The sequence below is a fragment of the Chiloscyllium plagiosum genome, unplaced genomic scaffold, assembly GCF_037043375.1.
Source record: "Chiloscyllium plagiosum isolate Xiang-an unplaced genomic scaffold, Cpla_swu_hap1 HiC_scaffold_29, whole genome shotgun sequence".
Lineage (NCBI taxonomy): Eukaryota > Metazoa > Chordata > Chondrichthyes > Orectolobiformes > Hemiscylliidae > Chiloscyllium > Chiloscyllium plagiosum.
In genome coordinates this window covers 93,049,440-93,193,618 of record NW_028270167.1, presented here as the reverse complement: position 1 = coordinate 93,193,618, position 144,179 = coordinate 93,049,440, and the positions used below count along the sequence as shown (strand labels likewise).

General features: G+C 42.8%; 1 protein-coding gene and 1 pseudogene across 1 annotated transcript; both read right to left on the bottom strand.

The window, feature by feature from the left end:
• Window positions 1-29,484: 29,484 nt before the first annotated feature.
• On the bottom strand, window positions 29,485-30,847 carry LOC148142445 (putative G protein-coupled receptor 139). Its single transcript, XM_087976582.1, has 2 exons — window positions 30,778-30,847; window positions 29,485-30,413 (listed from the first exon to the last, which is right to left on the bottom strand). The coding sequence occupies exons 1-2, from the start codon at window positions 30,845-30,847 to the stop codon at window positions 29,485-29,487; spliced, it is 999 nt and encodes a 332-aa protein (XP_087832708.1).
• Window positions 30,848-64,910: 34,063 nt separating this feature from the next.
• LOC148142444 (uncharacterized) lies at window positions 64,911-116,944 on the bottom strand (annotated as a pseudogene).
• Window positions 116,945-144,179: the final 27,235 nt, after the last annotated feature.

The following is a 144,179-nucleotide window of genomic DNA, read 5'->3' as shown; positions in this document are numbered from 1 at the left end:
TTCCACAAACGAAGCTGCATTAGAACATTATTTCACGAGGCACCGCACACGGCAGCATAGGGGAACTACAAAGAGCCAAAGAAAGCCGTATTCAAAATAGCAGGCACCCAATCTCCCCACTCCACTCTCTCCTCCCTGACCTATCACCTTCATCCTCTCCCCCACTCACCCATTGTACTCTATACTACTTTCTCCCCACCCCCACCCTCCTCTAGCTTATCTCTCCACGTTTCAGGCTCACTGCCTTTATTCCTGATGAAGGGCTTTTGCCTGAAACGTAGTTTTCGAAGCTCCGTGGATGCTGCCTGAACTGCTGTGGTCTTCCAGCACCACTAATGAAGAAGCTGCCTTCCAGCATCTGCAGTCATTGTGTTTACCCAATCAACACAGCCCGTCGATTTCTAAGCAGCAATCCCGAACAAGCAGACAAACCCGTGCAGAATTCCTGGACACAACATCAAACCCATCTCAGAAATGACTGCTCTAACCACTTTGGCATGATTGTCACCCACAAACACACGAACAGACTAAAACAGCAGCTAATGCACTTTAAAAAAAACCTGCACAGACAACAAGCAAAATAAATATCATGTACAAAACACTATATTCGACAAATACGCAGAAAACTAGTCACCAGATACATGAATATCAAATAGCCACTAAATACATGACCCACTATCACTACTTTTCTTACATACAGATGAGGAAAACGAATGTTTTAAAAGAAATGGGAGTTTGCCTAATGTTCTCAGTGAAATCGATGGTAACAGGAGATGGAGGATAAGTGAAGTGAACGTTCAGAGGGTGTTAGGAAATTTCCAACAACTGAATAGCAAATTAACTGAGGCAGCGAGATTATTGCAAAATGTAAAACAAAAGGCGCTAGAGACAAACCAAACATGGCTGCGTAACATGCGCATAAGAGCGTCTGACCAAAGGAACAAGTTATCCAAAACTGTGTAATCTAATTATGGATGAGAGATCATACCACGTTGTCAAGGAGATGGTTTCAAAACACAACGGGAAGCAAAGACCATTTTCTGTTTACAAATACAGAGCAAAATGGTGGGGTTTTATGTCACGAGATATGCGCCCAACATCATGGTTGAAGCCATCTTCATGGGTACAGACCTTGGCTATCAGTTTCTGCCTGGCAGGTCTGCGTTGTTGTGTATCTCAATGGCTCCCTTGGAGAGGGCTAACTTCAAGGTGCAGACTGAATGTCCTTGATCACTGAAGTTTTTCCCAAGTTGGAGTGAACATTTCTTTCTGGCGATTGGTTGTGTGGAAACCATTTCTCCATTTTTGCAGTGACTGCATGGTCTTGCCAGTGTAGAATGCCTCAGATCATCCTTGTGTGCAGAGCATGAGGTAGGCAATCTTGGCCCAATCAAATCAGTACCTTCCTTTTACATGGTGGGTGCTGATCCCACATATGATAATAGCATCCATGTCGATGATTTGGCAGCGTTGTGCCATGTTGTGGTCGCTGTTGTCCTGAAGGCTGGACAGTTTGCTGTGAACGGTGGTCTGTTTAATGTTTGGAGGTTGTTTGAATTCAATATGACATCAGGTTGACCTTGGTGAGGTATTCGCCACGACCGATGTCATGTCAAAGGCTTCAAATAGCGTGGTATAGTTTCTCCTTTCTGGGGACCTCCTGGACGATGCAGCGTACTCTGTCCATCGTGTCCAGAATCTGTTTTCTGAGGAGATCATTGTGGCGTTTCACCGTGGCACATCGTAACTGGGTTTTGATAATTTGAACATCGTATCCCGTTCTTATGATAACATATTTCGGGACCATCAAGTGTCTGTCGCCCTCTTTCTCGTGCCCACCAATCCTCTGTATATGTAGACCTTGTCCTCGGGGATGGTGTCCTTACCTTGTTTAAAGTGGAAGCTACGGGTTTGTAGCATATTGGATGAGGAAAATCTGTAACAGAATGTACTACCTGGTCTGAGATCCATTTCGAAGGAAGTGGCGAATCTTAAACCATTGACCTGTGAAGGTGAGGTTTACTCGCATCTACCAGGAGGAGCAGGTAGAGAAATTACAGTATTATGAGACATGGAATCATGTCAATCTTTGTTGTTGAGATATGCAACTAAGAAGGGCTATTGCCAGACTAAAGTGCCAGTGCGTGGAATTAAAGGTGGGACGAGAGGTGCTCCTTTATGTAGAGTAAGGTAAGAGTAAGCAGTGGTGGAAGGAGTATTGGAGAAACTCCAAGCTCCAGGAATACAACTTGTCCTTGGTAATGATATTGCTTACAGTGGTCGAAACTCCAGTGCAGAATCAGGCAACTGAAGAATTGCACGAAGTTTATACTGGGATTTCTCCTGTCTGTGTGATCACAAGGTCACGAACCCACCAGTTGAAACAGAAGCAGAAATCACAGAATACAGATGAGGAAGTTGAAGTAGAATTCTCAGAGACCATGTTTGACCCAGTGACTCAGTCAGAAAAAGAATAAGTGGAGGACAAGGCGGATATTCGTCATGCAAAGCAATTAACTCAGTTACAACAGGAAGTAGAAAAACAGAAGCAACTAAATCAATTAGTGAACAGAGACAAAAATCTGAGTATATTCCCGAATGTTACGATCTTAAAAATGATATCTTGATCAGGATACAGAGACCATGATATATCAGGCGGATGAGCAATAGGCAGAGCTTCATCAAGCCGTGTTATCATGGGGTTATATAAAGGCGATGTTGCATGTAGTATATGAATTACCAATGCAAGGGCATTCACTTGTTAAGAAAAAAATCAAGGGAAAATACAAAACCATTTCTCTTGGCCTGGACCATATAAGGATGTTTTGACCTTTTTCCACACATACCACAGATGATACGACTACAGAAGTGGTACACAAGCTTTTCACTCGATGCAGACAACCGCCGAGAAACAATCAGATCAAGGGCCAAATTTTACGTCCGGCAACTTATAGAATAGTTACGAATACAACAATTCAATCTATTGCAGACCATCTGGAATCGCAAAGGAGCGGTCGAGAGCTGGCATCAGGCTTTTAAGACATGTTGCGATTTTATGGTCAAGACTATCCAGATGATCAGGATACAGAAATTCCGTGTGCACCTTATTTTCCATTCGAGATGCAACAAACGAATCCAGAAAATTCAGTCCATTTCAATTCCCTTTCAAGCATGATGTGAGAGGATCACAGAAAATAATTAAGGAGAAAATGGTGACTCAGAATTCAGGGACCACACACTTGGATGTTTGTCAAATTTTAGAAAATCTGTAATTAGCCACTGACCATGGCTTCAATTTGGAGAGACTAAATTGTATTCTTTTATTGCATGAGTGGGAGTTGTATTTATTGGAACAGCACACCATTTCAGTCTTGTGTTTTCCTCGTGAATAATAGTAATAGGGGAATGGATTGGTATGATAATAGTTTAGTTAATTTGTTTACTGTTCTAGTCAATTAAATAAGTTATGATTTGTGCATTGTAGAATCAGTGTCAGGGATTCATTTCACTTAACATCTGGAAGTTGCAGGAAAACAGGATGACACATCTTTTCCAAGTCCTTTTAAAAGATTATAGGGCATGGCACTCCCCTTTAGGTGATGCAGTTTTTGTTCTAAGAGTGGTGGTCATTACCCTCTGTATAACACAAAGACAGCAGGTGTGCTTCTTGGAACACATCTTCTGCAAGGACAATGTCGGGAGTCTGAACGAAAACTCGCCAATTCTCTGGAGAAGTGAAGGTCCAAAACAATCAAGAAGTTGGCCACTCTCGAGGACAAAGCAGCCCACGCATTTGGTGTTACATGCACAAGTAACCACTCCCTCCCCCACCAACTCACAGTCACAGCAGTACGTACTATCTACAACGAGCACTGCAGAAATTCACCAAAAATCCTCAGCCAACATCTTCAACTTCCCCTCCAAGCTACTCTCAATCCTGTCTTGGAAATATATCACAATTCCTTCACGTTCGCTGTGTGAAAAGTCTGGAATTCCCTCCTTATTAACGTTGTGATTACTCCACTGTAGATGAGATGCAAATGTTTAAAATAGCAGCAAACCACTACCTTCTCAAGAGCAACTAGAGCTGTTCAATAAACCCTCCCATCTTGGCACCTTCCCCTGCCACCTGCAAAACCTGCGCCCACGCATCCTCCCTCACCTCCATTCAAGGCCCTAAAGGAGCCTTCCACATCCATCAAATTTTACTTGCACATTCACCAATATCATTTATTGTATCCGTTGCTTCCGATGTGGTCTCTTCTCCATGGGGGAAACTGGACGCATCCTAGCAGAGTGCTTTAGGGAACATCTCCGAGACACCCGCACCAATCAACCACACCGCCCTGTGGCCCAACATTAAAACTCTCCCTCCCACTCTGCCGAGGACATTGAGATCCTGGATCTCCATCACCGCCACTCCCTCACCACCAGACGCATGGAGGAACAACGCCTCATCTTCTGCCTTGAACACTTCAACCCCACAGCATCAGTGTGGACTTGAACATTTTCGTCATTACCCCTTCCCCCACCTCCCCACAGTTCCCAACTTCCAGCTCAGCTTCCATGACCTGTCCTACCTGCCTATCTTGTTTTCCACCTATCCACTCCACCCTCCTCCCCCAGACCTATCACCTCCATCCACTCCCCCACTCAACTATTGTACTTCATGCCACTTTCTCCCCACCCCCACCCTCCTCTCACCTATCTCTCCACGCTTCAGGCTGTCTGCCTGTATTCCTGATGTAGGGATTTTGCCCGAAACGTCGATTTTACTGCTCTTCGGATGCTGCCTGAACTGCTGTTCTCTTCCAGCACCACTAATCCTGAATCTTGTTTCCAGCATCTGCAGTCACTATTTTTACCCAAACAATGCTGGCCAGACAGAAATGCCGATATCCCACCAATGAATAAAAATAAACATTAAGGAGCAGGGCCTTAATATTTTTGTGAAGAAACAAACTACAAACTGGAGGACACTGAACAAATAATTAATCATTTGAACGAAAGAATCGAAATGATCATCAATGATATTTCTCTATAGACCTGAAGTATGGATTTCTGTAGACTTCTTCAACAGCTGAACTCGGGAGAACAACACTGAACATGGGTCTATTAATTCCCCCCCAAACACAGAGAGTGTTGGTTAAAATCATAGCCTGAATCCACCATTAATTGGGTTATATCTGAGGTAGGTTCTGCGGCTTAACTTGCTCACTTCAGGATTCTCAGTTTAATTTAAATATGCAATAAAAAGGGGAAGTAATTGTCTCAGCATTTGTTCTCCTGTGAGGCTTCTTAACAAGTAGCCAGATTAAATGTAGATTGGGGCAATTTACTCGAATGGACTTTTTTGCCGAAGTAACCTGTTCAGGGACCATGACAAAAGGCCGTACAGGAATTGAAAGTATTTTGCTGTTTCTGGGATGGAACATATGTTCGCGGTTTTCTGTGAGACAGGAGATAATATTACTTGATTACCTGTTAGAAAATGAATGTTGGTTAAATAAGATAGTCTGGAAAAAAGAATGACCTGGGGAAAAGGGATTAACGGCAGCAAAGGCTGTGCATAAAAGAGGTAGTCAATGCTGAAGGTAAAATGTAACAGGGGAGCTACTCCTGATATGAAAGCAAGTTGCAAACTTGGTGGCTCCATCGCAGTGATGAATAAAGTGAATGAACGTGTCGAAAAGACCATCCACAGTTTCACACTATAAACTTGATGCTCAGAAACTTGAGTAAGAATTCAATTTCAGGATGCCTCAGTCTCAGACATTCGCAGAACAATACCATTTAACATTCAAACATTAGGCACATCCAAAGGCAGACAGTATGACTTGAAATCGGAGCTAAATCCCTCTACTAATTTGGTAAGAGGGAAATTCCATTCTCAGGCTGAACATGCGGACTTGGGAGGTAATAATTTGTTAGCTACGGACTATAAAATGTTTCAGTATTTGATTTTCTGTGAGATTTCTTAAAGTAACTATCGAATTGAAGGTAGCTTCGCTAATTTTCATATAACAACGGGATTCAAGACTGACTGGGAGAAGGTCTGCTAATAACGTCAAAAGCATATCAGCCATGAGTGATGGATGAGCCGAATCTCCTAATTCGGTTTCTGTGGCGTAGGGTCTCATGGTTGTCTGCTACACAGCTTTTCCCTGGATCTTCCCTCACTTCTGATGACTGACTTCCATTTGCCTGAAAATGATCAGCTAAAACTGTTTGGACCGAAGACTCCTCTTCCGTGCTGTGTGACTCTGTGAGTCTGTTACATGTTTATGCCAACTAATTAAATGAGAGCATACGTGTATTAAAAATTGTACCTGTGTGAAGAAAAGTGGGTGAGCAAACTTAAATAGCCTTCATCTGGTACCAATAAAGAAAACAGCACTGCACCATTTCAGTCAGACAATAACGAGTGGGCATTAAGTATTGGCTAAGACAGTGACTTAACCTTCCCTTCGTTGAATCTAATACAAATATTAGGATTTGATTAAGGAAATCTTATTTTATGAGTTAAGAAAAAAGCATGTTGTTCTGATTTCCCACAATGTGACTGCGAGCTGGAACCATGGGTCAGAGTCTCAGAACAGGGCGTAAAACGTTCAGTATTAAGTTGATCAAGAGTTTCCAAACGGACACTGTGGAGTACACCCGAAACGCTGATTTCTTGATGTCCTCATACTCACTGCGATGCTGTGCTCTTTCACCTTACTGTTGTTTATCTGTGGATCTCTCTGGTTCAGAACGTAATTGAGATCAAGACTGTCAATACGTTCAAGAAGGAGACTCGTGTCCTTCTGAGGGCAATCGGGATGAACTGATATCGGAAGAATGCGGAAAAAAGCATTGTGGTGAAAGATCGCTCGTACTTTCCACACTTCCACGAAACTACGGTGCTTATGTGCACTCATCAATGAATGCTTTAATCATATGCCTATGTGTACTGGGAGATAACTTACAGAAATTGTCGGCTACATCTATTCAAATATTATTTTTTATTCAGCATTATGCAATCACTAGGATACCAAGGAAGGACATTTTGTTTGTCTATTTAGCCGTATATAACGTTTACAAGTGTTATTTTGTCAGATGATTGAGTGCCTTTCCTGCAGTATGCACATGAATTGTGCAGTTCACAAGTTTGAGGCAGCAATATCTTTAAGTATTTTTTCCAGACAGAAATAAGCTTGACCGGGATTTTAAACTGAAGCGTTGGATCTGAGTGTCTGCAATGGACTAATTTACTTATTTGTCAAATGTCACCGCTCATGATTTTTTTAAAAAAATGATTTTTGAGATGAAAGGTAGTATATCCATGCAAATGCAAACTTTTCAACTAAACAAATGAAAAGCAGGATGTAAAATAGAGATCAAATGTTCACTCAGACATTGAAGGGATATCTGCATAAAGCATTTTTTTTGGCGCAGCCCGATGGACGACGATACTTCTTTGGCGAATATCGACATGAAATTCAGTTTCAGCTACAAAGAGATTCCCGTTAAATATATTTCTCTTGTCCACGGGTTTTTCAAATAATGTGATTTATTTTCTTCCACAGAGATTTCCCCACGTTGTTTAGCTCTTCTCTGAATTTGTTCTGGGTTGCTGCATAAATGCATGGGTTCAGGAAACAACTCAACAACTTCAACATATCTCCTGTTTCAGTCGCGATGTATTCAGGGATGTTAAAGTCACCGCGATAGTAATTACCGTGTGACAGTCTGGTCATGACCAAACTCACAGAATGTGTCGACCAAAGCAATATGAAACTGCCTGATACCGAGAATAACAAAATTATGGTATTCCTCCGTTTGTCCATTCTGGAATTGCTTTGCCTCTCAGTTCTGTGACCCTGGAGTCCAATGCGAGTCCTATTTGCCACTATGATACGGTGGATTGTTAAAGAATTAAACAAGAAAATTAGGAGAAATGGAAGCCAAGCAACCCAGGTGCTGTAGAACCAGACAAACGCCATTTCGGGAGATGAAGCAAAGAAAGTTACACTTGACTGGCAGCCCCATTCAATTTTATTAATGATTTGCACTGGTTCATATGCAAACAAAAGCGGGATGTTCTTTAACAAGATCAGAACGGAGACGATTATTAATATCGTAATTGCAGTTTTTTCAGTGCAATGTTTTGTCTTAAACTTCTGACAGCAGATCGCCACAAATCTGTCAAATGTGAAGGAAACGGTGAACCAAACAGTTAGATCCAGACCGATGGTTATCATGTATGCAATGATCTTGCACACACGTGTGTGGGACAAGAAGGAAAATGGAAAGTGATAACTCAAAATACGATACACTATAATACTATTGATAATAACCAATAGATCCGATGTTGCCATGGCCACAATGTAAGCCGATATGCATTTGGAAAGACCACAGTTTCCTCGAAAAAGAATTATAATGGTCATCATGTTCGCTGCCAGATAAACGCAAATGATCGTTAATATTGCAATGCATTGTTGAAACAGAGGTGAAGATACTTATTAAAAGCTTTTGAACACATTCTGAGTGATTTACAAAATCCAAAATTTACCCAAACATTTAATACACTGATCCAGTCATCAATCTATGTGGTATTGTCTGACTCTCTAAAGATCAGCAAATATATTTTCAGACGACTCTTATGTTGAATTGTTATTGTTAAACCAGTATTGTTAAACCAGAAAAAGGGAATAGGAAAAAAGTGTCCTGCCATGATTCTCGATATTGTTCTGGTAACACTGAGACAATCAGTAAGTACCATTAACAAGGAAAAATTAAAATCAATTAAATACAAACGGGTTGAATGGCTTACCTGGAAGACTAACAGCTCCGAGAAGTGGATAGTAAATCTCTTTCAACAGCAAAATCGGTGGTTTCGTCATTTATGAGAATGAATGCCTTCTGCAGAGGCTGAAGATCAGTGACTGGTGTGTGGCCAAGGTATGCAATGGATATGTGTATTTATATATATATCAGACCTCTAGAGAGTCAATTACCTCACATTATCACTGATATTACTCACAATCACCTGAGAAACGAAAAGAAATGTTTCTTTTGCATAATACCCTCAATAAAAGAAGATCTCCACCTGGCATCGTTGACTTCACTTCCGTTGTATTCTCTGTTCATTTGTTCTAATGTCATGTACTTTTCCTCATTTTTGAATTTAGACCCTTTTCCTTTGAATGACATGATCCTACCTCACGAATTGGTACCTAAGTTTCTGTCATTAATCCCTTTATCGACTGTACCCTTATCTGGCCAATTGCCAATTGTTCCATCATTAATGCATGCGGCGGCTCATCACAGCCTAACCATTCCCCAGTTTCTGAAATCGCATACTCAGTCGCGATTAATGGGCAAGTGAATTCTGAACAATTGATTACTCTCTTGGAGGTTCACTCATTTACACATCCTATTCATTAGAACCAGTAATTTTCCTCCTTACCTTTAAGAGTGCCACCAGCCGAGCCAGTAACCTATTCTATTCAAGCTGGAAATCAAATAGTTCATGTACGAGCCTTGGTACTGAATGAATCTGATTGTTTCTCTTACAAAACACAAAGCAGCTTGTACTATTTTCAAAGAAGATACTCATGTTTAAGAATAGAGAAGAGGAATTGAGCATCAACACATCACGAGAGAAATTGTGTCAGAGGAATTTATTGGGCTATATATCTCCTGGTCCTTATCAATTGCACACTGGGATCAGAAAAGATGTAGCTACAGATGCAGTAGATGCACTGGTTTTAATTTTCCAAAAAATTACAATGAATTTGGGAAGAGTAGCAAAGGATTCTAAAACGACCAACGTGTAATACGTTTTGTTTAAAAAAAGGGAACGTGGTCAATTTTTTTTAACCATGAACCAATCAGCTGAACATCTCTGGTTGAAATTTAAAAAGTAGCAGACTCAACTGTTCAGTAACGAATAGCAGTCCACTTGGAAAATCACAGATTAATCTAGCAGAATCGGCATGGCTCCAAAATAGGAAAACAGTTTCTGAGAAATTTCTTCGACCTTTTCGAGTAGATCTGAACTATAATCGAAAGAAAGAGAAGCAGTCAAAGCAGACTGATCAAACTACAAGAAGGGGTTTCACAAGGAACCGTGCAAAAGGATAAGACACGAGAGTCCATGGTATTAGAGGTTGCACGTCAGCATAGTTTCAGAATTTAGCATTTGGCAGGAAATAGCCAATACTGTTCAGGAGTTACTTTTACAAATGACGATCTGAATCGTTGGGGATTCAACAAGGGTCAGTCCTGGTACCACAAATGTTTTATAACCTTTATTAATGATTTGCAGTTAGGAAGGAAATGCACCTTTTTGCCAAATTTTCAGACAAAACAACCACAGATGACAAGGTAAATTCGAAAAGGTGTACAACCAATCGACGGAGAGGTACTGATCGATTAAGTAAGTGGGCAAAGAAAATGCCCAACGTAATAAAACGCGAAAGCAATGAGAAGTTGTTCATTTTAAAAGGGAGAGGGAGAAAACGCAACATTATTTAAATGAAAATAACGGAAAAAATGCTGCAGCACATAAATGCTTGTGAGTACTTCTGCATGAAACAGAGAAATGCATAGTGAGGTGCAAGGGGTAATCAGGAAAACTAATTGATTTTTTGCCCAAATTTCAAAGGGTTTGGATTAAAAGAATGCGTAATAGTAATTGCAAAGTGTTGGTGAGACCACATCCGGAGTACTCTGAACAGTTTCCATCTCCTTATGTAAGAAAATATATGACATCTTTCAAGCCAGTTCACGAAATTTCAAACACTCAAACCCAGAGTGTGAATTTTCCGCATGTGTAAAAGCTAAACTAGTTCGGAATCTACTCCTCGACATTTAGAATTATGAGAGGTGAAGTCACCGAAATATGTAGAATTCTGAACGGACTTGACCAACTAAATGCTGAGAACAGGTTTCCCTTCATCGGAGAGTCTAGAATCAAATGATACTGGATCAGAAGGAAGGCAATTCAATTTGAGACTCAGAGAAGATGCAAGTTCATCTTAGATTAGATTACTTACAGCGCGGGAACAGGCCCTTCAGCCCAACAAGTCTACACTGACCCGCCTAACATTACGGGCAATTTCGCATAACCAATTCACCTGACCTGCACATCTTTGGACTGTGGGAGGAAACAGGAGCACCCGGAGGAAAGCCACGCAGACACGGGGAGAATGTGGAAACTCCACACAGTCAATCGTCTGAGGCAGGAATTGAACACGGGCTTCTAGTGCTGTGAGGCAGCAGTGCTAACCACTTTGCCACCGTGCCACCCAAAGGATTATGGCTCGGGACCCCTTGCCACAGACAGCTGTGGCTCAGAACCCATTGCTCTATTTCAGGCTGAGATAGATATATTCTGATCACGAAGGGAATCATTCATTATGGGAAAACGCAGGAATGGAACAACATTGGGTCGATCATGTTCCTGTTGCATGTCTGAGTCAGCTTTAGAAACAGCATCGTCTATTCTAGTTTATATTTCTTGCAAACCTATGGACATAGTATGTACGAAGTATCAGCTCAAACCGTTGTAGAAAATATTTGGTTGCTGTGCCGGTTGCCAGACAGACAATTATTTTGTTGTTTTTGCAGCATGAACTGGTCAAAAATTGCCTTCATGATCATGTCCGCAATCACTATGAGATTACTGGATGTAACTTTGCTCGCTTTGTTGGTTTTTAAACTTTTCATCACCATACGAGGTAACATCATCAGTGAGCCTCTAGTGAAGCACTGGCATTATGGCCCGCATTCTACTCATGTGCTTGGGTTTCCGTGGGCAGGTGATGTCATTTCCTGTGGTGATGCCATTTCCTATGCTTTTTCTCAGAAAATGTTCTAATGCAGCTTCGCATTGATGTTGGGATGATTTCTCCTGCAGTTCTGTATTTGTTCCATGTGTGTTGTTTTCCGGTAGACCTTGGTTTGAAGCTCTCCATTGACTGTTCATTCTACTGTGACATCAAGGAATGGCACATTATTGTGGTTTTCCTCCACTATTTCTTCTTCTCCCACAAATGAAGCTGCATTGGAACATTATTTTAACGAACCGTCACACACTGCAGCACAGAAGATCTACGAAGATTAAAAGAAAACTACATATACAGCGCATATAAAAAGGTGGTTAGCCAATGAACACTGTCCGTAAAATTCTCAGTAAAAAAAAAGCAGCAGACAAAACCCTCCCAGATACCTTAGCCACTCTCCCTTTCATCATACACATCTCAGGAACGACTGCCAGACTACTCAAACCTCTTGGTATTATGTTAGCCCACAAACCCCCCACCGCCCCCCAACACACTAAAATGAACTTGAAACAACCGGTGCAGACAACAAGCAAGACGTACGTCATTTACAAAATACTACTTTGGACAAACAGGCAGAAAACTAGCCTACAGGATACATGAACATCAAATTGCCACGAAAAGACATGACCCACTATCACTAGTATCCTTACATACAGATGAGGAATGTCACCACATCAACTCTGAAAACATATCCATCCTTGGACAAGTCAAACTGAGACATTCAAGAGATTCCTAGAAACATGGTATTCCAACAGGAACTCTATCAACAAAAACATCGATGTCTATCCAAATATCATTCTCTGAGAAAAAGAACAGGAAATGATATCCTCAACACAAGAAATGGCATCACAAGCATGGAACAAATCAACTTCTCTTATTTTCCGTCGATAATCATTATATCGTCAGTCAGATCTTTGGACAAACTGAGTCTGTATGGTGGTTTTCTGCTCTACAGTTTGAGCAGTCTACACTTTAAGGGGTTCAATGTTCAGTTTCAAACATCGATGCATAGACAACGTTTAGAAGTCAGATAGCCTGAAACTGGAATAATCGACCAGTGATTTTTCATTCCTTTGTTTGAAAATTGGCAGATCTGGAATGCCCATATCTCTGTCTGCTCCAGTGAAAATGAACGTGCTGTTCTATGGATCGGTGACATTGTAGGTGAGCAGTTGACATGGTCCTGATCAACGAGTACACCAAAACTACACTGTGCAGACTGAAAATGCCAGATCCTGCAACACAATAACGATCCAACATTTCAGCAATTTAAGGTGGGACCTTGATCAAAAATAAGTTGAGCTTGAAAGGAGCAAACAACCAAAATTTGACCGGTGGCTAAGGACAAAATAAACTGGATCAAACACATGGACCTCTGAGAGAAACAATCATTTTGTAGGAGTCCAAAAATTCAGTTTCTGAGGTAGTAAGAGCTCATGTGAAAGAGCAGACGTTTGAAATCGCAAGAATCGCTGATGAAATGGCTGATCATTATGAATTTGCTCATAAAGCAAAGTTCGGCCTCCAACAGCAATTTCTTTTGTCTCTGTGATAACAAGGTCACAAACCCAGCAGGTGAAACGGGAGTCGAAATTACAGAACACAGATAAGTAAGTTGAAGTGGAATTATCAGAGGCCATGTTTGATCGAGTGATTCAATCAGAAAAAGGATCAGTGGCGGATAAAGCGGATATTTTTCGTGCAAATCAATTAACTTAGTCACAACAGAAAGTTGGAAAACTGAAGCAAATGTATCAGATAGCGTATACAGACAAATACAAAGCTGAGTATATTCCGGAATGTTGCAATCTTAAAAATGATATCTTGATAAGGAAGTAGAGGCCATCATATATCGGGCAGATGAGAACCAGTCAGAGGTTCATCAAGTTGTGTTAGCATAGGATTATGGAAAGGTGGTGTTGCAGGTAGCACATAAATTACTAATGCAAGGTTATTCAATTTTAAGAAAACTTCAAGCTAAAACTTATAAAGCATTTTTCATGGCCTGGACTGCATATGATGGGGTTGGCCTTTTTCTCGACATGCCATACATCTCAGTCAGTAATAAAACAAACAACTTTAATACTCATTCGTGCATTTGAGAAAACGTCGATTGTGTAGGATACCTACTGATGAAAAAAAAATAAGAATCAGCTTTTGTTGACAACAATGCACGTGTCCCCTAGATTTCCAACGGCCTTTCCATTCCGTCATATCACAGCTAAAAGGACTGCTGACGTCGTACACAAGCTTTTCACTGGATACAAACTACCCACAAAGAAATAATCAGATCAAGAGTGAAATATACATCCAACTTATTCCGGCAGATTATGGAAAATTGCAGACACAACAATTCAAATCTACTGCAGACCATCTGTAATCACAAAGTTGCAGTAGAAAGCTGGCATCAGGCTTTTAAGGCATGTTGAGGGTTTATAGTCAGGACTATCCAGACGATCAGGATACAGGAATTCCATATGTACCTTTTTTGCATTCGCTTTGCAACAAACGGACCCAGCAAATTCAGTCTATTTGAATTCACTTTGGAACATGATGGGAGAGGAGCACTGAAAATAATTAAGGAGAAAATGCTGACTCAGAATTCAGAGACCACAGACTTGGACTTTTGTCAAACTTTAGGAAATCAGTTAATAGACACGTACCCTGGCTGCAATTTGGAGAGAGTAAACTGTATACTTTTATTGCATTTGTGGGAATTGTATTTCTTAGAACAGCATACGATTTCAGTCTTGTGTTTTTCTCGTGATTAGTCGTTATGCAGGAATGGTTTGGGATGATAATAGTTTAGTTAATTTGTTCAGTTTTCGAGTCAGATATATAAATTATTATTTGTGTATTGTAAAATGAGTGTCAGGGATTTCTTTCACTTAACTACTAGAAGTTGATGAAAAACAGTATGACACTTCTTTTCATGGTCCTTTTAACAGATTATAGGGCCTGGCGCTGTCCATTTGGTTTATCAGTTTTTGTTCTAAGAAGCGTGATCCTCTCCTCTATATAACACAAAGGCAGCAGATGTGGATCTTGGAACACATTTCCTGCAAGGAAATAAAAACGGGAGTCCAATGAAAACCCTTCAATTGCCTGAATGTGTAAAGCTCCAAAGACAGTTTAGAAGTTGGCCACTCTCCAGGACAATGCAGCCCACGCATTTGCTACTTGATGCACAAGCATCCACTTCCTCCCCCACCAGCTCGCATTCACAGCAGTACATACTATCGACAAGACGAACTGCAGAAATTCACCAAACCTCCAAAGCCATCACGTTCCATGAACATTTTCATGTAGAAAGACAAGGGCAGCACATGTATGGGAGTACCACCACCTTCAGCGTCCTCTCCATGCTACTCAAAACGCTGACTTGGAAATATATCACCATTCCTTCACGTTCGCTGTGTGAAAATCCTGGAATTCCCTCCTTAATAGAATCGTGGTCAACCCAGTGTAGATGAGATGCAAATGTTCAAACGAGCAGCAAGCCACCACCTTCTCAAGGTCAACTACAGCTGTTCAATAAGTGCTGGTCAAACAAAAATGCTGACATCCCACAAATGAATAAAAACATGCATTAAGGAACAGGGCTCTTACTTCTTATGAGGAAACAAAAAGCAGACTTGAGGACGTTGAAAAAGTTATTAATCATTTGAATGAAACCATCGAAATTATTATCAGTGATATGTCCCTGTAGACCTAAAGTACGGATTTCTGGACAAAAGGGCCACAACAGAATTCTTTGATAGCTGAACTCTGGAGAACAACACTGCACATGGGTCTATCAATGGACACAAAAAGCCAGACAATCTAGGTTGGAATCATAGCCTGAATCCACCATTAATCGGGTAATAGCAAACGTAGCTTCTGAGGCTTCACTTGCTCTTATCAGGACTCTCAGCTTAGTGTAAATATCAAATGAAGTTGAAGTAATTGTGTCAGCCTTTATTCAACTGTGAGGCTTCTTAATAAACAGCCAAATGAAATGTAGATTTGGGTAATTTACTCGAAGGGATTTTTTTTCCAAAGTAACTTTTTAAGGGACGTTGACAAACTATCATAAAGGAATTGAAAGCAATTAGCTGTTTCTGGGATGCAACCTTTGTTTTCTGTTTTTCTGTGACACAGGAGATGACATTGCTTGATAACCCGCTGGTTCATGACGATCAGTTCAATAAGATCGTCTGGAGAAAGAATGTCGTGAGGAAAAGGGATTAACAGAAGCATAAGCTGCGCTTCAAAGAGATATTCAATGCCAAAGGTAAAATGTAACAGAGGAGCTACTTCTGATATGAAAGCAAGCTTTATACATGGTGGCTCCATCGCAGTGATCAATAAAGTAAATGAACGCGTCGAAAAGACCATCCATAGATTCACACCAAACACCTGAAGGACAGAAACGTGCATAAAAATTCAATGTCAGGATGCCTCAGTCTCAGACGTTCACAGAACAATACAGTTTAACAATCAAACAATAGGCACATTCAAAGGGAGGCAGTATTACTTAAGATTGGAGCTAAATTCCTCCACTAACTTTGTGAGAGTGAAATTTCATTCTCAGACTGAACTTGCAGACTTGAGAGGTGTCATTTTGTTTGCTATGTGCTATAAAGTTGAAATAGTTGTTTCAGTATTTGATTGTCTGTGAGATTTCTTAAAGAAACTAACAAATTGAAGGCAGCTTCGCTAATTTGCATAGAACAAATACCTGACTGGGGGAAGGTCTGCTAATGGCGTGCAGAAGCATATCAGCCATGAGCGAATGGTGGATGAGCCAAATTTCCTAATTCTGTTTCTATTTCTTGTAGTCTAACGGTTGTCTGGCAGACAACTCTTCCCTGGGTCTTCCATCGTTTCTGATGATTGACTTCCATTTGACTGATGATGATCGGCAAAAACTCATTGGACCGAACATTCTGCTTCCGTGCTGTGTGACTCTGTGAGTCTGTTACATGTTTATGTCATCTAATTAACTGAGAGCATAAGTGCACTGAAATTATACCTGTATGAGGAAAGGTAGGTAAACAAACCTAAATACCCTTCCTCTGGTAACATATATGAAGACAGCACTGGACAATTTCAGTCAGACAACAACAATTGGGCATTAAATACTGGCTTGGACAGTGACTCAACTATCCCCTCGTTGGATCTAATAGAAATATTAGGATTTGATTGAGAAAAAAAAATAAGTTGCTCAGATTTCCCACAATGTCACTGCGAGCTGGAACCATGGGTCACAGTCTACGAACACAGGGTAGAGCGTTCAGCACTGAGATGATGAGAGAGTTTTCAAACAGAGACTGTGTAGTACTCCGAAACGTTAAATTCTCCACCACCTGACACTGCCTGCCATGCTGCGTTCTTCCACCTTTACTGTTTGTTTCTCTGTGCAGTTCTCTGGCACAATACAGATTCGATGTCAAATCAATCAATGCGCTCAAGAAGTAGACATGCGTATTTGTAAGGGCTATAAGGACGAAGGGGTACAGGAATAATGCAGAAATAAAAAGCACTGAGGTAGAAGATCACTCATATTTTTGATATTACCACGAATCTACGGTTCCTAAGTGCACTCTTCACTGAATAATTTTAGTCATCATACCTGTGTGTACTGTGAGATCAATTTATTGAAATTGTTGGTTACGTGTGTTCAAGTTTTTTAAAATCAAAGTTCAGTATTTTACAATCACTCGGATACCAAGGAAGGACATTTTCTTTGTGTTTCTTTAGCAATACATAAGGTTTTAATGAGTTACTTTGTCAGATAGTCCGGGGCAGTTCACGAGTTTGTGGCAGCAATATCATTGAGTATTTTTTCCAGACATAACCGGGATTTTAAACTGGAGCATTGGATCCGGGAATCCGTTTTGGATGTATTCATTTAAACGTCAAATGTCACCTCTAATGCTATTTTTTAATAAACATTGACCTTTGAAAATACGGATAGCTTTTCCATGCAATGCAAAACGTTCATCCAAAATTAATATTAAAAATATGCAAAATCGAGGTCAAATGTCCAATCAAACATCGAAGGAATATCTGCTGAAAGCATGCTTTTGCACAGACCGAGGGACCAAAATAATTCTCTGTTGGTAACATTGTGAAATTCCGGGTCAGCTACAAAGAGAGTCGGCTAAAATACATTTGTCATGTCCACTGTTCTTTTCTTCAAATAATATGTTTTGTTTTCTTCCATAGAGATTTCCCCACGTTTTTTAGCTCTTCTCTGAATTTGTTCTGGGTTGCTGCATAAATGCATGGGTTCAGGAAACAACTCAACAACTTCAACAAACCTCCTGTTTCAGTCGCGATGTATTCAGGAATGTTAAAGTCACCGCGATAGTAATTACCGTGTGACAGTCTGGTCATGACCAAACTCACAGAATGTGTCGACCAAAGCAATATGAAACTGCCTGATACCGAGAATAACAAAATTATGGTATTCCTCCGTTTGTCCATTCTGGAATTGCTTTGCCTCTCAGTTCTGTGACCCTGGAGTCCAATGCGAGTTTATTTGCCACGACAACACGGTGGATGTTAAAGAATTAAACAAGAAAATTAGGAGAAATGGAAGCCAAGCAACCCCGGTGCTGTAGAACCAGACAAAAGTTGTCCCTGGAGATGAAGCAATGAAAGTTACAATTGACCGGCAGCCCCATTCAATTTTATTAACGATTTGCACTGGTTCATATGCAAACAAAACTGGGGTGTTCTTTAACAAGGTCAGAACGGAGACGATTATTAATATTGTGATTGCAGTTTTTTCAGTGCAATGTTGAGTCTTAAACTTCTGACAGCAGATCGCCACAAATTTGTCAAATGTGAAGGAAATGGTGAACCAAACAGTTAGATCCAGACCGATGGTAGTCAACTATGAAATGAGCTTGCACACAGATGTGTGGGAGAAGAAGGAAAATGGAAAGTGATAACTCAAAATACGATACACTATAATACTATTGACAATAACTATTAGATCCGACGTTGCCATGGCCACCAAGTAAACCGAGATGCATTTGGACAGATCACAGTTTCCTCGGCAGTGAATTAAAATAGTCATCACGTTCGTTGTCAGTGAAACAGAAATGATCGTTAATATAGCAATGCATGATTGAAGCAGAGGTGAAGGTACTTAATAAGAGCGTTTGAACACATTCTGAGTTAGTTATAAACTACAAAATTTACCCAGACATTTAACATGCTGTTCCTGTTTCATTCTACATGGGATTCTCGGACTGTCTGAAGATCAACAAACATATTTTCCGAGTACATTCATTTGAATGATTCTTATTAAACCACTAAAGCTTCCAGAAAAAAGGGAAAAGGCAAAAGTGCACTGACCCGATACTCGATGTTGATCTGGAAGCAAAGAGACATACAGTATGCGGCATTAACAAGAAAAAACTAAAATCAATTTAATACAAACGGGTTGAATGGCTTCCCTGGAAGACTAACAGCTGCGAGAAGTGGATAGTAACACTCCTTCAATAGCAAAACCGGTGGTTTTGCCATTTCTGAGAATGAATGTCTTCAGCAGAGGCTGAAGGTCGGTGACTGGTGTGTGGCCAAGGTATGGAAAGGTAATGTGCATTTATACATGCACCAGACCTCTAGAGATGTAATTATCTCATATCATCACTGATTCTACTCGCATTCACGTGTGAAACTAAAACAAAGTTTTATTTTTCATAATATCCTAAATTGAATATAATCTGCACCTGGCATCGTTGACTTCACTTCCATTGCCTTCTCTGTTCATTGGATTCTATTGTCATGTACTTTACCTCATTTCTGAATTTAGATGGCTTTCCTTTGTGTGAAATAAACTTGCCTTGGAAATTGGCATCTACGTTTTTTTGTCATTGATCCCTTTATGGACGGAGCTCTTCTCTGACCAATTGCTAATTGTTATGCCAGTAATGCATACGATAGCTCATCACAGTCTAACCATTGTCCAGTTTCTGAAATCGAATACCCAGTCGTGATAAATTGACAAGGGAATTCTAAACGATTGATTACCATCTTGGAGATTGACTGCTCTCCACATCCTATTTAACAAAACCAGTAATTTTCCATAACTCTAAGAATGCCATCGTCCCAACAAGTGATACATTCTATTCAAGCTGAAAATTGATGTAGTCCATCTGGTAGCCTGGGTATGAACATCGAGCACTTGAATGAATCTCAGTGTTTCTTTCAGAAAACACAATGAAGCTACCAATGTATAAGAATATACAGGAGGAATTGAAAGTTAACTCATCAGGAGAGAAGTATTGTCAGAGAAATTCATTTGGGCCATATAATCTCCTGGTCCTAATTAATTACAGGAGAAAATATGGACTGCAGATGCTGGAGATCAGAGCTGAAAATGTGTTGCTGGAAAAGCGCAGAACGTCAGGCAGCATCCAAGGAGCAGGAGAATCGAGGTTTCGGGCATGAGCCCTTCTTCCGAAGAAGGGCTCATGCACGAAATGTCGATTCTCCTGCTCCTTGGATGCTGCCTGACCTGCTGCGCTTTTCCGAATAAATTACACCCTGGAATTCGAAAAGATGTAACTACAGATGTAGTATGTGCATTGGTTTTAATTTTTCAAACACAAAATGAAAGATAAGCACATGGATGATTTTGGGATAGTGTGGGGGGACGAGTTGAGAATAGTTCACAGGTCGGCTCAACATCGAGGGCCGAAGGGCCTGTTCTACGCTGTATTCTTCTAAGCTCTGTGTTCTATGTTCTAGAAACTGAATTCGGAAAGAGTACCAGAGATTTCAAAAACTGCCACTGTGTCATACTTTTTGAAAAAAAAAGGGAACGTGACCAAACCATGTTAACCGTGAGCCAATCTGCTGACCATCTCTTGTTGAAAACAAATGCAGCAGATTCAACTGTTCATTAAAGAATAGCGGTCCACTTTGAAAATCACAGATTAATCAAGCAAAATTAATGTGTCTCCAGAAAAATAAATCAATTGCTGAAAACGTCCTTTAACCTTTTCGATGAAGTCTAAATCATAATCGAAAGAAAGAGAAACAGTCAAAGCAGAGCGTTCAAACTACCAGAATGTGTTTCACAAGGAACCATGCTAAAAAGGCACAGACACAGGTGTCCATGGTATCAGAGATAGGTATATCAGCATAGTTTGAGAAGTTGGTATTTGGCAGGAAATAGCAAATGGTGTTCAGGAGTTATTTTTAGAAATGGCGATCTTTATTGATACGGGTTCAACAGGGGTCAGCCCTGGTACTACACGTGTTTTGGAATCTTTATTAATGATTTGCAGGAAGGAAAGGGAATGCACTTTTGCCAAATTTTCGGGCAACACAACAACAGGTGACAAAGCAAATTCTAATTCACAACCCATCTGCAGAGAGTCAATGATGGATTAAGTAAGTGGTCAAAAAAATGTCCAATTGAATAAAAAATGATAAAAAAGAGAAGGTTTTCATGTTGAAAGGGAGAACAAGAAAACGCCGAATTATTTAAATGAAAATGACAGAAATGGGCTCATAAATGCTTGAGAATACATCTGCATGAAACATAGAAATGAACAGAGAGGTGCAAGAGATAATCAGGAAAACTAATTGAATTTTGGCCCAAATTTCGAAAGGGCCAAAATTAGAAGAATATGTAATATTTACTGCAAAGTGCTGGTGGGACCACATCTGGATTACTGTGAACAACTTCCGCCTCCTTATATTCAGAAAATATGTTAATTCTTTGGAGACAGTTCACAAAATTTCAGATAATCAACCCCGGTGTAAGAATTTGTTGAATGTGCAAAAGCTAATCTGGTTAGGAACCTACCCCTAGAAGTTTATAATTATGAGAGGTGATGTCATTGAAATGTGTAGAATTCTGAAGGGACTTGACGAGGTAAATGCTGAGAATGCGTTTTCTGTCATCGCAGAGTCTAGCATCAAATGATTTTGGATCAAAATAAAGGCAATTCATTTTAAGACTCAGATAAGATGGAAATTCTTTTCACAAACGCTTGTGTCTCGGCACCCCTTGCCACAGAAAGCCGCAGGTCCACGCTTCTAGTTAAGGCTGAAACAGATAGATTCATTTATTACGGGGAAGGCAAGGAATGGAAGGTGAACAGTATTGGGTCGTTCATGCTCCTGATGTATATCAGAGTCAACTCTCGAAGCAGTATGGTCCATTGTTGTTTATACTTCCTGAGACCTAATGGCCTTAATATGTATGAAGTATAGCCTCAAACCATTGTAGTAAATATTTGGTTGTTTTGCCCATTGCCAGGAAGTGAGTTACTTTCGTGTTTTTGCAGCGTGAACTGGTTAAGTATTCCCTTCATAAACAACTCTCCAATCCCCATGAGATTACTGGACGTAAATTTGGTCAGTGAACGGCAAAGTTCGCTTTCAGACGTTACGTCACCATACGAGGTAACATCATCAGTGAGCCTCCGGTGAAGCACTGGAGTTGTGGACCACATTCTATTTCTGTGCTTAAGTTTCCTTGGGCTGGTGATGTCATTTCTTATGGTGATGCCATTTCCTGTGCTTTTTCTCAGAAAATGTTCGAATGCAGCTTCGTGTTAATGTTGGGATGATTGCTCCTTCAGTTCTGTATTTGGTCCGTATATGTTCTTTCCTGTAGATGTTGGTTTGAAGTTCCCCCTTAGACTGTTCATTCTCCTGTGACATATAGGAATGGCACATTATTGTGGTTTTCACAAACGTTTTCCTCTTCTTCCACAAATGAAGCTGCATTAGTACGTTATTTCAACCAGCCACCACACACAGCAGCACAGAGGAACTACGACCAGCAGGAGAAAACCGCACTTCCACTGTATTCAAAAAGAATGTGTACCCAATGAGCACAGTCCGTCGATGTCTCAGCAACTAAACCAAAGAAGCAGACAAAACACTCCCAGAAATCTTGGGCACACTCCCCTTCATTAAACACATCTTAGAAATGACTGCCAGATTCTTCATTTGTCATCATGGCAGCCCAAAAACCCACCAACACACTAAAACAGCATCTAATGAACTTGAAAGGCTCATTACAGTCAACAAGCAAAATGAACGTCATTTGCGAAAAACTGTTTTGGACAAACAAACGCAAAGCTAGCCTCCAGGATACATGCACATCAACTTGCCACCAAAACATACCCAACTATCACTAGTGTCTATACATACAGATAAGGAAAGACACCACTTCGACTGGGACTATATATCCATTCTCGGACAAGTCAAACAGAGACACTCACGAGATTCCTAGATGCGTGGCATTTCAACAGGAACTCTATCAACCAAACCAACGATTGCTATCCCAGTTATTATCCTCTGAGAAACAGAACAGGAAATGAAATCACCAACACAGGAAATGGAATCACCACAGGATGTAGGAGTGTTACCCACGGTGGTCGAATAGCCAGCACAGAATCAGACAACTGAAGAATTCCAGGAAGTATACACTGGGTTTTCTCCTGTCTGTGTGATAACAAGGTCACAAACCCACCAGTTGAAACAGGAGAAAAAAAATATCACAGAATACAGATAAGGAAGTTGAAGTTGAATTATAAGAGGCCATGCCTGACCCAGTGACTCAATCAGAAAGAGAATAAGTGAAGGAAAAAGCAGATATTTTTCGTGCAAAGCAATTAACTCAGTCACAACAAGAAGTTGAAAAAACTGAAGCAATTATAACAAATAGCGTTGACATACAAACATCTAAGTGTATTCCCGAATGTTACGATCTTAAAAATGATATCCTGATCAGGAAATGCAAACTATCAAATATTATGCGGATCAGAAATAGGCAGAGGTTCATTAAGTTGTATTACTATGGGGTTATAGACAGGTGGTGTTGCATGTAGCACATGAATTAACAATACAAGGTCATTCAGTATTTAGGAAAACCTCAAGCTAAAGAAAAAAAGCCTTTCTCCTGGCCTGGACTACATAAGGGTGTGGTTGATCTTTTCCTGTACTTGGCATACATTTCAGGTATTTGGAAAAACTCAGGCAGTAATAAAACCAGCATACCATTTCAATCTTGCGTTTTATTTCTCGAGAATAGTAGATACAGGGGAATGGTGTGCTCAATATTCGTGTCAGGTAAAAAAATTGTTATTTGTGTATCGCAAAATGTGTGTCAGGGATTTATTTCATTTGCCTATTAGAAGTTGCCGAAAAACAGGATGACACCACTTTTCATAGTCCTTTCAAAACATGATAGGGTATGACAATCCCCTTAGGGTGATTCAGTTTTTATTCCAAGAAGGATGGTCATTCTCCTTCACAGACCACAACGGCCGCAGATGTGGAGCTTGGAACACCTTTTCTGCAATGAACAAAATCAGGAGTCAGAAAGAAAACGTTCCAATTGCCCGGATGTGTGTAGCTCCAAAGCCAGTCAAGAGTTTCACCACTCTACAGGAAAAAGCAGCCCACTTATTTGAAATGACATGCACATGCATCCACTCCCTCCTCCATCAACTCGCAATCGCAGCAGTACATACCACCTACAAGACAAACTGCAGACATTCACCACAAATCCTCGGTCATCACGTTCCATGACCATTTTCAAGTAAAAACACAAGGTCAGCACATGTATGGGAGTGTCAACATCTTCACCTTCCCCTCCAAGCCACTCACAACCCTCACAACCCATTCCTTCACGTTCGCTGTGTGAAAATCGTGGAATTCCCTCCTCAATAGCATTGTGATCAACCCACTGTAGATGAGATGCAAATGTTCAAAAGAGCAGCACACCACCACCTTCTCAATGGCAATCAGAGCTGTTGAAGACATGCTGGCTGAACTGAAATGCCGACATCCCACAAATGAAAAAAGACATGCATTAAGGACAGGGCCTTATTTCTGATCAGAAAGCAAGCTGCAGACTTGAGAACGCTGATAAAGTAATTAATCATTTGAATGAAAGAATCTGAATGATTATCAACACTATGTCTCTATAGACTGAAGTACGGATTTCTGTATAATAGGACAACAACAGAATTCATCGATAGCTGAACTCTGGAGAAGAGCATTGCACAGGGATCTATCAATGGACACCAAAGACAGACAGTGTTGGTTAGCATTATACCTTTAATCCAACGTAAGTAGCTAAGGTAGGTTCTGAGTGTTATCTTGCTCACTTCAGGATTCTCAGCTTTGTTGCTATATGCAATAAAGTTGAAGTAATTGTCTCAGCATTTGAATAACTGTGAGGTTTCTTAATAAGTAGCCAAAGTAAATGCAGATTGGGTTAATTTACATCAAGGGACTTTTTCCAAAATAAATTGTTAAGGGACAATGACAAACTGACATACAGGAATTGAAAGCAATTAGCTGTTTCTGGGATGCAACATATGGTTGCTGCTTTCTTCAAGACGCAATAACGTTGCTTGATAACCTGCTGGCTCATTAGTATTGGTTAAATAAGATGGTCTGGGGAAGAAATGCTCTGACGCAAAGGGATTAAGTGAAACGAAACCTGTGCTTTAAAGTGATATTCAATGCGGAAGGTACAATGTAACAGAGGAGCTACTTCTGATATGAAAGCAAGCTGCAAACTTGGTGGCTCCATCGGACTGATCGATAAAATGAATGAACGTGTTGAAATGACCATCCACAGTTTCACACGAGAGACGTGCTGGATAGAAAATTGCATAAGAATATAATTTCAGGATGCCTCAGTCTCAGACATTCAGAGAACAATATGGTTTAACCATCAAACAGTCGGTAAATTCAAAGGCAGGCTGTATTACTTGGAATGGGAGCTAAATTCCTCCACAATTTGGGAAGAAGGTCAGGGATAGCGGAGGGAACTGGTGTGTGTAGTCTGAGCAGATAGGGGAAGCCCTAAATGAGTTTTTTGCTTCACTTTTCACCTAGAAAAGCGAACTTGCTGTAAATGAAAACTTAGAGGAGCTGCGATTCAGTCTTGACCAGATCAAGATTGATGAGGTTGAGGTGCTGAAACTTTTGGAAATCATTAAGATTGATAAGTCCCCAGGTCCAAACCAGATTTATCCTAGGCTCCACCGGGAAGGGAGAAAGGAGTTTGCTAAGCCACTGGCGTGGATATTTGCATCCTCACTCTCCACGGGAGTCGTACCGGAGGATTGGAAGGAGGCGAATGCTGTTCCTCTTTTCAAGAGAGGGAATAGGGAAAACATTGGCAATTACAGACCAGTCAGTCTGACGTCTGTGGTCAGTAAGGTTTTGGAAAGAATTTTCAGGATTGGGATTTATGAGTATTTGGCAAAGCATAGTGTGATTAAAGGCAGTCAGCATGTTTTTGTGAGTGGCAGGCCATGCATCACAAATCTTATTGAGTTCTTCGAGAAGGTGACAAGACAGGTCGATGAAGATCGAACGGTGGATGTGGCATATATTGACTTGAGCAAGGCATATGATAAGTTTCACCATGGTAGGGTCATTCATAAAGTCCGCAAGTATGAGATACACGGAGATTTGTCTATCTGGATTCCGAACTGGCTGGCTGAAGCCAGGGAGTGGTTGTAGATGGAAAGCATTCTGCCTGGAGGTCAGTCTTGAGTGTGGTCCCGCAGGGCTCTGTTCTTGGGACTCTAAACTTTGTAGTTTTTACAAATGACTTGGATGAGGATATTGAGGGGTGGGTTAGTAAATGTGCAGTTGACATAAAGGTTGGAGGTGTCGCCGATAATATAGAGGGCTACTGCAGGCTGCAGCACGATATCAACAGGATGCAGAGCTGGGCTGAGAAATGGCAGATGGAGTTCAACCTGGATAAATGCGAAATGATGCATTTTGGAAGATTGAACTTGAATGCTGATTATAGGATTGAAGACAGGATTATTGGCAGTGTGGAGGAACAGAGGGATCTGGGAGTGCCAGAACATAGATCCCTCAACGTTGCCACCCAAGTGGATAGGGTTGTTGAGAACGCATATGGTCTTTTGGCTTGCATTAACAGGGGTATCGAATTTAAGAGCATCGAGGTTTTGCTATAGCTCTACAAGTCCCTGTTGAGACTGCACTTGGAATATTGTGTTCAGTTCTGATCACCCCACTATAGGAAAGAAAAACAGGCTTTGGACAGGGTGAAAAGAAGTTTTACCAGGATGCTGCCTTATAAAGAAAAGTTGAATAAGCTCGAACTTTTCTCTCTGGAGAGAAGGAGGAAGAGAGGTGACCTGATCGAGGTATACAAGATAATGGGTGGAATAGATAGAGTCAATAGCCAGAGACGTTTCCCCAGGGCAGGACTGACTGTTACGAGGAGTCATAGTTTGAAGATATTAGGAGGAAGGTATAAAGGAGATGTCAGAGGTAGGTTATTTATGCAGAGAATTGTGAATGCATGGAATGTGTTGCCAGCTGTGGTTGTTAGGGACATTTAAGCGACTGCTGGACATGCGCATGGATAGCAGTGAGTTGAGGGGTGCATAGGTTACGTTATTATATTTACTAAATTAGGATTAACCTCGGCACAACATCTTGGGCAAAGGCCCTATTCTGTGCTGTACTTTTCTATGTTCTAAGAGTGAAATTCCACTCTCAGGCTGAACTTGCGGACTTAGGAGGTTTTATTTTGTTTGCTACGAGCTATAAAGTTGAAATACTTGTTTCAGTATTTGGTTGTCTGTGAAATTTCTTAAAGAAACTGTCGAATCGAAGGTAGCTTCGATAATTTGCACATGACAAAGGGATTCATGACTGACTGGGAGAAGGTCTGCTAATGGCGTGCAGAAACATATCAGCCATGATTGCATGGTGGATGAGCCTAATTTCTTAATTCTGTCTTGTGGTATAACGGTTGTCTGGCAGACAACTCTTCCCTGCGTCTCCCATCACTTCTGATCATTGACTTCCATTTGCCCGATAATAATCAGCAAAGACTGGTTGGACAGAAGATTCTGCTTCCGCACTGTGTGACTCTGTTACTCTCTTAGACATTCAGGCCATCCAGTTAACTGAAACCATAAGTGTATTGAAAATTATACCTGCAAGAAGGAAACCGAAATGCCCTTCCCCTGGTCACATATAAAGTAGCCAGCACTGTACAATTTCAGTCAGACATCAAGGAGTGGGCATTAAGTGTTATATCAAGACACGCAATGCGTTCAAGAAGTAGCAATGGGTATTTCTGAGGGACATAGGGATGAAACGGCATCGGAAGAATGCGGGAAAAAAGCACTGAGGTGAAAGATCACTCGTATTTTCGATATTTCCATGAATCCACGGTTCCCCAGTGCACTCATCACTGAATGCTTTAATCGTATGCCATGTGTACTGTCAGATAACTTTTAGAAATTGTCGGCTACGTATATTTAATATTTTTAAAATCTCATTATTATGCAATCACTAGGCTACCAAGGAATGGCATTTTGTTTGTTGTTTTTTTTAGCCGTATACACCGTTTCAATGAGTTATTTTGTCAGATAGTCGAGTTCCTTTCATGTCGTATTCACATAAAATGTGCAGTACACAAGTTTGCAGCAGCAATGCCATTAATTATTTTCAAGACATAAATAAACTTGACCGGGATTTTAAACTGTAGCATTGCATCTGAGTATCTGCAATGGATTAATTTATTAACACATCAAATGTCGCCTCTAATGACTTTTTTTTAAAAAAAAACATTGTTCTTTGAGATTACAGACAGTATATGCATGCAAATGCAAAACTTTCAACTAAAAAAAATGAAAATTATACAATGAATGGAAGGTCCTTGGGAAAAGGTGATGAGCAGAGAAATCTGGGAGTGCAGGTCCATTGTGCCCTGAAGGTTGCTGCACAGGTGGTTAGAGTGGTCAAGAAGGCATATGCTTTGCTTGCCTTCATCGGACGGGGAATTGAGTATAAGAGCTGGCAAGTCATGTTAAAATTTTACAGAGTTTGGTTCGGCTGCATTTAGAATACAGTGTACAGTTCGGGGCGCCACATTGCCAAAAGGATGTGGACGCTTTGGAGAGGGTGCAGAGAAGGTTCACGAGGATGTTGCCTGGTATGGAAGGTGCTAGCTATGAAGAGAGGTTGAGTAGGTTAGGTTTATTTTCATTAGAAAAAGGGAGATTGAGGGGAGACCTGATTGAGGTAAACAAAATCATGAAGGGTATAGACAGGTTGGATAGAGACAAGCTTTGTCCCAGGGTGACGGATTCAATAACGAGAGGTCATGCTTTCAAGGTGAGAGGTGGAAAGTGTATGGGGGATACACGCGGCAAGACCTTCACACAGGGGGTGGTGGGCGTTTGGAACACGTTGCCAGCAGAGGTGGTATAGGCAGGCACGATGGAATCATTTAAGATGCGTCTGGACAGATCCATGAGTAGGTGGGGAGCAGAGGGATACAGATGCTTAGGAATTGACCAACAGGTTTAGATAGTACATTTGGATCGGCTCAGGCTTAGAGGGCCGAAGGGCCTGTTCCAGGGCTGTAAATTTTCTTTGTTCTTTGTTTTTTGAAAAGCAGTATGTAAAATCGACATTAAATGTCCAATCAAACATCGAAGGAATATCTGCGTAAAGCATTCTTTTTGCACAAAACAAGTTTTGAATCAAAGGCAGCTTCGATGATTTACACACAACAAAGCGGTTCAAGACTAACGCGAGAAGCTCTGCTCCATCCCGAGGGACGAAGAAAAATCACGTGATATTCAGTTTCAGCTACAAAGAGATTCGGCTAAAATATATTGTCTTGCCCACGGCTTTTCCACATGATATGATTTGTTTTCTTCCATAGAAATTTCCCCACGTTGTTTAGCTCTTCTCTGAATTTGTTCTGGGTTGCTGCATAAATGCATGAGTTCAGGAAACAACTCAACAACTTCAACATATTTCCTGTTTCAGTCGCGATGTATTCAGGGTTGCTAAAGTCACCTCGGGAATAGTTAGGGTGTGACAATCTGGTAATGACCAAACTCACCGAGTGCGTCAACCAAAGCAATATGAAACTGCCTGATACCGAGAACAATAAAATTATGGACTTCCTCCGGTTTTCCATCCCTGATTGTTTTGGCTTCTCAGTTCTATGGCCCTGGAGTCCTACGCGAGTCCTATTCGCCACGACAACACGGTGGATGGTTAAAGAATTAAACAAGAAAATTAGGAGAAATGGAAGCCAAGCAACCCAGGTGCTGTAGAACCAGACAAACGCCATTCCGGGAGATGAAGCAAAGAAAGTTACACTTGACTGGCAGCCCCATTCAATTTGATTAATGATTTGCTCTGGTTCATATGCAAACAAAAGTGGGATGTTCTTTAATAAGATCAGAACGGAGATGATTATTAATATTGTGATTGCAGTTTTCTTTGTGCAATATTTTGTCTTAAACTTCTGACAGCAGATCGCCACAAATCTGTCAAAAGTGAAGGAAACGGTGAACCAAACAGTTAGATCCAGACCGATGGTAATCATGTATACAATGAGCTTGCACACAGGTGTGTGGGACAAGAAGGAAAATGGGAAGTGATAACTCAAAATACGATACACTATAATACTATTGATAATAACTAATATATCCGATGTTGCCATGGCCACCATGTAAGCCGGGATGCAGTTGGAAAGACCACAGTTTCCTCGGAAAAGAATTAAAATATACATCATGTTCGCTGTCAGAGAAACAGAAATTATCGTTAATATTGCAATGCATTGTTGAAACAGAGGAAAAGATACTTTTGAACACATTCTGAGTGATTTACAAAATAGAAAATTTACCCAAGCATTTAATATGCCGTTCCAGTCATCATTCTATGTGGTATTGTCGGACTGTCTTAAGATCAACAGACATATTTTCAGAGGACTCTTATGTTGAATTATTATTGCTAAACTACGAATGTTTCGAGAAAAGGGGAATAGGAAAAATTGTCTCGACATGATTCTCGATATTGTCCTTGTAACACTAAGGCATACAGTATGTGGCATTAACATTGTAAAACGAAACTCAATGAAACACAAACTGATTGAATGGTTTACCTGGAAGACTAACAGCTGCGAGAAGTGGATAGTAAATCTCTTTCAACAGCAAAATCGGTGCTTTTGCCATTTCTGAGAATGAATGTCTTCAGCAGAGGCTGAAGGTCGTTGACTGGTGTGTGGCCAAGGTATGGAAAGGTAATGTGCATTTATACATGCATCAGACCTCTGGAGAAGCAATTATCTCAAATCATCACTGATTCTACTCACATTCACCTGTGCAAAGAAAATAAACTTTACTTTTGCATAATACCCGAAATAAAATATGATCTGCACCTGGCATCGTTGACTTCATTTCCATTGCCTTCCCTGTTCACTGGATTCTAATGTCATGTCGTTTACCTCATTTCTGAATTTTGACCGTTTTCCTTTGCGTGAAATAATCTTGCCTCGTGAGTTGGCATCTCGGTCTTTTTTGTCATTGATCAATTGTCGACTGTTCTCTTCTCTGGCCAATTGCCAATTGTTACATCAATAATGCACATGGGGGCTCATCACAATCTAACCATTGTACAGTTTCTGAAATTGAATCCTCAGTCATTTTCTTTCTTGCCTTTAACATTTCCATCCTCCCAGCCAATAACACATTCTAGTCAAGATGGGAATTACATAATTCATGTGATAGCCTGGAAATGAACACCGAGCACTGAATGAATCGAAGTGTTTCTTTCAGAAAACACAAAGCAGCTACTAATGTTTAAGAATATAGAGGAGGTATTGAATATCAACACATCAGGAATGAAGTAGTGTCAGAGAAATTAATTGGGCCATATAATCTCCTGGTCCTGATAAACTGCACTTTGGAATCGAAAAGATGTAACTCGAATTGTAGTAGAAAAATTGGTTTCAATTTTTCAAAACGAAATTGAATTCGGAAAGAGTACAAGAGTATTCTAAAACTGCCAACGTGTCGTACGTTTTGAAAAATAAGGGACATGACCAATCATTTTTCACCGTGAGACAAACTGCTGAACACCTCCTGCTGAAGACAGTGCAGCAATTCAACTGTTCAGTTAAAAATAGCAGTCCACGTGGAAAATCACAGATTCATCAAGCAAAAGCGACATGGTTCCAGAAAAGGAAAATAATTTCTGAGAAATTGGTTCGAACTTTTCGAGAAAGTCTCACATTAATGGCGAGGAAGAGAAACAGTCAGAGTGTTCAAACTGACAGAAGGCATTTCGCAATGAACCATGCATAAGGATAATACACAAATGTCCGTGGTATTGGGGATAGTATATCAGCATAGTTTGAAAATTTGATATTTGGCAGGAAATAACAAATGGTCTTCAGGAGTGATTTTCGGAAATGGTGATCTGTATCGGTAGGTTTTATCAAGGCTTCAACAAAGGTCACTCCTGGTACTACAAATGTTTTGTAATCGACGTTAATAATTTGCAGGAAGCACTTTTGCCAAATTTTCAGACAATACAACAACAGGTGACGTGGCAAATTCTAAGGGTGGTACAACGAATCTACGGAGTGGTACTGATGGGTTAAGTAAATGGGCATAATTATCCCCACCGGAATAAAAAGTGAAAATTAGAGACGTTGATCATGCTGAAAGGAAGAACAAGAAAACGCAGCATAATTTAAATGAAAATGACGGAAAAAAGATGCAGAACATAAATGCTTAAAACATAGGAACGCACTGGGATGTGCAAGAGGTATTTAGGAAAACTAATTGAATTTTGGCCCAAATTTCATAGGGGTTGGATTAGAAGAATATGTAATAGTTACTGCAATGTGCTGGTGAGGCCACATCCGGAGTACTGTGAACAATTTCCATCTCCTTATTTAAGAAAATGTATTATTTCTTTAGGGGCAGTTCACGAAATTTCAGATACACAATCCCCGGTGTGAAGGTTCTGGCAAATGTGCAAAAGCTTAATGGAAATCTGCTGTGGGAAGTTTAGAATTACGAGAGATGATGTCATTAAATGTGTAGAATTCTGAAGGGACTTGACGAAGTAAATGCTGAGAACACGTTCTTCTTTATCGGAGAGTCCAGAATTAAATGATATTGGATCAGAATAAAGGCAATTCAATTTAACACTCAGATAAGATGGAATTTCTTCTCTCAAAGGATTATGCCTCATGGCCCCTTGCCCCAGAGAGCTGTGGGTAAGCGTCCAAGCTTCTATTTAAGGCTGAGATCGATAGATTCTGATCACGAAAGGAATCAATAATTAGTGGAAAAGTCAAGAATGGGAGGTGAACAATATTGGGTCGACCGTGCTGCTGTTGCATGTCAGAGTCAGCTCGAGAAGCTATGTGGTCTATTCATGTTCATACTTCCTGCGACCTGATGGAATTCATATGTACGACTTATCACCTCAAACCGTATTTGGTTGCTATGTCCATTGCCAGGCAGAGAATTATTTTGTGTTTTTGCAGCGTGAACTGATCAACTATTGCCTCCTTAACATCTTAGCAATCAACGCGAGATTACTGGATATAATTTTGCTCTTTGAGATGGAATGTTCATTCTCGGACATTGCGTCACCATATGAGATAACATCATCATTGAGCCACAGGCGAAGCACTGGTGTTATTGCTCACTTTCTGCTCATGTTCTTCGGTTTCCTCGGGCTGGTGATGTCATTACCTGTGGTGATGCCATTTGCTGTTATTTTTTCTCAGAAAATGTTCTCATGCAGCTTCGTGTTTGCTGCGATAGGGTTAGGGTTAGGGTTAGGTTTAGGGTAAGGGTTAGGGTCAGGGTTAGGGTTAGGGTTAGGGTTAGGTTAGGGTTAGGGTTAGGGATAGGGTTAGGGTTATGTTTAGGGTGAGGGTGAGGGTTAGGGTGAGGGTTAGGGTTAGGGTTAGTGTTAGGGTTAGGGTTAGGGTTAGCGTTAGGGTTAGGGTTAGGGATAGGGCTATGGTTAGGGTTAGGGTTAGGGTTAGGGTTAGGGTTAGGGATGGGTTAGGGTTAGGGTTAGGCTTAGGGTTAGGTTTAGGGTTAGGGTTAGGGTTAGGGAGTAGGGTTAGTGTTAGGGTTAGTGTTAAGTTTAGGGGGTTAGGGTAAGGGGGGTTAAGGTTAGGGTTAGGGTTAGGGTTAGGTGGTTTGGTTAAGGGGTGTTAGGGTTAGGTTTAGGGTTAGGGTTACGGTTAGGGTTAGGGTTGGTGTTGGGTTTAGGTTTAGGGTTAGGGTTAGGGTTAGTGTTAGGGTTAAGGTTCGGTTTAGCGTTAGGGTTAGGGTTATGGATAGGGTTAGGGTTAGGTTTAGGGTTAGGGTTAGGGTTTGGGTAAGGGATAGGGTTAGGGTTAGGGTTAGGGTTAGGGTTAGGGTTTAGGGAGATAGGGTTAGGTTTAGGGTTAGGGTTAGCCACAGAATACCCCCTACACTACCTGCCTTCCCCTCCTACCTTACCGGTATTTAACCCATCTACCTAACAGTACCTGCGGTTTTTCACTCTGCCTATTACAGCCATCAATCACACACCCTAGCTCTTGTAAATTCCTTGTTGTTTCTAGCTCTCTGTCCAAGTGAACCATGCGATCTGTAGATGTTAAACGCCATTGACAACTTTGACCAGAAAACAATGTTTCCTCTTGAGGGCCGGTCTAGAATGTGAGGACATAGTTTCACGGTAAGGGTAGCAAATTTAAATCAGATAATAAAGTAAATTACTTCTTTTAAAGGTTGATGAATCAGTAGAACTCAATCATCCAATGTGATGGATACCAGGACACTGAGCAAATTTAAAGAGGAGATTCTTAATTAGCAATGGTTGAGGGGTGATAGGGAACAGGGACTCTAACCCCATTTTCCAGCACATGATATGGAGTTCATGTGACTTGCAATCGCAACTACGCAGTTGAGTAGTTCTTCAGTGTTAGGAGATATTGTGCCTCTGCAGCACATTCAAACAGTGAGTTCCAGAACGCTGCAATATCTGGGTGAAAGAAATATTTCTGCTTTTCATTCCGTCTTACATTAGAGATCAGCTTTGTTGAATTTGGGTACCACTGCCGTTTAGCAGAAGATGTTGGAGGTGATCATTTCCTGTTTTTCTCTCATTGGTAAATACATCTGTTCTTTGACATCAAAGTCGGGTCTTTAAGAATTTGGGGCATAAATGTTACAGAAACCAGCAGACAGGACACAGACTGAGTAGAAAATTTGAAAGAAAACATGTCGATTCTAGTTATTCAGACCTACTCAATTATGGGAGACCAGAGAGAGGGAGAGAACAGTCACCACAGGAGGAGAGTAAGGGATCTGATTGTGTAAAAAAGGGACATCACAGGTAAAGCTGTAAATTCGCTGCTTGATAAGTAACGTTTTATTTGAGCACTTAAATTGAAGAAATATTTCATAGATTAATAACTGATGGCCAGCATGAAATGGAAAAATGAAATATTAAAGCTAATAATTTATAAGTGCATTGCCAGGCAATATATTGTCCCTGCATAATCTGGGAGCTGGTGGACAACTTCGTGGTTTATACATACCCTACCTGTTGCCTGTCCTGGTTGCTTAACTAAATCTGACTCAGTTGGTTAACTGATTCTGAGCTCTGAACTGCAAAGTCTCAGAGATTGGGAGAAATACCTGGATTTTGTTTTTCAGGAGTGAATCATACATTTCAGAATAATTCCTTCAAATTTGGCCAGTGGCCGCGGACAGAGACAGGGAGGGGAGGCATGATGTGTTGTTTGCCTTGTTCCAATGCAAAAAAATCTTGAAGAGGCTTGACAAGATGTTGGAGTGGCATGGGTTGAATTCAGATGTAGTTATTCATGTGGGGACCAACACCATTGGTAAAAGTAGCCATGAGTATCTGTTCAGAAAATACCAAGAAACACGAACAAAATTACAGAAAATGACTTCAACGGGATCGACCACTGAACGACTACATGAGCTGCATGTAAATTGGTATAGAAATCAGAAAAGCAAAGAAGTAAACAAGAGGTGAAAGGAGTGATGTGGGAATGAGGCGTGCCATTTCATGCGCTATGTTTCTCCATATTTGCAAAACAAGTTGTTGTGAAATTGGAAAGTGCAATCTATCAGCACGGATTTTGCTGCTGATTAACAGTAGATGTTGCTCTTGTATTCACTCGAGAATTCACTCGTGTGTCCGCGTATGCACTGACTGAACGAATCCTTTACCACACTCTGACCAGACGAAATGCATCTCCCCAGTATGTATTTCCTTGTAGTTCTGCAGGTCAGATAAATCTCTGAATCATTTCCCAGAATTGGAGAATTTGAGTGGTCTCTCCCCAATGTGATTTTGCTCACATTTCTGCAGGTGTGATGACTGAGTGAATGCCTTTCCACAATCAGAGGAGCTGCATGGCCTGAACCAATTGTGAACTCACTGCTATGCACAGAGTCAGGATGACTAAGAAAATCCCTTCCACGCTCCGAATATGTGGATGGGCTCTCAACAGTATGAGCTCATTGGTGTCTCAACAGGGTGAAATATTCCTGAATTTATTCCCACATTCAGAACACGTGAACAGCTTCTCTCCGGTGCCAGCACGTTGACATTTTTGGTGTGGAGAAGAATCTGGGAAATCTTTCACACCATCAGAAAAGAACAATGACCTGCCCCTGGTGTATCTATATCCATGAAATTCCAGTGTTGACAGGGAATGGAAACCGATCCCACAGTCCTCACATTTCCAGGATCCCCATGATGTGGGAATCGTTGTGTCTCACTAGGTTCAACAAACAGTTAAAGCCGCATCTACATCGAACACGGAAATAGTGCAATGGGCGAGGCCAGACAACTCAAATCATTGTCAAGCAGGCAGCCCAGACCATAAATTTTACCGTTTGCTTCGGTAAGTGTACAGTAAATAATTACGCAGATGAAGTTAGCGAGATTGAATACCAGGTTTAAAACGTACCAAAAATCTATTGACAAAATTACTCAACGAAACACAAAGAGAACAATAAAGAACAGCGGCAGAACTCAGTCTATCCAAAATAGATTAAAATATGCTGTTCTGAATATACACAACCGGCCTAATATGCAAACACCTTTTAAAACGCAGTACAAAAAAAGTCAGATACTTACAGATTGCAGTTAGAAGGGCAGAGAAAGAGTTGCCACACAGCTCACTGTTTATAGAGTCAGAGAGTCATAGAGATGTACAGCACGGAAACAGAGCCTTCGGTCCAACCCGTCCATGCCGACCAGATATCCCAAGCCAATCTATTCCCACTTGCCAGCACCCGGCCCATATCACTCCAAACCCTTCCAATTCATATACCCATCTAAATGCCTCTTAACTGTTGCAATTGTACTCGCCTCCACCACATCCTCTGGCAGCTCATTCCATACACGTACCAAAGTCTGCATGAAAAAGTTGCCCCTCAGGTCTCTTTTATATCTTTCCTCTCTTACACTAAACCTATGCCCTCTTGTTCTGAACTCCCCGACCCCAGGGAAAAGACTTTTTCTATTTATCCCATCCATGCCCCTCATAATTTTGTAAGGTCACCCCTTAGCCTCCGATGGTCCAGGGAAAACAGTCCCAGCCTGCTCAGCTTCTCCCTGTAGCTCAGATCCTCCAACCCTGGCAACATCCTTCTAAATCTTTTCTGAAGCTTTTCAAGTTTCACAACATGTTTCCAAACAAGTTCTGGGCTGAGTTAAACTGCTCAGTTAGAGACCTGACCACTCCACTTTCATTCGATAGGTCATTTCTACAACATGACAACTTCGAACTGATATCTTAACTGTCTACATATAATCAAAAAGCCTCTCTAAATCACTCTCAGCTGGTTTATTGACAATCTGAAAAAACGGACAGAGTATCGATCAGATAATGAACAGCTTTTAGAAGAAAAATAAGGGCTAGCTTTGTGAAAAATAGTGTGTCATAGCGTTATTGTTTGTGCCACTGTCAGGTCACTGGAAGACTCTTATTTGGTGGTAGGAGATATGGTCTCAGTGTTTTTCCAATCTCATCGATGTTTGAAAACATTGATGCCGAAAGAGCAAATGGACATTTTTCAGTGCATTTCATTCATGTCTCATTTAATTTCGTCATTATACGCACATGATTTTGAGATTTCTCTGTGCAAATCTTCGCCTTCTAGTAACAAGTAAAAGTAATTATGAAAGGAATAAGAATTGATTATAAATACAGAGCAGAAATCTATTTACTCTGGAATATCTATTTCCACTCCCCCTCAAAACTGTATCCATGTATCCCACTCTTTTTCCAAACATTCTTACTCTGCTGCCTCTAACGTACATTCTCCCCATGCACCGAAAGGACCTATAAAACAGACCCATGCTCACGATTTCCGGCAATGGGCAGTCTCTGCAGACTTCCAGGGATCACTTCCATTCCCTTCTGTTACTGCAAGACAATAACTTAACAGAAGAACGAAAAGAAAGGAACGTTCAAGCAAGCAGTTCGCACATACTTCCAGGAGAGAAAAGAATCGTTTTGTTTGGTATAGGTTTGCTGTCTTTATTTCGCCATTCCTCTAATCGCTGGATTGCGATCATTTGGGGTTGGAGCTTTGAACCCACCCCCACACCCCATTGAGACCAATTAAAAAAGATGGTGTCTTCGATCTGCAGCCAATTGTATTTTGAAGTGTGTTCCAACCCAGCCATTGCAATGCGAGATCAGCATTTATTTCCCATCCCTAATTGCCTAGAGGGTAGTTAAGATTCAACCACATTGTTGTGGATCTGGAGTCAATTCTTGGATAGACCGAGAGCGGACAGCCATTTCCTCCCTTGAAGGACATTAGTGAACCGGATGGTTAGTTTCTGACAATCCGAAATGTGTTCATGGCCATGAGAACTATTCTATCTACATTGTTATTGGATTCAAAGTCCACCGTTTAACTGCGGTGGGATTCAACGCTGAGACCCTCTCGATCTCACGAGTAACACTACAGAGATAATGCCACTATGTAATCCTCCCATTGTTTGAGTTGGAATTCTTTTGACACGACTGGTGCCTTGTTTCTTGGAAGTGAAATGAAAAGTGTGATAGTGGGAACAGGATTAGCATAAAGGACATGTGAGCCTTGATTGCATTTTGCTGACATACTCTGTTAGGTAAGTAAAATTCTGGTAAAAGAATATAGATTCAGAAAATTGTGAAGATGTGATGATTAATTGTTCGCAGATTTAAATTACAGATAAGGTGAAATCTACTGGACAGAACTAAACTGCTGAGATAGAGAGCTGAACACTTAGATAGCGAGTCACTCTACTTTCATTCCATAGGTCACTTCTGAAACATGACGACTTTGGACTGATACTTCAACTGTTTACATATAAACAAAAAGCCGCTCAAAATCATTCTCATTTCTGTACCAAATCAGTTTGATCACAGCCCGGTCTGATTTATTAACACTCTGAAAAAAATCAAGGACAGAGTATCCTTGAGCCAAGGGGTTTTTTAAGAAAAAAAAACGACTAGTTTTGTGTCAAAGTGTGTCAAATCGTTATTGTTTTTACCACAGCCAGTTCTCTGGAAGACTCAGAATTGTGAGTGGGAGAGTTTGCATTAGTGTTTTTCCAGTCTAACCAATATTTAAAACCTTTGATGCAGACAGAACAAATGGACATTTTTCAATCTTTGTCATTCATGTCTCAGTTAACTTCACTATCCAAACATGATTTTGAGCTTTCTCTGTGAACATCTTCACCTCCTTGTATCCTGTAAAATGAATTATGAAAGGAATAAGTACTGATTATAAATACAGAGCACAATTCTAGTAACTCTGAAATATTTATTTCCTCTCCCCCTTAAAACTGTACCCATGCAAACCACCCTCTCTCCTATCATTGCTACTCAGCTGCCTCTAATATACAACCTCCCTATGGTCCAGCAAGTACTGGAACTTTTACGCCTCTCCATTTGACCAAAAAAGAGGGTGCCTTTGTCTCCAGCCAATCGCATTATGAAGTGTGTTCCAACCCATCCACGGCAATGCTATATTAGTATTTATTATCTAATTTCATAATTTCCCAAAAGGCAGTTAAGATTCAACAATATTGCTGGGTCTGGAGTCACTTCTTGGATATACCGAGTAATGACGGCAACGTCATTCCCTGAAGGACATTCGTGAACCAGATGGGTAGTTTCTAACAATCTGCAATGTTTTCATGGCCATGAGTACTTTTCATTCCAGTTTTTTTGTTTAATTCAAACTCCACCGTTTTTCCGGACTGGGATTCAACCCTGGGACCCAGAACATTACCTGGGTCTCTGGGCTAACACTCCAGAGATAATAACACGAAGCCATGCCTCTTAATGTGGGAGTTAGACTCCTCGTGACACCATTGGTGCCCTGTTTCTTGAAAGTAAGATGAAAATTGTGTGGTGGAGGGTGGTGGTAACAGCATCACTACAAAGGACATGTGGGCCTTAATTGGATTTCACAGCCTCTCATCGGCAGAGACCCGTGTTCAATTCCCGCCTAATGTCTGTACGGAGTTTGCATATTCTCCCTGTGACTGCGTGGGTTTCCTCCGGGTTCTCCGGTTTCCTCCCACAGTCCAAAAATGTGCAGTTTAGATGCATTGACCGTGCTAAATTGCCCGTAGTGTTACGTGAAGGGATATGTGTCTGGGTGGGTTGCTGTTCGAAGGGTCGTTGTGGACTTGTTGGACCAATTTTCACAATGTAAGTAATCTAATATACTCGTTTAGATAAGAAGATTTCTGGTGAAAGGAATATTGATTCAGTAAATTGTGAGAGGGCGATGAGTAATAGGTAGCAGATTTAAACCAGAGATGAATGGAAATCTACTGTCTCGAAGCAGAGTAATCTGTAGGATTCACAACCCAGTCTCTATGATTGTATATGCAATGTGGATGCCAGGACACTGAGTACTTTTTTTAAAGATTACTTACAGTGTGGAAACAGGCCCTTTGGTCCAACAAATCCACACCGACCCTTCGAAGAGCAACCCACCCCGACACATCTCCCTTCACATAACACTACGGGCGATTTAGCATGGCCAGTTCACCTAACCTGCACATTTTTTTGGACTGTGGGAGGAAGCCGGAGCACCCGGAGGAAACCCACGCAGACACGGGGAGAATATGCAAACACCATACAGACACTTGCCATTAGGCTGGATTTGAACCCGGGTCTCATGGCGCGGTGAGGCAGCAGTGCTAACCAATGTGCCACTGTGCCACCGTGTCGCCCAGTCGATGAAGGAAAGCAAATTTGTAATTCATATGGATTGTTAAGTGGTAGAGAGCTGGCAGAAAAATCCACTTGAGGCTGAGATGAGCTCACTCATCATCGCAGTAAATAGCAGAGCAGACTCGAAAGGCTGAATTTCCTCCTCATGTTCCCAGTGCTTATGTTCTTATGTTAAACAACTGTCAAGAAGAAAATCGCCACCATCACTGATGGAGATTTGGGGAAAAAGCAATGGATTCAGGTGAATTAGCATTACAAATTTGGATAACGAGGATGTGTGTGACAGATTGTGTTTTATACGTTTAGACTGGACAGTACATTCCAGACATCCACAATAATCTGTTCTGAATGTCTATCGTTTACTTACAAAGGTGCCTTTCGTCAAACCATATCCTTCAGTGAACGATCACTGGGGATTGAGAATGTATTTATTTCCCCGGAGTGTTGTGTTCCCGGGAGTTATTAAATAATTTATTATTGGATGCACAATCCCTGATGTTGGTGATGAAGGTAGCATCTGTTGATGATACTTGCTGGAATGCACATGTTTCCCTCTGTTAATATTTATTCTTCAACTGGTAATGTTTTCAGACGATGTTCCCTATCGGTCGAGAAATGTGGCGAGCCAATGATAAATTCTTGGAAGATACATTAGGAATCAGATTCAGGGAATCAGAAGTATAAAAATGGACAGGTTATCATGATAGGGTATGATGTCGATGGGAGAGACTTTGACGAAAGTTATGAGTTAGGTGTTCAAAGAATAATTCTAGAGGCAGTTTGACTCGGTGAACTCAGCAATGGGAGGGACACAGCACAGGTAACTGTTCAGAGGGTAGTGAGTGGTATTCCTGGAGAAAAGATGAGATCCATCACACTGATGTCCACACACGCACTCTGTTAACCTCACCCTGACACGCTTCCACTCACACTGTCACTGTCATCCTGACCCCCTCCTATATCAGTCCAGCGCCATCATCCTGTCCCACTCATAATTATTCTGTCACTGTCACCCTGACCCACTCACAATAATCTCTCACCATCGCACTGACACCCTCCCATTCACTCCTTCGCTTTCGCCCAGACATAATATATTCACTCCAGCACTGTCACTCTGACACCTTCACAGCCAATCTGTGACTGTCACCTAAACCCCCTCACACACCCTCCCTCACCGTCAACCTGAACCCCTCACACTGATTTCGTCACCATCACCCTGACCCTAGCAGAGTCAGTCCCTGACTCTCACCCTGGAACTCTCAAGTTCACACTGTCACCGTCACCCTGACACCCTCACACTCATCCCATCACTGTCACCTAGACCTGCCCACATTCACTCTGTCACCATCACCATGACTCTCTCACACGCACTCAGACATCGTCGTCCTGACACCCTCACACTCATACCATCACTGTCACCTTGACTTGCTCACATCCACTCCATCACTGAGTCCCCCACTATTATCCTGACACCCCGCACAGTCACTCCCAACTCTCAACACAATCCCCTTACTCACACTCTGTTAATGTAACTCTGACCCGCTCACACTAACTCTGTCATTGTCATCCGGACCCCCTCAAACTCACACTGTAACAGACACAATGTCCGCCTCACCTTCACTCTCTCACTGTTAAGCTGACTCCCTCACCCTCACTCAGTCACAGTCACCCTGAACACCTGATATTCCCTCTCCCATTGTCACCATAAACTCCCCACTCACTCTATTACCATCACCTTCACCCACTCCCCTAAGCTCCATCACCATATCATTGACCACCTCACGCTCACTCTTTCGTTGTCACGTTGACCCCTCAAGGTCACTCCATCACTGTCACCCTGACCTCATCATACTCACTCTATCATCGTCACCCTGACCCCCTCACGTTCACTTGATCTCCATCACCCAGACTTCTCACATTCACGACGTGACTATCGCCCTGACCGTCTCAAACACAATCCATCCACACCACACTCACACCGTCACACTCACATTGCCACTGTTACACTGAACCGCTCACACTCACTCTATCACCATCACCCGACACACACACTTACTCAATCACCATCTTCCGCACTCATTTGCACTCATCACATCACTGTCAAACTCACCTGCTTGCTGTGCTACTGGAACCCTGACTCCCTCACACAAACTTCATCACCATCACCCTGACACACTTACACACAGTGTATCCCTTACCCACTCAAATTCACTCTGACCCATTTCTCACCACTCGGTCACCATCAACCTGACAACTCACTTTTACCCCTTCACCGAAATCCTAACGCCCTCACACTCACTCTGTAACTGTCATCTTAACTCACTCACACATATCATCACTGCCATCCTAATCCCCTCAAAATCAATTATTCACTTTCACCCTCACGCACGCACTCACTCTACTACCATCATCCTCACACTGTCACACACACTCCGTCATTCTCATCCTGACTCCATCAAAGTCACTCCATCACTGTCACCCTGAACCCAGCACACTGAGTCAGTCACGAGATCCCAACCCCTCACATTCATTCCGTCACCCTCACCCTGTAACTATCACATTCACTCTATCACGACACCCTCACACTCATTTATAACCATCGTGGTGGCCCATTCACACTCGGTCTATCTCTCTTACATCTCTCATACACCATTACACTAGTTGGATCACATTCACTCAGTCACCATTACCCTGACTCTCCCACAGTCAGCGTAACCCCTCTGATATTCACTGCATCACCGTCACCTTGAATCCCTCACTCAATCCGTCACCATAACTCTGACTCTCTCACTCTCACTCACTCACCATCACCATGATCCCCCTCACTCACTCTGTCATCGTCACTTTCAACCCTCACAATCTTCCTGTCACTGTCACCATGACTTCCTCACACTCACGCACTCAGCATTACCCTGATCCACTTACACTGACTCTGTCACTGTCATCATGAGCCGCTGACACTCATTCCATTACCGTTATATGCACACACTCACAATCACTCAATCAACAACGTCCACGCTCCCTCACACTCACTCCATCAGTGTCAAAATTAACTCTTCACACTCACTCCCTCACTGTCACCTTGACTCCCTCACACTTACTCCATCACAATCACCCTGACAAACTCACACTCAGCCCGTCACTATCATCCTTACCCACTCATATTCACTCTGACCCATTTCTCACTAACCCATTACCATTACAATGACCCCTCGTACTCACTCCACCACTGTACCCCAGGCCCCCTCACCCTTGCTCTATCGCTGACACCCTGACGCCCTCAAGCTCACTCCATCACTGTCACACAGTCCCCCTCATACTCTCTCCATCACCGTCACCCTGACGCCCTCACATTCACTCTGTCCGTCACGCTAACCCTCTCACACACACTCCCCTGAATGTCATGCAAATCCCCTTGCACTCACTCAAACACCTCCATCCTGATGACCTCAAACTCAATCAGTCACCGTAACCTTGGCTCCATCACATCCTCTCTGGCACCATAACCCTGACATTCTCACACTCCCTCAATCAACAGCACTCGAACTCCCGCATACTCACTCCATCACTGTCAAGCTGAACCCTTCACATTCACTCCGTTACTGTCACCATTACTCTGTCACTCTCACTCCATCACTGTCACTCTGATCCTTTCATACTCTCCGTCATTGTCATTTCGGCCACCTCAAACTGACACTGTCACAGATGCACTGGCCCCTTCACACTCACTTGGCCACTGACACTCTGACCCCCCTCACTTTCACTCCATCACTGACACTCTGGCCCGCTCACACTCACTTCGTCACTGTGACCTTTTACACATCAGACTCAATCCCTTACTGTCTTCCTGACACGCTGAAACTATCAACCTGCATAATCACCCTGTCACCGTCACTTCGACCACTTACACTCAATCCCCCACTATCACCCGGACAACCCATACACCTCACTGACACACTCCCACTCTACTAAAGTCACCCTGACTCCCTCACACTCACTCCATCACCGTCAACTTAACCCCCTCAGACTCACTCGCCTACCATAACTCTGAATCCATCACATTGTGGGCGGCAAGGTCGCACAGTGGTTAGCAATGCTGCCACCCAGCGGCAGAGACCCGGGTTCAGTTCCCGCCTCAGGCGACTGACTGTGTGGAGTTTGCACATTCTCTCCGTGGCTGCGTGGGTTTGCTCCGGTTTCCTTCCACAGTACAAAATAATGTGCAGGTTAGGTGAATTGGCCATGCTAAATTGCCTGTAGCGTGAGGTGAAGGGGTAAATGTAGAGGAATGGGTGTGGTGTGGACTTGTTGGGCCGAAGGGCCTGTTTCCACACTGTCATTAATCGAATCTAACCACCCTCACTCTCACTCCATCACCGTCATGCTCACTTCCTCAGACTCACTCACCATCACACGCATTTCCCCCACACATTCCCAAACCTGAGCACATCTTCGAATCCGTCGCCAGTGCATATCCCATAAATGGTATTTGAATCCATCCTCTCTGTTCCCTGAGTAATAGACAGCGGTACCCCAAAATGTTTTCCATGCATAATAGCCTGTTCCCGCTCCCCCACTCTTCAGGTACAGCCACAGGCTATGGTGCCAACTCTCACATTGACCTCCCAGGAACGTTCAGTATTTTCACCCTGTGTCGGTAGCAACGGAATTTGGCGCCAGACACATGCTGTTCCACTAGCAACTGCGTGAAACACCACACCCCATGTTTTCCCGTAACGATGGCCTGATGTTCCAGACCTTCCTCTGTTAGCTGATCAACTGCCTGAAACTCCGCAACTCCCATTTTGTCCTCGTAATGGCTGGTCCTGCACGCTCCCGTCACCATAGCAATGGCCTGAAGTACCATATAAAGCCCTCCTTTCCCATGGTAAGGTTAAGATGAGGGAGGATTCCAAATGCAGAGGTTTGGAGAGAGGGAGATTGGGAGAGTAAGAGTGCAGATGTGGAGAGTTTGAAGAAGAATGTGGAAGGGATGGACAGTGAAAGAGAGCGTGTAAATGGGAGGAAGGGAGACAGAGGGTTGTGTGAGGGTGGGAGCTATTAGGGGCGAGGGACTATGGGAGAGAGATGAATTCTGCCGAGGCCTCATAGGGTAAGTGGCCCAGAGAGGAAAGCAAGGGCAGAGTGACTCTAACCCAATTCCTGAGCTCAGGTATTGGTCACCTCCCCTCCCCTGAGGACCAGAACGTTGGGCTGAGTTTTTCTCTCTCCAGCTCAGTTTCTTTAACACAAAGACAAACAAAAATATCGTTGACTGATGCTTGGTGCTTTTTGTAGAGCATTTTTATTGTTTCCAAATTGAAGTGATAGATACATTCAGTGGGATGGTAATTTTTCTCACAGACCCCTCAGTTGAAAGAAACGTTGAAATGTTTCCTTGTGATCCCCTCGGGGATAGGTTTGCTAAAAAAAACAGCAGTCCCTTCAAACTGAAACCAATGCACAAGTTTGCTTCATTTCTGAAAATTTGAACTTAAATGAGAAAACCCCGGGTGCATTGATTTGATTGTTTGTTTAATTTGAATAAAGGGATATTCCAGCACATTCTTCAGCTGTTCTCTGAACTTCGTCTGGGTGACGGCTTTAATTATGATGTTTGTGCAGCAACTGAGGCACTGCAGCATGAAGCCGAGCTTCAGCACAGCCATATCGAGATATACAGGGGTGTTCACCATCCCCACGATCCGGTTCGTTATAGAATACACCATGAACATTGACCAGAAAAGGATGAAATTAGCCAAGATCGCAAACAGTAAAATGATGGACTTTTTTCGATTTCTCATTTCTGTGTCAGACTGAGTCTCCCCATTGGAGTGAGCTCGGAGTCTTCTGCGGGCTGTGCTGGTTACTAAAATGTCTCTGACGGTGAAAACATTGAGCAGCAGAATCAAGAGAAATGCGACACCCGGGGTTAGAATGTGGTGGAGGGACTCGATTGGCACCCAGATACTGGAAAATTGAACATTATATCTTGAATCACAAAACCAGCGCTCGTTCGCAAACCAATAGTGAGATGTGAGCAAAAAATACCAGAAAATGTTCTTCCAGCAGCTCAGCGCAGTCACGATTCCCAAAACCACAGCCGCTGTTTTCTCACTGCAATATTTACTTTTCAGATTCTGGCAACAAATGGCCACATTTCGATCAAAAGTGAAAGTGACGTTAAACCAGACAGAAATGTCAGTGGCTGCATAAAGCAGGACGGCGTGGATGTTACACACGGGAAGAGATTCCAGGAATAAAAACTGTTCTGCATAAACAATCGGAATGTGTCTCAATATCAGGTCGAGGATAATGACCAGGAGATCCGCCGCTGCCATGGCCCCCAGGTAACGTCTGACACATGGAGACAATCCACAATCTTTGTGAAGCAGAACGTAAATCGTAATTATGTTAACTGTGAGGAAGGAAAACAAACAACTTATACTTCAACATGGAAGCAAAATGACCAGTTTGATTGAGGACCCAAAGAGATATCCAACTGTGTCACTGTATGGATAAAATTAGAGCTGAAATTGAGATGGTCATTTCTGAATTAACGATAAACAATATGATGTATACCATAAGAAACCCTCCCTCTCAAAACACACAGACATGCATCCTAAACAGTAGGTGGTTTCTGGAACATTCCCACACACTCGATCCTTTTAAAGCATTTCTTTTCAGTTCCTAATACGGACAGTGCAAACGTTGTTGTTCTGAAGGATTCTCTCCCAATTCTTTGACTACCAACAGAGGTTGGAAATTTCTATCTTTTAGTCTGAACTGCATTTGATCCTCTGTCGTGTCGAAATGTAAACGAAGGGAAAATATGTTGACCCCTTAAACTGCAGAATGGCACCTTGGAAAAATATTTCCTTCTTCCTGGGATGTGATCTCTTCCCTCAGGATATTATCTTTATTGAAATTCACTGATGTCTAGCCGTTCACAAATGATGCTGGACACAGAAGGTTCTGGGGAATGTCGGGTACAGAATACTCTGGGGAATGACGGGAAAAGAATGTTCCAGGGACTGTCGTTTGCAGTATTTTCTGGATAATATCGGTTACAGAACGTTCTGGAGAATATCGTGTAGAGAATGGTTCTGGGAAAGTCGGTTACAAAATGTTCTAGGTACTGTCGAGTACAGAATGTAGGCTATAGAATGCCCCTGTCTGTACAAATCACCAAAACATCTTCGAGCCATTAGCCTGTGTCAGGCAGATGCCCTATGAGGAGGAGCTAATACAGTCTGTTGCAATCACACGGAAATACCATTACAGTGCGTCTTTTGCCCATTTAGCACTTCACCCACACTCGACGAATCAGTATGAATATTGATTATCTCTGTCTCCACTTCTTTCTGGGCAAGAGAATTCCAAACACTCACAATCGCGTGAGAAAATAAAATAAATCTCTTCACTCCTATAATAAATGAAAAATGCCCTCTTCAAAACAATTCTGCACCCCCCAGGTGCAGTCTCATGGCTTAATAAACAACCATTTGTGATTGAATCTCTTCCGTGAGACCCTTTCTGAACCACAGATCGTTCATCAATCAAACAAAATGTTTCTGAGTAACGAAAGCCATTCCTTGAAGAAGAAAACAGCCTTGAAATGTCCGAAAAATGGTGGCAGAGTTTAAAAGTTCCAGCAGGAACACACAAAGCTACATTGTTCAGTTTCCGATTCAACATTATTTATCTCATTTCTTTAGGTTTTTAACCTAATATTAATTGGAGTGCAATAGACTCAGCGAGTCCCACACTTGGGGCTAGCACAGGAAGGGGAATTCCACAACGGGGTCTCAGGCCAGAATTTGAGCATTGTGGAGTCTGGATACTGGGTCCGTTGTGGTCCAGAAGCTGGTTTCAGGACATTCAGGAGACTGGGCCTGGTGCAGTCCGGAGTCTCAGCCTGGTGTGGTCTGATTTAGGGATGGTGCTTTCTGGAGACTGAGTCCGTTGCACACAGGACACTGGGCCTGATGCTGTCTGGAGACTGGGCTGGGTGTGGTCTGAATATTGGCCCCAGTGTGGTCTGGAGACTCGGACCAGTGCAGTTTGGTGCAGACAGGAGACTGCGCCCGGTGTGGTCCAGAAACTTGGACTAGTGTAATCTGCAGACTGGGTCCAGAATGGTTTGGAGACCGTGCTTGGCGCAGTCTGGAGAATAGGCCCAATTCCGTCTGGATACTGGGTCCAGTGCAGTCTGGAGACTCAGCCCGGTGCACTTTGGAGACTGCGCCCGGTGCTGTCAGGAGACTGCATCCAGTAGGTTCTGAAGACAGAGATGGGCGCAGTCTGTAGATTGGGCCCGGTGTAGTTTGATGACTGGAGAGATTGCCGTGGAGAGGCCCGGCCTGACGTGGTCTGGAGGCTGTGGCCAGTGATGACTGGAGATTGGGCCCGGCACATTCTGGAGAATCTGACCATTCCATTTTGGAGGCTGGGTCAGTAATATCTGGAGACTGGCCCAAATTGGTGTCTGAAGACTAGTGCCTTTTCGGTCTGGAGACTCGGCGTAGCGTGGCCTGGAGACTGAGCCTGATGTGGACTGGAGACTGGGCCCGTTGTGAACGGCATGAAGAGCTTGGCGTGGAGAGGGCAATCGTCCTTATGTTGTTTGGAAACTGGGCCCAGTGTGATGTGGTTACTAGTTTGGTTGCAGTCTGCAGGCTGGACTCGTTTCGGTATGGAAGCTGGTGCTGCCCGGAGACAGGGCGTGATGCGAGCTGGAGAATGGGCTATGTGCAGACTGGTACCAGAGTGGTCTGGAAACTGGGCCCAGAGTAGTCTGGAGACAGGGCCCAGCAGGGTCGGGAGACAGGGCCTGGTGCCGTTCTGAGACTCGTTCTGGTTCAGTCTGGGAATTGGCCTGGTGTACTCAGGACACTAGGAGCAGTGTGTTTTCACACGGGGCCTTGTATGGTCTCGAAACTGGGGCTGGTGTTGTCAGGGAACTGAGCTTGGTATGGCATAGCCATTAGACTGGTGCAATCTGTGGTCTGGGCCCGGTGCAGTCTGGAGATGGGGCCTGGTGTGGTCTGGAGAATTACCAAAATCCGGCTTGGAGACTGGTCTGGAGCAGTCTGGAGACTGGGTCTAGTCCAGTCTGGAGAATGTGCCTGATGTGGTCTGAAACCTGTGCCCAGGGTTGTCTGGAGACTTGGCATGGGGCAGTCTTGAGTCTCAGACTGGCACGGTCCGGAAATTGAGCCTGGTGCAGATTGGAGAGTGGCCAGAGTGTGATCTTCAGAATGGGCCCAGTGAGGTTTGGAGACTGGGGATGGTCTGGAGACTGGGCTCGATGCGATCTGGCGACTGGGCTTGGTGCGGTCTGGAGAATTCCCACGATGTGGTTTGGAGACTGGTGCAGTCTGGAGACTGGGCCTGGTGGGGTCCGGAGACTGGGCTTCGAATGCTTTGCAGACAAGGCAGTGTGCACGCTGAGACGAGCCCCAGTGTCGTCCAGAGACTGGGAATGGTGCGGTCTTATGGCTCAGCCTGGTGTGGTCTGGAGATGGGGACAGTGCATTCGGGGGACACAGCCAAGTGAGTACTGGAGACTCGGCCCAATGCAGTCTGGAAATGAATCTGGTGCTGTTTTGAGAATCTGCCCAGTGTGACTTAGAGTCTTGACTGAGTGCAGTCCGGAGACTGGAAGAAGTACCGTCCAGAGACTAGGCTGGCGCAGTCTGGAAACTGGGCCTCCTGCAGTCGAGTGAATGGCACAGTGCAGTTTGTCGACTAGATCCAGTGAAATCTGGCTTCTCGGCCTGTTGCTTCTGGAAACTTGACCTTGACCTATGAAAAATCTGTCTAGAGTAATCTGGAGTCCTTGCCGAGAGCGGTCTGGTGACTGAGCCCAGTGCATGCGGTAGACTCAGCCCAGCGTGGCCTACTGACTGGGTCCAGAGTGATCTGGAGTCTCAGCTCAGTATGGTCTGGAAATTGCACCCGCGGCGATCATAAGATTAGATCTGGTGTGGTTTGAAGACTGGACCCTGTCGGGTCTGGAAACTGGAGAGTGGACGCGGTGCAGTCTGAAGACTGGCACAGTGTGGACTGGAGACGGGGTCTGCTGCGGTCGGGAGACTGGGTCTCACGTGGTACAGAGTCTGGGCTCAGTGCAGTCCGAGGAATTTGAGCAGTGCTGTTTGAGACTGGACCTGTTGCAATCTGGAGACTGTGACCTGTATCATCCAGAGAATCTGACCCGTGCAGACTGGAGACGTGGCTAAGCACGGTTTGGAGGTCTGGCTTCATGCTGTCTGGAAAATGGGCCTGGTGCAATCTGGAGAATCTGACCATTCCCATTTGGAGACTGGCCCCGGTGGTGTCTGGAGACTTGTGCTTTTGCAGTCTGGAGATTCGGGCTGGTGTGACCTGGAAACTGAGACTGATCTGGACTGGAGACGGGCCTGTTGTGGACTGCATAATGTGCCCGGTGTGGAGAGGAGACTGGGTCTGTTGCTGGTTGAATAATGGGCTCGGTTTGGACTGAAGAATTAGACAAGTGTGGTTTGGAGACTGTGTGCTGTCTGGAGGCTGGACTCGGTTCGGTATGGAAGCTGGGCGTGGGGCTGTCTGAAGACAGGGCCTGGTGTGGTCTGAACAGTGGGCTCAGTGCGCCTTGGAGACTGGACCCAGTGTGGTCTGGAGACTGGAACCCGAGTGCAGTCTGGCGACAGGGCCCTTTATGGTTTGGAGACAGGGCCTGAATGCAGTTCTGCAGTCTTGGAAATGGCCTGGTGCACTCAGGACACTTGGCGCAGTCTGGTCTTCAGGCGCGGCCCAGTATGGTCTAGAGACTGGGTTTGGTCTCGGGACTGGGTCTGGTGCTGTCTGGCAACTGAACTTGGTGTGGTCTAGACAATAGCCTGGTGCAATCTGTAGTTTTGGCCTGGGGCAGAGTTGTGCCTCAGGCTGGCGCTGTCTTGGAATTGGGCCTGGTGCAGTCAGGAATCTGGGCACAATGTGATCTTCAGACTTTGCCCAATGGGGCCATTTGACTGGGCTTGCTGCAGTCTGGAGGTTTGCCACAATGCAGTTTGTAGACTGGCTCCAGAGTGGGCTGGAGACTGGGCCCAGTCCCATCTGGACCCTGGGCCCCGTGGAATCCGGAGACAGGTCCTTGAAATGTTTGGTGACTAATCCTCGTGCAGTCTGGAGACTAGTCCCAGTGTCGTCCAGAGACTGGACATGTTGCGCTCTTGCGGCTCAGCCCGGTGAGGTCTTTAGAGACGGTATGGTACAGTCTGCGAATTGACCTGGTGCACTCAGGACACTGGGCGCAGTGTGTTCTTCAGACTGGGCCCTGTATGGTCTAGAGACTGGGGTTGGTCACAACACTAGGCCTGGCGCATCTGGGGACGGAGCTTGGTGTGGCCTCGACAGTGGACTGGTGCAATCTGTAGTCTGGGCCCAGTGCAGTCTGGAGACTGGGCCTGACTTGGTCTGCAGATGGGGACTGGTGTGGTCGGGAGAATAACCAAGCTTCGGCTTGGAGACTGGTCCAGAGATGTCTGGAGTCTGGGCCCGCTGTTGTTTCGAAACTGAGCCCAGTGTGGTCTGGAGGCTTGGCCTGGGGCAATTTTGAGACTCAGTCTGGAGTGGTCTGGAAATTGGGCCTGGTGAGGTGAGGAGACTGGGCACAGTGTGATCTTCATGTTAGGCCAAGTGACGTCTGGAGACTGGGGTTGGTCTCAAAACTTGTCCTGCCGTGGACTGGTGAACTGGCTTGGTGCAGTCTAGAGGATTAGAACGAGGTGGTTTGGAGACTGGTCCGAGAGTATGCTGGAGACTGGGCCAAGTCCAGTCTGGAGTCTGGGCCTGGTGGCGTCTGGAGACTGGGACCTGAATGCTTTGGAGTTTGGTGCAGTCTGGAGACTAGCCTCTTGTCATCTGGAGACTGGGCATGTTACGGTGTTGTGGCTCAACCTGGTATGGTGTGGAGACTGGGACAGTGCCGTCTGGAGACTCGATCTAGTGAGGTGTGGAGACTCAGCCAAAAACTATCTGGAAACTGGACTGGTGCAGTTTGGAGAATCAACCCAGTGCAATCTGGAGACCTGGCTGAGTGCAGTCTGGTGACTTGATCCCGTGAAGTCTGGCTTCTTGGCCTGCTGCTTCTGGTAACTTGACCTGGTGCAGTATGAAAAGTCTGTCCAGGGTGATCTGGAGACTCTGACGACTACAGTCTGGAGATTGACCCCAGTGCAGGCTGGAGACTCAGCCCAGCTTTCCCTGCTGATTGGGCCCAGTATGATCTGGAGTCTCTGCTCTGTGCAGTCTGAAGACTGTGCCCAGTGCAGAGTGGAGACTGGCGCTGCTGCGGTGTGGGGACTGTGCCTCGCGCCGTATGGAGGCTGGGCTCAGTGCAGTCTGAGGAATCTGAGCAGTGTGATCTTGAGACTGGACCTGGTGTAATCTGGAATCTGGGCCCAGTACCATCCAGAGAATCTGACCCGTGCAGACTGGAGACGGGGCTGAACACGGTTTGGGTGCTTGGCTTCGTGCAGTCTGGGAACTGGGCCCGGTGCCATCTGGAGACTAGGCGCATTGCAGCCTGGAGACTGGACCCTGTGACCTCTGGAGACAGGGCCCGGTGCAGTCTGGAGACTTTTGCTGGCACAGACTGATGCGTGATGACTCTATATATTGTCCATCATTTTTCTTCTTTTAATTTTCTGCAGGATATTCATTTGAACTTCTACTAATTTTGCACCATAAACCGAAGAATCTGTATCTAGCTACGTTGTACCTCATGTGTCACCATAAACAACTGCATTGCAAACGGTTATGTGCATTCATTAGATTGCACGTGACAGTAAAGCCAATTGAATTCAAATGTGAGAGAGTCACTTTTTAATGCCTTTTCCGTGAAAGCTGCTGCTTGTACAGTGGAATGGCATGGCCAGCAGTGCATATAATGAGATCACTTTTCACACAAGAGGGAAAGACAGATGTAAAGACAGTGAGAGAGTGAGGAGTGTCATCATTTCCCCCACTTCCATCCGTCCACTAGCAAAACAAGAGAACCTTAAATGTTCAGAGATGCAGAAGTAGAGGTACTCACATAGATACACTGAAACACATGCAAACGCAAAAACAAACACATGAAGCATACAGGCAAAAGTGAGGACTGCAGGTGCTGGAGATCAGAGCTGAAAATGTGTTGCTGGAAAAGCGCAGCAGGTCAGGCAGCATCCAAGGAGCTGGAGAATCGACGTTTCTGGCATGATTCCTGAAGAACGGCTCATGCACATAAAGCATACAGTCATAAACACATTAGTTATGTGCAGACATCCGACCACTCACGGCTGATCAGATCTGGGCCTCAACAGTGTTTCCTCTTCTGAATTGGAAACATAATTAAATTAGTTTGGAAACATAATTAAATTCGACTGAAAATAGTTCTGGAAAAGCAAAGGCTTTTTCCACAAGTTAAAGTTATGAATTGTTGCAAGGCCAATTTTGACGCAATTTCCCCTCCCACGTGTTTGGAGATGCCCAGCCGTGCCTCTCATCCACGTCCCGTACTTCTGACCTGGAAGCCCACTCCTCCAACGGCAACAAAAACCCTTTCACCTCACCAACATCCACACAGATCGCATCGTTTTCTTTTACCGTTCCGCCACCTAAATCGGACCCCACCACCAGTAATTTATTTCCATTCCGACCCTCATCCGTTTTCCGTAAACATTGCTCCGTCCACCACTCCCTGGGTCAGATGCATGGACTCCTAACAACCTGCACTCCATTTTTGGCACCTTACCCTGCCACGTCAGGAATTGCAAAACCTGCACCCACAATTCCCGCTCATATCCATCCAAGATCCCAAGGGAGCCTTCTACGGCCAACAATGTTTCACCTGCACTGACACACATGACATTCATGTATCTGAAACGCCCAATGCGTTCTCCTCTGCATTGGGGAGACTGGACGCCAATTCGCAGAGTGCTTCAGACAACATCTCCAGGACACCTGCACCAATCAAACCCACCACCTTGGGGCTAAATAATTCAACTGTCCCTCCCACTCTGCCAAATACATGCAGGTCCTGAGCCCCTGTAATCACCACTCCTTAACCATCGGACGCCTGGAGGAAGAACGCCAAATCTTCCTCGTCGGGACACTTCAACACCTAAGATCCCTGTGGATTTCAGTTTCCTCATTTCTCCTCCCCCACCTTACCCCAGTTCCAACCATCTAGCTCAGCACCATCGTCATGGCTTCTCCAATCTGTCAATCTTCCTTCCCCCATATCCGCTCCACCATCCTCTCTGACCTATCACCTTCATTCCCACTTCCATCCAACTATTGCGCTCTCAGGTACATTTGCCCTAGTCCCACCCGCTTCCATTTATCCCTCCACACAGAAGCTCCCAGATACATTCGTGCTGAAGTGCCTTTGCCGGAAATGTCCATTTTTCTGCTCCTCAGATGCTGCCTGACCTGCTGTGCTTGTTTCCAACAGCACTAATCTGAACCCTGATCTCCAGCGACTGCAGTACTCACTTTCGCCAAATGTTGATGCTGTTACGCAGGAATTTTCAAAAGATGATTGGCCAAAACTGTTCAAAGATAAATGAATTTCGAGCAAGTGGGAGTCATTCAAAAGCAAGATAATGAGAGTTCAGAGAGTATGTTCCTTTTAGTGTGAAGGCAAACGCTAGAATGAGTAGGGAACAGTACATGGCAGACGGTATTGAGGCTCAAGTTAAGAAGCAAATGTTTGTAACTCAGATATAGGAAGTCAGGGTAAAATAATTTCCTTTGGTAGCACAAGAGGTGTAGGAGTGTACGTCCGAGGGAAATCAAAATGGAAGGACAAAGAGGGTCTAAGATAGCTTTGACAAATTAGTTGAGGGGAATCAACAGTGATTCTACAAGTATATTAAGGGAAAAAGAGAAACTATGGAGAGAATACGGCCCCTTAAAATCAACAAGCCATCTATATGTGGAACCACAGGAGAAGAAGTAGGTTTGATTTTATATGCATTAGCATTAAGACAGTACGATGTCTCAGTGGTTGGTACTGCTGCTGCACAATGCCAGCGATCCGTGTTCGATTCCAGCCTCGGGCGTCTGTCTGTTTGGCGTATGCACATTCACCCCGTGTCAAGGTCGGTGTGCTCCGGTTTCTCCCATTGTCCAAAGATGTGCAGGTCCGGTGAATTGGTCATATAAAATTGCCCATATAGTTAGGTGTTTTAGTCAGAGGTGAATTTAGGGTAGCGGAATGAGGGTCTGGGTGGGTAACTCTTCGATTGGCCTTGGGCCCAATGACCTGTTTCCATACTGGAGGGGACCTAATCTAATCTCAACTAAAAACAAATTACAGGGCATAACATGTGATGTAATCTTCAGTACAAAGATACCACCTACGATATATAAATCCTTGGTGCAAAGCAGAAGAAAAAAGAAAACAAAGTGTAAATGTAAGACATTACAGTCCTTCCTGTAAAGGTGGAAAAACACAGAAACACAGTTAACAATTCAACAACACAGTCGATAAGCCTCTGGCCATGCGGGGTTCACTCTCCTGACAAGGCCTCGACATCCCATACTCCGTGGCCTAATGGCCTGTTCTTTCTCGATGGTTGAGATCCTTCATGAATATATCGCGTCAATATTTACTTTGGAGAAAGAGATGGAAGCTCTGGAAATTGGGGAAATAAATATATCCAGTGATGTTTCAAAACGAGGCCACATTACAGAAGAAAATGTGTTTCAACTCTTAAATTGTATAAGCCGAGATAAGTACCCAGGACCAGTTCAAATATGTCCTTTGTGATTGAAGGAAGCAGGGGAAGAAATTGTGGGTCTCCGAGCTGAGGGTTTCATAATATTCCTCAGAGTCCAAATCTGTTATGGACCGGGCCAGACCATTCAAAGCAAATTCTTAAGCAAGCTGTCCCGAATCTAAACTGATTCGGCAAGTGTACAGTGTTAGTTACCCGGAATAGGTTAGCGAAGTTAACTAACGGCTTAAGAACAGAAACATATGTATTCACAAAATTACACAATAAAACACAAAGAAAAGAATAAAGAACTCAGACATAATTCAGTCAAGCAAAACTAGAATTAATAATGCGTTTCCGAATGCACCCAGCTTTCCCAATAAGCAAACCCCCTTGGAAAATGGAAATGAATGGATCAGTAGCTGATAGGTTGAAATTTGAATGGCAGAAAAGAGAGAGAGGTTGCTAACACGCAGCTCACTGTTAACCTCACAATTAATTCTAGAGTGAATGAAATGGTTCACCTAGAGAGGTGACCAGATTACAGTGGTGCTGGTAAAGCACATCGCATTTCGGGAAGGAGATCTTCATCAGCCCTTCATTCCTGAAGAAGTGGTCCTGTGCAAATCGTCGATTTTCCTGCTTCCTCGAATGCTGTCTGACTTGCTGTGCTCTTTCACTACCACCCTAACCTTGACTCTAGTCTTCAGCATCTGCAGTCCTTACTTTCGCCTGGAGAGCTGACCACTCCCCTTTCATTATACAGGTCACTTCGAAACATGACTGTTTTGACCTTAATTCTCATCTGTTTACATATAAACAAAAATACTTCTCAATACCCTTTAATATTTGCAGCAAACCAAATTAATTGGAACTGAAAGCTGTTCTTCAACCTCTGGAAAAAAAACAATGACACAATATCCTTGAGAAATGGAACAGATTTTCGCGAAAAAAACATTTTGCGGGTTGTTTGGCTGTACCCACACCGCAGCAAGAAGGTAGCGGTGGGCACGGCTTCTCTTGGATTTTGGTACCTTTGGTAGCAGCAGCAGGCTTGTTCTTCTGTCGTATGCGGCAGATGGTGGCGACAGCAAAGCAATATCTGCAGTCGCAGCTGGACATGAGGGCTTGCGTGGCAGGGGAGTGAATCGCACCTGGTTGTGGTGCGAGTGTAGGTTCAGTGGCGTCAGGGAAGTATTCCGAGCGGCGAAGGGATGGCACCTGCTGTGGGCTAACTCATATGTTTTTAGTTCTCGTGCACGTCACAATGAAGTTTTGCATGTTATCCTTTGAGACAAGTAACTGATATGGACTCTATCAGAATGGCATGTATTTGGAGCTTTTTACATTTTTACTTTTCTATTTTATTACCATGGAATATACTTTTGAAATATTTGTTTCTTTATTTCTGTTACGTTTCGCGTTTCCTAACAATTTGATCTAAAATGACTGTAATGAGTCACCTCTATAGTTAAGGTGGTGCTGTATTGTGATGACTACAATATTATCACTGGACACATTTGAGTATGTGAGACGCTAAAGTTAAATCAATTCAGTTCTGTAACATTTGAACTTGCAGCTTGTTTCAAGAAAACACACCATTGTAAAATAGCGTACATGACTTTTCGATTTACAAACACGGAATGTCGCATTTTTCTGCTTATATCATAATGGCAAAGATATTGGGGATCCACTGGATTCCAAAGACTCAGTGACTTGTCACGAAAATGTATGTTTGGTACCTTGAATGTTCATGTGACATGACATTTTAAATCTGGTTTCCGACCAAAGACGATGTTGAATTTGTTGAGTTCCTCTAACAGTTTCTGTTTATAAATAAATACAAATGATATAGCCTAGATTGCCTCTCTCTGTCCTTCTTTTTTCCAGCTATAATATTCATCATCAGTGTAACTTGCAATATGTTGAACGTCTTTGAGAATCTCTTGTTTTCTTTATGCGCAATTATCAGAACGCTACAGACTAAAAAACATTGCACACCTCTCGGTTCTGCAGCACCTGTTGAAAAACTGACATGTCAATCCTCAAACAATATGGATTGTTCCGTCAATCATTGGATTATCCGTAGGAGATCTCGAGATCCCGAGAGAAATATTACATCAAAGATTTGTTTCCAACAGTGATTAGATATTTTGTTTACTGCGATTAAAAAAGCACCGTCTCCAAGTAATTGATCTCGCGCCCTCTATCTCTCCCAACACTTTCCCTGGAGTTCTTCAAAGGGGTGTACCCTAAACCCCCTCCCATAGACAATCTCTCCAATATTGTCCTGTACAAGGCAAATGTGGAACCTCTCAAAAAGATACAGTAAAATGTATTGTATGTGGCTCTGTGCGTTTGTTTCTGTGTGTGTGTATGTGCGCTATGTGGAGACTTACCTCGTAAAGGCAGAAACAGCAGTTGTCATGTTGTTTGTGTCCACTACGGCTGTCCCGGAGCGGGGGGCGCGGGTTGGACTGGGGTGCGCAGGAGGGATGCAGAGACGGACGAGGTTCTGAGGTTGGGCATGGTGATGGACGGGGTTGGGGCGGGGGGCGTGGGAGGGGGCGGTGATGGGCGGTGGCGGCGTGAGCGTCAATGCACAGGGTTAGGGGCGGGTGGCGGACGGTGATGGATGGGGTTGGGAGTGGGGGACATGAGGATGGTGATGGACGGGGTTGGGGCAGAGGCGGGAGGGGTAGCGGTGATGGACAGGGTTGGAGGCGGGAGGGGCGGTGATGGACGTGTTTGGGGAGGGAGTTGGGAGTGGCGTGTGATGGGTGGGGTTGGGGCTGGGGCAGGCGGTGATGGACAGGATTCAGGACGGGGACGCGAGGGGGCCGGTGATGGATGGGGATGAGGTGGGGGCAGTGTTGGACGGGGTTGGGAGCGGAGCGCGGTGTTGGGGCGGGCGCTCGCACGCTGTGTACTGCTGAACAGGGAGCAGACTTATCGAACTCATTACCCCAGATGGAAAGCATTTAATCGATTAACTGTATAATAGATTCTCCGAACAAAATAGTGCCCGCCAATAATCGAGATTCTCCTGTATATATTTTCAGGCTATGCAAAGTTCAGTTAATTTATGGATAATTTACAAATTGGTCAAAGGATCCAGTGGGATAAAGATCATTTGCAGATATTGGCGGGTAAATGCCACACGAAGAGTAATCCAAGTTACAGTGAGGTGCTTTTTTTTATTGCAAACGAAACATTAGGTAAAAGTTTACAATTAATAGAGGAACACCGAAAAGTATTGCTGTAAGGAGGGATCTTCGGGTTCAACTCAATAATTCCCTGAAAATGTCCACGGTGGTAACGCAGGTGTACGGCTTGCTTGATTTTATTGTTTGGGGACATTAATATAGGAGCCAGGTTTGCCACGTTGAAGCATAATAAGAATTATATCGGTCACACATAGAGCATTTTGTTCAATGCTGGCCGCTACATTTCTGGAAAGATGTGAGTGCTTTGGAGTGGGTGCAAAAGAGATTTATCAGGTTGCATATTGGATTGGCGATTGGGGCATTATCGAGAGTCTAGAAAAATTCGGGCATTTCCTCTGAAGCGGCGGAGGCTCAGGCAAGATTTCTTAGAAGTCCATAACATTATGGGATGTTTAGCTGGGGTTGACCGCCTGACTCTCTTTCCCAGAATTGAAATATCTAGTACTGGGGACAACCAATTGAAGTGAGCGCAAAATTTCAAACGAGATGTAATGGACCTTTTTAAAAGGTTGACACGAATGCGCTGCCAGAAGTAATGATGCAGGAAGACACTGTTGTGGCATCTAAGGGGCTTAAGGATAAGCAAATCACTATGCAAGGGATCCAGTGATACGCAGCACGGTCAAGCAATAGGGATTAGTTTAATTTGGCGTCAGATTCAGAAAATTATCGTGGGCTGAAAGTCCTCTGCTTTCTGTATAGTTCTATGTTCCAGATGGGGTAAAGATGGGGGTTTTGTCAGCTGAGGAACACAAGAAGGAGAGAAAATTGTGGTATGATAATACCCTGGAAGGTAAGATTGGATAAAATCCGAAAATGTTCTGCAAGAATATGAATCGAACAGAATGATGAGGGAAATATTAAAGCCTATGTGGGGCCAAGGGCGACTCTGCATGAGAAACTCAAAAATATTGGCTGACTAAGAAATCAGTGCTTCTCACATGTCTTCCCTCGAGACAAAAATGTCTACAAAATTTGGCAAATTGCCTGTGAAGTTTTTGAGCAGATTCATATTAGAAAGAAGGAGAGTTAGGCATTATTGATTGTAAATTGAACAAATACCCAGGTCTACGTGAGTTTTATCCCAGGCTATTGCGGGAGATAACGAGGAAACTACTGGAGTTCTGACAAAAGTTTGAATCCATGTCCGACAACAGAGAAGGTTCCAGAGTTCTGGAGAACAGACAGTCATTTTCCAATTTGCTAAAAAGATGGTGGACGTAAACCAGGGAACTACAGGCTAGCGAATCGAACATGAGGGATTCTGATTCTACTGGAGAAAATAGTAAAGGATAAAATTAAATTCCGTTCAAAATCAGAGCATCATCAAATGTGTACAGTGCAGAAGCAGGCCATTCAGCCTATCGAGTCCCACTGAAGCTTTGAGATCTTGCCAACATGGACACAAATCCCATCCTAACCGTGTGAACCGGCATTTCCCGTGCCTAATCAACCTATCCTACACAATTTATCATATCTCATCCACCTAAACTGCTCAAAGTTGGATTTAGAGGGATAATTTTGATCAGTGATATTCAGAATGGATATGACAAACGGAGATCATAACCAACAAATCTGGAAGAATTTTTGAAGGAGATGACCACGAGTTCTGATGACAGTGATATGAATTTCAGGAAGGTCTGTCATAAGGTAAAAGAAGTTAAAAGCTAATGTTGTTAGGGCAAGTTTTGAAGTTGGATACAAAATTGGCTTCGAAGAAAGAGACTGATGGAAGCTGCCTGGAGATGTTATGAGGTGATCTACTGTCAAGATCAATGCTGGGCCTTTGACGATGTATTCAAAACATAATTTAAATGAGAATGCGGGAAAGAAGGTAAGTATGTTTTTTTGGATGATCCAACATTACGGGCGGAACTGTGGTTAGCACTGCTGCCTCGCAGCGCCAAGAGACCCGGTTTCAATTCCAACCTCAGGCGAACCTCTGTGTGGCGTTTGCACATTGGCTGCGTGGGTTTCGTTCGGGTGCTCCGGTTTCCTCCCACAATTCAAAAATGTGCAGGTTAGGTGAATTGGCCATGCTAATTTGCCCGAAGTGTGAGGTGAAGGGGTAAAGGTAGGAGAATGGGTTTGTTTGGGTTACGCTTCGGCGGGTCGGTTTGGACTTGTTGGGCTGAAGGGCCTGTTTCCACACTGTAAGTAATCTAATCTAAAAAAAATTGGCTGGGTGGTTGAAAGTGACGAGAGGGGTGTGAGGTTATATGAAGATATAAATGGATTGGTCTGACATACAAGCAGCAAATGAATTTTGTCACTGATACATCTGAGATGACATACTTTGGAAAAAGGAATTGGAAGGGGAGTAGTATGGTTTGCCTCCAACGAAGGAAAAGGCCATTTGGCCCCACGAGTCATCAGAGAAACGCAGAAGGTAATCCACGCTGAACCATTCATCCCACCAAGCCCTATCGCAATCAGTCGGCATTTATCATGGCTAATCGACATAAATACACGTCTCTGGACAATATAGAGTAATTTATCTTCGCCAATTCACTTAACGTGTAAACATTTGGGCGTGAAGAGGAAACCATATCACCCAGCCGAAACCATGCAAACACGATAAGGGAGTGCATACTGCTGTAATTAAATTCATATTCCTCGTTATTGTGTGGCAGCCATAGTATTTACTGAGCTTCCTTGAAATACAAGATATTAAGAATATTTAATGAATAGGACAATGTTGGTGTACTTATGCGAATATCTCTGATGCTGGCAGTAAAGGTGAAAAATAATTAGCAAGGAATATTGAACACTTCTGTTTATTGGACGAAAGTGAGTGCTGCAGATGCTGGAGATGAGAGTCAAGATTAGAGTGATGCTGGAAAAAAACAGCAGGTCAGGCAGCATCCGAGGAGGAGGAAAATCAACTTTTTGGGAAGGGCCTTTTGCCCGAAAAGTCGATTTTCCGGTTTCTCGAATGCTGCCTCACCTGCTGTGCGTTTCAAGTACTACTCTAATCTTGATGCTTCTCCTCATTGGGCGTGGCATTGACTGTAAGAACAGGGACTTCATTCTGGAACTCTGCATGTCATTGATAAGTCTGCAATTGAATTACTGTGTGTAGTTATCGTCTCTAAAATCATGGGGAAGAATGTGGTTGCAGCATCTGGATGGACGAGAGGTTCACTGAGATATTGTGAGGTTTGACAGCTTTACCAATTTCAAGTGCATTCAACAATTTCTTGATATTACCTTGAGTGAATTGAAGAGACGGATCTCAGGGACTTTTTGGAATTGAAGATTGAGTAAAGACTGTATAGTGGTGTACACACTGTTGAGAGAAATGCACAGTGTGAGCGGAAACCAATATTCCGATTAAATAAATGCTCAGTATCAAGGGAGCATAATTTGAGGGGTTTGTGGCAAAAAAAGAACGTTTGTCCTCGGATCATAGTCTGAAATGTAGTGCCAGAAATGGTATTTGAGGCGATAATATTTGAGCATTATAATAGACTTGGATGCGCATGTAAAGTCTCCTAACATCATTTTTTTTTAGAAATGACATTGGTAAAAACAATGATGCATTTTTGTCACGACACATTGGATGCAGGAAAGTGCCTCGTTTGCACAGTATACATCCATTATTCTGAATCAAAAACGTCCTCATGTGGATTCAGTGATGATAATGTCATTGAATGCCAATGGATCATTTTCTTTCATTGGACATGACCATTGACTGACATACATGTTGCACAAATCGTCGTTCCCACTTTCCAGCACGAATCTTCATGTTGCCCAAATGGGAAATATCATTGATGAAGCTGTTGAAGGTTTTTAGGCAAATGATACTACTCTGGTGAACTACTGTGGAGATGTTCTGCAAGCATTCAAATTGATATCAAACCCCGAACTTATTTTTGCCAGTTTTTGTCAGAACCAGCAGAGAGACTTAAGTATAAATGTCTTTGATTCCAGTGTTTCTAGAGTGTCTTAATGTAATAAATGCCGCAAAAAGTCACATATGGAATTAATGTGGATGGGTGTCATGCTGGTGTCATCTTTGGGAGTATCCTACATTCTCAAGCTTGGAATGATATTAGTGAATGAAGTGTCAGAAACGTAGACGAGTTGGCATTGAGGGAGTTGTTGCTGAGCAAGTGCTCATTGATTGCTCTGTTGACGACATCTTTACTCAGACTATTCATAACCAAGATAAGAGTGATGTGGTGTTGGATTTGTCATTCTTCAGGATATGTCTGGACCATGTTTTTCATTGTTGGGTTGATGCCAGCATTGTAGCTATAACTGAAAAAAAAAACAGTCGTGCTGCTGGTTTTACATCATAAGTATTTATTATTCTGGCCTGAAATTTTGTCAGGTCTGACAGCTTTACCAATTTCACGTGCATTCAACAATTTCTTGATATTACCTTGAGTGAATTGAAGTGTATGCAAATTGTCATCCTGTCATGTAACTGTCGAGAAGATTGTCCATAAAGAATAATTATTACAAGTGTTACCTCAGGATTTCAGTTGACCTCCCTGTTGTAAACCTCTCCAACGTTTAGCAATAGCATCAGACGTTTGTAATGTTACAATATCATTGATGCTGTTTGTTATTTCTGAGATGGAAATTGTTTAGTCCAGTTTCTCTTTGAGACTGATTACTTATTCTGAGAATTTTATTAAGCTTTTTGAACCACCCTCATCACAGTTAGTGTTCAGTCAGTGTTATTGGCCGGATAAGAAAAAGTGTGACTATTGTTTCTTCCGAGTACATGAAGAAACCAGATAGACGTTTACAACAATCCAGATCATCTCATGGCCACCAATGGAGCAGCTTTTGTCTCGAGGGTGCACTCACAGTTCTCTTCCTCATTGTTCTGAATTGTTCTGTCACAATTTAGTGAGAACAATTATTCACTAATATAGGAGAAGCCCGCATTTGTTTTCATATAGATTTTGGCCAAAGAATACTTACACAGTCGCATCAGTTAACAAAATCCTCACCAAATAACAAATTAACAAGAGGATACGTTTGGATATCTTCAATAATTCAATCCTTCCTTTCTCTCAATTAATTTAATAATTACAGTAAAGGGGAATTTCAATATATTCACAAAATTCGTTCTGAATTTAGTTTGTGTTACTGCATAAATGCCAGTGTTCGTACAACAACTCAGAAGCTGAAGCATCAGTCCCATCTCAAGCACGAACGCCTGCAATGATATGGCATAATACCCCAAGGAAAACATGCGATGCCAAATTGAATACAACATTAACGTTGACCATAAGGTAATGAAATTAGCTGAGACAAGGAAGAGTAAAATTATGGATTTTCTACGACTCTCCATCTCTGGATCGTTGCCACTACGAGAAGCGTGAAGTCTCCTACGAGCTCTGCTTGTCAATAAAATCTTTCTCACAGTTATTATATTGAACAACAGAATCAAGATGAAAGGGAAACATGGTGTTAGAATATGATGTAGAAACTCAATTGCCACCCAGAGCATAGAATTTAAAACATTTTCTCTCATGTAACAGAACCAGGGTAAGTTGACCTGCAAATAATTACCTGATAACATGAAATACCAAAAAATATTCTTCATGCAGCTCAAAGCTGTTACAGTTCCCACAACCATCGTAGCTGTTCTTTCCTTGCAGTATTTACTTTTCAGCTTCGGGCAGCAAATGGCAACAAGTCGATCAAAGGTGAAAGTGACGGTGTACCACACGGAACAGTCAGTGATTGCATAAAGTAGGACAGCATGGATATTACACACAGGGATATAAATCAAGAAATGAAAATCTTCTCGGTAAACAATTGGAATGTGTCTGAATATGAGATCGAAGATAATAACCAGTAAGTCTGCAATTGCCATAGACACCAGATAGAGCGTGACACATTTGGATAGATCACACTTCCCGCGGGACAGAATCACAATTGTCACTGCGTTCACTGTGAGACAAAGTACAAGGACATGCATGAATGTTATCTAGGAATCTGGGGAAAAAAAAACTTCAAGAGTAAATAACAAAGAACACCACAGTTCCGCATCAGGTTCTTCAGCCTTCCAAACCTACACTGCCATATTTTGCCCTTTCTTCTAAAATTGCTTCAGTTTGAGGACCCATAACTCTCTTTTCCCTTCCCATTCATATCTTCGTCCGTATGCCTTTTGAGTGCTGCGATTGTGTCTGCTTCAAGCACTTCGTCTAGCAACGTTTTCTCAGCAGTCATCACTCTGTGTGTGAAAGTATTGCCTTCTGCATCGCGTCTGAACTTCCCATCTTGCATCTTGAAACTGCGTAATTCACCCTTTACACAGGGGAAATGCTTCATATTTTCCACTCTACCAATGCCATTCACGAACTTATGAACTTCTATGCTGCAGCACCCAATCTGCTGCATTCCAGTGAAAACAATTCCAGTCTACCCAATCTTCCGTAATAACGTAAAATGCCCCATACCCGGCAACACCCTCGTTATTAATTTCTACACACTCTTCAAAGCATCCTTGGCATGTGCCAGAACTTTACACAATAGATTAGGCATGTCAAAACATAGATAAAATAACCTTTGCCTTTACTGAGTGCCATAGACAATTGGATGTGGTAGGAGTGAAGTATATGCATAATGTGAAGAGTGTGAGAAACTGATGTAATTGCATGTATTTTTCTACGGATATATGGTGCATGTACAGAGGAGAATCAGCAAAAGTGGATGGGTCAACTTCCAGCAGAGCAGATTGAGAAATAAATTAATTTAGTTTGATTAAGGGTTTCATGAAAACAAAGCTGTTTCAATCGATGCGGTGTCATTAACCATGTGACAGCTCTACAACACAATTGATAAAAGAGGACGGACTGGCTGTACGAATATCTATTTTAACAACAAGTCATATCCAATGGAATGCGTACTTACATTATGAGGAAAGATTGTCCTAATAAAGGTTTTCAGATACTGCAGGGAAGAATTCCAATCTTGGAAGAGTCAGTAATTAGATAAGAAAATAGAGTTGATGAAGAAACAGCATAATAACAGGAATTCGGATGATCTAGATTGGGAAATAGAACGGAAAATGTCTCCACAGGTATGCAGAAATGAAGTGGATTTTTATGTGTTATTCGCGCCAAGACGAAACTCACCATGTACATGCTGAAACGTAGGAAGGGAGAGGTTGTTTACTCTGGACTATCTGGTTGTGTGCTTAATTGAAAATGGATGCATCTGGGTATTTTAGATAACAAAAATCTATATTTCTAAGGCCTAAGCAACATTTCTAAAAGAACAAATACGATTTGTGTGTGACGATTCGAATCACATCTGGAATGCAGTGCTTTCAGCTTGTCTTGACATAAAATACAAGCTAATGTCTTGGTTATTTGAATGGCATGTTTTGAAAGGGGCTAGTTTCATCCTTGACTGGGGTTTACCTAAAATCCACCATTTCAAAGAAGACTCTTAATTGGCATTGTTCATAATCGAATACTTGTCAATCTATCCAGAATGTAACTAGCCGCATTCCGTTATTGCTGTTTCAAGATCTCTGTTGGCAATTCTGGTATCATTAGGTTAAATATAATATGAAAAAGTGGAACGCAACTTCTATAACAGTTGCTCCAGAAAGCACTACAAGTTGCAGAGCACAAGAAAGCTTCATCAGACTCTCCGTTGCGGGTAATGCTTTCTTTTATTCTGTTTAACAGTGCTTAAGTGGTGTGACGTTGAGTTTAGTTCCTGCAACCACTCTCTGTTAACATGAGTCACGATGAAGAGCCAACACTACTGGGAGAACCAAAGGATATCCCATGCAGTTTCTCCATGCTTTCAAAATCCCCAGAATTAAGTGCCATATGCAACGTGAGAAAGACTTGCACGATGTAATGTTTTTAAAATGTGCCCCAGGCGATTTTTCTAAATATAAGGGAGCATGCAGGTGGTGCTGCAAGGGAATGGAATGTGCTGCTTTAAGTTTAACAAACAATGGTAGGCAAATCTTAGATATGGAAAGAGAGACAAAGAACAAATAAAATTTACAACCCACGTACAGGCCTTTTTGCCCACCAAGTCTGAGCCATTTCCAAATTTACTATCTGTACCCTAAATACTAAGCATATGTATCCCTTTGCTCCCCACCTACTCATGCATCTGTCCAGATGGATCTAAAATGAATCTACCGAGCCTGCCTCTACCACCTCTGCTGGCAACGCGTTCCACATGACCATGACCCCCTTTGTGAAGTACTTGCTGTTTGTATCCCCCTTAAACTTTCCACCTCTGACCTTGAAACCGTGACCTCTCCTTATTGAATCCTTCATCATGGGAAAAAGTTTGTCCCTATTCACCTGTCGATATCCTTCATGACTTTTTAAAACTCAGTAAGGTACCCCCTCAATCTCCTATTTTCCTAAGGAAAACAAACCTAACCTACTCAACATCTCTTCATAGCTAGTACATTCCGTACCAGACAACATCTTCGTCAACATTCTCTGTGCTTTCTCAAAAGCGTCCACGCCCTTTGGGAATGTGTCGACCAGAACTGTGCACAGTATTCTGAAAGCGGCCAAACCAATGACTTGTACAATTTTAACATGATTTGCCAGCTGTTATACGCAATACTCCATCCAGTGAAGGGAAGCATACCGTATGCTTTCGTGACCTCTCTATTCACCTGTCCAGCAACTTACAGGGTAGATTGGACCTGCACTCTCACATCTCTCTGCCCATCCACGTTTCCCAAGGTTCTTCAATTCATTGTATAATTCGTCTCGAATTAATTTTGCCTAAATGTATCACCTCACATTTGTCTGCATTGAAATCCATCTGCCACTTTTCTGCCCAACTCTCCAGTCTATCTATATCCTCCTGTATTCATTGACAGTCCCTGATGCTTTCTGCTACTCCAGAAAACTTTTCTGACATCTACAAACTTGCTGATCATACCAATGGTGCACTCTTCCAGATCATTTACGTACATCACAAGCAACAATGGCTCCAACACTAACCCCTGTGGAACACCACTGCTCACCTTTCTCCATTTCGAAAAACACCCTTCAACTACTACTCTCTGTCTCCTGTTGCTCAACCAGTTCTTTATCCGCCCAGGTAGAACACCCTGCACACCATGTGACTTCACTTTCTCCATTAGTCTACCATTGGGAACCTTATCAAACGCCTTATTAAAGTTCATGTATATGAGATCAACAGTCCTTCCTTCATCTATCAACTTGGTCACTTCCTCAAAGAACTCTATTAACTTAGTAAGGCACGTTCTCCCCCGCACAAAAAACATGTTGCCGATCACTGATAAGCACAATCTTTTCTAAATATATGTACATTCTGTCCAGCAGTACCCTCTTCAGCAACTGTCCCACCACCGAAGTCAGGCTTACTGCTCTGTAGTTTCTCGGGATATCCCTACTATCCCTCTTGTATGTTGGGGCAAAATGATCAACCTCCAGTCCTATTGCACTTCTCCTGTGATTAAGGATGCTACAAGATATCTGTCAGTGACCCAGCTATTTTCTCTCTCGCCTCCCTCAGCAACGTGGGATAGATCACATCTGGTCCTGGTGTTTTGTGCACCTGAATAAGCTCTATCCTGCCCAACACATCTTCCCTACTTGTGACATCGTAATCCAGAATAATCAAACATCTTTCTCTAATCTCAACATTCATCATGTTCCTCTCCTCAGTGAACTTTAATGCAAAGTAATCAATCAGGATCTCACCCATTCTCTCAGTTTCGACACACAGCCTTCCTTCATTATCCTTTACTGGGCCAATCTTTTCTCTTTTTACCCGCTTGCTTCGTATGTAAGAATGAAATGTTTTGGGATTCTCCTTAATTCTGCTCTCTAAAAGTACTCGTTTTAGCCCGCTTTATTCCTCCTTTAAGACTTGTCCTACTCTTCCGAAATTTCTCCAAGGCCAATTCTGTTCATTACTGCCTAGATCTTATATACGCTTCTCTTTTCCTCTTGGCTGGTCGTACAATTTCTCCAATTATTCACGTTTCACGAATCTTGCCCTTCCTATACTTTGCCTTCGACGGACCTTGACTCTCCTCCACTATCTTTAACCTATCTTTGGAAGCTTCCTACATATCAAAGGTGGACTTCCCTTCAAATAGCTGTGAACAATCCACATTTTCGAGGTCCTGCCTAATTTTGCTATAATTGTCCATGGCCCAGTTTAGTACTATTCCCTTAGTTACTCTGTCTTCTTTATTAACGAGTATTTAAAAACTTAAAGAATTGTGGTCACTTTTCCAAAAGAAATCCCCCACCGCAACTTGTACTACATGTTCTGGCTTGTTCCCAAGTAGCACATCCAATGTGGACGCTTCCAACGTCGGACCATTGACATGCTGCTCTAGAAAAATCTCCTGGGCGCATCTTACAAATTCGACCCCAAATAGTCCTCTGACTCTACGTGTATCCCAGTCAATGTTGGGAAAATTTAAATTTCCCACGGAGAATGAGTTTGTTGTGACTATCATGCATTTATATTTGAGGCATTAATGGGTAAACACAACCCTGGATTGGCAAATGAAACACTCTGGTTAGGGGAAGATTGATTTTGCACCATTGCTTCTGCATGAACTCTTCCAAATCCGAAATATCGGAGCTTCTCGTTGAAGCATTCCTGATAATTTTACAACATTTTCAGCCGTGCTTAGAGGATCAAAGACTCAAGACAAATTAAAGCTAACATGACTGTGATGTTTTTGCCTCATAGAGAATTGACGATCACAAAATACAGAAGAGCAATACTTCAAAACATTGTTTTGAATGATAATTGAAATTACAGTGTCCCGCATTTTATGACCACCCATAGAGACATTTGCTTCCCATTTTCTTCAAGAAGATAATTTACATTAGAATGGTACACATTTGTCCTCACACAACTTCGTCGATATAGATTGGTGTGCGAATTGTTAGAATAGAAGTAAAGTTGCAGAATGAGGAGGAAATGTGCTAATAATACTGTACTATCCTTGGGTCCTTTTTATCTAGGATTCTCATCCAATTAGAAGTGTTACAGGTATGCCACTTCATTTTACAGCTTCTTCCGAAATGAGCAGCATTTTTTGAAAGTTTAACAGTATTAGCAAATAAACAGACTACAAAAGTCTAACTTCATTGAAAATGTATGGGAATGGAAACATTGAATTGGGTGAGGCCACATCTGGGTTTGCACAAAATAATGAAAGCATAAAGTAGTTTTTTTGGCCAAACGAGAACCTAATGTAGATGCGTTTGTACAGGATGTCAGTTGAACAGAATTGGAGTGAAATGGTACGAGCAGTCGGGATTTGGAAGATGTTTTCTATTTTCCCAATATGTATTTATTGTAAACGAGTCCTTCTGAGAATTGTGGAGTCTCAACTTCAGAAAGGCACACGTGGTCTCACAGTTTGACTCTGGTCGCACAAAGAAGCATTGATTCAGGTGGTGAGATGGTGCACCTAGTGTCTGAATCGAGAAATATTCTAAAGGTGGAAGATAGTCTTGTTCAAATTCACCCAGAGCAGCGGAACCGAGCTTCTGTTCAATGTTGAAGAGAATGATTTGGTCTTACCAGCACTGAAGTAAGAATATCCACAAAGAGGAATTTTGAGGATTAAAAATATATGACTTGAATTCTGGCACTGACTACCAATACTACCAGACGCAAATAAAAAGAAGATAGTTAGATAATGAGAGCACGAATACAACTAGCAGTGAATTCAAATGTTTCATCTGTAAAAAGAATCTCTTTAGGAGCACTAATCGTATCTATAGTGCTGCACTGAAATGCAAGAATAATAATCCAGATAAGTTCGTTTGATTTATAAATATATAAAAAAGAACAATTATCATTACTTACGAGGAACACCAACAATTGCAAGCATAGGATAGTAGAAGCATTGAAGAATATAAAGTATGTATTGGATCCGCCAAGCTACTGACATCCGATTGTAAAATACAGAAAGAAAGTAAACAGTCCAGGATAAATCTCTCTTAATTGGGATCGCATTCCAATTTTTTGATCCAAGTGTCTCAGCACTTGATGGAAAGTTCCACGCTGGTATTCGCAAAGCCTGGTGCATTGTTGTACCATACCAATCTGTTACTGTCATATTCTGATCCATTTGTTGTTAAATTTCAATGGCGGGTTTTGGATTCAAGAGGATTTGCAGAAGATGTCGATGTATTGACTCTCAGCTCCTCTTCTGTCGGTCTCAGTCTGTGTCTGTATTCACTTATCTCTGCTGGTGTCCAAGATCTTGGTTCCTCTGATACTGTTGGAAAAATTTATGGCAAGGATTCACTTACGTAGATAACAATCACGCAATCCCCGCTCAATTGATACAAATACAATCCATGGGGACAGGCATTAATTAGTCACTGAACAAATAGTCATGTTATTCTGCTCAATGCAGTGCAGTCGGAAAGGGATTCATGGGAGGAGCCAATGATTCAATTACAAAAATAGCGAAGGGATGAACCTGAATATTTAAATCTACCATGTATGTGAGATGATATTAAATGCCAAAGAATTATTGCAGCTATTAAACCAAATGTAGTATTTGCATAAATTGATGCAGTGTCTTGAAGTTACGTAGAGGAGTCACAAAAGTGATGTGGCAAAGTGTATTTCGAAGGATTAATTACAGCAGCTGAAATCAACTGAATAAAGAGATTAGAAATGAATTTGAGATTCACTAAGAAATGAAAACATTAGCTGTGCTCAAAATACTGATGGTTTGTGCAGGTTTGTGAGCCTGGGGATGAATGTAGAAATAGCGAAGGGTTAAGTGCTGGGGACAGGGATAGAGATAGGAAGTTTTATGGGGCTTGTGTGATCACGATAAGATGGAAGAATTGAAGCTTAAAACAATATATCGTTCGTCGTTAAAATTTTAGGAGTGCAAAATCTCAAATTCTAAAATTAGTTTGGACATTTGAGACTTTAACCAGTAAGGCAAACGAACAGTCTTTTGCAAGAACTCAGGAACCTTTAATATATTATAACACTATTGAGGCAGCGACCTGACAGGTGTACCACAGCTGTTGCTTTCTGGTTCAGCTTAGGACGCAGGCATAAACTAAGTTGGTTCGTCTCCATTTGTAAAGCCTCGAGGATATTCCACTCCAGTTTGCAAGCAGTGTAACTTCAAACTTTCAGCTAGGTATCTTAGTCAGTGAAAGCAGTTCTTTATTAATTCGTTCGAAGCCACAAACTTACAGCCTGGTGACTTGATGCATTATGTGATGACTGACCTTTACTATGTGAGATTTAGTTCTAGTTGTGCTACAGACTCATCTTCAATCCATATTTGAGTCGAAAGTGAAGGCATACGCTGATAGAACCTGAATATTGACGTTCTTGAGAACTTTTCTCAGTCCTCAGTCAATTGGCAATGCTGCATTGAATCGAGCATTTACTCATATTTGACCATTTTCTTCTGCTGGGCTGGATGCTTGTAACAGTTCGTTCGCCTGTATGCCTCAAATGCTAAACAAAATCAGGAAATAATGATCCATATAAATTGTATTAAGGTCCGATACAGTAAATAACGACAGATATAAAAACTTTATTTGTAAGTTGCCCCGACTATACAAATTTAATTTAGTCAATTTTTCTTTATTTCATATACATTTACAAGTCCCAGCTGCTATTACATTTTCTTCATGAGGGCTACCAATCTGGGAGTAAACCATCTGTGTCTTATTCAACCTTGAAAATGTAGGCCGTGAACTGAACTCTCCCCACCTTACAAATATATCGTTAAACACAGGGTTCTCTTCTAAGCCTGCTCGAAATCCCATGGCATATTCCGTTTTCAAAGGAAGTGGTGTCACATATTGCTAGAGTGCGAAGATTTTCCATCAACAACTATATCGCTTAACACAAATTTTTCTTCTAAGCTTGCTTGAAATTCATGGAACATTCCTTTCTTCAAAGAAGTGGAGTCACGTATTTTTCAAAGTTCACTGACCTCTATGATCAGTTAATATGAAATGATTACTTAATGATAACTGAATCCAATTGATACAAGAATGTTAGCTTCCGGCATATTGAAAAGTTGTAAAGTACCACTGCTAATAAGAAAAAAGGAAACTCTGTGAGGTGGGGAAGTTTACATGGAGGATTGTGGAGTCCAAGGCAGGCGAGAGATTTATGTAAGATTGAATTGAGTCATATACTTTGAAAGAGGTTTGATTTTATTCATATGATGTCATGGCGAATGCAGTGCAATGTATTCATATTTATGGCAATCTTCTTTTACCATCTTAAAACGCAGAAAAATAAGTTTTGACGTGCGATATTAAGGCAGATGAATAAAAATAAAATTGTTCAATTTTACTGTCCATTTCGTGAAGTTCTCCGCTATGGGCCATGGCCCTGGTGGAGAAATAGCAGTCCCTTCAGCATACCACTGCACTTGGGATAGAAATTGCCACAGTCCGAATCTGTCTTGCCCCACCAACGCCCTCGCTGGTATGAGACTTCGCTGGACTCGCCATTGCCAAAGTTGCTCTGGGTAGTGTTCAGGCCAAAATTCGAGTCTGATACTGCCTGAGTCCGGAATAAAGTGCGAAAAGTATGCCACATGTGACAAGGTTCACGAAAGGCTGTTGCAACTAGAAAATATTGTAAAAACCGCGAAGCATTTTAAGGCTGGAGGACGTTATCGAGTTCGGGAGTGCTGTATCCATCAGAGTTCACCGTGTAGGTGGAAAAATTATCGCGGTTGACTGGGGCTCCAATCATATGGACGGTTCAAATCACGGAGATATTTCTAACTTTGTGTGAACTATTTGACATCAAGGTTTTTTTTGAAACAATGCAATACTGTCAGCTTTGATACTAGGTGTGAATTGTATCAAGGACTCCTGAGATGAAGCTTCTTGAAGTTATCATATGCAAGAGCAGATGGAGGTGCATTAAAAACTTTAGTCGAGATGTTAAAACAAACGAAATGGGGTTTGAATTGAAGACGCTGGGTGGCAACATGAGGTCTGCAAGCTAGGACATGAGTCGCAGCTCTTCACATGCTAAGTCATGAACATGTGTTTGGGAATTGGCTGGATAACACTGAAATAGTTGTAGGAAAAGTGACGAAGTCTGTAATCAAATGTCAAGGAAAGAAACCTTTGCCAGTCTTGAATGCAGACAATATACTTTGCACTTATTCCAGTTTTTTTTCCCTTTGAGCACGTGGTCCTGGATTTTTGGAAATGCTTCCCTCAGATCTCAACGGCTGATTCCAGTAATGAGAGCTCTTTTCATTCAACCACGGGGTGACTTCCAGCAGTCCAGTTTGGTGAGTTCCCATCTTTGCAGTTTTGACCCTGCTGGGTGGCCCTCTATGGAAGCCTTCTTCAGTGACGACGAACAGTTATTATAATCTCGGACAGTCCCATCTTTTATTGGCTGTCACAGCCTGACATGACGGTTTCCCACAGCCGGGATTTCCAGCCCAGCATTGTCATATCATTCTGGCATGGGAGAAAGGGAGCACTGCAGTTTCTGGAAATTAGAATCGAAGACTGTGGTGCTGGAGTAGCACAGCCAGTCAGACAGCATCCACGGAGCAGGAAAATCGACCTGTTGGTCACAAGCCCTTGATGAAGAATGAGGAGGTGGAAAAGGGAACCTGAGAGAAAATTGGGAGGGGATGGGACGAATGAGAAGGTAGCTGAAAATGCAATAGGTAAATGAGGTTGGGGTGAAGATGATAGCTCAGAGAGAAGGGTGGAGCAGATGAGGAGGACTAAGGTGGAAAAGTAGGACAAGTGAACAGGGCGATGTCGCGTTGGAAGGTGGGAATTGGAATTAGTTGGGGAGGGGAAATAAGGAAACTTGCGAAATCCACACTGATTCTGCTTGGTTGGATGGTCCCAGGCAGTAGATATTCAGAAACTCCTAAGTTTCAAGTTGAGGAGCAAAGGAGTACCAACCTTGTTGATGTTGGAGGGGTGATCTTCAAGGGCGGAGGTGCGAAAGTTGGATGTGATACGCAGGAGACCATCATCGACCACTTGGGGCAGGAAATTCTGATCTTTGAAGAAGGAGGTCATGGTGTATTCTGTAGTGGAATTGGTCCAGTTGGAAGCTGGTGCGGCGGAGGCAGATAAATTGGGAATAAGGATATCGTTTTTTACAGGAGACAAAGTGAGAGGGGATGTCGTCCAGGTAGCTGTGGGAATCGTAGGGTTTGTAGTAAATGTCTGTGTTGAGTCAGTCATCGTTAATAGAAATGGAGAGGTCCAGGAAAGGGAGGGACAGTCCGAGATGGTCAGGTGTAGTTGAGGTCGTGTTGGAATGTGTTTATGATGTTGATGAAGTGTTTAAACTCCTCGTGGGATAGAGTCAACAATGCAGTGGAGGAAACAATGGCAGGGGTGGTATCGGTATTGCTGCAGAAGATGGACTGTTCCACGTTTCCAACGAAAGGGCAGGCAGAGCTGGGGACCACGCGTGTGTCCATGGCGACGCTGGGGGAAAGGCAATTACGATGCTGTGAGGCAAGATTTAGGAAGCATAGAATGGGGAAGGAAACTGCAGAGGATGGGCACATTAGAAATGTGGAGCTTATTCAAGGAAAAGCTCCTCTGTGTCCGAGATAAGTATGTACCTGTCAGGCAAGAAGGAAGTGGTACAGCGCGGGAGACTTGGTTTGCTAAGGAAGTGGAATCTCTGGTCAAGAGGAAGAATAAGGCTTACGTTATGATGAGATGTGAAGGCTCAGTTATGGCGCTTGAGGGTGACCAGGTAGCCAGGAAAGAGCTATAGAGAGAGCTCAGAAGAGCCAGGAGGTGACATGAGAATTTGTTGGTGGATAGATTCAGCGTAAACCCTAAGGCTTTCTGTAGGTATTTAAGGAATTAAAGAATGACGAGAGTAAGATTAGGGCCAATCAAGGATAGTAGTTGGAAGTAGTGTGGGGAGTCAGAGGAGATAGGGGAAGAAATAAATGAATATTTTTCGACAGTATTCACCCTAGAAAACGACAATATTGTCGAGGAGAATACAGAGATACAGGCTACTAGACTAGGTGGGATTGAGGTTCACAAGGAAGAGGTATTCGAAATCGTGCAGAGTGTGAAAATAGATATATCCTCTGGGCTGGATGTGATTTATCCTAAGATCCTCTGGGCAAGGAGGAGGTTGCTGAGCCTTTGGCATTGATCTTTAAATCGTCATTGTCAACAGGAATAGTGCCAGAAGACTGGAAGATATCAAATGTGGTCCTCTGTTCAAGAAGTGGGGTAGAGACAACCCTGATAATTATAGATCAGTAAGCCTTACTTCAGTTGTAGGTAAGGTGTTGTAAAAGGTTATAAGAGATAGCATTTATAATCATGTAGGAAATAATAATTTGATTCTGGAGAGTCAGCACGGTTTTATGAAGGGCAGGTTGTGCCTCACAAAACTTACTGAGTTCTTTGAGAAGGTGACCAAACAGGTAGATGAGTGTAAACCTGTTGATGTGCTGTGTATGGATTTCAGCAAGCCGTTCGATAAGGTTCTCCACAGTAGGCAACTGTACAAAATGCAGAAGAATGGGATTGTGGGAGATTTTACAGTTTGGATCAGTAATTGGCTTGCTGAAAGAAAACAGAGGGTGGTGGTTGATGGGAACTGTTGATCCTGGAGACCAGTTACTAGTGGTGTACTGTAAGGGTCGGTGTTGGGTCCAATGCTGTTCGTCATTTTTAGAAATGACCTGGATGAGGGCGTGGAAGGGTGTGTTAGTAAATATACAGAAAACGCTCATATCGGTGGAGCTGTGGATAATGTCGAAGGTTACAGTGAGATATAAATAAGGTGTAAAGCAGGGCTGGGAGTGGCAAATGGAGTTTAATGCGGACAAGTACGAGGTGATTCACTTTGGTCGGAGTAACCGGATTGCAAAGTACTGGGCGAATGGTAAGATTCATGGTAGTGTAGATGAGCAGAGAGATCACGGTGTCCATGTACACAGATCCTTGAAAGTTGCCACGCAGGTTGAAAGGGTTGTTAAGAAGGCAGACAGTGCTTCAGCATTTTTTAATAGAGGGATCGAGTTCTGGAACTATGAGGTTATGCTACAGCTGTACAAAACTCTGGTGCAGCCGCACTTGGAGTGTTGTGCACAGTTCTGGTCACCGCATTATAAGAAGGATGTGGAAGCTTTGGAAAGGGCACAGAGGAGATTTACTAGGATGTTGCCTCGTATGGAGGGGAGGTCTTACCAGGAAAGGCTGAGTGACTTGAGGCTGTTTTCGTTGGAGAGAAGAAGGTTGAGAGGTGACTGAATAGTGACACATAAGATAATCAGGGATCACATAGGGTGGACAGGGAGAACCTTTTTTTCCAAATATGGTGACGGCGAGCACAAAGGGGGCATAGTTTTAAATTGAAGGATGATATATATATGTATATATATATAGGACAGATTTCAAAGGTAGTTTCTTTGCTCAGAGAGTAGTAAGGGTATGGAATGCTTTGGCTGCAACGGCAGTAGATTCACCAACGGAAAGTGCATTTAAGTCGTCATTGGACAAACATATGGACGTACATGGAATAGTGTAGGTTAGATAGGCTTCAGATTGGTAAGACTTGTTGGCGCAACATCGAGGGCCGAAGGGCCTATACAGCGCTGAAGTGTTCTATGTTCTATTGAGATTGAGGACCAGTTCTGCCAAGCAAATGGAAGCGTACTGGTGGGGACGACTGGAGAGGAAGAGATGGAAGTCTTGGAAGCCTTCGTCGGGAAGGATAGATGTGTACAGAGACAGGATGTCCATGGTGAAGATGAGTTGTTGGGAACCGGCGAAATGAATGTCAAGGAGGAGGTGGAGGTCGTTGAGGTGTCTTGACTTTCGGTGAGGAGATCTTGGACTGTGCGGATAGGAAATTATCAAGGTATGTGGAGATGATTTCAGTGGGCCAGGATCATTCTGAGACAATCGGTCGAACTGGGCAGGGAAGTTTGTCAATTTTGAGGAGGCAGTGTGTAGGAGTTCCCATTGGCTGATGAGGTGGGTTTATGCTCTGAGAGTTTGGTGATGGGATGGGACGCCATGGTCAATGAGGCAAAGGAAGAGCTGCCTGTGAGTTGGCACCTGGCTTCAGCAGTGCAAATTTCGTTGCGCCAAACTACCATTGCAAACCCCACTCCCCCCCTCCGCCCACCCACCCCCCCCCCCCCCCCCCCCCGCCCCCCGCCACTCAACCCTTTGCCTGCTGGTCTGACTGTGAGTTTGGGTTTCAAGCGGAGCATGTGGTAGGCGCTGAGCTTTGCAAGGGTGACAGATTGGATTGTGTGAGGGGTGTGGACAGATGAGGTGGTCGATTTCCCGTCGTCCATTGGAAATAAAGAGATCAAGGACTGGTAACAGGCCAGCACGAGGTTCCAAGTGGTTGGGGTATGTTGGAGGCGAGAGCAGGGATCCTCGCAGGGTGGACCAGAGTCCTGTTGGAATAAAAAGAGCAGAAGCAAAGGCATCAGAAGTATTCAATGACATGGAAAGTGTTGAATTCATTTATCTGTGTCCATAGGGTTTGAAGGTGAGACATTTGCTGAGGAGTTAATGAGGATGGTAAAAACACAGCAGGGCTGGGAGCTAGGAATTGCTGTAAAGCTGGAGCTGGGGGACGCGGTTGAGACTTTAACTGGAGTTGGTGTGGAAGTGAGATGTAGTTGGTTTCACCTACACAATTAACGCTCACCCCAGCGTCGGGGGTCGGAAGTGGTTCCTGTAGGATCCGCGGTGGCAGAAGAGGCGTAACACAGGATATTGGCAAAGTTTTCGAAGGTGTTGCCGTGAGTGATGTCATTAGGGGCAGTCACGGCGGTGCCTGTAAGCACATTCACACATTCGCAAATGCACATTCACGCAGCCCTTTATACACACTCTCTCTCTCTCTCTTCCACACACACACACACACCACATGCAGGCACACGCACACAAACTCTGACAGGGATGTAGTCCATTACACCCACAGACACACTTTGCCAAGCTTTTACAGATGAAAACACACACTGTTTTGCAGTCACACTCACACACCCACATGCACTCTCTCTCTCACTGACACACAGACACGAGTCAAAATCCATGGGGTGAGTTTGTATTTGCAGAATTAAATTTGTAGACACATTCTAATTTGCTTTAAAAATGGACAATCTGCAGAAAGTCAATGCAGATGTAAACACATGTCACATGTAAATTACAATTTGTAAGTAGAATCAGTCTGATTCAAGATTGGGATACAGACAGACTCTGACCTCACACCCATCATACAGTGTCTGAGCTAAAACGTCACATTTTGTTACAAAACGTTAAGTTATCTCGAGAAGGTGACTTCAAAGATCTTTAGGATTCGCATATAAATGAACCAAAGATTACATTCGAAAAGATGAAAGACGCAACAATCCAGGTTTGTTCAATATATCCCTGTATAAAACTGCAATTCTTTGGTATAAATTATTTGTCTTATAATCATATACTACGCAATCACGCATGAAGTAGCAACGCTCCGAAAGCTAATGCTTCCAAATACAACTGTTGGACTAGAACTTGGTGTATTGTGATGTTTAACTTAATCAAGATTTGAAGTCACTGACAAGAGAACATAGAACATAGAACATAGAAGAATACAGCGCAGTACAGGCCCTTGGGCCCTCGATGTTGCGCCGATCCAAGCCCACCTAAACTACACTAACCCACTATCCTCCATATACCTATCCAATGCCCTCTTAAATGCCCATAAAGAGGGAGAGTCCACCACTGTTACTGGCAGGGCATTCCATGAACTAACGACTCGCTGAGTGAAGAACCTACCCCTAACATCAGTCCTATATCTACCCCCCCTTAATTTAAAGCTATGCCCCCTTGTAATACCCGACTCAATACGCGGGAAAAGGTTCATACTGTCGACCCTATCTAACCCCCAAATCATCTTGTACACCTCAATCAAGTCACCCCTAAACCTTCTTTTCTCTAGTGAAAACAGCCCCAAGTGCCTCAGTCTTTCTTCATACGATTTTCCTTCCATACCAGGCAACATCCTGGTAAACCTCCTCTGCACCCGTTCCAATGCCTCCACATCCTTCCTATAGTATGGCGACCAAAACTGCACACAATATTCCAGATGCGGCCGTACCAGATTCTTATACAACTGCATCATGACCTCAGGACTCCGGAACTCAATTCCTCTACCAATAAAAGCCAGTACGCCATATGCCTTCCTCACCGCACTATTTACCTGGGTGGCAACTTTCAGAGATCTGTGTACATGGACACCAAGATCCCTCTGCTCATCCACACTACCAAGTATCCGACCATTAGCCCAGTACCCCATCTTTTTGTTATTCTTCCCAAAGTGAATCACCTCGCACTTAGCTACATTGAATTCCATCTGCCACCTTTCTGCCCAGCTCTGCAGCTTCTCTATATCCTGCTGTAACCTGCCACATGCTTCCTCACTGTCAACAACTCCTCCGACTTTCGTATCATCCGCAAACTTGCTCACCCAACCTTCTAACCCCTCTTCCAGGTCATTTATAAAAATGACAAACAGCAATGGTCCCAAAACAGATCCTTGCGGAACACCGCTAGTGACGGCACTCCATGAAGAAACTTTGCCATCAACTACTACCCTCTGTCTTCTTCCATCCAGCCAATTCCTAATCCAAACCTCCAACTCACCCTCAATGCCATATCTCCGTATTTTCTCCAGTAGCCTACCATGGGGAACCTTATCAAACGCCTTACTAAAATCCATATATACCACATCTACCGCTTTCCCCTCATCAACCTCCTTCGTCACCTTTTCAAAGAATTCAATAAGGTTTGTGAGGCACGACTTGCCCTTCACAAAACCATGCTGACTATCCTTGATCACATTATTCCTATCTAGATGTGCATAAATCCTATCCCTTACAATTCTCTCTAAGACTTTGCCCACAACAGAAGTGAGACTCACCGGCCTATAGTTACTCGGGCTATCCCTACTCCCCTTTTTGAACAAGGGAACCACATTTGCTATCCTCCAGTCTTCTGGGACTACTCCTGTAGACAAAGAGGACATAAAAATCAAGGCCAATGGCTCTGCAATCTCCTCCCTTGCTTCCCAGAGAATCCTAGGATAAATGCCATCAGGCCCAGGGGACTTATCTATTTTCACCTTTTCCAGGATTTCCAACACCTCTTCTCTACATACCTCAAAGCCATCCATTCTACTTATTTGTGCCTCAGTATTCTCATCGACAACAATGCCCTGTTCCTGAGTGAATACTGAAGAAAAGTATTCATTCAGTGTCTCCCCAATCTCTTCCGCCTCCACACGCAACTTCCCCCTACTATCCTTGACTGGACCTATTCCTACCCTAGTCATTCTTTTATTCCTAACATACCTATAGAAAGCCTTAGGGTTTTCCCTAATCCTATCTACTAAGGACCTTTCATGTCCCCTCCTTGCTGCTTTTAGCTCTCTCTTCAGGTCCTTCCTGGCTACCCTATAACTCTCAATCGCCCCAATTGAACCTTCACGTCTCATCTTGAGATAGGCCGCCCTCTTCCATTTAACAAGGGATTCCAATTCCTTATTAAACCACGGCTCCCTCGCACGACCCTTTCCTTCCTGCCTGACAGGTACATAATTATCAAGGACACTCAATAGTTGCCCCTTGAACAAGTTCCACATATCATTTACACTCTTGCCTTGGAGTCTACTTTTCCAAGCCACACATCCTAAGTCATGCCTCACCGCATCATAATTTCCCTTACCCCAGCTATAATTCTTGCCCTGTAGTACACACTTATCCCTCTCCATCACGAGTATAAAAATCACCGAATTATGGTCACTATCCCCAAAGTGCTCACCTACCTCTAATTCTAACACCTGGCCTGGTTCGTTACCCAGAACCAAATCCAGTATGGCCTCACCTCTTGTTGGCCTGTCTACATATTGTGTCAGGAAACTCTCCTGCACACATTGAACAAACACTGTTTGGGAAGGATGAAAGAATTTCCAGAAGGGTAGGTACAAATCAAAACAGGGAGCACGTCCGACAATTGATTTGCTTTTCTCAGATTTAAAATCAGCAATTGAGGTGTGGAAGACAGTTCTACACCTCTCCATAGTTTTCGTTTCAAATTGTTTCATAACATCTCTCCTGAACGGACTGAACATCATTTTCACATTCAGTGCAAAAGCCCCACCCAATGGCATCAGTTTACTTTTATCACCCGCTTTTATCTTGTTAATATTTTGTCGGGCTTCATTCAGATTATTTTTTAACTTTGGAAATTCTCGTGAAAACAGGCCTCATTATAACCGATAGAGAAGTACCTCAGCAGGTCTGCTGGCATCCGTGGGATAGAAAACAGAGTTAATATTTCTCGATGAGTGACCCTTCTTCTGAAGTAACACACCTGATCTCTCCTTATACATTCAAACTTAATGAAACCGGAACAGATGATGGAACTCTGAGATCAGAAAGTACTGCACCAGCAGTAAAGTTGGGAGTTTCTGTCAGTGGATAATTGCACGGAGAATGCTGCTCAGTGATTTTCTATCACTGTTCCGGTGTCTGGATGAGGCTGACCAGTCAGTGAGCTGGAGACATTTCTGTTCAAATGCGAAAACGAGAGAGCATAGTAGCAGCAGATTAAAACAGATTCAATTGTCATAATGCCATATCCGAAACGCAATTAAAGCGAATGATTGTGTCGGACATCTTTTTCACATGTATTTTTCGGTGAGAGGTGCCTTGTCCCTGCAGCCAGCCCAAAGCTCCTTGATTGAAAATCTGAGCTGTTACATTCACAGAGACGTTGCCTTATACCATGTGGAAGATCTTTGGGGAGAACGAGTTTGCAGCTCAGCTTTATTGACGTTTGCTGTCAAATTTCTGCCATGAACAAATCAATTCTAAGAACAAGATTAATCTCAACTCTGAAGGAGCATTTCTGCCCATACATCATAACGAACTAACGAAAGCAGAATCTGGAATCTTAAAGAAACAACGCTGTTCACTCAAACCCCATGAGCCCCAACCTGAGATCATATACTATTTCACTCGATGTTGGATCGAGACAGTTTATTCCAAGTGTCAAAAAAAATCTCAGAACTGTCGTTCTTTCCGCAAGTGTGGTGTATGCCCTGTTTAAACAAGAACATTTCACTCACTGATTGAAATTTAAACCTTCCCACACATTGAACGTGTTCATTCTGCCAAGGCCGTTATTTATTCCCCTTCCACAATTGCACAGGATCTGGAGCCACATGAAGGACCAAGTGAGAAGAACATACTTCCTTTTCTGATAGAAATGCCGTCAGTGAACAAGATAGGCTTCCAAAAATGGAGACGTCTTTGACCTCTATTATTATCACTATTCATCCTGACCCATGACTGTGTATGACTTTACATAAATGTTTGAGATGTTTGACCCTTCTCCTGTTGCTTTAAAATGTGTTTACAAATTTAACACAAATCTTCAATAAAAGTTAACCGTGATGAATGAATAATGATGTATAATCATTGCAAAAGCAGGTCCGACTCTGTTGAAATCGCCTGGCAAAAGAGAAAAAAAACAAGCACAAGGTTCTTACAGTAAAGACAGAAATGGCGGAGAGATTCACAATGGAACACCTTCTCTGATGTACCGGTTTATTTGACAGCAGCCTCAAAACTGACTGACAAGTTCCTCTGAACAGCTAGCCTGCTAAAACCCAACCCAAACCAATCCTAACCAGAAACATGCTGCATTTGGAAACCGGTCCACTCTCTTTTATTGCACAAAGGCTTGATTTTAACTTCAAAGCTTCTTCAAGTAGGCCAAGGCAGACATGCCTTGAACCTACATTTTTTTCTCAAAACAGTTGAAAAGATCCAATGAGCTGCAGCATTAGAAGACTGCGCGGAATACATGTCATATATCATAAAGAGAGGCAAAACTGCCAGCTCTGTCCAGACTGCTGCTACACATGATCCAACCCCTCAAAATATTAGAATAATGCAGCACAGAACCGAAATATGTTACTTGTTTTAAACAGTTGTAAACTCGATCTTCCAGGAGTGATATGCAGCTCCCCCAACAAGTCAGTTTTATACTAAGCCCAATTTATTTACCCACGATCACGAAACCCAATTAAGAATAACATAATTATTTGAAAACCCAACACACACGAAATCACAATTTGTCAAAAAACTGATGCAAATACTTGCAACATTCCCATAACCATCCCCCTGATAATAAAATCCCCCTGACAATTCAATCACATGTTCTTGAAGGAGAGATGTCAGAAGAAGAGATGATCAGCATGGAACTGCTGCTTTCACATCCTGGCAGAGTCTCTGGGATCCAGGTAAAACGTGACCAGCAGCTGCAAACAAAACCAGCTTGCTGAAACCAAACTAAACTGAACCCTGAACTGGGAGAAGAGGGCACTCCCCTTTCATGGTACAAGTATTTAAAAATTTAAAATGATTCTCAAGTACATATTTCCCGACATATCGGAACCTCTGTTTTTATGAAGGATCTGACATAAAAACAAGGACGGGGTAAACTCCTGCTTAGTTTAAACCAGCAACACAGAAATGTTTACCTCTTGCAGTCATCCGTGAAACTTTTAGAGGCCAAGAATTTGTCACAGTAAAAATTATCAACTCTATTTCTGAAAGTATAACAGAGAATAATTAACTGATAACTATTTACACCTCCTTTCTCCAACCTATGTTTACTTTCTCGACGATAACACTCGTCTAATAAATATCTCAAATTAGATTTACAGGAAAATTCAACTTTTAAAGCTAACCAACGTTCGAATCTTCTCTTTCTCTTTTCCGTTAGATTCGCTCTCTATGCCAGTGTTGAGATTTTTCTCTGTGCAATCTCCTTCTCTGGACAAGTACCTCTCAGAGAGTTCTAGCTAGCAGTCTATAATCTGCTGGTCTGATGGCAGTTCTCAGCCCAACTGTTCAATTTTCCCCAGTGGTATACACCAAAGTCATTGGTTTTAAAGATTGCCAATATCCTCAATTTAAACTTGACTAGAACTTTGTAATTCTTCGGAAAATGATTTCAACTGACGAACCGATTTAGAATCTGTTTTGTCGTTTTCAGGTAACTAGCTACCCCAGTAGCTATATCACATGTTACATAGTGCTGTAATTTCTAGCTTTTACTCTCTTAAAGGTATAGTACATCACATCTTCATAACAACAAACTGACCTTGTTAATACAGCAGCATTGTCACACTCTCCCCTTTAAGAAATGAGTCATAAATTTCCAAAGATGGCTCAATTTAAAAATCCCATTAAGCTTACAGTGCTTGCATACTGTAGCACAACATACATTACTTTGACTGCATCAATACATTCTGTTTCAATAAATTTGATCGTCTCACCAAATGCATCCATTTCTCATCCAAGTCTTGAAATTGCATTTTAATCATGTTTTCTAGTCCTGGCACGTGCATAATATTCATTGCAACATTCTGGCATTTTTGTCCCTATATTTGTTCACAAACGTCGATGTGTTAGGGTCAATATATATGATTGTTCCAGATACGTTGCTAGTAAGATAAACATTGAAATATTATAACACAAATACCAAGCTCAAAGTCTTCTTCTCCACTGTGGAATATCTCGGCAAATGAATGTTCAACTTCCTGGAAAAATATATCCGCTAGGTCTTTCTCCCTTCCAGTCATCCTGCTGCAAAAGCACAGCAACGACACCGACATCACTTGCATCGATTGCCACCTTAAATGGATTTGCATATGCAGGTGTGGCTCACACTCGGGTTGTCGTTAACACAGCGTTCCGGCGAATAGATGCCTTCTGACAGTCGGCTATTCACTGAAACCTCTTGGCTTGCTTTAGTAAACCAGAGAGCGGAGCAGCCAAACTGTTTAATTTGGGACGAATTTCCAATAGAACCCATTCAATCCCTGAAGCTGTCGTACTGTTCTTTTTTTGTTGATGATCTGGGAGACTCCAGAGTTTATTCTGTTTTTTTTTATTCAATGGGCCATTTGTCCATGTCCGAGAAAATGTCCGAGGAAGTTGAGTTGCACTTTGACAAATCCATTCTTCGCCAGGTTTTTTACCAAGACTGCCCCCCAAAGTTAATCGAACAATTTCGATAAATTTTGATTATTTTCCTTCCATGTGTGGCTAAATATCACCGGGTCATGAACTTAAAATACACAATTTTGTCATGCGAATTTGCCTTATTGGTTAGTTTTTGAAATGTGGCTGACACATTATTCATACAAAACAGCATTGTTGGAAATGGAAGAGAGTTCAGAGTGTGGTGCTGGAAAAGTACAGGAGGTCAGGTACCATCCGAGGACCAGGAGAATCAACGTTTCTGGCATAAGCCCTTCAGCAGAAGCCCATCATTCTCCATCTGTTTTCGTTCTGGGTCCTTGCCAGTGCATTTGAGAATAACCGCTGGATGCCCTGCATTCAAAAATGCAAACAGGAATCAGGAAATATAGCCCAGTTAGGGTTGAGATGTCGCAGGGAAATTGTCGTAAATTGTTATTCATATAGATACATTGATCTGTTCAAATTAATCTGGCAGTTGCTTTGTGATTCTATTGACATTTCTTATATGACATAAAATGTACCATTCAAAAAAAAAGAAGCTGCACCAGTACTGTGCTGATTTTCTTTAAATAAAGTAATACGCTCAATATCATGCCAGAAATTAAAGAGTTGAGCTATAAATGGGAATATCTGAATGGGAGAACGCTATTTATTTACATGCTAAACACCTGAAAGGAACACTTGCATTTACAATTTTTCTGAGGCTTTATCTGGTTTTCACGATTTCTCGGCTGTTTTTCCGTTTGGCTCAATCTGCCCCGTCTTCACCATGGATGTGCAATCCTTCTGCGCATCCATCACTCATCAAGGCTTGTGTAACCATTGACTGCTTCCTCCTGAAACAGAGACCTAAAATGTCCCATCCAGCATCATATATTTTCACAGTTTTGAGCTTACACGTAAACGTAGTGTTTTTTTTTCACTTGTTTCTGTCATCTCCTTCAGTACCTGCATCCCTCCCTTTCTCTGAAACCTGGTCCACTTCCAACATTGCACCGTATTGGGCCAAACTGCTACAGATCCCGCACATATCTCTCTCTCTACAACGTCCTCTTGCACCTCCATATCTCTATACACCTCCAGATTTGAAATCTCTCCTTATCTCTATCATTTCCTCCCAACAGACCTCCTTAACTCTTATCTTCCCCAGTCCCTACATCCCTCCGTCTGGAAATCATTGTGAACATGATATGCATCTTATCTCTGTAACCCACTCCAGAAGCTATACCCATCTCTCTATGGAACTAACTCTAACATCTGCATCACTCTTTATGCCTGGAATATCATCCATTCACTCCACCTCCCCATATCTCCATCACCAGCTCAAGCCAAATTCGCCTTCATTATCGCTGTAATCTCCTCCAGCTCTGACACACCGTTCTATCTCTGTAATCTCTCACACAGAGACAATTTCGGAACACGTACAGAAAGAATTCTACTTTTAATGTTTGTATCACAAAGCTCATTTCACTTTTTGTAGTCTCAATGTGAAGATTTAAGTGGGAAGGTAATTAAAAGTGAGTAATACACTCCAAGTTGTAGTCATTGACCCATGGAGTACAAAAGTGGCCAATTCAGCCATCGACAGGCTAAAAATATATTATTACAAATGATAGTCTACTTTCCCTCTTTCGGTCAAAGACTCAAATGATGTAACACTTCAAAGCACATCCAAGAACCGTGTAATTGTCTTGGACTTTGATGCGTCAACTCGCCTCCCAGAAAATGTATTCCAAATTCTCACCAGCCTCAGAGTGAAAACAGTATTCTTCAATTCCCACTAAGCCGTCTACCTTTCTTTTTAAAATGATGTCTCATCTAGACCAACCCCTCCACTAAAACGAATTGTTGCTTTATATTCACCCTATGTTCACTACCTTATGCACATCAACCAATCCCTCCTCAACTTTTACTTTGACTGAGTAAATAATCCGAGTTCTTCCTGTGTCGTTTCACAGCGGAACTGTTCCATCCCAAGCAACATTCTTGAAAATGGTGTGCATTCATCCAGTTCAATCACATTCTTCCTATAATACGGTGACAAGAGTGGGCAAAGAACTCCAGCTACGGCCTAACCAATAATCCACGCATTTCCAAAATGACCAGCTGCAATTCACTTCCTAACTACCCAAGTGCAGTCCTCTATCCAGAAGCTACAAGAAATGTTTGTATTGGAACAAAACCCACTCACCTGGATGAAGAAAACACTAACAACACTCAAGAAATCGAGTCCATCCACGGACAGCCGCCCATTTGATGGGCATCATTACATCAATATTCACTCTTTCAACGTCTGATACATGGTAGCAGCAGTACGCAACATCAGTAAGATGCACTGCAGAAATTCAGAAGAGCTCCTTAGGCAACACATTGCAAACACACATCAGCTACCATTTGTAGCAAAGGTAGCACCATCTGCAAGTTGTCCTCTAACCCTCAGATCAATATGACTAGCAAAAGCTTTGGTGATCTTTCACATCCACTGACTCAAAGTCCAGGGCATCTAATGGGACATCTAATGCTGTAATCTTTAAGGATAACCACTTCACATCACTATAAATGCTAAACCAACAGCATCACACTACTTCGAAACGTGACCAACCTTCCAAAACCTCAGAATAACAATCCCTAGGATTCCCCTAACTCTGCGAGTAACCCTAACCCTAACCATAATCCTGATGCTCACTGGAAATTCAACTCAGTCCGAGCCTTGAATACATCAAACCCCAATATTCCTCTAATGTTGACATGAAAAATGGATCTGAAATTAATCCTAAAACTAATATGAGCGCCAGCTCAAATCTTATCGTCTGCATAATGCTAACATTGATTCTCATTCATAAGCACACATAGAAGCATACAAAAGTATAAAGTAAGTGCAGTCGTAGGCTATTCGGTCATTCAAGCCTGCATTTCCCTCTAATTTGATTATGTTCGATCATGCAAACTCAGCATCTTATTTAAGTTCGCACTCCTTACCCCTTTATGCCTTTACCCGCAAGGGCTGCATCCAGCTCCATCTTGAACATATTCAAATACCCGGAGGGCAAAAAGGGGACTCTCTACTCTCTGAGTGAAGACATTCTTCATCATATCTCCCTGTAATGGCTTATCCCTCATTCGTAATCTGAGACAAACGTCCTACAACTCCCCGACATTGGGAACATTCTTCCTGCATCCAGTCTGCCCAGTCCCAACGGGAGTCGATACGTTTTGATGAGATCCCTCCTCATTCTATTAGATTCCAGTGAGTACAAGTCCAGTTGATCTAATTTTTTGTCGTTTGTCCCCTGTCAACTTGGGAATTAGTCTGTTGAACTTTCGCTTGTCTCCCTCAAGCGCAAGAATTATCTTCCTCAGATAAGAAAATCAAATGCACAAAGTGTGACCTCACAAAGGTCCTCTTTAACTACAATGAGACGTCTTTACCATGACACTCAAATTATCTCGCTTTACCTTTGGTTTTCCTCACTGCCTGCTGCACCTGCATGCATAGTTAACCTGACTCTGTGAATACCTCAAATGTATCAGAGAAATTAAGCAAAACAGTTAGGAAAGAAAGGAGGGCGTGTTGGGTATTCTAAAAGAAATTACGATGTCCAAGTCCCCATGTCCGGATGGGATCTATCCCTGATTTCTGAGGCAAGCAAGAGGGGAAGTAGCTGCGGCCTTAGCAGATATCTTTGCAGCATACTTGAACAAAGGTAAGGTCCCTGACGAATGAAGAGTTGATAATGTTGTCTCCGTATTTCGGAAGGGTGGAAAGAATGAACCAGACAAATATAGACGGTGAGACTGACATCAGTGTTGGGCATGCAGCTGGCGAAGACCTGGACCATCTCTGACACCTCCCTCCCCTTCTTGGACCTCTCCATCTCCGTCAGTGACGATCGACTTGACACTGACATTTTTTACAAACCCACCGACTCCCACAGCTACCTGCATTACACCTCTTTCCACCCTATCTCTTGCAAAAATGCCATCCCGTATTCCCAATTCCTCCGCCTCAGCCGTATCTGCTCCCAGGAGGACCAGTTCCACCACAGAACACAGCAGATGACCTCCTTCTTTAGAGAGGCAATTTCCCTTACCACGTGGTTAAAGATGCCCTCCAACGCATCTCGTCCACATCCCGCACCTCCGCCCTCAGACCCCACCACTCCAACCGTAACAAGGAGAGAACGCCCCTGGTGCTCACCTTCCACCCTACAAACCTTCGCATAAACCCAATCCTCGGCCGACATTTCCGCCACCTCCAAAAAGACCCCACCACCAGGGATATATTTCCCTCTCCACCCCTTTCCGCCTTCCGCAAAGACCGTTCCCTCCGTGACTACCTGGTCAGGTCCATGTCCCCCTACGACCTACCCTCCCATCCTGGCACTTTCCACTGCCACCGCAGGAACTGAAAAACCTATGCCCACACCTCCTCCCTCACCTCTATCCCAGGCCCTAAAGGAGCCTTCCACATCCATCGAAGTTTTACCTGCACATCCACTAATATCATTTATTGTATCCGTTGCTCCCGATGCGGTCTCCTCTACATTGGGAAGACTGGGCGCCTCCGAGCAGAGCGCTTTCGGGAACATCTCCGAGACACCCGCACCAATCGACCAAACCTCCCCGTGGCCCAACATTTCAACTCCCCCTCCCACTCTGCCGAGGATATGGAGGTCCTGAGCCTCCTCTTACGCCGCTCCCTCACCACCAGACTGATGGAGGAAGAACGCCTCATCTTCCGCCTCAGAACACTTCAACTCCAGGGCATCAATGTGTACTTCAACAGCTTCCTCATTTCCCCTTCCCCACCTCATCCTAGTTTCAAAACTCCAGCTCAGCACTGTCCCCTTGTCTTGTCCGGACTTGTCCGACCTGCCTAGCTCTTTTTCCACCTATCCACTCCACCCTCTCCTTCCTGACCTATCACCTTCATCTCCTCCCCCACTGACCTATTATACTCTATGCTACTGTCTCCCCACCCGCACACTCCTCTAGCTTATCTCTCCACGCTTCAGGCTCTCTGCCTTTATTCCTGATGAAGGGCTTTTGCCCGAAACGTCGATTTTGAAGCTCCTCGGATGCTGCCTGAACTGCTGTGCTCTTCCAGCAAAACTAATCCAGAAGCTGGCGAAGACACTGAGGGTTACGAACTATTCCCAGTTGGAAGAAAATGAGCTTATCGGTAATAGGCAACATGGTTTTGTACAGGGAAGGCCATATCTTATGAAACTAGTGGAATTCTTTGTGAAGTGAAAAAGTTGATTGATGAGGGCAGGGATGTCGCTGTCAAATGCATGGACTTCTGTAAGGCACTTAATAAGTTTCCCCATGTTAGGCTGATGGAGATAGTGAAGTCACATGGGTACAGGTTGCATTAGCAAGTTGGATTGAGAACTGGTTGGGCAACAGAGGACGGAGAGAATTCGTAGAAGAAATGAGTTTCACAAAATGGAAAACTGTGTCCAATTTTGTTCCACAGGGTTGCGCTCTGGAACACTCCTGTTAGTGATCGACATATCACTGATCTGGAAAAAGGTGCGCGTGGTCTAATTAGCAGGTTTGCAGATTACAGTAAGATTGGTGGAGGAGTAGACAGTGAAGGGAGCTGTCAGAGAATACAGAAGAATATAGATCAATTGGAGAGTTAGACGGGGAAACGGCCAATGGAGGTCAATCTAAGCAAATTTGAGGTGAGGCGTTTTGAAAGAATGAATTCAAGAGCGAAATCTGTGGTAAATGGAAAATCCATGGTGAAATTGATGTACAGAGAGATTGTTAATATCCATTGCACGCGGAAGTTGGCAACAGAGGTCAATGCAGTGGTCAAGAAGGCAAAAGGCATGCTTTCCTTCATCGAATGTCGTACTGATTACTGGAGTTGGCAGGCCATGTTCCAATTGCATAAGACTTTGGTTCAGCGAACTGTACTGGTTGCAACTTTATTAAAAGAATGCGGATGCTTTGGAGGGCGTGACGAGGATATTCACTAGTATGTTGACTCATTAGGAAGGTGCTCGTCAGGAAGAGGGGTTAAGTTTTCCTGTCCTTCCAAATGCACCATTTTTTTGAAAATTGAACACGTGTAAACAAACATGCTCCACCTAAACAGTCTGACACTTCTGTCCTTACGTTTCTCCATAAACTTCAGTGGGTTATGATCAGTGCATACGTATGCCTCATATGCATTACCAGTAACATTAACACTGAAATATTATAGTGTCAATACCGAGCTCAAAGTCACCTTCTTAAAGGTGGACTATGTCTGCTGCTGAATATTCAACTTTCAGTGAAATACCCGATAGGTCTTTCTATCTTCTCGTCGTCTACTTGCGAGAGCACAGCATTGACATCGACATCATTTGCATTAACAGCCACCTTGAACAGCTTTATGTAGTTAGGTGCGGCTGAAACTGGGACAAGAATAGAATTTTCAGGTTGTCAAATGCCATCTAGCAGTCTGCTGAGCTCTGAAACGTCTTTCCCTTCTTGTGCACTTCAGTAACTGGACTATGCACACTACTAAGATTTGGGACCATTTCCGATAAAATCCACTCAATCACAGGAACCGTAGTACAGCTCCACTTGATAATGTTATGGGAAACTATCCAATTGCTTTAGTTTTTGGACCCCATGGGGACGTTTGTCTATGTCCAGTCATATGGCCCAGGAACGTGACTTGGACTTCGGCAAATTCACGATTGGCCAGGTTTATCGCCAAACCTGTGTTTCGAAGTCGGTCGAACAAGTCTGATAAATGTTGTAAATGCTCCTTCCATGTGTGACTGAAAATATTTGGTGATCTATATAAGCAACACAGTGGGGTAATCCTTCAGTTATCTTATTGGTTTGTCTGTGAACTATGGTTGGCATATGTTTGATGCCAAATGGCATCATATTAAACTGATATAGTTCATTCAGCTTCACAAAACCCGATATTGCCTTTGCTCTTTCTGACAAAGTTATTTGCCAGTATCTCCTGAACAAACCAAACTTAGAAGTATAAGTTTTTTATCTGACCTTTTCCACACGTCTTCCTTACGCGGATTCGGATATGCATCAATGTCTGTAACTAAGATGGCTTAGCAGTAGTTCGCACATTACCGTTGGTTAACATCTGCTTTTTGCATCATAAACATGGATGATCTCCAGTCACTGTAACTCATATCGAATATGTTTTCTTGGAAAATGCGTTCAATCTCGTTTATAAGCTGTGCCAACTTCAGAGGTTTATGGCCAGAAGGATGTTGATTAATCGTAACAAGATCTCCTGTGTCTCCATCCTGCACAATTATATTAGTACTTCACAGCCTAAACACTCATCTCTCCACGAAATAGTAAGAACTTTTTCAGGTCATTTCGATTTTCCTCTGGAAGATAACTCAAAGTGCATTGCAAAGTTTGGCAAATTCCTCATTGTCCAACTTAATTTGAGAAATGTCCAATTTAGAATCCTCTGAACTTGGGTCTTCCCTCTGTTGCAACAAATAATAGATGCTCCTCTTGCTTTCCTTCCCTGTCAAAACACCTTTGGAGCATATTCACATGACACTCTGTGAGATTCATTTCTGTCTGGAGTCCCTGTCAGTCATTTCACTTCACTCATTTTTCTTTCAACTGATACTGTGTACGGAATCATGCTTTTAAGGGTTCACTTATCACTGAAAGTAACACTTCCTTATCCCTGAGAGCAAAATTGAGATGTTTTATTTCTTGTATGCTTCCTGTTTCATTGTATATTGTAATACTGTTAAATGCTGTCCAGCCAACTCCCCAGCTGTATTTAACTGAACCCTAATATTTGACACATAGTTCAATTATGTGGTCTTTGAATTCTTACTTACCAATTTCTCCTTCGTCCATTTTGACAGTCCTCTTATTTCATGCCAGAAAACTACTTCATGGAATGAATTTGGTCGATTCATTTGATGCATATCTGATAGCAAAAAGCATAAACCGAATTTTCTTACCCCAGTCATCTGTATTTTCTTGGCTTTCAGCCCTCAACATGGTCTTTTATGTCTGATCCCACCTTTCCCGCGATTCTGAATAGGCCGCACTAGAATCAAATTGTTTTATTTGTTATCTGCCCATAACTTCATTGACTAATGTTGATGTGACGTTTGATGATTGATCGGATTGCATCACTGTCAATAGTCCGTATCCAGTGAAAAAATTGAGTAATCCCTCGACCATCCTTTTAGCTGTGATGTTGCGTAATGTAACTAGTTGATACATCAATTCTTGTAAAGAAATACATGATTTCCACATGTTTGAGGATGGGGATCTGTGAAATCAGTTAAGACGCTTGTAGAGGTTTCCTCAAATGAAGGAAAGAGGTTAAAGGTGGAGCTATTATTACCTGTGGTTTTACTATTAGCTGACTTGTATTACACGTCTGGCAGAATGCAATTGCGTCCTTGTGCAATTCACGCCAATAAAATGGTTTTCTATTTGAGCTGTGTGGTCCTCACTCCTAAACGATCCCCAAGTCATCCACCCCAATGTACGATTATTCAGCATTTAAAACAAACAATAATTGGTGTATTCCATTACTTTTACTTGGAATGATTTGGGAATTTTCATTGTGTCGAGTCATGAAAACAGCCGTGGAGAAGTTGTGAAAAATTGGAGCAAATCCAACGAAATATGTTCAAGTTGTAATTCAACTACATCCTCGCGCAGTTCAAGTCAGTACAAGTGTATTGTCTTTTAGATTGTCTTTTTCTCAATCCTAAACGACACTCAAGTGATAGCTCGGGCAATGCTTGCGACATATCCGTCCTAAACCCTACTGACAATACGATTTGAAAGACTTCTGATCATTTCCCAAATGCCTGAACATGTGATTTTCTCCATTTCCTGAGAAATACATCATTTGTCAGGTAATAACATTCCAGGATGTATTCGAATTCCCTTCTGTGCATGCCTTTGATACAAGTTCTTTAAAGTTTCAACTTTCTCCTGTAACTCAGTCATTTTGTCGTAGCTAAAGATGTCTGTATTGTCATTTACAGGCTCCTGTATTGGCTCAACCATTTGAACAAACAGATTCTTTACAAATTGCACTTCAGCATTCTTATTTCTCCTCTTTGATAGCTCATGTTTCAAATCTGCATTTTGTTACGTCATTAGCACGATCAGCACAAAATCCAGGATGTAGCAGATCAGTTGCCCTAGGTTTCACGTGATTTTCAAACACAGTAGGCAGGAAAACTAACGGTTAATCAGCGATATCATTAGCAGGGACACATTATATACTCATCTCTGGACACTCTGACCCCACATTGCATATCTGAGAGCTTTTCGTCCCGCCGTGAATTCCTGATACATTTACCATTTCTCGAGATATTCCTTCAGAAGTACATATTTCCTCATTTTTGACAATCTCAGACTGAGAGGAACCCCGATCTCGGAACATTGTCACCTCTTTACCTGTTGCTCATGGCCGATGCGAATAAACTTTACCTTTGCAGGTACATGGTTCGAGATCTGGCACTTCTTCCTTACATAGAGAACATATATCATCGAACTTCGCACAATACAGCGCAGAACGGGCCATTCGGCCCCCAATGTTGCGCTGACCTGTGAACTATTCTCAGCTCGTCACCCTACAGTATCCCAATATGCTCGATGTGCTAATCTAAGGATTGTTTAAATCTTTCTAATGTGGCTAAGTCGACTACCTTAGCAGGTAAGGTATTCCACACCCTTACTACTCTCTGCGTAAAGAACTTGCCTCTGATATCTGTCTTAAATCTATCGCCCCTCAATTTATAGTTATGCCCTGTCGTTTAAGCTGACGTCAACATCCTAGGAACTGGTCTTTCACTGTCTACCCTATCTAATCCTCTGATCATCTTGTATGTCTGTATCAAATCCCCGCTTACCTTTCTTCTTTCCAATGAGAACAGACCCAAGTCTCTCAGCCTTTCGTCATAAGACCTTCCCTCCAGATCAGGCAACATCCTGGCAAATCTCCTCTGCACCTTTTCCAATGCTTCCACATCCTTTCTGCAATGGGGCGACCAGAACTGTACACAATATTCGACGTGTGGCCGCACCAGCGTTTTGAATAGTTGCAGCACGATTGTGCGGTTCCGGAACACAATCCCTCTAGCAATGAAACATAACACACCATATACCTTCTGAACAGCACTATCCATCTGGTTGGCAACTTTCAGGGATCTATGCTCATGGGCTCCAAGATCCCTCTGCAAATCCACACTACCAATAATCTTTCCATTGACCCAAAACTCTGCCTTCCTGCTATTCCTCCCAAAGTGCTGCACGTCACATTTAGCTGCATTGAACTCCATTTGACACCTCTCAGCACATTTGTGCAGTTTATCCAAGTCACCCTGCAACCAATTACATTCTTCCAAGCAGTTTACTACTCCACCAATTTTAGTGTCATCTGCAAATTTACTAATTCATCCACCGATGCCTGCGTTTAAGTCATTTATAAAAATGACAAGCAGCAGTGGTCCCAAAACAGATCCTTGCGACACATAACTCGTACCTAGACTCCTGACTGAATATTTCCATCAGCCACCCCTCGTTGTCTTCTTCCAGAAAGCCAGTTTCTAACCCAATTTGTAAATCACTCTCAATGCCATGCCTCTGCATTGTTTCCAGCAGCCGACTATGTGGAACCTTATCAAAGGCTTTACTGAATTCCATGTATACCACGACAACTGCCCTACCCTCATTTACATGCTTCGTCATCTTCTCAAAAAACTTAATGAGGTTTGTGAGATACGATCTGCCCTTGAGGAAGTCATGTTGACTATCTGAAATTAAATTGATGCTTGCTCGATTATTGTAAATCTTATCTCTCATAATACTTTCCAAAACCTTTCCTACAACAGACGTAAGGCTGTTGCAAGGTTTGTGAAGGTTTGTAGCTCAGGTTGAGGTTTAGGGGGTAGGTTTGCTCGCTGAGCTGTAGGTTTGATATCCAGATGTTTCATTACCTGGCGAGATAACATCATCAGTGGTGAACTCCAAGTGAAGCGAAGGTGTTGTCTCCTGCTTTCTATTTTTATCTTTCTCCTGGATGTGGTTCTTTGGCTTTGTGTTGATGTCATTTCCTGTTCGTTTTCTGAGGGGTTGATAGGTGGTATCTAGATCTATGTGTTTGTTTCTGGTGTTGTGGTTGGAGTGCCAGGCCTCTAGCAATTCTCTGGCATGTCTTTGCTTAGCATGTCCCAGGATAGATGTGTTGTCCCAGTCGAAATGGAAGTAAGGCTCACTAGTCTATAACTGCAAGACGTGTCAGATTGTGGATATAGATACCACTATTACGCTTTTGAACACCTCCCACCTTGCACATGGCAGGTACTCATGTGACACAGCCAATGTTGTCCATCTTATACGTTGCAGGCAAGGATGCCCGGAGGCATGGTACTTGAGGAAACCGAGCAAATGCTACGACAACGGATGAATGGGCACCGCACAACAATCAATAGACATGAGGGTTCCCTCCCAGTTGGGGAACACTTCAGTGGTCCAGAACATTCAGCCTCGGACCTTCGGGTGACCATCCTCCAAGGTGGACTTCGGGACAAGCAGCAGAGGAAAGTGGCCGAGCAGAGGCTGATAGCTAAGTTCTATACCTATAGGGAGGACCTCAACCTGGACTTTGGGTTAATGTTACATTACAGGTGATCACCATTGCACGACACATACACACACAGATATTCCTACACACACACACACTCTCACATACACGCGGACACAGGTACACACAGACGCGCACACAGGCACCCACACACACCCTTATAGACACACACACTCCCACACACACCCTTATAGACACACACACTCCCACACATGCACCCCCTCACAAACATAAGACACTCTGCACTCACTACACACACACACACACATTCTCACACTCACAACCCCCACCCCAGACAGACACACACAGACAGACAAAGACCCACATGCACACATATATTTTATGTGGTGAATTTGTACTTGCAGAGTTACATTGCACTTTGCTCAAAAACTGCATACATTAAAGTAGAACTCTGAGCTCAAAAACTTCATAAATCTATGTAAAACTCTGTTACCTCACTTTTTAGAATAGAATCAATCTAAATATCAGGTCATAGACAGAGAACACAGGGGGCTAACACCTTCAGCACATTGCCTCGCTATCACCATTGTTAACAGCTAACCTGAAAATGCAACTTTTAAAAAAAGGATTTAGTGATTTACACATGAAAGAAGTGAAACTATCACTGAATTCAAACAGATGAAAGGCTTAACAGGCAATCAATTTTTCAATGTATAATTTCAGTTACATCACACTGCAAATTTTTGAAATAAATTCTGTGTTACGATCGAGCCCTCCACAATCACCTGATGAAGGAGCGTCGCTCCGAAAGCTAGTGTACTTCCAATTAAACCTGTTGGACTATAACCTGGTGTTGTGTGATTTTGAACTTAGTCTATAACTGACTGTGTCATCTCTGTTTCCCTTCTTGAACAAGGGCACCACTTTTGTAATCCTCCAGTCCTCAGGTACTAAATCTGTAAACAATGACGAGTCAAGTATCAAAGCCAAAGTTTCTGCTATCTCCTCCTTAGCTTCCCAGAGAATTCTCCGATAAATCCCATTCGGCCCAGGGGACTTGTCTACTTTCACTCCTTCTAGAATTCATAACACCTGTGCGTAACTAACCTCAATCCTATCTAGTCGAATATCTCGTACCTCATCCTTCTCCTCGACACTATTCTCCTTTTCCTGAGTGAACACCGATGAGAAATGTTCATTTATCACCATTCTGATCTCTGCAGGGTACACGCTCAAATACCCAACTCTGTCTTTGACTGGCTCAAATACCCTATTACCACCCTAATTATCCTTCCATTCTTCACATACCTATGGAAAGTTTTGGGTTCTCCTTTATTCTGTATGCTGTATTCTATAAAGACTGCTCGTGTCATCTCTTTGCTATTCTTAACTCTCTCTTTCAATTCTTACTAGCTGATCTGTAACTCTACATCGCCTTTTCTGCACCATCTTGCCTCATCAACACTTAAGCCTCTTCCATATTCTTGACAAGAGACGCAATTTCTGTAGTAAAGCACCGTTCCCTTAACCTATCACTTCCTCCCTGCCTGACAGGGACATACCTATCAAGGGCACGCAGTATCTGTTCATCCACATTTCGTTTGTCTGCATCCCCTACGTTTTGCTACCCCATTCTATGATCCTAATTCTTGCCTAATCGCATTATAATTGCCCTTGCTCCAACGATAACTCTTGAACTGTGGCATATAGCTATCCCTTTCTATCGCTAAACTAAACGTAACTGAATTATGGTCACTCTCTCCAAAGTGTTTACCTACAACTGAATCAAACACCTGGCCTGGTTCATTACCAAGCACCAGATTCATTATGGCCTCCCACCGTGTCAGCCCTTCAACGTACTGGGTCAGGAAACCCTCCTGTACACATTGTAAAAAAAAAAACTGATCCATCTGACGGACAAGAGCTGTAACATTTCTTCAAAGACTGCAATTCTCCCCCAGACGTGGTCGACGATGCTCTCCACCGCATCTCCTCCACTTCCCGCTCCTCCGCACTGGAGCCACGCCCCTCCAATCGCCACCAGGACAGAACCCCACTGGTCCTCACCTACCACCCCACCAACCTCCTTATACATCGTATCATCCGTCGTCAATTCCGCCATCTCCAAACGGACCCCATCACCAGGGATATATTTCCCTCTCCTCCCCTTTCAGCATTCCGAAAAGACCACTCCCTCCGTGACTCCCTTGGCAGGTCCACACTCCCCACCAAACCAACCTACACTCCCGGCACCTTCCCCTGCAACCGCATGAAATTCAAAACTTGAGCCCACACCTCCCCACTTACTTCCCCCAAGACCCAAAGGGATCCTTCGATAAATGTCACAAATTCAACTGCACCTCCACACACATCATTTGCTGCATCCGCTGCACCCGATGTGGCCTCATCTGTATTGGGGAGACAGGCTACCTACGTGCAGAACGTTTCAGAGAACACCTCTGGGGCACCCGGACCAAACAACCCAACCACCCCGTGGCTCAACACTCCAAGTCCTTCTCCCACTCCACCAAGGACATGCAGGTCCTTGGGCTCCTCCATCACCAGACCGTAGCAATACGACGGCTTGAGGAAGAGCGTCTCACCTTCCGCCTCGGAACCCTCGAACCACAAGGGATGAACTCAGATTTCTCCAGTTTCCTCATTTCCCCTCCCACACCTTGTCTCAGTACCAACCCGCGAACTCAGCACCACCTTCCTAACCTTAAATCTTCTGTCTGACCACTCCGCCCCCACCCCCACTCCGGCCTATCACCCTCACCGTATCACCCTGACCTTAACCTCCTTCCGCCTATCGCATTTACAACGACCCTCCCCCAAGTCCCTCCTCACTACCTTTTATCTTAGCTTGCTTGAGACACTTTCCTCATTCCTGAAGAAGGGTTTATGCCCGAAACGTCTATTCTCCTGCTCCTTCGATACTGCCTGACCTGCTGCGCTTTTCAAGCAACAAATTTTCAGCTCTGATCTCCAGCATCTTCAGTCCTCAATTTTGCATGTAACATTTCCAATCAATGTTGGGGATGTAAAGTCCCCCATAATGACCACTCTGTTCCTTTCACACCTACCCAGAATAATTTTGCCAATCCTCTCTTCCACCTTCCTGGAACTCTGCGAAGGCCTATAAACAAACTCCAAGCAGTGTGACGTCTCCTCTCCTCTTTCTAACCTCAGCCCACACGACCTTAGTAGATGAGTCTTCATCAAAAGGTCTCTCAGCCGCCGTTATACTATCTTTGAGTAACAAGGCCACGCCTCCCCCTCTTTCACCACCTTGCCTGTTTTAATGAAAGATCTAAATCCTGGAACCTGCAGCATCCATTCGACACACTACTCTATCCATGTCTCCGAATTGGCTACGACATCGAAGTTCTGAAACAACCTTCGATTGGCTTGTACATTCTGGTGCAGCATCCACGGCGCCTTCTATTACCACTCCGACAAAATTCACAGGCTTATCCGGTTTTCATAGTCTCAATTTTCCAGTACGTTTCCAAACTGGCCAACATGGTGATTTCATGGGACTACTTTATTGCAGTGAAAACACCGGAACTTCTTACCTGCTTTGTCCCCTTCCAGTGTTTCTTTTTGACACTGTTGTAACTCATCCTTATGATCTTCACCGAGTTTGATCTTTCATTTTTCACGTGAAAATTTGTCATTTCCTCAATTTCTAAACCTTTCTTTTCTGTTCCAACTCATCATCATCAGCTATCACAGCAGCTAATCTTGCCCTTTTACCTCTCTGCTCTTCCATATGAGCTCTCAGTAATTCAGGAAGTGAATTTTTGAACTCCTCCAAAATAGTTGTCTCTCTCACAGAGTCGTAGCTTTCCTCCATTTTTACCACCCTTATTTACCTTTCAAAATTGTTTTATTTAATCCTTTCAAACTCAACGGAGTTTTTACCAACGTCCCGCCATAGTTTCATGAAACGTTGTCTGAAGTCGTCCGACACAAACTCATATGCACTTAAGATGGCTTTCGTCGCCTCCTCATAAGCTCCAGCTACATTCGTGGGATCATCATGGCATTGCCTCACTATTTCTCAGCTTGAAAGGGACAAAACAGGTGAGTTTTGTTTGGATCGGCAACCATATGAGCATTGGTCACCTAATCTGTTTAATATCACTTTAAATGAGATGAAGAAGGCTTCAATATCCTACTCATCGAATTTAGGCACAGCTTGAGTATATTGAAACAGATCCCCACCAGGTACTTGGCTACTAAGTGTTTGCTTATTCTCACTCTCTCTCACAGAACTTAGCTTCAGCTTTTTTCTCCATCCTTTTCAGCTGCGTTTTCTGTCTCAGTGTCACATTATTAAGTTCAAAAGCTCTCTCTATTTCTCTCTGTCTTCTGATAAATCCATTCATTTTTTTTCTGTGTTCTGCTTTGAATCGTAATTCATTGTCCATTCCTTGCCTTTTGCCTGTATCGCAGGCTGCTTCATTTTACTTTGAAGATTGGCCATCTTCAAATATTCTGATGGTGTACAGAGTAAATTTAAATGCTGAGCTATTGCTCTTCGTCCTTCATTTTATGTAGGCAGCTGCATCTCCAGTTTCTCTGCTAATTCCAGCAACATGGTCTTAACCACTTTTTGTATAATCCCCAAGGTCACTTTTTCCACCCAACAAAACACCTTGGTGACTGAAAGAGCCATCGCTATCCCAAACACTGTTTTAACTGAGCAAATTTAACACCGAGAATAAAACACCTACAACTCACTGCCTTTGAGTTCGACATACCTAATCCCAATTTGGAACAACAGAGCAAACTCCGAATAGAGCCGCAAATCTGTCATGGATCAGGCCAGATCCAACAAAACATTTCAAGAAGGTAACCTGAAACCTATCTTTGCTAATGATTTTCAGCAGGTGGGAAGTAGGTGCTCCAGGGGAGAATCAGGTTGTCAATTCAGATTAAACAAAACAGAAATTATTTACGAAATTACTGAATGAAACACCAAGTACAAAAAAGTAATACCGAATAACGTCTTCTATCCATGAACCAACAGATCCGCCCACTTAATGATCTAGTTCTAAAATACTTGCAATAATCCCCATAAGCAGCACTTAGCACAAAAGGTAAAATTAAATCAAGTTCTTCCATAGTTGAAGTCAGAGAGAGTGAGAGAGAACCAATCTAGACCTGTTTCCAGGAGCCTTTCTTCACTACTGTTAATACTAAACTACCAGAGAAATGCTGGTCTGGGAGAACTAGCCACTCACTTCTCATTGTAGAATTGTTTTTTTTTATCTTGATAGCATTTTGGCTGTCGCAGTATCGATATTGTAGAATTGTTTTTTTTTTATCTTGATAGCATTTTGCCTGTCGCAGTATCGATTATCTATAAACAAGTTGGCTGTCAAACCTTGCAAACTCAGACATTCCAACATGTATCTTTCCAACCTCTCTGCGAAGGATAACGTAATCTTGTTAAAGGAACAGCTTCGTCCCAAAACCGATACATCTTCATGCTACTTATGCAAACAAATATATCATTATGCACATGTTGACGCACACAGACACATACATACCGAGATGTACACATTTTTGCATGTACATTTGCATTCAAAAACAGACAATCCTGTGTCTTCTGATAGCCTCTGTATCAGTATTCCCTCGAAGTCATTGACTTTTCTTGCGTTAATGCGAACGAAAAATGTTCATTTAGCTCCTCTCCTAGCTCCTCGCACTCTGTGCACAACTTGCCAAAACTGTCTTGACTGGCCGTAATCTTACTGTCGTCATTCTTTTATTTTTGACATACCTATCGAAAGCTTGAGAGTTTTAATTGATTCTACCTGCAAATCACTTCTCATGTTGCCTCTCGCTCCTCTTCGCTGTTTCTTTCGGTCCTTTCTGGCTAACGCGTAACTCTCAAGCCCCACAACTGAGCCTTTACGTCTCATCTTTACATCGTCCACTTTCTTCCTCTTGATATGAGATTCAACGACTTTGGTAAACCACGGCTCCCTCGCTCGAAATCGTCCTCACTGTATGAGAAGTGCAGACTTTATCAAGGCATGCAGTAGCTCTTCCATGAACAAGCTCCACATTTACATTTTGCCCACACACTGCTGTTTCCTTCCCCATCCACTGCATCTTTGATCTTGCCTAATGGCATCGTAATTGGCTTTCCTACAAGTGTAAGTCATGCCCTGTGGTATATAGCTTTCTGTTTCAATCGCTGACATAAACGTAACCCAATTATGGTCACTATCATCAAAGTACACACCTACCTCCAGACCTAACATGTGGCTAGGTTCATTACCCAGTACATGATCCAATGTGGACTCTGCTTTTGTCGGCCTATCTACATAGTATGTCAGGAAACCCTCCAGCGCACTTTGAAATAAATGCTGGACTCGAAGAATAGCGTTTCCCAGTCATCATTTGCAAAGTTAAGACCCCATAACAACCACGATGTTACTTTTGCTCCTATCTGGAATCATCATTGCAATTCTTTCCAAAAAATCTATGTAATTTTTCGAAAGTCTATAGAAAACTCACAATGCTTTGACCTATCATTTCCTGCTTCTAACCTCAGACCATATTACATCAGTAGATGAGTTCTCAACAAACGTCCGTTCTACCACTTCAACACTGTTCTTGACTAACAATGCACACCTCACCTTTTATCACCTTTCCTGCACTTTCTTTAACATCAACACCCCAGACCCTGCAACAACTGTTCCTGTACTTGGTCTATCCATGTTCCAAAATGGCACAATTTCGAAGTCCCAGTTTCCAACCGATGCTGCAGGTTCAACCAGGTTTTCTTTTCCAGATGCTCCTGGCGTGGAAGTAGACATTCTTCAAACCAACTTCCCGATTGCTGATACACTCCTGCCACCTTGAAAATTTATTTATGATCTTACTACTTTCAACCTCTCGTTCAATGGATCTGCAGTTCAGTTTACCATCCCCGTGCTGAATTCATGTAATCTCTTGTGAAGCGGATGAACAAATTTTCCCCCAGAGGTTTTTGGTATTCCGCTGGTTCAGGTGCATTCCATCGCGTTTGTGGAGGTACCACCTAGCACAGATTGAGCCCCAATTATCCAGGTATACAAAACCTTCCCTCCTTCAGCGTCCCTGCTACCACGTACTCTAGGAATCTGTCTATTCATCGCCTCGATGGCACGTGGCATGTATAGCAAAGCAGAGATAACAGCTCTGCTTGATCTATCTCCAAGCTTCCACCCGAGCTACCTGGATTTTTTGCATAACATCCACAGCCAATTTCCGACACATGTCTTTCGTGCTTGTGTGGATCAATGCTTGCGGCTGCTTTCCCTTCCCCCTTAAGTAACCTGAAAAGACGATCCGAGAAATCACATACCCTGGAACGTGGAAAGCATCACACAAAATGTGACTCTTTCTCGTTCCCAAATTATCGCCTATCTGTCCTCCTAATTATGTAGTCCACAATGACAACGATCTCCTCCTCTTCTCAGCAACAGAGACAGACTCTCTGCTGGAGACATGTATCGCACCACTGGTATATCGTCCCCTCAAATGTGTCCAAAGCAGCATACTTGTTACTGAGGGGAACGTTCACAGGAGATTCATGCTTTGTTTCCCTGTTTCCTTTCTGTCCCCTGACTGTAAACCATGTACGTTTTTTGTCTGTACCGGCGGTGCGCCTACCTCCCTGTAACTCCTCTCAATTACCCTTTCAGCCTCCCGAATGTTCAAAAGTTCATCTCTCTCCAGCTCCAGTCACCTCATCTGGTATCCAAGCAGTTTTTGTTGGGTGCACTTCCAGCCGTTAAAGTCAGTGGGGATGCGACCCGTGATCCTTAACTCCCACAATCTATAGAAGGAGCAATCAAATGCCCTAACAGCCATTACCACTGTCCTGGATTCCGAAAGAGACAATTGAAAATGATAAACTCATAACGTTTTCCAATCTGGCGCACAGAAGATTTATTATTAATCACAGGAGGAGTATGGGAGGGAGCGAGGACATGAATAGTGCTTCGGGTAAAGCAATCTCACCAATATATTACCTTACTGACTCAGGCTTCCGGTGTCCGCTGCTGTTCAGCGTGCACTCATCCGATACACGAGGTTGTCATGATTTGGAGTTGCGGTGTTGGACTGGGGTGTACAAAGTTAAAACCCACAGAACACAAGGCTGCTGCAATAATGATGCAGCAAAGTGGACAAGTCTTCGACATTGGACAACGCTGCAGACCTGAAAAGGACAAAGATATGTGTGACAGGATAGGGAACGTTTTGGAATAGAAATTCAAGAATGAGATTGGTCACATGATGTTCACAATGACTCACAGAATAGTGGAGCCTGTGCAGGACCAGAAATGCATGAATTCAGACGAGACAGAGAGAACTCCGAGAGAGGGGAGGGAAACGTGTTACTGCTGGAGGCAGAGGATATTGAACTGATAAAGGGACTGTGAAATTCTGTATAATCCCCTAAAAGTAAAGTTTAGAATATAGGAAGAGCACAGTCAAATATTAACAAACTCTGTTGAAAAGCTCGCTTATCAAACAATGGCCAGAAGGTATTCAAGCCGCAATTTCACGGGGTACACACTCTGATAATTGTCTGTGGACGCAATCTCTCATTCTTCTGGGCTGGGGCAGGATTTTTCCCTCGCCCGAATAACTCCTTAATAAGGTGGTTGTGAGCTGTCTACTTGAAGTTTTGCTTCTCACGTGCTTTTGGAGCAGCCACAGTTCCACTCGGGAGGGGATTCTGGGAGAGAAATTCAATCACAATGTGGGAACGGTGATGTACTTTTTTTTAGGTGGGTTGGTCCACCCCCGGCGAAAACACACCAAGTCTATCCGCAACGTCACTTCCGCCCGAAGTATTCCCATGGCCACTGAAGTCAATCACTACAGCCGCCACCAAAGACAGCACTAACGTCATACGTAAGGTCAGTTAAATCGCCGGGGATGCCAATGAGTACACCAGCTCTGCCCCCGATCACGACAGTTAACAGCACATCCTTTGATGGCGGCTCAAATAATACCATGACCACAACCACTCCCAAAGCAGTCTCTGTCCCACTCGCAACTACACCGCTCCACTAGGCTCTTAACTGCAGCCTTGCAGAGGTTTTCTTTACCATCCCCAGACCTCGACCTTACCGAGAATGAGCGTTCAGTCCTCAGTGAATGTCTGACCTTCTTGCACTTTGGTGCTGAGTTAACGAATTCAACACGCGTTCCAACATCATTTTATTCTTCTGCTGCCTCTGTCTCCATGCTTACTGTTGGCATCAGGACTCTCTCCCTCCTTCTGAGGATTCTGTCTCCTGCCTTTAATATAATCCATCCATTGGTCAACCTGTGTTGGTCTGTTACCTGTCCAGCCCGCTTCACATTCAACTGCTGCCATTACATCGACCACCTCAATCTGTCCACTCCTTTACACACGACAACCTCTCATGCTCACAATGCGCCCTCCTCAATTCATTTTGCTCCAAACCCAAAGTCACCATCAAACCAGCAGACAAGGTGGAGCGCAGTATTTGTGTGGCGGTCAAAACTCTACACTGCTGATGTAAGGTGCATTCCCAGGGATCCTCCTCACCTTTCATCACCAAACCCAGAACATCCACAACCTTATCATCTCAGGCATCTCCCATCCACAGCCTCCCACCTCATTGTCCCGAAATCCCACACACTGGTTCTACCTCTTAAACAAAATTCAAAATCATGTCTTCCCCAGTCGAAGCAGCGTCTACGCATGCTCCTGTCACACCAAAACTGTATTTTCAAATCTTGAGAGCATCCGTGCCACGTTGCTTGATTAACTCATCACATACATTCTGGTCACTACCAACGCCCTCCCCCTCCTCCATGACTTTCGTTTCCACAGCGGTCATTGCCTCATCTTCACCATGGAAATCCATTTCCAACACCGATACATCCATCATGGTGAAGCCATGCCAGCTCTCAGTTTCTTCCTCTTCCAACAACCCTTCTAGTTCCACATTACTGACACAATCATTCAAGTGGCAAAAATTGTCTTCACGCTAAGCAACGTCTTCTTTGAATCCATCCATTTTCTAAAGACCAAACGTGAAGCCTTGACCACGCGCGTGGGGCCCTGCCATGCCTGCCTGTCCGTCGGATATGTGGAACAATCCATCTTCAGTAGTTAACGTTGCACCAATCCCCAACTTTTTCTCTACCGTAACATTGGTGACACTGTGGGTGCCTGCTTGATCAACTTCACGAACACCTTCCACCCTGAACTCAAGTTCACCTGGACCTTCACAGACACCTCTCTCCCTTTCCTGGAACTTTCAACTTTATTTCCGGCAATTGACTCAACACTGACAATAAATTCAATCCTACCCACTCCCGCAGCTACCTGGATTACGCATCCTCCCACACCCCCTCCTGTGAAACGCTTTGCCTTAATCCCAAATCCTCTGCTCCGGTCGTTTTTGCTCCCACGAGCGGCACTTCCACGCCAGAACATCTCAAATGGCCTCCTATTTCAAGGAGAGAAATTTCCCCTTCCCAAGAAGTCATCATTGTCCTCCAGCCTTCCCTACCCTCGTCCTTGAAACACACCCCTTCAAACAGAATAAGAATAGAACCCCACTGGTTCTCGCCCTCCATACCACCAATCCATCGATAAAGAGCATCAACCTACGTGATTTCCGCCACCAACAGTCAAACCCCAGCAGCAGAGGTATAACTTCTCTCCCCACCCCTCCAGCATTCCACAGAGACTATTCCCACTGTGACACCCTCGTCTGGTCCACACATCACACAATGCTGCACTCCACTCCCGGCACCTCCCCTTGTCACTGCAAGAGATATATATGCTGCGGCCATACCAGCCCCCCTCACCTCTATCCAAGGCCCTAAAGGATACTTCCACATGCAGCAAAGCTTTTCCTGCACATGGAAATGCCTCATATGCTGTGCCCGTTGATATCGATATGTTGTCTTCTCTTTTGGGATAACTACAATTGAAGCTCATGCAAAGCGGGATACTGTATGGAGGGGAGTGAAAGAGGCTGATATGCTCGAATTCGCGGAATGCTTCAGAGAACATCTCTGGAACGCAAGCAATAAGCAACCCCACCGCTTTGTGGAAGATCACATCATCTCCCCCTCCCACAGCGCAAAGCACACGCAATTCTGGTCATCCTTCTTTGCCAAATACTTGCCAACGATGCTTGGAGGAAGAACTCCTTATCATCGACCTCGAAACCTCGAATGACACCGCATCAACGCCGAAATCGCAGTTTCCTCACCGCCTACCCCAACTCATCCCAGATCCAACCCTTCAACATGGCACAGGCCTCTTGAACTGTTGCACCTGCTCCTATTCCTTCCCGTCTATGTGTGCCAACGTCTGCTCCGATCTTTCACTATCACCCCCGGCTACACCTACCCATTACCCTCCCTGTTACCTTCACCTTAACCCCACTTCCGTCAATTGATCTGTCATCACCCTTCCGTGCCACAATCTTGATGAAGGAATTATGCCTGAAAAGTCGATTTCACTGCTCCTCGGATGCTGACTGATCTGCTGCGCCTTTCCAACGTTAATTCTTTCGAATCACAAAGGGATAGGGACTATTTCGACACCAACCAGGCTTTTACGAACAACCATAAATCCTGCCCCTCAGAATCCTCTTCATTCGTATGCCCACCAACGATGTAAGACTGACTTGCTTGTAATTCCCAGCGGTATTCCTATTCCCATTCTGGAACAAGTCATTTGCCAAAGTCAATCACCTGGTGCTACTCCAGTGGATAGTAAAGATCATGGCCGAAACAGCAATATCTTCCCTCACTTCCCCTCGAATCTTTGAGTATATCGACGCTGGTCCAGGGGATTTATGCATTCTCAGGCTTTTCAAAATGTCCAGCACATTAAACGTTTCGAGAATATCAGCCTCTTTCACACATCACCATACGAATCCCACTTTTCTCGAGCCTCAAATGTGTAATTGTTGTTGGGTTAGAGGAAACGACAAAATAAATAGTTTTGTTGAAAATGAGTATAGCATGCAGACTTGTTGTGCACACAGCTGTGTATTTAAATCATTGTTGAATTATTCATATTATTCGTATCAGTAAAAAACATCAATAACACAAATATACCACACATACAGTAGTGGGACCACTCTGCAGGTTTCAACTGACAACTTGTCAGTAAAAGGTATTTACGAAATCATCCTTGTCACTCAATTAGAAAATGCGGCAATTAATGACTGGGGTGATATGTGTACTCTCTTACTCTTCCCTAGAGGCTTATTCTGCCTTGGACATTGTTTCAGTGTTCCCGTCTGCATATTTGCGCCAAAACAAGTCTACTGTCACTATAAAGAGGCTCAAGCTATAACTAATTTCACAATGCACTCGAGTCGGTATTTTAAACCGTTATTGAGCTTATTTCTGAATTGTTGCTGTGTTGCAGTGTAAATGAAAGTTTTAGCATATATACTGAGGAGCTATATCATGGCAGAAGAACGTTTTCTTACGAGGTGGAGATCTGAGCCAGAGATATGAAATTCAATATTTGCAGTTCACAAATACATATTATAAACAAGCGGAGTCGCCAATAAAATAACGAAAGTGTCAAAAGTGTAGAATAATCAATCTCCTTCGCTTCTAAGCCTCTTGGCCATTCTTATTCTCTGCAAAGCTTCAGCGCTGGCGCCCATGTCGTACTCTGCAATGCATCTGACTGTCAGAATATTGAACAGCAAAACAAGAAAGAACGGGAGAAAGGAAGTTAATATGAAATCAGACTTGACAATTATGGTCAATCAACAAAGATGAGATTCAAACTAATTACCAGGGAACACTGCCAATCATAAATCGATCTTCTTGTGTAAAGCGCCAGAAAAAAAAAGTTTCCAAGCAGCTCAGTACGTTCACATTTGTTAGAACAATGTCGCCATTGTCTACAGGAAAAGTGACGGAAGACTGGAGGACAGAAAACAAGAAGGGGAGCGGACACCACTCTGGAAATTATAGAAATGTGACCCATTCTTCGGTTGTTGATATAATGTTGGAAAAGATTATAAGAGATAAGATTTCCAATTATCAATAAAGAAATACATTGATTAGAGATTGTCAGCACGATTTTGAGTAGAGTAGGTCGTTCCTCACAAGCTTTGTTAAGTTCTTTGTGAAGGAGAGCAAACACGCAGATGCGGGTAAAATGGTTGATGTGGTGTTTTTGGATTTCAGTGAGCCGTTTGTTAAGATTCCCCACGGTAGGCTATTCCAGAAAATACAGAGGAAAGGGATTGGGGTGCTTTAGATGTTTGGATCAGAAATTGGCTAGCTGAAAGAAGACAAGGAGTGGTGGTTCATTGTAAATCTTCATTCTGGAGTCGGTTATCAGTCGTGTACCTCTATAATCTGTGTTGGTGCCACTGCTGTTTGTCATTTTTACAAATGACATGAATGAGTTAGCAGAATGATGAGTTAGTAAATGTGTGAATGACACTAAGGTTGGGAGCGTTGTGGGTCGTGCCGAGGAATGTTGTAGGATACAGATGGGCACACATAAGCTGAAGAGCTGGGCTGAAAGTTGGCAAATGGAGGTTAATTCAGAAAAGTATGACCTGTGTCACTTCGGAAGGAGTAAATAGAATGCAGGATACTTGGCCTTGACAGTGTAGATTGACAGAGAGATCTCAGCGTACCTGGGTATACATAGATCGCTCAAAGTTACCGCCACCGTTGATGTTCTTGTTGAGAAAGCATACGGTGAATTAGCTTTTTAGGTAGAGGAATTGAGTTTCAGAGCCATGAGATCATGCTGCAGCTGTGCAAAACTCTGGTGCAGTCGCACTTTGCGTTTGGCATACACTTCTGGTTGCTATATTAGAGGAAAGATGTGGAAGCTTTGGAATGGGTTCAGAGGAGATTTAATCGGATGTTGCCTGGCATGGAGGAAGATATGGTGAGGAAAGTATGAGCGACTTGAGGCTGTTTTCCTTCGAGAAAAGAAGGTGGAGAGGAGATTTAACTGAGATATGTAAAATATCAGTGGGGGAGATGGGGTAGGCAGTCAGACCTTTGTTTTCTTCGGATGGTGATGGCCAGCACGTGGAGACATAGCTTTAAATTGACAGGAAATTGACACAGGGCAGATGCCAGAGGTAGTTACTTCCCACAGAGAGTAGTTGTAGCGCTCGCGGCCTACCTGCAGCAGTAGTAGACTCGTCAGTTTCCCGGGTATTTAAATGGTCATTTGTTGACATATGGATGCAAATGGAACAGTGTAGGTTCGATGGGCATCAGATTGGTTTCACGGGTCGCTCAACATCGCGGGCTGAAGTACCTGTACTGCGCTGTAATCTTTTATGTTCTATGTTCTCACGTCAGTCGTTTTTTTTTCAGTGCAGTACATTGTTTTCAAGCTTCTCACATCAAATGGCCACAAATCGATCAAAGGTGGCAGTCACAGTGAGCCAGAGAGAAACAACGTGGCTGCAAACCTCAACCTGGTCATGAGAGAATAAGCAGGTGTTATGAATAGGAATGAATCTCGGAAATAAATTGCGGCTATCCACCTCAGTATAAGGTGCACGAAAACGACCAGGATATAGTGAAAGATGCATTTAAACAAAGAACAGTTGCCGCGAGTTACAGGATGGAAAATCTACTGAGTTTCGTTGAAAGTCACAGGAAAATAATGACAGAACTTTCTGATTAGAAACGATCACAAAGACAGAATGAACATGCCCAGTTTGAAATCTTGCTCGTTTTCTGCACCTTCAATGAGGAAAATTTGGTTCGTATTTGCGGTCAATTTCCTTTGGTAAAAGAAAGATAACTTTTCATTTATTTACTCAATCCGGAATTGAGAAAGAAATGCACGAGCTCTGTTTCGACGGCTGAAACAGTATGCAGCAAAGTCAGAAAAGGAGGAAATGTTTTATCCATCAGGGTATCCGACAGCATCAAAGAACACTTTCAGCGTGCAGGATAATGCTTAAAATGAGGAATATTGAAACAGGTAGAAACATAATTGGAACTTTCTGATCACATGCTGAGGCAAAGATGCAACAACATTGTCTGGGTTGAAATTTTAATCGTTTTCCGCCCCGTCTATGATGAAGAATGATATTTTGGTCACTATTTCTGTCAATTTTTCTTTGATAAAAATATTGTGTAACATGTATTTACTCAGTACCGTCATTGTTTAAAATGCATGAGATCTATTTGAATGGCTGAAGTAAAATGCAGTGAGGTATGTGACTGACAGAATGTTTTCTCAGTCAGGGTATCCAGCAGTACAAGTTCAGATCTGGCGCCAGTTTAAAAGCTGGGCAAGACTGATGGCAATTGATTCCTTTTGACATGTTAAGTAGAACGAGAGACTGTGGTCTACAAAGGCAGGAAGCGTGAGGAGTGAAAAAAACTTGAATTAAGACATTCTAAGAGGTTTGAACCGAACATTGGATTTCTAAAGAAAGCATGGGTTATGAAACTGCAGTGAAAATAGTTTGATAGCAGCCAGTCGTTCAGAATCATTGAAGCAGGAATGCAAGTATTTTATTAATAGTTCATGCATGGAAAATCACGCCGCATCAGATTTTATTGGTTCCCCACAATTGCTTCCAGACAGTTTACAATGAGGTCCATTGCTGTAGTCACATTTGGTCCATCTCGGAAACAACCCCGCCGTGTCTTGACATCTCTATTTTGATCTCGGGTACAGTCCCAAACGGATGATTACTGTCAACCCACAGACTCTCATCTCTACGTGGGCTACACCTCTTCCCTGTTAATAACCTGCAAGAGGTCCACACAATTATCCCAATTCCTCAGACCACACGGCATCTGCTTGTATGAAGAGACATTCTACTTGCAATCATTACAGAAGTCCACATATTTTGATCAACTTGTTATTCACCCCTTTGATCTTTCAGACAGCCCCAGAGCACAGCTCCTCCATTCTCCAATTCACTGCTCTAAATTCCCCATTAAACGCCATGAAAAAGATTCACTCTTGTCCTCATGTCCCACCCGACCAGGCTCCACATCCAACCTATCATTCTCAAGCATTTCTGCCAATTCTAATTAGACCCCACCACGAAGTATATTTTGCTTTCCCCACCCTTCCCTGCAAACCGAAGTGCCATTCCGTTCCAAATTCTTTTCATCCACTTGCCCCGCAAACACCCCTGAAGCCCAAGTCACCCTCCCCAACAACTGTAAGACTATCAAAATCTATTGGCACAACCACTCCCTCACTTCCATCCCAGCCCCTAAAATGTCCTTCCCCTTAAGACAGCTGTTCACCTTCCCCGTCTCCAAAGTAGTTTTTCGTATCAAGTGATCCCGCTCCATCGCTGAGACCGAACGATAAGTGAGGCCACATTTCGCTGAGCCTGGTGTGCAGGGTCCAACCTGATCTCCCAGTCACTCTCCGTTGTAATTCCCCTTTACTAATATGACCATCCTTCGCTCATCCTTTGCCACAGCGAATCAGAGCACATATTGTGGGAAACGTCACCTCATTTTCTGCCTGTGTGATGACAGCTAGGAGACTGTTAGTTTTCTACTTTCAAGATGCTTCAATTCCCATCCGCCAACACCACTCCGAGGCCTCTCCCCCTCCCTTCCATTCCTCTAATCAACAATTTCTTGCAGAGACTAAACAATTGCATAGTTAGCCAACGAACAACCACGTTGTGCCCTCCACTTGTTTTCACCTGTCTTGAACACGTCACACCGCCCCTGCCTCCGACTACTCTCCTTGATCTGCAGGTGTACATACATCGAGACCCAGGTCTGAAGGAGTGTTACACCTGAAAGCTTGAGTTCTCCATCGGCTGTTGCTGCAAGGCTTGCTTTCTTCTTCCAGCCTCCTGCTTGTCTATCTTGGATTTCAGCATCTGCAGTTCGCGTCCTTTTTGTCTCTTCTGGAGTCTCAAGTCGGCCAACCGATGTCCTCCAATAAAGGAAACAAGGAGAAAATCTGCCATTACACGACTTTGTCTTTCATTAAATTCAGATTGTGCGTGATATGAACGGATTTGAATTAATATCGGTATCTATGACGCTACCACACTTCCACCACGTGCGCTTACAATTTAATGCAAAGATAGCTCAGTGGCGCGGTGGCTCAGAGGTTAGCACTGCTGCTTCACAGCTTTAAGGAACCAGGTTCAGTTCTGGCCGAGGACGACACTCTGTATGGAATTCGCACGTTCTCGCCATGTTTGAGTGCCTCACCTTACAAATTCCAAAGACATGCACGTCAGGTGAATTGTCCAAGCGAAGTTGTCCATTGTGTTCAAGAGTGTGTAACTTAGGTGGATTAGTGCAGTGTAATTGGATACTCTTCGAAGGGTCAGGAAGGACTTATTGGGCCAAGTGGCCTTTTTCCACAGTGTCGGGATTCCATGTTTGAAAAAGAAGAGAAAGAAATGTTCTTCTTGCATGCCTGCTTTTCCCCCCATAATCCAAAGATGTTCATGTAAGCTGAATTGGCCATAGTGTTCAGGGATGTGCAGGCAAGTTGCAAAGTTCAGTGGTAAACATAGACTAACAGAGTAGGTAAATGGTTCTGGGTGGGCTATTCTTTGGTGGGTCGGTGTGGACATTTTGTGCCAATAGTCTGTTTCCAATCCGGGGAATCTGTAAAGGGCTATATTGCAGCAGTGTTTCCTTCAAGAGAACTTCTAGTAAATGGTTAAAGAGATCTATGAATCATTATTTTCTGACGCCTTTTGACGTTAGTGACCAAGCAACCTAAGGGTACAAAACAAGGTTAATAATTGCACACGTCCGATTGCGATGGAATGAACTTATATTCCAGCCCATCAGACTGGTGCTTTCTCGTTTTCTGTTTGAACAATTTTTTTTTTTTGCTCAGTTTCAAAGTTCTGAGTTATGAAGAACTCTCCTACTTTGGTCACAAATGCAGTTTAAACTTCTGAATCGTAACACATTGATGGAAGAAATTGACATACTGAAAGGAAATAAAAAAAGGTTGCAGCAAGTGAGGCCAACTTGAAATACCAACTCAATAAGACGATATTCTAACAGGAAACAAAACACAGATTCTCCCATGAATTACTATGCATTGGTTATTACTTTCTCAGCTTCTCCCATCCATCTCAATACCTTTTCATCTTTTCATGTACCTCTAATTTATTCTCCATCCCTCGCTGTCACTCTTTCTCAGACACTCCCATTTGCGATTTTACATCTCCATCTCAACTCTGCAATGCACAGTTTCCTCTCAAACTTGCAGTTGCCTCCTCCTGTGTATTTCTCCACTTTGTCTGTGTGACCGTTTCATTCTCTGATCACTCCTAATCTTTTACCGATCATGCTTACTCAATATCCACACCTCCTCTTTCTTCTTCCCGATCAATGTCTGTTCCTGCATGTTTTCGATGTTATTCTCTTCCGAGCTTAAAAAAATCTGATTGTTGTTTGCCCGTATTTCATGCCTTCTGCAATTCTGTTTTCAGCTCAGTTATGCACAATATTATACAACACCAGACTGATAGTAAAATCTTAGAAAAATGAAGGCATAGAGTAGGGTGAGACGATTTCCAGCTTCGTCTGTGTAATATTGGGACGAGAGAAGACATTTTACTTACTGAAAATATTTGCACTATTTTTTTGCGGCACAGTGATTCAGTGGTTAACACAGCGGCTTCACGTGCCAGATATTTCGGTTCAATTTCATTCTCATGCTCCATATGGAGCTTGCATATTCTTCCCTGCCTACATGGGTTTCTTATGGGTGGTCTGATGTCCACCGAAAGTACGAAGATATGCATAGAAGGTGGCTTAGACATGCTAAATTCCCCGTAATATCCAAGATGTGCAGTGCAGATGTGTTAGCCATGAGAAATGCAGGGCGACATGGTTTGTGTAGCGAGATTGGATACACTTTGCAGGAATGGTGTGGACTCGCTGGGCTAAATCGCTTTCTTCCACATGAGGGTATTCAATTATTCTAATTCTGATCGTGAGACTCACAAATTAAAGGTAGTAACAATTGGAGATTCTCTGATCCCTGTGTCTTGGCCAGAAGCTTTTTCGTAACACCAACACACAAGGAAAACAACACTTCATTAACACGTGAAACATACCAATAAAAAAAAAATGAGTTGCATACTTAGTCCATACAGCCTGCTTTGCTATGCGATAATTTCATTACTGATACACTTTTATGGTTATCTCTAAATTCCTGAGTATTTCTGAATATTTCTGCTAATCATTCACCTCATTGGTTAACAACAAACTAACTTTACCCGCAGGATTCCTTTTTAGAAAATAAACACAGAATTCTGATGTATCAGACATCCCCCGAGAGCATGAAAAATTGTCACATTTCTGAAATAATAATATTCCTCTTTTCATTAAACTATTACTCTGAATGTTGGAAATTAACAAATCAAATACGTTGCAGATAAAATGCAATGTTGTTTGAAGAAAAAAAACAGTGAACAGAGTAACGGCCTTTGGTCAATTCTTAGGCACATCAAGCAGGTGTAAGATAAACTCAGTGAGAACTGCTATTAAGAACAGCAACAGAGCTCACACCGACGTTCGGTATCAGCAACTTAGTAGGGGACTTACTGGGATCACAACTGCTGATGGAATGGGGGAATAAATGTGTTCTACCTTAAATGTTAATGCATATTCCATTTCTTGTTTATGCATCTGCTTTATTTGGTCGGGAAGCGATAGTTTAGTAAGGCCCTCCATTTAAATTGGCCTTGAAATCGACATCGAATAAATTCTCACTGACATTGATGCACATCTCATCATTATTTGTAGTTCCATTTCCTCGAGCAAACACGTTTTGTCAGCGGCTTTGATACAGTTTTCAAAACCATGTTTTAAATTAGTCAAGAAATGAAAAAAGATCAAAAAAAAGTCAAAACTGTCCCAATCAAAACGTACATAGCAGAGTTCATTCAGGAGCGATCCATCAACAATGAAAGGGAAGCTACATGGTCTCCATTTGTTTCACTGAGAGTTCTGATGAAGAGTCCCTGGACTCGAAACTGACCTCTGCTTTCTACACAGATGCTGCCAGACTTGACGGGTTTCTCGAGCAGTTTATGGTTTTTTTTTTTGTATATTTGACGGAGCGGACACAAAATTTAAAGAAAATTCATTTGAAAATGTTACTGTTTTATTTGTCATATGTAGAGAACTCACTCACGGAGCCAGACCGATTCCATTCTCTTTCTGCAGTTTCTAATTCAGATTATGAACCTTGTGTCTCATGCATGTTTAGTTAAATTGCAAAATCAGGATTGTCGTCCAGTTAAAGCTGCGGCAAATGTTCAGAACTGGACCAAATCTCTGCAAAACAGATCGAGAACATAGCCCAGATCCTAACTTTTATTGAGATAACACACACGAAAAGTGCAATTTCTCTCTTGAAAACAGTTAACAGACAGAACACAACACAGAATTGGCATCACTTTAATTTCATTTAAAGGCTAAACAAACGAATGCAATGATTAATCATCAACTGTTCACTGTCGCAAATTCACAAAAAAAACATTAACCTTGTTTTCACTCTGGAGATGCTGCCAATCCTTCTGTGTTTTTCCGACATTGTCTGTTTTTGGGTTCTCACAAACACTGTTCTTTTTATAAACATCTGCTACCTCCAGGTATGGAGAAAAGCAAACCGGAAAAAAAAGTAACGCTCTCGCAGCAGATAGATTAGGCAAGTTTTTTTCGGAGAGGGGACAGATCTGTGCCTATCAGCTTCAATCTCTCTCCAAATACCACCCCAACTTAAACTGAAGGTAAAACTAAAGCCCTGGATCTTGGTGAGCCTGACTCCACCCATTTTTGGTGTTTTAATTTAATGCAACAACAACAAAAAAAAAAAGATTAAGATGCTCAATGCTGTTTAACCATTATTTCGGAAGCAGAAATTTCAGCACCATTCTGGCAAAATCATTTTGGCAAAGGATGTCTAAAAGGCTACGTTACTGTTTCTGAAAAAGGGTTGGTGATTCCAAAGTCATTCTGAGGTTGGACGAGGCTCTGTCCTTTTAAAGTTTGCTTTTTATTTCTGCTCTTGAACAGACATTGTCAATACAGTAACACTTGTTAGGATGAGCACAAGTTTGCCCGTTCCACATCGGGAACAAAATGGCAGATTTCCGAACAGGTAGGTTTGGGAGGCGGGGGTGGGGGGTGTAGTTTTCTGATGGAATTTGATCTAATCGATGCCAATGTGAATTCACGTAGGGATATTTCGCTTAAAAATTAGTTCCCTTGTCCTCTGGAGCTCATTGGTGTTCAGAGATTTAATTCACATGCTAAGTACACTTTTCTCAACATAACACTTCGCAAATGAATATGGGTCTTCGAAACATCAGTCAACGATTCTGTTTCACACCATCTTCAAGTTGTTGTTCCTCCTATGAACGACTCACCGTTGAGTGAGAGAGGTTCATTCCTACAGTGGCTTGCGAGGCTACTCACGCTGAGTGCCGTCACAGTGTGAATGTCAACAGGCGTATCCAAACCACAACAGCTGAGGCAAGCTGCACTGCTCCACCAAACAGCCTCACACAAGAACAAATTCGGAGGCAATGTTTCCCATCTTTTGAACTCCAACTAGACAGAGACCGAATGTCACGGCCTCATTCTCTCCAGGTCAAGAGCCAAACTCTGACTAAACAGCAGAGAGCTGCTGCACTCACATTTTCAATCGGCATTGCTCATCACAGTCCACATTGAAACAAAACAATTGCAAGTCGGAACTCCTCAGAGCTGCTCCCAGCATTTTATAAAGTGAAATGACCAGCTTTCTCCGAGTTCCTGTCCTTTCTCTTTTCTCAGGGCCAACGTAAAAAGGTTCCAAAAACAACCCCAACCTGCCATTTTAACTGAACAGTAATTGTATATGCCTGAGTGAATAAGCCACCGCCCCCCACGTCAAGGTTCTCAGGCCTTGCCCAGCTGTGCCGACCCCAGTCTGGACAGGTCCCACCTCCGCCACAACTGGTGCGAGGAATCTGAAGCGCACCAACTCCGCACTTTCTCACTTTCACGCCGCCTCTTTCGCCTCGTATATCTGCTTTGCACCCATATTGCTGGTCACAATTTGCTGCACGACCATTGAATATTGGCTCTCCACCCATCCTTCATTCCATCGGAATATCATGATGCCGTTTTGAGACATCCTTTATCAAAATATCGGTTTTGTCTCATATTCTCCTACTTTTTGATACAGAAGCTTGGAAATTCCTTCTCCTATTCGGTGCAATTGGATCACGACAGCATTTCTCACTCATTTTGCCATTGCCCTCGGCGCCTGCAACATTCATTACTCTCCCTGTTCAATCCACATGTTTGAAATGGCCACAATATCGAAAACCCATGCTGCTGGTTCTCCGCCTTTTTGTCGATGCTCCTGGTGTTAAAATTGACACATTTCATACCACCTTCCTCCAGCCCGTGAAATTCATGTGACTTTGTAACCATATTTATGAAATCATTTTCCTCGATCTCCTGTACACTGGAGCTACAATTCAGTTTCCCATCGCCCTACTGAATGAGTTTCAACCTTTCCAAAGAGCATTCGCAAATACCACCCGCTTCCCCCAACATATTGGTTACCCCTGCTTCCGGTGCAAACAATGCCGTTTTCACTGGATCTACCTAACCTAGAATGAGACGCAAATATTCAAGTATCCGAATCCTTCCTTCATCCACAATCCCTGCAGCCACGCATTTACCTCGTCTCTCTCCCTTGTCTGTTTGCCTCGCCTTGCTAGCACGTGACACGGGTTTCAAACCTGAGAAAGCAACTCTCTTTGTTCTAGTTTTAACTTTCACATTAGCTCCCTGAATCTCTGCCTTAAATCACCATCCCTTTTCCAACCTAAGTCGGCGGTGACTATGTGGAACAAGATTTTGAATTACTCCCTCACCGTTAAGGTTTCCAAAAACATGATCTGAGACATCCCGAACCGCGGCACCTGGCAGGAAACACATCCACTTTTAGACACTCTCTTTTCTAAGAATCTTCTATCTGTCCCCCAGCTATGGAGTCCCCAGTGACCAAAGCTCTGCTCATCTCCCCCACACCCCTTACTTTCTGACCAATATGGACAGACTCTGTGCCAGAGAACCGTACCCCAATGGATTACCTCTGATAAGTCGTCCCCGCAACAGTATCCAAAACAATGCTAAAGAAGTGTATATTGCCACTTTCTCTTCAACACAACTCTACCAACAGTTAAATGAAACAAAGCGACACCCCAGCGTGAAAACGTCAATATCCTCTCAAAAACTATTTTTGGCGTAGAGTCATACAGCACAGAAACAGACGCTTGAGTACAACCATTCAATTACAACCATAATCTCAAACTAATTTATTCCCACCCGCCTCTTCCTGCACAGAATCTGCCGAAACTCTGTTCATGCTCCAATCCAAATGTCTTCTAATCTTTGTAGCTGCACCCATATCCATGAATTCGTTTAGAAGTTCACCTCAAACATGAACCTCTTACTGTTTAAGAAGAATACACCTCAGGTTTTTCCTGAAGCTTAGCTCTAATCAAATTTAAAAAAAAAAAACTCACTGTGAGGAAAGGTTGTATTCCATTTATCTTATTAGTGCCTCTCAAGGTTATTAAAACTACAAAAGGTCACCCCTCTACTTCCCAGTCTCAAGTGAAAAAGATTCCGGGCTCTCTTTATTAGTCAAACACTTCATTTCTAGCAACCTCCTCGAAAATTTCTTCGGAACCCTCTCGACCTCAATCATACCTCGCCAAGGGAGACTGACCGGTAATTCGCACATTTCTCCAGGAAGAATTATGCACCCTTACCCCTTATATCTCTGTTCTATAACATTGCCCAGTGCCCTAATTTTAGTTGTATAAGTCCTGCCCTCAGTTGTTTTACCAAAATACTACACATTTCATTGATGCAAATTAAGCTCCTTCTATCATTCAGCCTCTCGAACCTGTTCCGCCATTCGTGACGTTCATGCTGATAAGCCCATCCCCTTTTAACCACCCTCTCTGTTTATCTTCTATGTCTATGTATTGTATCTATACAAAAATGTGGGAAGTTTCAAATTCAATAACTTTCTTTGACAGTGAGACCCACAGGCTGACAATTCCCCTGGGTTAACAGAAAGTGAAAGAAACAGAATAAGGTTCCTACTGGGCATGTTGTTGGTAATGCTTGTTTTGCTCTTCTCTTTGTTCATGAATAATTGGAGCTCGTTGGAGCTTTCCTGAGTTTCCCGCCATCATTTGTCTGAACACAAAATTTGTAGCCAGCTTGTCCCTTTGTGTTGGACATCTGCGACTGACAGAGCTGCGATTTCAAAAGGCAAAGTGCATTCCTTACTGCTAATTCAGTCGTCATGTTTTGAGATTATCAGACCAAACATCAACTTCATTGCAGTTCGATATTCTGTTCCGGAAATGGACTCAGTCTATGGTACGGGTAAACTAGCAACAATGGAAAAAACAAACTGAGCAAACGAGGCATCAACCTTGCCGGGGATGGGGAGGGAGGATGTTTGAAAGAGGAAGAGATTTTTCTTCAGAACATTTCGATTTTTCTTCAGAACATCTTCGCTGTTTGCAAATAGAAAGCATTTCACTTTCATTGGTTTTAGTGTGTTGTCAATACGTAAAACTGCCCGGTGAACTTAGCAAATCTAATTCAATCATCAAATAGAGTACCCAACACGAATTAGGCCTATCACTGATCAGGCATTTCTTACTTCTGAGTTTAGAATTGGGAAATGGCTGGGGAAAGTTTGGAAACTTTGAGAGAGAAGTACCAAATTGTGCAGGGGGTTTCTCCTTCAGAGCAGAATTGTTTTCGCTCTCCATCTGATCGAATCCTTCCCCATGTTTGGGTACATGGTGTTTCCTTCAACATGCCAGCTTTCCAAACAAAAGTCAGTGCCAGTCACCCATGGCAGGAACAGTCAGTTCTCGGAGTCAGTCACCTCCCTGTCTTCAAATCCGCGAGTGAACTTCTGTATAGCACTGTTTTTTTTTTTTTTTGGCACTGAGTACTCCCCTGCATGAAATTCACACAATATCTAAACGGTAATTCTGATTCTATCTACCTCTCTTCGAGTATGTACATCGGCACATCTGTGTATAGTCTTGCCTGGAAGATGATTCCCCTGTTCGTGTCGCGCAAGCATAGCACTGCAATCCGATAGTTGTTTTTCTGGGTACACCAGCATGCTCTCTGTATCACCTCTTTCTGTTTATTTGTTCTTATTTCAACTCTGCGGTTTGTACTTTAAGGTTTTGTGAATCAGAGGGTACGTAGCGCTGCCCGCTTGAATGTTACTGTCCAATGGGAAATAAAGACAAACATTTTCTATCAGAGTGTGGACCTATTTACCTCCATGCTCCCTCCTCGGCCCCAACGGGGATTCCTTTCTTCAAGGTGTGAGAAAACTGAGCATCTGTAGCAAAGTATGCATTCGGGATGGAATCATTGAGTGGGCTTCACCCCCCACCCCCCCCCATTCAAAACACTGGCCCGAATCGTTAAGCAGGACCGTTCCAGGAAAGCAAAAACCAGTAACAATCAGACAAACTGAGAAATCGTCACCATTTAGAAGGGTGCAATTCACTAACTCTCTTGTGGCGCTGTCATCGCGTTGATGTTTAATTTCCAAGCAGTAAGGGAAACGTGGCAATGTGTTCTCACACTGGACAAACATAGATCAATCTGTCGGAGAAAGGGATGGATGTCTTGTCACAAGAAGGGGCTCCTATTGGCTACCTTACATGTTTTGCTGTGCTCACTATTCTGTCATTCCACCATAAAACCTGAGCTCAGGGTGATTTCCTGATGCATGACAACAGGACTGCATGTGAGTTCGAAAGTCAGAAAACAGCGATGACTGTCTTGCTATTCCTCGTTCTCTTCTGCTTCTCTCCTGGTAAGATGCTAAGCACTTTGTAAAACTCTCCTCTTTAGGACCTTGGCAGGGTGGAAAGGGCGTCTGAAGGAGTCCAGGAAACACCGTGACAATCAACATTTGTCACTTACCTTTGTTTTGATGCTGATGTGAATTCACTGTTCTTTTGCTGCTCAGAATCTAACCTGAAATGTTCCCTGCTCAGTGACTCCGATGGGAATGTCGCATTATTTTAACGGTATTACATGATGCTAAGCTGTCTGCATTTGTATCATACGAGATTCTGGTTCAGTCGGAAAACCGTGAAAAGCATTCGGTTACATGGGGAAACAGAAAGCAATCAAAGCGAGATTTCATTAGAACTCATCGATTTAACCGGGGCTATCAACAGGCTCGCCCTTACCTCGAGAGAGTGAATGATCAGAGGCCTGATTAGAATGGGAGAGAGTGTGAGGTCCACTCCAAAGCCGAGTCCTGTGTGGCACAAGAGGGGATATACTGCAGATGCTGAAGGTCGTCAACGCAGGGGGCAGAGTGATTAGCACTGCTACCTCACAACGCCAGGGACCTGTCTCAATTCCACCATCGGCGATGGATTGCGTGAGTTTTCTGCATTCTCCCCCGTGTCTACGTGGGTTTCCTCAGGTGTTCCGGTTTCCGCCGACAGTCGAAAGATTCACAGATTATGTGGGTTGGCCGGAAATACAAGGTTACAGGGAAATGGTGGGATGCCCTTCGGAGTGGCAGTGAAAATGTGACGGACCAAATTGGCTCTATTTACTCTGTTGGAAATCAATAACAACCAGACTGTGTCATAAAGCCAGCCAGGCTCTTATCATCTGCAGGGACAGAAAGCAGAGTTATCTGTTCAGAACTGACACATACGTCACTGATCTGAAAACGTGCCCATTCTGTCGACAATGCAATCAGAAGTGACAAAGACGCTTGTATTTCTGTCGACATAAGGGTGTATGTGAATTGTCCCATCTGTTTATCCCGATTCCAATTTTGGAAGAGCCCATATAGCCGCTTATGGCGCGTTTTTGTTTCAAAAAATGTCTAAGCAAAGCGAAGTAACATGATGGCCTACACACCCTCTCTGGACGTATTTTTCAGTAACGAAACTGTTCAGCTCTGGGCAGTCGCAACGCCCTCCTTGTGGACAAATGCGTTCCTGTGCAAGATAGGCAAGAAACACATTAGTTCAAATGGCCCCAAACATTCTTGCCCATTCTTGTCTGAACGTCCCACATTGAAAAGCACCATAATTGCGATTAGCGAGATGTTGATGGAGTGGAATGATATTATATATCTGCCTAATCCTGGACTGAGCATTCCGTCTTGATCTTCCAACTCAATTGCCTGCAGTTAACTAAAAAACAAACTGCGGTTCCTCTACTTCTGAAACATCCTTTACATTTAGCGAGAGAGAAAGAGATAGAGAGAGAGAGACTGAAAAGTTATAAGTTATTCTGAAATATTTATGAAAGTCCTCTGTGCTCCGAATCGCCTTTCCCAATCCCAATTCTCTGGCGATCACCCCATCAGTTGAGACTGATTAACCAGTCACGGCCAACGCCATTTGACGCAAGTCCACATGGAAGATTGTTCAGATTTATTTGTAAAATGGCTTGATTTTTTTCTCCAGGAGGGAACATGCTCTGAAAAAGGTACAGCGGAGTCGAAAACTTTACCTTGCCTTCTCTGACTCCACAGATGCATTCAGATCTGCTGAGATCCTCGGACAATACCATGTTTTCGTCTCCATGGGTTTTGAAATTGCACGCAATCCTCCAAACACAGAGTGTCAGAAGCACTTTTGGTGCTAGCTAATCTGTCCTCACTACCCGTGCCTACTGCCCAGCCCTCAACTAAAACATGAGAATTTGTGTGTTGATTACTTGTCGGAAGCATTCCCTATTCAATCATAACCTTTCCAATTTCTCTGCAGTCCATTTTTGTCTACAATGTCCTGTTTCCAGTGTGTGGAAATCTCCACTAAGCTCCAGTCGCAATGGAGGGATGGTGTGGGCATGGGAACACTGCAGCAGGAAGTCTGCAAATCGCTCGCTCCTGAATCCAATTTGATGCTGAGTTCCAATGAGATTGAAAAGGAACGTAATGGGAAAACCACGACGGGAGCATCACGAGCAGGTTAGGTCTCCCATATTTTTAGGGAATACATCATTCCGTTGGAGAACTTTCACAGAAGGTACAACAGGATAGTCCCCAAGTAGGGAGGGATTGCTTTATGAAAAATAGCTAAACAGAATGGGACTTTAGAAGCTGGGAGCACAAACCAGTGCGGACTTACACAGTCTATGGTAGAGTCTGTGGAGTGCTGGTGAACAGAGGGACCAAAGGGGTGTAGGTACGTAGATAGTTGTAGTGACATCACTGGTAGACAGGGAATTGAACATTGGTTCTGCTGCACGTTCCTTCATTGGTCAGAGCATTGCGTGCAGGAGACGAGATATTATGTTAGATCTGCATAAGAAATTGATGAGGTCACTTTCCGAAAACTGTGAACAGTTCTGGTCTCTCTGCTGCAGGAAGATAACATTAAATGTGGAAGAGTGGAAGAAAAGATTTACAAGCATGTTACCGAGACTGCAGTGTTTATGTTTTGATGACAGGCTGGACAGGCTCGGATTAATTTCCCTGGAGTGCACGCGGATGAGTGGGTATCATATAGAGATGTAGTAAATCAGAAGGAGCACAGATGAGGTGAATCACTGAGGTGTTCTCCGTTGGTTGGGTGGACCAAAACTAGAGAGTGTAAATTTAAGATTAGAGTCAAGCGAATTAAATGAGAAGAGTGGGGTAACTTTTTCATGCTTAGGGTGGTGCGTACATGTCATCAGCTGGCAAAGGAAGTGGAGGAGGCTGATACAATTCTAACATTCAAAAGACATCTGCATGTTATCAGCTGAGCATCTTTCCCTCTTTCCAACATCTTCTGACAGTGCGTGGATTTTATCAGACAAAACATGAAGGTGGTCACAAAAGCCGTCAGGATTCCGGGCATTTATGATCTGTGTGGGGTGAGTATCACGGACTCGGCATTCACCAAAATCTTCAACTCTGAGGGCCAGCACCTGAGGGCAATCCTCACTTTCTCCGAAATCACCTCTTTGTGTACGTCAGCGAGAGAGAGGGAAAGTGATCTTGCAATTCAGTTAAGAAAAACACAGAAATGTGTGTCAAATCGGGCCTCCTGCTTTCCGCTACTTCACGTTCAAATAACTGAAAATTTCAAGGAATTTTATCCCTTTAACATCGTGTTGTGTCAATTGGTTGGAAAATGAGAGCCTTTTTCTTCGAATTGCGACGATTATAACGAGTAGGTATAGCTTTAAGTTCAGGCTTGATAGATATTGGACAGATGTCAGAGGTAGTGTCTTTTCTCAGAGTGTACTCGGTGCGTGGAATGGTGTGCCTGCAACAGGAGGAGATTGGCTCAGTTTAAGGTTATTTAAATGGTCATTGAATAGACATGGATAAAAATGGAATAGTGTATTTTAAATGGACTTCAGATTAGTTTCTCAGGACGCCGCAGCATCGAGGGTCGAAGGGCCTGTACTGCGCTGTAATGGTCTAAGTTCTATGTTCAATATTCAAACATAAGAAATATAAGGAGCAGAAGTAGGTGACCTGACTCCTCGAGCCTGCTTCATCATTCATTAACATTGTGGGTGATCGTTTTGCTGCTCAACTCAACTTCCCCGCCCATTCGCAAAAAAACATTAATTTCTGCACTGTTCGAATATCAATCTAGATTTGCCTTTAAATCATGCAATATGTTAGACTTAATCGCTTCAGGTGACAGGGAAATTTGCAGATTCACAACCATTTGGGTAATGAATCAGTTCTTTAACTGAGTCGTAAATCTGCTTCCCTAAACGTAGATTATATGTCACTCCGTTTCAATTTGACCTTCATGTGGAAATAACCTCCCTGCTTCGAGCTTAACTATTCCCTTCATAATTTTACTTGTGGCGAGAAGACCGCTCCCATTTATTTCTAAATTCCAATATGTATCGGCTCAGCTACTCAGTCTGGTCCTCAAAACGCAAAGCTGTTTACTCTAGAATCAATTTATGGAACCTCTCTGCGTCCCGTACAGTGCCATTACATTATTTCCCAAGTAAGAAGACGAACATTAGACATAAGTTTCCAGGTGTGGCCTCATCTGCACGCGATGCAACTGCAGCATAACCTACGAGTCTTGAAAATCCATCCGTCTTGCAATTAAGGTCAATAAACCATTTCCGTTCTTAGTTACCTGTTGCAATTGCAAATCAACCTCCTGAGATTCATGCACAAGTTCACCCAGGTCCCTTTGAATCGCAGCATGCTGCAACTTTTCTCCATTTAAACAAAAAACTGTGTTGCTGTTATGCCTGTCAAAATGAATGACCTTACATTTACCAGAATTGTACTGCACCTGCCACACCCTTGCCCACTCACTTAATCTCTCTCTATTATTCTGCTGTTTTTGTTATACCACTCATCGTAGTATCATGTGCGAACATTGACACGTTATACATGACCTAAAATTCCAAATCATCGATATCAGTTGGAAACAATTACGATTCCAACACTGATCTTTGAGGCAAACCAGTAGACATTTAATGCCAAAATTAAAAAAATAAACAACGATGTATCCACAATTATTGCTTTTTATACACTAGCTAATCATTGACACGTGCTACCTCCTTACCAATAATGCCGTGCACCTTCACCTGTTGCACCAGCCTATGTGCATTTCCTTGATCAATGACACCTGGAGATTCAGATGCACCAGATACAACGGTTCTCCATTGCCCAGCGCGCCCGTCATGGCATCTAAGAATTCCAGCTCTCACAATATGTCGTGTGAATACGTGCAAACAGTACTTCAATCAGGAATGAGAGCAAAAGGATAATGTGGCAGTATCACAACTGAGACCACTGTACCCCAAACACATAGCTCTGAACGTGACAATACTAAAATTGAATTAGACAACGAGGACGTTCTTGAAAATTGGCCTAAATTATTGATTTATCTTCCAGAGTAAATCGACATGAGGTAAAAGAGTTGTATCAATTCCCTGGAGAGATACATGGGATTAAGCAGGGAACTGATCGCACTTCATGTTGAAATAGGAAATGCTGTTCTCTTGAAGCAACATTCTTTTCGGCCTAATCCACTAAATTAGATACAGCTGCAAAAAAAGATTGCAAACATGTTCACTGAGAGTTGAAAAGTTGCGAACAGCAACTCTGGTCCACTGTTCCCCCCTATCCTGGGAAACTAGCGTAATGTTTCCTCTGTGTGGTTGACCAGAGAATTGTGCTTACATCAATGTCACCTTTGAGGGTTTGTTCACAGACACTGCAATTCTGTGCTTGGGTTAAATATGCAGGTATAGTTGGAAATATCAATGAAAACTTTGACTTTCGTCTTGAGTTTCGAGATCGTTGAAGACGCACCCAGTGTAAAATACGCCTGCACGAATTCACTGTCTGTCCTTGTGTAGAATATGGAATATTTACGGACCGCAGCTTGGCACGAAACTTTCATCCTTTCCTAATCAATGCAACATCTGGCTATGAAATAAAGTTATATGGGCTCTGTACAACCAATTTGAATTGCTTCCATTTGTTAAATCATGCGAACACGGACGATCAGTGTTCTTCTGCTGTATACTTCTAGGACCTTCTGAATAAGGCTTCATTCATTGAATTGTCCTTTCAGCAATGGGAGCCATGAATAGAGACCTCGATCACCCTCTGACTCTTACTGTCCTGTCCTGCCAGGTTTCTCACCATCCCGAACCCCAGAAAGGCAAAGTTCGCTTTCCTGCTCTTCAAACAGAAACCCGTGAAAGCCTGGATCAGAATGAAAAATTCCCTGGCCCTAACTCTTCCGCCTCCTCCAACTCCCTTCTGGTGCCATTGCATTGGCCTCCACAGTCAGCCTTGGGGAAACTGCACATCACCTCTACAGGGTGATGGTGATTCTGGGGTGTTCAACTTACATGTAAGACGTTGCGCAAAACTTCAGCCATATGGATAACCAACGGTGGAAACACTGCCGGATGACGTTGGTAGCACAGATGTATGTGAGTGGGTGACTCATTTAAAGCACACTGCTTCGTGACCATTCCATCTCGTTGCATAATTTAAAGTGTGTATTGCTCAGAGATGATGACCCCTCTCAGCCGAGACGTGCAAACATTACAGTTTCTTCAATATCACAGCGTTTATCGAAGATTTATGGTTCTAAAATCAGGTCTGCATTTTTCACAACTGCCTGCATTTTGACCTTTCCTTCGTCTTTCGTAAAGCTTGTCTTTGCGAGGGGCGTGGCTGGATCTCATAGCATCCTGCAAACGTGAACATATATTTCTGCTGCAATATATCACAATGGCAGTGAACCAAAATAATGCGAGAATGTGTTTGCTTCGAACTCTGATTGAGGGTCACCACCAGGAAAAAGATGTGGCAAAAGAAGCGAAGCCAGTGGCAGTAATGAAGGTAGTAAAGAAAACCGCAATAAAAGCCGAGGAGATGCAGGACAGTACACAGCCTGGGCAGAGGGTGGGTATGAAGTTCTGAACTGATCGCTGTAAATAACTCACTTCTGTGGGTAAAGTTTACTCAGAACGAATTGGGGAGAAGAACAAGAAGGTATACTTTTGAGAAATACAGGACCAACCAGTGGCTGATAGTAAGGGATGAGCTAATTCACACTCTTTCTGATTTGTTACCCGAGAATATGGCAATTTGTGGGAAACATGGACAGAAATTTTGGGTTCCCGATGTAAGATCAGGTTTGACTGCCAATTGAAGACTGGGGAATTTACAGTGGGAGTAATTGACAGAGTGGCAATTCCAGTATTTCAGTTTGTTCTTGGTAATGAGTTACAGAGATTCAAGGTGGAAGTGACTCCCCTTGTTGTGGAGAAGCCCAAGGATGACAAAGAAACTGAGGAGTTACAACGTAAATATACTGGCATTTTCCCAGACTGTGTATTAACCAGATCTCACTATCAGAGGTCACAGCACGAACAAAAACGAAAGAGAGAGAAGAAGGAATTGAGTTGCAGATCGCGGACACGCTGTTTGACAGTATGTTGAGGGACGAACCGGTAATGGCAGATGTTCAGATAGAAGCGTTTAGGTCCTGAAAGGTTGAGAGACTGCAACATCAAAACAAGACAAAAAAGTTATATATTACACGCATATTCCGAAAAGGAAGCAGAGGATATTCATGAGTATAATTATCTAGAAGATAAAATCCAAAGACTGAAATGGAGACCACGGCAGCTTAGCATGGAGGAGACGTAGGCCAAAGTGCACCAGATTGTGCTGCCAGTAGCATTCGGACAGGAGGTGTCGCGAGTAGGACATGATCCACCTGTAAGAGGTCACCTAGTGCTACACAGGACTCACCTGATGAAGGAGCATCGCTCCGAAAGCTAGTGTGCTTCCAATTAAACCTGTTGGAATATAACCTGATGTTGTGTGAATTTTAACATAGAGAACTTTGGTATACATCACTTTAAATCAAGTATATATCACCCTGAATCACAGGGAGCGTTAGAAAGGTGACCGTGAAGACCATGTTGCGAGCATACTGTCAGGGTTACCCTAAAAATTGGGATAAATGTATTCCATTCGTATTGTTTATTATTCGAGTTTCCCCAAACGAGTCTACTCAGTTTACAACATTCGTGTTGATATTCGTTGAAGGAATGAGAAGACATTTGAAATTAATTAAAGAGAAATTCACAGGGCCAAAGTCAGAGATCTCACACTCATATTATGTATCGCGGTGAGGGAGAGATTAATTCGAGTCGGTGACTTATTTGAACAGCACCGAAAGAGAACAAATCTAACAATGAAGCAGGTGGCAGATGAAAACTCTGAGACTCGGACGTTTTCCCGCAGGGCCTCGGGGATGATTTATTAGTGCTGTAACCAGTGATAGGAAATCTCTTCGAAGCAATGTTTAGTAGCCCCTATCAAATTCAGAAAAAGATGACTCGTGTGAACGATTTCGTAAACATGCCAGATTGAAAGAAAGACCTGTATTGTGTATGTCACGAGAACATGTTGAATCCGGATTATACGAGAGAGAAAAAAACTGGAGAAGCAGGCGTTGTTTGCTGCCCCATAGAGTGAGGAATCAAATCCTGATATTAAAATTTTGATGTGCGTCAAAATAAGTTAAAAATGAGTAAGTCCTTGATGAGCAACGAACGCAGTTGAAAGGTTTGTTACTGCAGTATGAGGACATTTGTAGCAATCAAATAGGGAGGACTAATGCTATTGCACAGAGAATGTAGTTCCAATACAGGAACACACTTATCGGGTTAATCCCTTGAAAGTGAGACAGGTCTTGAATGCGGTAGATGCCATGCCGAACGAGGATTTTATTGTACCAAGCCAGAGTGAGTGGGGTTCACCGAAATCTTAGTTCCCAAACCGGACGAGTCTCAACGATTTTGCGTGGATTATCGGACAGTCAATGCTGTAAGAGAATTGGACGCATATCCAATAACAAGATTGGAGATCTGTACAGAGAAAGTTGTACAAGCTCGTAACATCACCAAATTAGACTTCCTGCTTGGTTATTGGCAGGTACTTTTCTCAGTGACGGAGAAATAAATTTCTGCGTTTGTAAAACCCAAATGAGCTATATCAAATCAAAATGATGCCTTTTGGAATGAAGAACGCACCTGCCACGTTCTAAAGACTCATGAACAGCGCTGGGGCTGGGTTAACACAATGTGCAGTGTATTTGGCCGATGTGGTGATCTTAAAGTCCATGAAAAAACATGATACAATTTGCAGAACTATTTGAATAATTAAGAGTAGCAAAGCTGAGAATAAACTTAAACAAAATTGAGTTCGTGAAAGGAGAGGTGACGTTCTTGCGACATAACATTGGTCATGGAAGGTTGACCCCATGGCCAATGCCATCAAGGAATTCCTTTGACCAATCTCGAGGAAAGAGTTGCTTTGATTTTTGCGACTAAGCAGACTCCATCAGTAGTTTGTCCAAACGTCAGCAGTGTATATGTAGCATTAACAGATTTCATGAAGATGACCAGAAACTTTCGGTGGACATAAGAATGCCAGGTGTCATTTGTATATTTAAAAGCAATACTAACTATCGCACCAGTTCGAGCTACACCAAACTTTTCAAATCCCTCAACGTTGCGATCGATGCTCTTGACATAGGAGTTGGATCTGTATTACTACAGGAAGATGGTCACGAAATTGAACTGCCAGTTGTTTACTTTTCAAAGAAACACAACATCCACCAGAGAAAATACTCCACGACGTAAAAGGAACTATTGAGATTGGTACTGACCTTACAACATCTTAATGTGCATGTTACGAACAATATGTCAGAGACGGTTCTGTTCATGGATAACAATACACTAATATTCTTGGTACACTTTAAAGAACACTTTAAAGTTTCGTTGGTGTCTTATGTTACAATCATTTAATTTACAAATTTTAAGTGTTGCAATGCATAAGAATGTAATTGCAGACGTCCTTTCCCAGATTAACTGACAGACGTTAGATGAGATTGGGTTCTATCCAATGTCTTTTTGTAGATTTATGTATATGTGCATGTGTATGTGTATATATATCAAGAAGAATTTAGATTAATGTTATAAGTATGTCGTGAGCATAAGGTTAAGAAATACAAAAGAAAAAGGGCCCAACCGTTCATCATGATCGTTCAGTTTTATCTTAAGTCGGAAGTTGTTATGAACTTCTAGACATGTGCTCTACTTTTAAGGGAGCTGAAACACCTGGCTGGCAAAGAGTGTGCTAGTGGATTTTAAAAAGTAATATTTGGTTGTGAAACAAGTACAGAGAACAGCATTGTCATAGTATAAAACAAATTCAAATGTGGACAAAGTGTTTAAATTATGCCACAGATACCAAACTCCAATAGAACTTGAATTTTAATGCTTTGGATGACATCAAACCAGTGAGCCGGTCCGATGTTTTGGGGTTGATCGCCAGGAATTGAACAGATTGGTCTCGGATGAATGTATTTGGTCGGCTGAGAACGATACAGTCTGGACAGACTTGGACAGATTTGAGTATATTTAGTGTACTAGAAAAGCCAGATAGTTTTAAAGCCTTGCAGGTTAGTGCCCTAGATATCGAAATGAAAACAAGTTGAGACAACTTGTTTACTTTCAGCGAATTGTGGTTTGTTAAATTAAAAGTGAGAGAAATAGCTCCTAAATTTTGGAAAGAGTTTTTGGGGTTTGAAGATGATTCTCAGATTTGACTCGAAAATTTTGAAAGAAATCAATAGGTCGTACTTTTAGAATAACAAACAGCAGCCAATCAGCAACAGACTGCAGCAGAATGCTTGGAACGGTACATGGGCATCAGAAAGTTTTGCAGCAGAAGATCAAAGACACCTACAAGAACCGACAGAGGAACTTCGAACACGCGAAACAGACAACTGTTTTTGAAAATTGATTTGCCATAAATTTAAGAGCGAATTTATCATACCAATGCTGTAGAATGTGAGGTAGAATGGTTTTAATAGAAATGAGTTGTAACAATTCGTTGCCTAATGTTCTCGTTTTTAGAATAAAATGTAGTTATTGTTTTCTTCTTTAAATTGTGATATGTGGGATAGCACTTTGCCACTAGAAATTTAACACGTTATGGCATGCGGTGAACTTCATGTGTGTCTAGTTTAAATTAGCAGAAGGGTTTACCCCGTGTCGGAATGCTAAGTATGGCAAAATAAAATACTGGAGAAACTTAGCAAAAGTTAGGCAGAGAAAAACGAAGTAAATTTTAGAGACGAATACTGTTCATCTTAATTACTGAAAGAAACTGAAACAGTATAGTTTTTAAAAATTAAACAAGCACTGTTGCGTATGAATGTGGTGAAGAAGGTCAAAGCGAGACGATCACAAAGGAGAACGTATGACGGTTGAGCCCAAAGCACAAGACAAAGTGGATGAAAAAGGTCAGAAGGAGATTTAGAAATTTATGATAGGTCTAAATGTGAGATGTGAAAATAAGAAATTCTGTCAGCTCTACTTGTCACAAGACAAAGCAGACACAACTCGTTATGGTTGTGTGGGATTGTCATCAACAGAAGTCATGCTGTGAAGTTACTCAGCTGAAAGCCGAGTCCAAGATGCCTCAAAGGAACGAAGTATTTTACCCTTTGCATGCGTTGAGCTTTTTCGACATGATAGTGTCAGAGTAAAAGAAGAAAGAACTGTACAGCAAAGGAACAAGAATTCCCATAACTGAACCGCCACATAATACCTTTCTGGACTAAGCGACTTTGCATCGATATGCTCCGTATCCATCCATTCCCTGCCTGTTTACAAATCTGGCAAGATACCTCTTAAACCTAGCCATTGTTTCCGCCTTCAACACTGCTCTGCATGTACATTCCAGACCATAAGCACTCTCTCTCATCGACATTCTTCTGAAACGCTCTCACCTTTAACCTTGTGTTCCAAGTAATTGCTATTTCAAACTTGGGATTAAAAAATACCTGTAACTATCCATTAATCCAATCCTCGAATAATTTTCTGTGCTTATGCTTTTATCGAATTGCCAATCATCCTCCAAATTTCACTGATTGCAATTGAGGTTTATTTTTCAAATTTATACTCAGAGCTAATACATCACCAACCGAGCAACGTCCTGATAAGCAAACTATGCAGCCCCTAGAAATCTTTCACATCCCTCTGGTTATGTGACGACGAGAACTGTACAAGGCATACTAAATGTGGCTGAACTAAATTTCTATAAATCTGCAATGTAACTTGCCAATTTTGTATCGCCTATACCCCACGAATGAAGATAGGCATGACATCCACATTCTTGACGACCTTACCTATTTCTGCTGCCACTTCCAGGAAACTGCAGACCTCTAAGCTACATCCCTTTGCAGGTTTTTGCAACGTTTGATGCAGTTTGCGGGTATTTATCGCCTGCGTTTGATATCTCACGAAGGTCACCTCCAACTCTCGTTTCTCCACGTTGCTCTCAAACCCATTGACGCCCTGCCATGTCCTTGGCAATGTTTGAGACAGTCCTTAGCACCCACAATCTTGATAAATTATGTGTCTAATGACCCTCTCCGAAAATGACCTGATGAAGGAGCTGTGTTCTCAAAGATAATGCTTCCCACATTAGCTGTGTACATAAATTTGAAAAATAAGCCTTGATTGCGTTCAGTGAATAGCAAACTTGCATTCTTGTCCATATTATGTACAGGTATTCCAGCAGTGATCTTTAAGGAACATACTTGCTGAGAGTTTCAGCATGAAAATTATCTTTCCGTTTTACTTTCAGTCTTCCATGACTAAGTCTTCTCTGAATCCACGTTAGTATCTCACAGTAGATCTCAAGTGACTTCACATTTTAAAGTAGGCCTACTTGAGGAGCTTTGTAAAAACCCTTCCAAAAGTCCATAGAGGCAACATATCTTGCTCGGTGCTCATTAATCATCTTTGCCATTTTTTTTCAAGAAAAAAATAATTTCTGTTTGTGACATGCGACCTTCTCTACACAAAGACGATCTTTCTATGCCAAATAATGATGTGGACACTCCAGTGCTGGACTGGAGTGGGCAAGGTAAAATGTCATCCAACCATAATGCCATATAATCCAACAGGTGTATTTGGAAGCACTAGCTCTCAGAGCCCTGCTTCTAAATCTGGTCGCTTTCGGAGAGGATTATTAGACACACAATTTATCGCAATAGATTCCAGCATCATGGAACACAGGTCATATATTAAACAAACCTAGATTGTTGTTAAGTCTTTCATGTAAAATAATGAAAGCTCTCCGAAAGCCACTGCTTCCAAATAAACCTGTTGAAGTATAACCTGGTGTTGTTTGACTATTGCAATTGAGTTCATTTTCCGATTCTAAATGCGAGTTGCCCCTGCTACGAAGAAATGTCTACCACAACTTCCTTACTATTGTCAGAGAATTACTGGCCCATAATTTCACGAATAATTCCTGCTGAAACTGTTACTAAAGTAAATAAATATTGTTAATCTCCAGGCCTCTGGCACGTCTCCTGTGAGAAAACATGATCCACATACTTTGGGCAAGACGCCAACAATTTCCTCACTTGCATTCTTCTCAAGTCTGTGATGTTTGTAATCAGGTCATGGGGACTTGTCTACCGTAAACACATTACAATGTGGTGAAGCCGGTGCACCCTTCATCCAGCCAGCTTGTCTTTTCAGGTGGCTAAACTGTCTAATAAGTCTCATATAAACTAGAAATTGCTGTAACTCAGAGTGGTACATTCAGTCTCCCATGTGTGCACAAACTCTCCAACTGATCGATACCTACTACTATTCTCTTGGTTTCTTCCCATATAACTGCACATTTCTTCGTCTCAAATGTTAATCGAACTTTGTCTTGACTGTATCGATAATGCTCCTTCCATGATATTCTTAGATCATGGATGAAAGGCATTGAGTACTCGCTGTGGAAAATATTTCATGTTATAAAGATGTGTCAAACATGAAATGTTTTAACAACTGAATAGCAAAACTTACGTAAATGGAGTTGTTCCTGGGAGAAAGTAGATTCGTGCAAATTGACCTTGAGAGCAGAAGCTGGAAACGATAGCACACGATGATCTCAATGAGAGACTGGAGCAAAAAATCTAGTGAGAACAATCACCGAGAAATGACGAATCAATATCATATGCGAGGACGAGTAACTGCTTATGAAGGTTGGAAATCACTTATTGTCATCTCTATGTTTATTAAGTCCTCTCCACTGACTACATTTGACAACGTGTGTCCTTACATTTCTAAAAATAAAGAAAGCACACCAAGTCAGTGTGCTCCTTCTCCCTGTTTCAGACTGACACCTTTGATTGGAATTGTCTGCCCTCCATCCACGCACATGACATATCCTGCACTGTAAGCTGCATGAAGCATAGATTCGCTACAGTGTGGAAACTGGCCAGTAACCCAACTTACAGCGTTTCCCTGAATGCCAAACCCTCTCTTTGAAAAGCATCCGACTCCGATTCACCCGCAAACTATCCATGTAACCCTATACTTCCTTTGGCGAGCCGATATATTGTATGATACTTTGGCAATTTAACATGATCAAGCCACGCATTCAGCAGGTTTTTGGACTGCAGCAGCAAAATGGTTCACACGACAAACAAACACACGCAGACATGGGAAGTTGGAAAATACTCCACACAGCCAGTCTTGAAGCCAGATCATGGCGCCTTAATGCCACAGTGTTAATCACTGAGCCGCAGCGCCGCCGCAAGACTATATGACCAAGACAAAAACTGATGTCTCCAGAATGCCATCACAGCAACCAACTTTCCACATTTCCTCTAATTTTCAATCTTGTAGTCGATGATATGATGAGATGGTCACTTCTGTGTACTCAATTGTATTAATGGCTTTCTAGGCAAGACAGTAAATACACTTGAACATATTCTTTTCTGAAGTACGCCAATGAACTGAGTGAATTTGGCAAAATATTTTGTTCACGTATCGAAACTGATTGTGCCTACAAAATAACTATTTTCAAAGCAACAACTTATTTTCCGACATATTGGACTTCACGTTCCAAAATATTCGACAGATATAAAAGTTAGTAGACGTGATTATGATGTTTACTATTGATCGTTTTCTACATAGATCTAGATATTTCCAACTCTCCAGAGCCCGTGTAGAACTTCACACTTATGTAAGATGGAGTGATTATCGACAGTCCCTCTCCAACTTACATAATGACTTCCACGATCAAGCTGAATAAGTCCTAACCCCACTCATTAAAACAATTCACGGGATTGGGTTATAGACAGGTCCAGACCCACATTAAACGTCCAAGAATTTAGCCCAGACCCCAACCTTTCTAATTGTTTTAAACATGTGTACAGTGGATATTCCAGGCGTGATGCAGCTGGCGCAACCACTCAGTTTTAAGAAAAACAATATGTCTTTCGAGACTACCATTTGAAAAACAAGCGACAAAAGTACTGTATTTTGAAAAACTGAGCCTATTGGAAGCCCAATCGAATCTATTAGAACTTAATGATAATGTTCCAAGCAGTTGCAAAATTCACATAAATATACCATTGGTCAAGAAAAAGGTAAAACCAAACATAGATTCTTACAGGAGAGACGTCACAGGGAGAGAGCGAGTTGACAGATTAGAACTGCTTCTTTCTGTAGCCAGCAGTTTCTCTGGGATTGCCTCTGAAACTTGATCAAACAGAACAGTTGGATAAACCCAAAACAAACTGAACTTTGTAACTGCGGGAACAGGCCACTCTCCTTCCATTGAACAAGTGCTTTAGAAAAATAGTTCAATAAATGTTCCAGTCATATCTGAACCTCTACCTTTATGACTCCTGTTAATATAACCAAGGGCAGCACAGCCGTGAGAAAGGAACAGCATTGTCACCATAGAAAGGTTTTGGATTGAAAAGCGTTCACTGAAACTATTTGTACAATGACAGGAGTTAATGTCAAATTCCAAGGAACCTAATTCTCTCATTAGAGGGATTTCATCTTCTCTTAATAAGAGACATCTTTCGCTATCTTAAAGTAACAGCGCGAGCATCACGTGCGACATGATAAGGAATCATCAGCTGCACAGAAATGGAGAGCAAGACCAGTATCTGACAGCAACAGAGTGGAAATTTAAAGCAATGGATCAAAGTTTGTCTTTGGGGCTTTACCAGCTTTCCCAGGGTTGGCCATCATTAACAATGCAGATATAGTTTGTACTTCGGGTGATTCAAGCTGGTTATTATCCATTCCTCGCGATCGTTGGTCTTCCTGGTAAGTCACTCTATCTGACTGTTAAGTCAATAAGATGTTTAACTATATTAATGTCCTCGTTATTAAAACTCGGAAAACATCGAAACAGTTGCCATCATCTCATCCTGCAAAGCCCATTCTTTATTAAGCAAGTGCAACTCCATTATCTGAATAGGAATCTAACCACAAAAAGCGATAAGTGATATTGCTCTCAACTGAACGCATTTTGTCGCCAAATCGTTCCCTGCCCCGATCCCGTTCACTGCCTGCTCTACATTATCCCAAGTTTGAAATTCGACTTCACTCCAGGTGCTAAATAAATCTTCTTTTCTCTCTTTGTTGAGTCCAGACAGAACAGACAAAAAATTTGGCCTACTAGTGTTGTCAACCAGCTATTAGGAAAGCCAACGAAAACGATACAGAAGTCCATGTCTTCTGGCGTTACCATCCTATCAGAAAAAAAAAATTCCACTTCCATGCACATCTAATTCTCTGCCAGAATTTCTCCTGTTTTCCGAGGTGTGCGACGTCTGCCGCCGAACCTATTGCTTAGCTTTGCAAACAACCATTTTCAGACATTAGAAATTCTGGTCTAAAGAAATTGGTGCGAGCTACACTGCCAACCGCTTATTTGGAGAATTAAACTGTGCATTTTTCAGGGTGAGAGGAGAAATTGACAATGTTTCTTCAGAACAGAAGATGCATAGAAGTGAGCCAAGATAGAGCAAAGATGTTTTTAATAATTATCCAGATAGCATCCCATGCATTGACACAGTTGATATCCTTCTCTCATTGGTAATTTCGGGGGCATGCTGTGAATGGTCCCCTGCATTGGAATAGAGCTATTATGTAGATTCAATGCAGATTTGGAAAATAACTAACAAATTGAGCAAACAATACAACTGGTACAAACTTTCTGGTAAAACGGAGGAAGAGGACGAAATTTGATCGCTGCCGTACTCTATTTTTTTCCAAAAATAAAAATTTCGAATATATCCATAATCCAAGAGTTCTGTGAAATCCATATACACCACATCAACCGAAAACCGTGCTGACTGTCCCTGATCAGATTATTCTTTTCTAGATGGTTATAAATCCTTACTCTTATCACCTTTTCCAACACTTTACCAACAACTGAAGTGAGACTCACTGGTCTGTAATTACCAGGGTTGTCTCTACTACCCTTTTTGAACAACGGAATCACATTTGCTGTCCTCCAGTACTCAGGCACTATTCCTGTAGACAATGATGATTTGAAGATCAATGCCAAAGGCTCGGCATTCGCTTCCCTTGCTTCCCAAAGAATCGTAAGATAGATACCATGCGGTGCAGGGAACTTGTCTATTTTCACACTCTGCAGTATTTCTAATACCTCTTCCTTGTGAATCTCAATCTCTTCTCGTCTAGATGCAAGTATCTCTGTATCTCCCTCGCCAACATTTTCATTTTCTATAGTGAACAGTGTCGGAAGATATTTATTTAGTGCTTCCCCTGTCTCCTCTGACTCCACACATAACTTCCGACTATTATCCTTGATTGGTCCTAATTTAACTCTCGTCATTCTTTTATTCCTGGCACACCTATGGAAAGTATTAGGGTGAACCCTGATCCTATCCACCAACAACATCTCATGTCTCCTCCTGGCCCTGATGACCTCTCTGTTTAGGTCATTCTTGACTTCCTTGTAACCCTCAAAAGCCGCCTTCTTCTTCTTGATCAGGGATTCCACTTCCTTCGTAAACCACGGCTCACGCGTTCTCTATCTTCCTCCCTGCCTGACAGGTGCATACGTATCTAGGACACATTTTTAATGTACTCATCCCCTGCAGTTTCCTTCCCCATTCTACGCTTCCTAAACCTTTCCTAATTGCATCGCAATTTCCCTTCCCCCAGCCGTAACTTTTGCTCGGTGGACAATACCTATTCCTTTCCAGCACGAAAGTAAACCTAATAAAATTGTGATCGATGTCTCCAAAGTGCTCACCTCCTTCCTAATCTAACACCTAGCCAGGTTTGTTACCCAGTACGAAATCTAAAGTGGCTTCTCCCCTTGTACGCCTGAGTGCACACTGCGTCAGGAAGCCCTCCTGCACACACTGGGCAAAAACCGACCCATTTATAGTACTCGTACTGTAGTTATTCCAGTCAATATTTGTGAAGTTGAAGTCCCCATGATAACTACCCTACCTCTCTCATTCCTATCGAGAATCATCTTTGCTATCCTTTCCTGTACATCTCTGAGACTACTCAGAGGCCAATAGTAAGCTCCCAGCATGGTGACATCTCCATTCCTGTTTCTAACCTCACCCCATACTACATCATTTAACGAGTCCCCAAACATCCTTTCTACAACTGTAATATTGTCTCTGATTAATAATGCCAACCTCTTTTACCATCTTCTCTGTTCTTACTGAAACATCAGAGTCCCGGAACCTGCAACAGCCATTCCTGTCCTTGCTCTATCCATGTCACCGTAATGGCCACACCATCGAAGTACCAGGTCCCAAAACACTCTGCCAGTTCACCTACTTTATTAGATGCTTGTCCCGTTGAAGTACACACAATTCAAATCAGGTTCACGCTTTCCAGTGTCAAATACTTGATTTGGGAACTCCCTACTCTCATCCTCTTCTGTACCTGTCCTACAATTTTGGTTCCCATTCCCCTGCTGTATTAGTGTAAATCCACCTTAATAGCTTTAGAGTCAGATGTACAGCACGGAAACAGACCCTTCGTTCCAACCCGTCCATGCCTACCAGAACCCAAACTAGTCCCACCTGCCAGCACCCGGCCCATATCCCTCCAAACCCTTCCTATTCATATACTCATCCAATTGTCTCTTAAATTTTGCAATTGTACCAGCCTCAACCACATCCTCTGGCTGCTCATTCTATACACGTACCACCCTCTGCATGAAAAAATTGCCTCTTCGGACTCTTTTATATCTTTCCCCTCTGACCCTAAACCTATGCCCTCTAGTTCTGGACTCCCCGACTCCAGAGAAAAGACTTTGTCTATTTATCCTACCCATGCCCCTCATAATTTATCAAACCTCTATAAGGTCACCCCTCAGCCTGCGACGCTCCAGGGAAAACAGCCTCAGACTGTTCAGCCTCTCTCTGTAGCTAAGATCCTCCAACCCTGGCAACATCCTTGTAAATCTTTTCTGAACCCTTTCAAGTTTCACAACATCTTTCCGATAGGAAGGAGACCAGGATTACACGCAACATTCCAACAGTGGCCTAACCAATGTCCTGTACAGCCACAACATGACCTCCCAACTCCTGTGGTCAATACTCTGACTAATAAAGGAAAGCATACCAAACGCCTTCTTCACTATCTTACCTTGCTGCGACTCCACTTTCAAGGAGCTATGAACCTGCAGTCCAAGGTCTTTTTGTTCAGATTCACTCTGAACAAAATGTATTAAATGTATAAGTCCTGCTAAGGTTTGCTTTCCTAAATTGCAGCACATCGCATTTATCTGAATTAAACTCCATCGGCCACTTCTCAGCCCATTGGCCCATCTGGTGCAGATCCTGTTGTAATCTGAGGTAACCCTCTTCGCTAGGAGAAAGAAAGGCCTGCAGTTGCTGGAGATCAGAGCTGAAAAATGTGTTGCTGGAAAAGCGAAGCAGGTCAGGCAGCATCCAAGGAGCGGGAGAATGGACTTTTCGGGCATAACCCTTTTACCTGTCCACTACACTTCCCATTTTGGTGTCATCTGCAAACTTACTAACTGTACGTCTTATGCTCGCATCCAAATCATTTATTTAAATGACATAAATTAGAGGGCCCAGGTCCGACCCTTGTGGCACTCCACTGGTCACAGGCGTCCAGACAGAAAAACAACACTTCACCACCACCACCTGTCTTCTACCTTTGAGCCAGTT

Excerpts from the sequence above, each read along its gene's own strand:
- LOC148142445 (XM_087976582.1), bottom strand. The coding sequence starts at position 30,847 with ATGGCAAAAGCACCGATTTTGCTGTTGAAAGAGATTTACTATCCACTT. Across the intron at positions 30,414-30,777 it reads CGCAGCTGTTAGTCTTCCAG|CGAACATGATGTATATTTTA; the intron begins GTAAACCATTCA and ends TTTCTCTGACAG.